The sequence below is a fragment of the Anabas testudineus genome, chromosome 22 (genome assembly GCF_900324465.2).
Source record: "Anabas testudineus chromosome 22, fAnaTes1.2, whole genome shotgun sequence".
NCBI lineage: Eukaryota > Metazoa > Chordata > Actinopteri > Anabantiformes > Anabantidae > Anabas > Anabas testudineus.
The window spans coordinates 8201459-8345637 of NC_046630.1; the positions used below are offsets into that span (position 1 = coordinate 8201459).

Below are 144179 nucleotides of genomic sequence, written 5' to 3' on the forward strand. Positions count from 1 at the left end.
TTGAACATTGTCTTATTCTTTTTCTTTATTTAAATATGGGTAGGATGCTTTTAAAGAATATGCTTTTATCCATGTGTCGCGTAAGTTTTACAGTCATTAGGTTTAACTTTTATAAATAAAAATGTCACATTATAGTAAGTCAACTAATAACATGGAGCTAATCTTGGCTTAATGAGCTGGCTAGGTGTAGCAGATAAAACTGACTCTACTCTACACCCATCTACTACTGATGGTTATTTCAGCCAGCATAATGAACACTTGTAGATCCAAACAATAACTCTGCATTCATCTACCTCGCAAGGATGCACTGTTTAAAAAGAATAAACAGGATTTTGAGTGGAAAATTTGCCATCGTCGCACTGAAACGCAACACTTGAGCGATGTAGCAAGACCAAGTAAAGGGGGTAGGGTTTAGCTAACGGCCTCTTAATTAACAATTGGACTCCACTAATCTAATCTGCCTAATGAAGGCTTCTAGCATGTTTGCTGATATCGTGCAATTTCATTGTATTTTCAGAAATATGTACATGATTAAATAGCCAATTACACACTTGGCAAGAATTAAATAATTTTAATAACATGGTGATTTTAATATAAGGCATGTTGTTTTGAATTTTTAATCTTGTGAGTGCTAGTTAAAACAACAACAGGCGCGCCCATACTAGGAGTCAATTTAATAGACGGAGCAACGTGACAAGCTGGTTGGTAAAAATCCCAAATAGTTACAAGAAACAGAAGAATAATTGATAGATTGATAGAGTAAGGTGAGGCACCGCTCACTCATTCTCAATGGGCAGATTGCTAGATTACCTCAGCTGACTGAGCCTGGGGACAGTTTAGAATAAGAGCAGCTCCCAGGAGCTTTTATGTAATTTTGTTGAGGGTAGACACTAGGTGTTACTGTCTATTCCCTTTATTCTCTTCTATTCCGAACAGCTGGCTAGATTGCATGTGCATTGTGTGTGTGCGCACGCATGTGTGTGCACGTGTGAGAGAATCACATGACCTCTCTCCCAATCTATTATTGAGCGCTCTGACAAAGTCGCTGCTGATTAATAAGTAAAGACAAGAGCCCAGAGGTTGAGACGAGCCCTGAGCAAATGACAAAGAAATAAATTGCGAACAGAAAAATCTTCCAAAGTAAAACTTTTCTTTTGCTTTTGTGAGTCCTGGCTTTCATTTGTCTCATTTGTTGTCACTTTTTTTCCATTTGTCAGCAACTCAGTACTGTTGCCAAATGGCGAGTGCTGCTCTGAAATGATCTGAACTAATCAATCTCACCTAACAATCCCTGGAGACTTTGTGTGACCTATGAGGAGGGATTGGGCGTGGCATGCGTACAGTATGATTTAAGTTCACCCTCTACAACTACCGTATCATTGCTTGCTTGTAAAAGATGAGGGCTTAAACATCAAGATGTGGCATGAAACTACTGCAGGAGAGCACTGAGCTGTCCCACTCTATCTGCTTATCCTCGCACACCTTCTGAAACACACGCGCACGGGGTCAAACAGGCACCCATGCAATATGCACGCAGTGACACACACACTGTCATCTTCAAAGGCACCCAGAGGCAGAATAGCAGACGTGACAACAGCTCTAATGAGCTCGCCTGAGTGGGTGACCCTGGCGCCTGGCGAGAGGAGTGGTGTCGCCATGGAGATATGGAGGCGAAGGGTCTGAGTCATGGTGTCATGCAGGTGTTTTTGGAGGGGGGTTAAAACACCTTTATTTTTAACGACTCATATGTTTATAGGTAGATTGCTTACATTGCAAGCTGAAAGAGTGGCGGATTACTGTTTCAGGAAACCTGCAGTTGCATTAAAATGACAATTTGAACCAAATTAGGTCAATACATTCCAACATGGACGTGTTTCTCCTTATTACTGTACCACAACATGATTTTAGCAGTCTGAGTAAGTGGCCATTATTCTGCCTGACAGGCCAAAGCATGACACATTTAGGGATTGGAGGTGCATAATGATGACTGTGTGCTCCCCATGCTTTCATCATTTTCAGCAACAGGGGAAGAATGAGTGAGAGACAGTCGGAGTGAGAGGGTGTAAAGAAGAGAGAGGGAAAGAAGGCGAGAGGAATGCAGAGAGCTCCAGGGTCCTCAGTGTGCTCAGTGATGATATGCGGGGTAATGAACTTCTAGACTTTATGCATCAGAAGTGTGACACTGCATCGCATTGACTGTCAGCGATTCCTACCCGTATCGGTGAAGATGAGGCCCCCTTATAATCTCCTTCCATCCACTCCATACCAGCTTTTAAGGCTCGCTCTGCCAACTTAAAGCCTGCATTTCATTTGTCAGCCTAATGGTGAAATTTGTAAGGAGTTTAAATTCAGACTTCTCCTGGAGGTGTCATGTGGAGTTGTCAGTGGTGTCAGTGGGGGAAGAAGTGAGTTTGCTGCTTGGTGTGAAAAGTAATCACTTTATACATGAACAAGTTAATGGTTTAATAGAGGTATCGCATTCAGTAAAGCTCTGTGCTGTATGTTTCAGTATATTGTATATTAGTGATAGAGGAAACATAAACCGCACTGTAAATCAATGTATTTATAGCAAATGTTTTGATTGCGCTCTACATTTTAGTCACACCTACACTTTTTTTTTTAGATAAAGCTGAAAGTGAAGCCACCTTGGAGCTCTCTGTAATCCTCTATTACATTAGAAAATATTTTACACTTACACCTAAGTACGGTCAAGGTTGGATGAAGAATTTGGTCTCTGAAGTTGTTTATTTACAGCATATATTTTGGGTGATGGTTTAATGTTTACCAGTGTTTTTTTTTTTTCTCTCAATTACACTTTGCTAGCCTGGGGGTTTGTTTAAAACCAGTAAGATTATCTCACTGCTCCTGTTTGACGTCTTTTAGCAATGTTTCCAGCTCACTACATTGTCAGATATCAGCAACTGCCTCAGTAATTACATTCTTAGAATTATGGATAGGATTAATTGCAAAACCTATGAGAATAAAACCCAGGGTAGTTAAAAAATGTGATTAATCTTAAAATTAAAAACAGGCACGATGACACAAAAATGTGTAGTAGGTACAGTCCATGCACACACACACACACACACATACACATACTGTGCATTTACTGTAGAAGCACTTTTTTCTTGGCCTGCAAAGAAGAGAAGCCGGAGCCTCTCATCACACATGAATAATTAAAACCGAAAGAATGCCTTTGCTTTTTTGCAGGGTCAGCGCACAATCAGTAGGAAAGGTCGAGACTGGGGACATTGTTTTGAAGGGGGCAGGGAATGAAAACAAGCTGGTGCCACGGTACAAAGATGAAAGAGAGGTGTGGTGTTGAGATTGGGTGACAGAAGGGGGAGGGCTGTGGAGCACTGGACAAGGGTTGAGAATGAGATGAAATGGATTTAGAGAGGGTACAGGGGTTTTTGGAGTTATTACAAAAATGGATTGATATCTCGGTTTGGGTGATTGGACTGACAAATCAATTATGACCTTGAAGAAGATTGAAAAGACTTTAACTTTCTGCTGTAGCATTACCACGTGTCTCTTTCTCAGTCTCGGAGAATATACGGTATGCTGCGTGTAAGGCTCACTATCAGATTACAAGCATTTCTCCATTTGAATACATTAGTGTTTACATGGGTCTTTACACAAAGAAAGCTAGAAAGATCGCTGGAAGGGGCGTTCGTGTGAGAGAGCACTTTTGCGCAAGCATGTCACTGTAAGCCTGTGCACATGTACAGCTGCTTATGTTTCCACTGTTGTCACTTTGGCTGCAAAGAAAGAACCAGCAGTCTGTAGATTCTTTATTAGCTTTGATGCTTCTTAATCTCCATAGACCTCTTATTAGTAGAGTCACGCATCACAGTGACTTATAGTACACACTCAACTTTCTCATGAATTAATTCAAAACATTATAATTAAGCCCAGTATTTTGCCCTTTTGGCTGAGACTGTACATATAGTATAACAAAATAATGTACGGGTCCTGATCATCTAGGCTTGTTACTCCTTAAAACATAGCAGTAACTACTTGTGACACATTGTCACCATTGGTAATAATATGATTTTTTATTATTTTTTAAAATTTTTTGCATGGAAGAAACTAGTTAGCTGGGAATGCTAAGGTTTGCAGATTACGTTAGAGCAGGCAAACGCCATTTTTGTGCCATTTCTTAATGATGCTCATGTGTTTGAGGATTGCATAATGCTAAAAACACACATGTGAGATAGCAGAAAGTTTCGTAGTGTTCGTATTATCGTATTTTTATTTCAAGACCCCTGAAGTTTAGTTTCCAACAAAGCCCCCAGGTAAGAAAACAGTTCTCAAGCCTGTACAGTAAAACTCTCATTATAACAAACCTCACTCATTTTCTCTTGGATGAATATGAGCTGCGTTTAAGTTGCGTTTACTAAAATACTATCGCCCAGCAAACAGACTTCTAGATGTCCTCAGATTGGTGCCTGTCCATGTGTCCATTCTGCCCACTCTAATCATCAATCTGCAGCCTAGTTTACCAGCCGCTGGCACCTGTCAGGATGAAAGACAAGGATTAGAGACAGAGGGAGAACGTGAAAAGGTTGGGCATACAACACTAGCATCACGTGTCCCGTTGCTAGGGAGGTTGTGTGTGCTTCTGTATGTGTGTGTGATGTAAGTCCAACACCGCTGTCAGGCCTAGCTGCAGGAACAATGGGATGATATCCAGACTGTGTGTGTGTGTGTGTGTGTGTGTATGTGTGTGTGTTTTTCTCCAGGAGTCATGTGTGGCTTATATGATTGTGTGAGATAGCTTGTGCCTCTTCTGCAATGGTGTTTTGGAAGAGACTATCACTACACATCATGCTCACCCATAGAATCAACAACAGCATTACACATACACACACACCCACGTGCACATCGTCCATGCTTGTCCCCTCCCCTTTTTTCATGTCTAAAAATAGATCTTTTTCTCAATGATCTTCTCAAAGCAGCAGGCTGTAAGACAGGCATGTTCATAGGGTTAACTATAGCCCATCCTCTCAAGAGTTCTCCCTGTCTCTACACCCCCACCCCCCACCTCCAAGCTCACATACACATACATGCACAGATCCTCAGAGCAGCCCATTCAGGGTGCAGATGGCAGCCGCTGTGTGTGAGACAAGGGACCCTGTGTGTTGAGTTAGTTAACAGGGAATCAAGCTCATTGACATGCAGGCAGCGCTTCTCTTCCAGTCCAGGGGAGCAAGCTTCACTCTGGAGCGAGCGGGGAGACAGCTCACAAGTTATGACCATATGTTCATTACACCCTGACTTCCTATCACCGCCCTGTGCCCTTGGAGAGGATACTATTAGGGCTACAATTAACATGCCACAGTCGAGTGTAACAGAACTTGTTACAGAGCCAGAGATGTTTGATAAAGAGAGTTTGTTCGGGTGCATATCATCATTTTTTTTACAGTCTAGCTGTCAAGTAATTATCCAGGTATCAGTTTCATGAAATTAAGGGTGAATTTACAAAAAAATCTATGTAACTCTTTTAAAGGATTTGTCAAATGCAAACTATGAAAAATACATCTTGTTTTATATTTTTGATTTCTGAAAACACAACATTAGTAGTTTTTTCTCCTGCCTGAACAGCACATGTAGAGCTTTAAAGTGCACGCTGATCTCTGGTCTCCTCTCATCTTACCTGCTTCTCAGGGGCTTTCAAAAACACATCACTGGTCCTCGTGAGGAGATAGAGCTAGCTTAGTTTTCATTATAACACATTTATGGAGTTTTTGTCCATATCCTCCCATAAATTGAGCTCGACAGTTCATGCTTAACCTGGGATACAGAGATTTTTTTTTTTCTGTTGGTTTAGATAAAAATCTAAACTACCAGCCTCGTGCTTTACATCGTCAAGTACAACAAAAAGCACTTTGTTCTGGTCAAAGCCATCTTGATTCATTGTTTGAAATACAGCTAAAAACCTCAAAAATCCAATAACAGCACAGTTGCAAACATACATGTAGGTGATGTCCTCATTAGTAATGACAGCATAGCAGTAATGCAGTTAGTGGTGGGTAAAGAGGAGGACATCGTGGTGCGATTCCAGTCTGTTTGAGTCTGTCTGGGAACAAGCAGACAGGACCATCTAGTGGGATTAGAAGCCACAGCCAAGCAATGTGTGCAGTGAGCTGTTCAGCAGAATGGGCTGATTTGAAGGTACCCTTCAGTATTTGGCCTTCCCTTACAAATATCTTCGATTTGGGACATGAGTTGGCTGCTTATTTATACATATACATGATATCAGTTTAATTCATTTAAACCTTGTCTCGTGTCCCCCATGTGTTGTGACTTATGAGCCTTGCCAAAACAAAGCACATACAATAAAACGCAAACCTCCCTCACACTCACACTGTCCAATTAGTCAGTCCAATTTTTTTTTATTGCCTTGCACCCCCACGTTAATTAGTAAAATTGTCATCCCTCATAAATAGGATCATTTCTAGACTCTGTGTGCCTAATCGGCAGCTCTATAACAAAAGCAGTAGGAGCAGTATGTGTGTCAGCAATAGCCAAGCTCTAACAAAGTACCATCTATCACTCTGCTCAGTCAGGCTTCAATAATAATTGGGTTAGAATAAATGGGCCATGATTTTGGAGCAAAAGACAAAAAGGAGAGATTGCCAGCCAAAATAAAGCCACAAACAATTGAATAACCAGCCCCCACCCAGAGAGGCAAGATAGCAGTGAACCACGGCAAAGGCAAAGGCTGCAGACACAAAACGGATTGATGTCCTGCCCCTGCTCAGGGCGAGTTGTGAATAAAGATATATCTGTTACTAAGACAGGGAGGAGGCTGGGCCCTGAAGCAGTGAGATGGAGTGACACAGCAGAACTCTGCAGCATTTTTAAGACAGTGCAGCACAGATGCTGAAAGTTTAGAATACAATATACTCAAGGTAAGAGTGCAAATTGAGAGATAATACTAGACTTCTTCAATTTCATTATTTAAAATGTACAAAATATTTGGTCTAAAACTTGAGACTGTGGAAACATGTATCACTACCAAAGATAGCAGCATATCAACAGGAGCTTTGATTACAGCAGTGCTTTTACTATTTAGCAGAGCTTACAGTATTTAGAGGACATAATGCTACTTTAGTTGGTATCATGCGTGGCTTACATATTTTTCACAGTGGCTGCAATGAAAACAAGATGCTGAGATAAAATATTGTGTGCATTCAATAGACATTAGGTTAGAAAAAACTGTCCATGTGACCACGTCATGTGTCACCCAACGCTCACACATCCCCACTCCTGAACACAAACATGCATTCACACTCTTGCGACAATACGTTTTTTACCCTATTTAAACAGCAGTTACAGCTTATAAGACACTGGAATACGTTTTCACCCACTCATTCTCTGAATGTGAATGATAAGGTAGCAGTCAGTCAATGTGTGAATCCTTTGGCAGCTTCCCTTGGACTTAGACATACTCATGCTTGCACACAAAAACACTTAGCTATAGAAGCCATTTGAAATATGTTACGATAAAGACAGAGTGAGTTTGCATTACTGCATCGTTCTGCTAAACAACAACAGGCGGATTCCACCTTCCTCCAGTGGGTTTGCACCGGGAAAGAGATTAACACTCCTCCTTTCAGAATCTTTTATGAAAGCGAGTAGTGGCTCAGATACAGCACAGCAATGTGTTGCATTGCCTAAAGTGGGGGTTTTGAAGTCACAGATAATCTGCTTTTTGAAACAATGCGATAGTGTTGCCTTTCATTCAGCTCAGTTAAGCCATGCTCTAAATGAGGAGAGGGAGATAGCGTGGATCAGACATTTTTGTGTTGAATCCCAAAATTTTACAGCTCTTCAAAGTCTCCACAGCTGCAGATTCTCTGTTTATTGTGCTGACTTATTTTGGACATGATGGAGTTTAGCATTTTGGGCAAAAATAATCCTTACGAGGTACTGATCTCAAACATCAATGAAAATCGAAGCAAAGCTCTTTTCTTAACCGCTGGATACTGTATTTTGACTTAATCTGCACATTGGTAGTCTCTGGTAAGAAAATGCACAGAACTGTCAAGTAAGAAGAACAAAAGCTGATTCCACAGCAGCTTCGGTGGCAAGATGTGAGCCTGTGTGTAGTCATAATCAAAAATACACATCACTCCCATCATGAATGTTATTTGTGATGAGTTTTAGTAATGAGGGATAGAAATTAATTAAAAGAAACACTCGCATTGATACAGTCTTAGTGTGCTTGAAAGAAATCTGTTCATACAACAGACTTCAGGACCACAAACGGTACCTATGTGGTCCTATAGGTACTGGCGTGACAGGTACAATTGGAGTAACAGAGAACAGCCCAGTTTGAGTAATAGATCAGCCACTAAAACAGTGACTAATAGTCTTAGGAGAGATTTTAGTACTGTGCAAATGTATCACAACAGCTTTTTTTCTTTTTTCACAGCATTTTGAGGTAAACTATAGAAATATGCTGCACACATTCAACAACTCTGTGCTTGCTTGATTTACCATCACAGTGGATTTTCAGAAGGGTTGGGCCCGGTTAAATTCAAACAGTGTTGCCACTTTATGTTTATTTTTATTTGTTTGTTTCGCCGCAGCCTTCAGTGGCTGCAACCCTGCTGCATCCACTGAGCTGTGAATATTCAAATGAATGAGAAAGCAGCTTCTTTGCACATCATGGTGTTCTTTGTTTGTATGTGAATATACTTTTACACCTCTACCCCCCTGGCCAATTGCCAAAGGTAGCTGCTGTTATGCTCAGATTGTCTTCAGATACAGACCCCTAATTCCATTATTGGAAACAAGCTCTTTTTGAAGCCACAGTGGCACATATGTGTCCATGACTATAGTCCTCTATGGTGTAGTGTTACCTCATGTTTACTGTAAACATTATAATTAAGTAATGTACATACCTGGCTACATTGGATGTGTTCACAAAATGTATGATGGTAAACTCCTGAACTAAACACTTAAATTGTTAATAAAAATAGAGCCTAAAACAACATGTGAAATGCAGCAATACAGTCTTCAATTCTCCCACCCAATGTACTTAACAACAAAAGAGAATTATTTATTGCGTCATTTTAGCTCATTCCATATCTTTCATGTTAGTAATGAATGGCTTTTCATTATTTTTATTATTATTATCATTACCAAGGTAGTAATGCTTGAAGTTCACTCAAGCTGTTATAGATTTATGCAGAACATAAATTCTCCTCCTTTTGTTCTCCTGCCTTTATTTGTATGGTAATGTGTGAAAAGAAGGCGTGAAGCTGAATGACATTTCTGTATTACACTGAATATAAGCCGTGCTGTGTGGAATACCAACTACTGTATTTGGGTGTGTGGGGAGAAAAGGACAAATCAGGGCCCTGCAGAATTGATCGGAACGGATACAAAAGCATTATAGTTATAATAATAACAATAGTTTCTAAATGAAATTTAAGACAAAGAAAATAGCTTTAAGAAACAAACAACATTCAAAGTGATTTATCCATGGACAGGTTGTAGTTATGTGTCATCAATTAACATCATAGTAGAGCAGTAGAGAAGTTGAAGGGTTGAAAGCTCAACTGAACAAGAGCAGAGTCCACAGAGTCCTGAGCACACACATCCATGTTTGCTAATGGAAACAGGCTGCTTCTGGGTTCTGCCGACTCTGGACCGTCAACCACGCTTTAATCTACAACAGGTGCACAGACGGAAAATAGACTATAGGAAGGGGAAACAGAGGTTAAGTGGAAAGAATGCATTACAAAATGGAAACCATAGCAACTTGATTCAAGTATAAAGTCTCTGCCTATTACATAATACAGCTAAATTGGCAACCACTCAGCCGCACACAGTTCCATTAAGGAGCAGTAGCTCGATTTTCTCAACGTAAGTCAACACATTTATAATAACGCCGTCATTTGTCATCCTACATTTTCATTTTTCTTACCCATAAGTCACCATGGGCCGCCTCTCGCTGTCATTTTGACAAGAATTACATTTACCATAGAGTACAGTAAATCACCCACATCTTGATGATCATCACCTCTGAGAAAAGTAGCTTCATAACATATTTAACTTCATTTTAATCTGCAGTTTACAGTTCAATTCTATTTTTTGTCATAACATCATTTTTGGCCACAGCCACATCAATTGTTTTCTACAATTTGTTGAAAAAAAAAAAAACTACTTGTTGAATATACAGTATAGTGGCACATTTAGTAGCTAAAGGGACAGATATTCCCCCAGAGACTGGGGTAGACAAAAATAGAGCCAAAAAGAAGGAATGCTAATGTTGCTTCATAAGTACAGCATGTGAAAATAGGCTACTGTTGCTAAAATGTATGTGTACATCTTAAAAGGCAATAGTATGTGAATGTGTTGTTTTGAAGAGACGATAAGAATTATTTAAATTGTTTGAGTTGATTGAGTGATTGCATGATGCATTGCATTATTGCAATAAATAAATTCAACTTGCAATGTTTTATTTTGGTATAGAACTATTTCAAAAACCACTTGACCTCAGTGGTCATTTCTCAGGAAGTAGATTGTGGTGTTGTTTTTATTTGTTTATTCAGCGCACAAGACAGGACTGAATATGGATTGTCTGCCCACTGTATGTCACCCGTAAGTGCCCACGACAACATTTGTATGTCTGTGTGTGTACACGGGATGCTTGCATGTTTGTGTAGTGTAGTATGTTTGGCGAAATCGCCTCTGGCAGCTCTCACAAACAGAGCTGGAGATTGGAGATGAGGACGGCAGAATGGCCACAGCTGAGCTCTGGGACTGACAAGCAAACGAGTAATCAAAGAGACATGAAGAAGAGGAGATGCTACAGATTTGTGATAGGAAGGAACTAACAAAGGATGGAAAGAGGGTAGTCTGTGATGATTGCCCAGCACTGCATTGGTTCTGTAGGCCTGTCCCATTTTTGATGCCAGTGGTGGTCGCTGACAGACATGATGCCTGTACTAGACAGTTGTCAGGTGTGAAGTGTGTATGTGCACCTAGCAGTCCTGTGTTAACATGGTGGCAAAGTGGAGTAAAGAAGGTTTTTAGATACTTGAAGTGTGAGAAAGATTCACTTCTGTAACTGGAAGCCTGGTCACTGTATAACATAGGCTCCTCATATAAACAACAGGCTGGTGCAGTTTGGAGTCCATCACGCAGGTGTGACATGTGGCACACTGACACTCACATGGGAACTGAATGATGAAATAGTTGTTAAAAGCGTTTGGAGTGAACTAGGATACACAACCGTTGACATCTATAGGTGCACACACTGTGGATTTAAAAAAAGAAAATCAGAGATAAAAAAAAAAAAGAAATCACGTTGACATTTAAGCCAACTGTATGTTTTATGCCAGCACCAATGTGATATTAACAGATATAAAAATAGACCAGAAAAGGTCCTGGTTGTTTACAGAGGCAGCACAATCTAAATAAAGATGTCAGGGAGAAATCTAACGAGATATTGCAGTACAGGTAAGACAGTATTCTTCTTTTTATACTGATGCCTCTGTACACGGCTTTCTGTAACCACAAAGCCACAGGTTCAGTTCGCCCAGCAAATTTCATGTCTGTCTCTTAGCCAGACACATGAAATTGTCCATATCCAGGACAGCTGTAGTCAAGCTTGACTTCTCAACTAGACAAAATAGCTTGCTGTCCCTGTGCCCTGGCAGTGAGGTGCAAAAGTGTCTGCTTTTTAACGACCTTCCCTCAGGCTCCAATATAAAAAGTAAACGAAAGTATGTCACAAACCGAGAGAAGATGGACACTCGCAGGTGCTTCACTGGAATGACTCAGGGGAGTTTCCCATGAGTGTCTGATTGAAGACATCCATGAATCACTTGTGGGGCCAGACTGAAGTATCCGCGTGCGTGTTTGATTTTGTGTTATATAATTGGCCTCCATTCAGTCCTACCTGATGCATCTCTAGAGAGGTGGACATCAGGACATCCTGCGTCACCAGTTGTCAGTCAACATCCCCAAACAACTTCAGTTTTTATCACAAACCCGCTGTCCTCCTGCGTTTCCTGTCACTGGAGACCGAAGTGGGACATGTACATTGGGACACCAGGCAGAAGAGAGGGGAAACTGGTTGGCTGATTGGAGACGTCAGTCCTGAGGGAGCACTCTCAGCCTTTTGACAGAAAAAATGACTGACAGTGAGTGTTTGCTCAGCTGGCAGACATGGGCACCCAGAGGTGGGTAAAAGAGCCAGGATGGCAAAAGATGTGCCAGAATGAGGACAACAAACAAGGTCATGCAAACTGTGTCACCATTAAATCCGTAAAAGGGCAAAAGGGCTTTTGAGGTGATGCTAGAGTGATGTGGCCAAAATACTGTAAAATGAGCTGTATCCCAAAACATTTGCATTTAGAAGCAGAGAAATGTACAACAAAATGCAAGTGCTAGAACAAAGTTGTCTGAATTGTGAGTCTGTGAACTTAGACAAATGTTAAATTATTACCCAAACTGTGTGTTGCAAACATCCAACACAGTTGGATTCCTTTTTTTTCTAAATAAATAGGAACGATTTGTTAAGTCAAAAGACAAAAAGGATGTAAAGAGACTAGTACAGCAAATGAATGGGGTACTGTATATCACATTTTAATAATAGTTTTTAGCAAAATACTTGCACCCTATGAAAATAATGGCCTACATACCACTGTTCTATAAAAAAAATACAAGGCTGAGCTCTCAAAGTGTAAAGATAGATATCTCCAACCAGACATCTTCATCCTAGAGCACAGCTGAATCTCAGCTCTGATAAATTATGCAGCTCAGGATCATCCCAAATGTTTTTTAGGATTTGGGTTTCTCCTCTGTATCCAGTGTAGTAGTAAACACTGCATGATTTATCAAAGGCTGGAAACAGCTTGTATGACTGCTGCAGGTTCCCGCGGAGGAGGAAGGAGAGCAACTTGCATAGAAGTATTTGGTCACTTCCAGATAAGACTGGATGACATAGGCTCCGTCTGCGTGAGTGAGGTCATATCTGCAAACAAAGGATGCTGTGGTGAAATCATGTCTGGCTAGTTGGAAGAAACAGCAGTCTAAGAGATACATGCACAGCTTTCTCTGCTTCCCTTTTTCTCTATTTCTCTGTATATAGTAGTATAGTTTATTTTAAGCACATTATATTAATTTTATTATAGTGACTTAGATGAAGATCAGATCACGTTTTATGACAAATTAATGCAGAAAACCATGAAATTCCACAAGGTTCACACACGTTTTCTTGCCACTGTATCTTTCTCTCACTTGCTTCTCTCCTCCTTTGATGTGTGATTTCTTTTTTTTTTTTCCTCACGTAACCTTCCTTACATTTCCTTTGTTCCGGCCTTGTCTGATTCACTGCACCTATGATGAGGTACAGAGGTGATAATACAGGTCTAAACTCATGAATGTTTGAGCAAAAATTTCACACTCTATTTCAGTCATGTGAGAGGTCAGTGCGAAGCAGGGACTGACAACATCTTCATAAAAAAACGTGTGTGTGTTTGTGGTCTTGCTTTGTATTTCTGCTCAAGTGAAGAACAAAATCCTTTAAAAAGTTACATATCTGAGAAAATATTGTATGGTGATGTAAAACTACATTGTACACAACTTTAGATAGCTACAATCTTGCATTAATTGTATTTGAAAGGTTATAAATCAAATAATCATCACTTGTTAATAACATTGAAAATGTTGCTGCACCCAATCTGAATATTTCTGCATAGATGTCCATATTTTTTTACACCTCTAGATAGAAACAGAAACAGAACGGAGCTCCAGTAACCCAGAGATATAGAGATGATAATTGCACAGCCTTTGCCAGATGTGTGACGTCTCCCGAGGGGGAACCCTGGTGCACTGTGCTTCAGGATTAATCGTTTGAATAAAAGAAAGCATAATTAAAACCTTCCCCCTTGCCCAGGCAATCAAACAGAGAAAGAGAGAGGGGTGTGTGTGTGTGTGTGTGTGTGAGATAAAGAAGGGACACCTTTGATGGACAACAGATTCCAGCCCATCTCCCCTTACGCACAACTCGAACACATGCGCAACACGCTTTAGCTGAGATGACATACTGTACACAAGCGCTGAGAGCACAATTGATGGCTCCTGTCTTCTCAGTTGCAGACAGCAGCGATTTTTCTTGTGTGGCATTGCAGAGGCCACAAGGCAGGATGGCAGCTGAAGTGTTGATTGTCACATGAATCAGCTCTTTACTGAGATTCAGGGGGAGAGGACGGCAGTGATTTTCATCTCCCAGACACCGCAATTGTTGGTCTGTTGGCGGTGTTGAGGGAGGATTGCCTCCTATACAGCAGGCTGTACTCGGTATGGTGGCATGCTCCACCACTATCCTGTATGTGCACAAGGTTATAAACACTTTCATCAGTGTGGGGAAAAGGGGAGAACAAAAGAGCAACAAGAGTAATGAATAAGTGAACACAGAGAATGGGAACTGAAGTTGCAGGACTGCAATTGGTCATCTGTGGCAACTTCATCAGGGTCTGTGTTGTTCCACTACTACCGCTTTGAAAATGTCCAACGTCAACAGCTTTTCAAAGCCTTCAATGTCCTATAAATTCTCCTAATCACCTTCTCACCCTGAGCGATGTCATTTAAAACATACAGCATTTTTGAGACTCTCTGGCTACTAAGTGTTCTGAAAGAGAGGCATTCACTGACACGTTGACTCAGTTGATCTTTTGTAATTACACAGTCACTCTAAACATACGGAGGCAGGTACTGAAGTTCTGTATAACTCCTAATAACTCGGAATGTTTTAGCTTTGATTGCTGTTTAATTAGATATGTTCAGTTGTATACTGCAGTAATATATTCCTTTCCAATCTTGACGCAATGCAGACTAGAAATCTGCCTCATACGGGTTTTCGGGATGTGTGTTTGCACTGAAAATTATCACCGAAGCAGAACAGATCAGCATTTAAAATATTATTTAATTTGAATGCTTTAAGTTTGTTTGCCTTCTGGCTTTTTAAAAGTTTGCTCTGCCATCTCAGTAATACAGCTCTGGAAAAAAATAACCTCTGCAAAAAAATCGGTTCCTCAGGTTTGGTGACATGAGCAGCTTTGTTTTATTTTATTGTGAACTTCTGATAATATTTCTCCTAAATTGTGAATAAAACAATTGTTAATTAGAAAATACATTTAAAGGAAATGACAACACATCTAAATAATGGAAATGACGCAGTCTAGACTAAGAAAACAAAGTGGTGATAATATTTTGACTAAAGAACATTCAGATGAAGCAGAATTAGATGTGCTGGTGTTGGACTTTAACAGACACGGGTATGGAATGAATGCAGTGGTCTCTTATTTTTTTCCAGAGCTGTAGTTTGACAACCTACAGAACAGCACTTGATATTCATGAAGAGATCTTTTAGTCTTCAACACGCACAGCGTCCATGACTGCGGCACATTTTTATTGTGAGTGAGAGTGACTATGGGCACAGCGTTGTAGAAATCATGGCTTGTACACTAGCAGAGCTTCCTCACAGAGGACATTCTCATTCTGCAGTGGTGCTGCAGGGGAGGACTGTGGGGGACAGCTGCTCGCTCAGGTCATGTGAACCCAAATCTCTGTTTGGAGAGAAACCAGCTTGTCTCCAGTTGTGTCTCCTAAGGCCATGAGAGAGCTCCCAGACCAGCCTGAATCTGAACAGCTCTCACTGGAAAGGCACAGCACCAAACTCCTTTTTCATATGCCAGCTGTTAGAAACAAAAGTAATTATTAAGAATAAAGCACCTTAAGACTAGAGGGGCTTTTATTCAGGTAGCATATTTAGATACCTAAATGCAAACGTTAAGTGTTAATTGTTCAAAATTTGGCTAAACTCTTGTCAAGCCGTCCTGGCAAATGGAGTCTTTCAACTGTAGTAAGCTACTCTAATATTTGCAATGCATTAGTGAGCATTTCAGGTATTTTTGGTGAACATACACCACTTTTGGCCCTCAGTGGGGATATGGGGGGAGGCTTCAAATGTCAAACATAGATGTGAGATGATAAGCATCCACAAATTTGTGAGTTTAAATCTTTGTTGCATTTGACTGATTTATATTTTATTCTGTAAAATAGACTGTAATGTAAAAGAAGCATAAATAAAGATGGGTTAGGTAAGTGTAGCTACAAGTCAAACATATTGTTTGATAAGGAAAAAATGAGGTGCTATACAGTATATAAATTATCAGTATATGATGTCTGAATCCAGCATATGTACAAATACATGATATGGAATAACCATCAATGCTCATAAATGATGAATGAATGTAGTTCATGTGATTACCTAATGCTTCATGGATCCCATCAGTCATTCATTATTCAAATGTAAATGTAAATCAGGTGCTAAATGCTTGTCAGGCTGGTGCAGTATGAATGTCTGAAGGGGCTTATAGCAATTGTTTAACTGTTTATTGCTATAGAGCCCCAACTCAAGGCTGAAGTCATTTAGGCTTTAACATATACATTTAGAAACTAGACACACCTCAATGTGCAAAGTAAGCATAACAACAACAGCAGCATGCATCAGTGGACATTTATTAGGGAAATCAAATCTCAAGACTGGGAATCCAATAATCCACCAACATTCAGTGTGGATAGAAAACACCTTATTCAAATTTTACCCATACAGTGCATACATATTATATATTCAGTGGCTTGGATTATGGTTAGAACTACAGTATTTCATTTTAAAACTCCTGGTTATTGCATTTCCTTTTGCAAGAGGACACAGTAAACAGTAAAAAGGCAACTCTAGATGAGCTAAATTTAGAAAATGTTTCCTGTAATAGATAATAAAAAGAAACACAAATGAGCTCTTGATTGTGCATCAATTTACACTTTACACAGAGTGGGAAATTATGGTTAAACGCAGTATTTGCATCTCAAAGGATATTTTTATTGTCAGACTTTCAGATCCATTTACCACCTAATATTCAAAAGAAATATGGAAACAGAAAAACAGCCTTCATGAGCAGAATAATGAAATATTGATGACTTATTTATTACACACTCAATGATATACTTTTAATTCTAAAACCCACCCTGCAAACATTTACAGTACACGTTGACAACAATGATTTGTACCTGCTATGCATGATCGATCAGGACTATACAAATACAAATTAATGGAATTTTCTGAAGCTATGACTGTATGAACCTGTAGCGGACTGAAATAAGATTTTCTCACCTCCCTGGCAGAGATGGAGGTTTTAAGTCTGAATGAACGGTAAGACGGGCTGTTTTTGCAGTGCGAGAACATAAATGAGCTGATGTCAGGGGAAACAAACCTTCATCAGGTAGAGCCCATCTGTTTGCTGCTGATGTATTGATCCCAGATTACCATTAAGTCATTTCTTTAGGGAATCTGCTGCATCAGCACCCTGAAGGTACAGTAGCTTCCCCTGCCCTTGTTGACCTCCTGCGGGATCAGTCCTGCTACCCCATAATGATTTTTGACTTGAAATCGCTTTCTGATCTCCGCTCAAAATTGTTATGCTTTCATCATATTTAAATTATGTCTCCTTTTCAAGTCTGATCTACTCTATTTCATTCCTGCTGCATCCAAATGCATCATGTTAATTATTATATTAAATCATGGCAGCGTTACCTTTGGCTGTAAGGACAAGTTGGCACGAGAGAGCAGAGAATTATTAGCACAATCAACACTTGCTGCACGCCAAAGCCCGACTACTGTGATCCAACTAACAGATTTACACCAGCTTTGTCAGAGAGATTAATGAAACTCGCAGTACGATTGATCTTTCCTGATCAACAGGAATTTCATGCACACATGTCATGTGGCTCGTAGCTAAGACATCTTCTGGCACCCAGAGTTGGATTTCTTGCGTGTGTTGGGTGGGAAGGGGGTGTCTAACCGGACGGCTTGGAAGGAGGGTCGAAGGCATGATTTCTCAGCCTAATTAACGCCTCAGCAACGACGGCATACGTTTCTACACAAATTTGCCAGTAGTCTGCCGTCAATTAAAAGCTGGGAACGGAGCAACTCAGCATGTGTGGTTAAAGGCTGATGGGAAATGTGGGTAGAGTGTATGTGTGCGTTAGTGTATCTTATCATAGGGTCATGTTAGGATAATGTTGTATTCTGACACACTATTGGGAGTATTTGTGGTTCATAGCTGTGCTACCATCTGCATCATATCACCAAGATGCACAAAGATCAGAGATTTCAATACAAAGTTTTAAGGCAAACAGACAGATGTAGGATGCTGGTTTCCCAGTGAGTTTTGATGATGAATACTTGACGGGGTTTAGACTTTTGAGTCATCTTTCAGCTGTCTCAGGAGCTCACATGCACAAGCAATATAAAAGAAGTTAAGATGAAAAGACACGTTTAAATAAAAAATGAAATAATATAATTTGGGATTCTTTGAAGTATTATTGGTAAAGTCTTGCTCTTAGTTTAGATTGTGAGATTGTTCTGTGAAATAAAATATGAGTGTGATGATGATGAGTCTAGTTTACTGCACTGTCCTGAGTGTTAGGAAGTGTGATGTATTTAGAAACTAAGGGAGAGATGTTACAGTAACTGACTGAGTCTTCTCAAACTCCTTTTCCACAAGATAGATTTTTGCAATGAAATCTTCTTGCAGAACACAGGTGAATTCCCAGAAGCAACATTTTCATATATAATCCTCCAACAACATCACACAGCAGGGACTTCTTCTAACATCTTAGCAAATTGACTGTAGAATATTCCCCAGGTCAACAGTACTTTAATTTTATATGACATCCTGACCTATAATCAGCTTTAGAATAACTTTTCTTATGTATTATTTCTGCTTTACAGGTGAGAGATCCATGTTGCAGACTTTCCTTTTATTAATATTTCTTCCTTTTTGAAAACTTTTGGTTTTGATTGTAACTCGTTTGCTGTAACAGCAAACAAATCTCATTTGGTTTCTCCTCAAAATCCAACAAAAAAACAAATGTTTCACCAACAAAACAAAAGAATGAAAGCAGCAGTGTACAGTGTGATCTTGTACCTTTTTTTTTTTTGAGCTCCGTAAAATGACAACCATGTGATTCACATCAAAGTGGCATCACATCAGAGCAGGAGTAGGTGGAAGGGTGAAGGAGCTGGGGCAGGAGGAAAGGGAAAAACAGAATCACACTAAGCTGGGAGAGGTTGTGAAATGGCAAAGATTAAAAAGGGAGTTAGAGAAAGAGAGAGGTTGATTTTTTTTTTCCCAGCCTGGGGGCAAGACAATCCAGAAAGAAATAATGAAAGGCAAGAAAAATAAAGATACAGAAAGTCAAGTCGAAATGTTTGGGGTTCATACAGAGGCCAGCTGCAACAAACCAAGCTGCAGCAATAGAGCTGGTGAGTTCAACCCGCTTTGTGTAATGTGTAATTCCCATGGGGATTTGAAACAACTGAGTTTTCACTCAAAGTAGTGAGATTTGTATCATTTCTTTCTTTGTTTTTTTATTTTGGTAGCAACTTTTTATTTTTTTTTTAATGTATTTTCCAGCAGCAGCTTCCTCACACATCAAGCTGCAATGCAGACACGCTAAAAGGTGCTTCTTTTATTCTGCAGCCACAAATCTTACGAGATGCTTATTATCCTCTGTCCCCGTGCGCCACTATAACACACAGTGGCAGCGGTAGTAGTGATTCACGTTCTTTCTAGCTGTATGATTGCATTTCAGTGTAGCGAGCTGTAAATTAATATCTCTACACCTCTGCCTCTGTCTCCTCAATCTTCCTAACCACGCTACTGTACCTCCTTTTATCAGTACAAGTCCAATTGGCCAGCGAGCGCCTCTGTATCCGATTAGGACTTTCCACCCACTGATTTTTATTGGCTGTGTAATGGTGCAGAACCTAAACATTTATCAGGGTCGATGGGATGTGTGTAGTACAAGCTATTAGGGAATGCAGAGGAGGGGAGTGGGTGTAGAAAGTTAGAACGCGCAGTAGGTGTCAGAATGAACTGTCACCTCTGGAGGGAAATTAAAGACGTCACAAGCAGGAAATTGTTTAGAGTTAGTTTTTGCTGCAGTGTGGCCAGACTCTGTCTGCTTTGCATTAAAGACAAACTACTTTACAAGAGAAGGTTGGTGCACTATGGCAAAACGCTGTAGTATTCCATAGGTTGTGGTTTTGAAATGCTGGATCCTCACAACAGAAAAACGCTGAATCTAGAGAAAATAATTAGTTTAAACGAGGAACAAGTTATTTTGTCTCTTTCTCACCCTAAATAGCTCAAATTTAAAATGACCTACCTGAGGAGGAGTACGTCCGTTTTGTGGTTTTGGGTGCATTGTGTCCTCATACAGGTGCTGGTTGTCCCTCTGTGAACTTCTGGTTGGCAAATCTGTGTATAATCCGCTAATGTTCTTAATCCTGGGGTCACATTAAAAAATGGATGAGAAATTAATCTGCTGTCAGGTCTGTCAGGTAGCCTATATTTTGTCAGTGCCAGTGCTTATTTTGAACCAAATCCTTCTGGGATGGGCCACTACACCCCCACCTCCAACCAAAACCAGCCGGGCAAATCCCTTTGTGCAGACTCTGTCGAATGTTCTCTGTCCTTTTGTCCTTGCTCTGTGAAGATTTAATTAAAGTGGAGAAGTTTAAAGACAAAACACCCAAAGCACAGATCACAGAGTGAAAGTTTGGTGTTCTTCTTCTTTGAACCGCTATAAAGCAGAGTGGTGAAGAGGGACACAAACTATTGTGGCTCGGGACAGAGAAAACTACTTTACAGAAAGAACTGAATGCTTTTTGCTCCCCTGGCAGCCGGAAAGTTTGAAACTTCATCACTCTCTGCAAATGCGTTACTGCATCCTCCTCCACATGAAGTGCATTTTGTTTCAATGTCTGCCATATCTGCCCGTGCCATGCTTTGCTGTGCATATGTGCTGCAGTAACCAGGCTAATTTAATTGCTTCTGGCTGAGTGGATCAAAGAGACCTGCATTCAGTGTTTTCCTTCAGTTTGCTGTCCCCTCTTTCATGCAGTAATCTGCACAAAAGGCAGAATTGAAGCAGCGCTCGCCTGAAGCCGGCCTTTTCTTTTCAGATTGTTAAAAGATGAGGAGTTGGGAGGACATGCTTGTTAGGGGGCAGAGGGATTGCAAGAGAGGTGAAAGTTCGGGTTTAATCTGTCACATTGTCTGAAAGGCGACACAGAACAAAGTGTGCACAGAGGTGTGGAGATATTTCATTACTTCCAATTAAATCGAAATGAATTAGTTCCTGCTAACTGTTGTGTCCAACAACAGCAGATCGTATGAAAAGTTTGTGTCTTGGAGTCCTCTTATGATTGATATGCTTGTGTTTTGGACTCATCTCAGCTGTTCTCATCTCATACCTTATTTGAGAGGAGATGTCAACGTGATGTAAGGTGGCCGCCGTGATTGTTAATAAAGATGTCAGCGCTCCAGCTCCATCACTCAGCCCTGTCAGTCTGGCCTTGTCCTTCAAATAAAAAAGGCACTCTGCTCATGAGATATCACATCTGCAATTCCAAACCACTAAGTATTCTGAACTTTGGTTGTCCTTGGACACCAAAAGAAACAGACCCAACAAAAAAACAAAGAAATCTACTTATAAAGTGATCACCTAGTCCACCCAGATCCTTTAAAAGAAACTCAGGTGGGGAGCTAATCCATTGCTGTATGTAAGTAAATATGTACTGACATATATGCTTATATAAATCTTACATCAGGATTGAAACTGCTGTCATTTGTGTTCTAAAAGTGAGAAATAGTTAATTTAGTAATATTTCATGCAATTACTTGAAGCATTACATTAAGAAAGATCTCTTTATATGTTTCATTATCCTCACCTACAGCTTGTAGGGAGGAATTTTACAGTTCTTTGCCAAATAATAACATTTCTATTAGATCAGGAGTCTTTGAACAAAACCTTTGCAAACTGTGGCTTGAGGTTAAGTTTAATGTTTGAGGCTGAACAAAATTAAAAATCCTTGTATTGCAATTTTAGTGCTGCGGATTTAGAAACTGCACCAGCTAGAGCGTCTTTCTCAAAATAAATATTCTTTAGGTAAAACCAGTGACCTCAACATTGGAAACAGCAGAGTAAACCAGAGAAAACAATTCATATGGGGTGAGGGCAAATGTCTGTGCACTAAGTTCGTGAACTCGAACAACCTGCCTGTCTGACTAAAGAACACTATAATATGTTAGACTCGCTTAAAATCGCTTGTCCTCAGTGTCTAAATACTGAATATTTATGCTGTCATTTTGTGTTGACATTGCATTTTGGGGATTCAGTACAGGTTTCATAAAGGTACTATGAAATCTGAATACATTTAAATGCTACTATCAGATTAGAGATGAGTGTATACACCACTTTTATCTTGTAAGAACGGCACCTACACACCACACAGCCCTACAGATGAATATGGGCGGCACACTGCTTCAGCTGAATGCCTTCCCTACTACACGCCCAGAGAAGACCTCTCCTTTAATGTAAGGGCGTCTCTTTGTCGGTGATTCACATGAAAGGGGGACATGTAGCTATAAAAATCCCTGTCCTCACCCTGAGCACCTGTAATGCAGTGTAATGTAAATATGTGAAGCAGAAGCAGGTGAGTTACCGTGTGCATTTTTCATACTGCCAGCCGAATCCCCTCTTCTGTGTGTGTGTGGCCTGTAACCCGACTGTCATGACTACACAAAATGCACACACACAGGTACAGTGTAATCTCTACTGAGCCCCTCAACGCTCACATGATGTAAATCCACGACAGCATGCATAATTACATTGGAACATACCCCAATAATTTTGCCATTTTGCAGGAGTTTGAAAGTAGGTTGAATCTTGCAGGAAGAGAAAACTACCAGAGCATCAGAAATTCTGACCATTCCATTGAAACACTGTCATGTAAAGGAGATTTAACTATTTTTTCTTTACTTATTTGCAAAGCTTATTATATTATTTTAATTTCTAATGATCTGAAGCGAGCATTGAACCTTAATATCTTAAATGTTCTGCATAAGGAGCTGCTGAATCCTAAAGAAAAGACACGAGTGGGAGAAAAAAGAAAGCAAGACAAAGGTGTACAAAGACATGCGCTGCATTGCAACAGAGCGACGCTGACAAATGGTTCTTCTTTCTTCTGTTTCCTTTTTTTTTTTTTTCCTCAAGTTCATGACTTAGGAAGAAATCTCAAGTCCCTGCTGAGTTGGAGATGCATATGCCTGTGCCGCTTCTCTTCAGCTTCTCCCAGCTTTGCAGAGTCATCCTGGCAGAGGAATCGTAAAGAGACCAGCCCTTCGCAGATCTCCTACAATGGTCAGTTGCACTATAACTATTTAATTTTTGTGTCTGTATTGATTCATCACTGCCCCACTCTCCTTCTTCTGTGGGCATATTTTCTGAACATCTTTTTTTCTTTCTCACCCCCCAACTTCTGTGTTCATTCTGACCTTCAAATTGAGCACACTACTGTACCGCCCCCTCAATTCATGGCTGCTCTCTTACATCCTTTCTCAAAAGAGAAAAGAAGAGATGAGTATAGCCCCTGAAAGGGCAGTTCTCTCAGTATTCAGAATCATAATGAGCTCTTTGTCATTCCTGCAGAGTACAGTGAAAGTCACAAGCAAACTTCACAGTGAAACTACAAATAAATTGCTCCCCATAAGGGCAGACGGCATTTTATTCGATACATTCCAAATACCTGTAGATTAAAAGTTCCCTTAGGCCACTCTATTATGGAGTATTGATGTGATTCACTGAAGCAGGATTAGTATTGCAACACATTGCAGAGTGATGAGATCCTGCACAAGGTGTGTCCTGCAGTAGTTTTTTTCTTTCCTCCCCCATATACACAGAGGGTGTGGCTTACATCTTCACTGCACCAAGGCAAAACTTCCAGCAGATATGTGCATCTGAGTGATGGGTCATTCAACACGAGCCACAGTAGTAGTAGACACAAAGTACTGCACCTCACACGTTTCTGGTGTACATGAATCCCACTTTTATTTTCCACAGAAAAAAAAAGATGGTTTATTTTTTTTGTTTGTTTGTTTTTTTTCTTGTTTTGTTTTTTCTGGTCTGTTTCGGTTACATTTAAAACCATCCTATGAAAAACTGTAGCACCAGAGCAGATTTTGTATTGCCCAGTCTTTGATGAAAATGTCAATTTGTGCTATGTTTCAGTTTTGATCAGCTTTTGATTGGAGAGAGACATCCATTCCTTCTTGTATATAAATAAAAAAAAAAGAGACTAGCACTTCATTTCTTTTCCCAGTCATTAGCAAAATCAACCAGAGAAAACTCTATATCATTTTTTGTTTTCATTTAAATTACAACAAATACATTTTGAAGCAAAAAAAAAAAAAAAGTAACTTGGGCGGCATTTAGCATAATCCAAGCAGGGAATCAGCTTTCATGATGATTATAATATATTTATATATTTATATGTATACATATATATTATGTTTATATACAAGTATGGCACTTGATTACACAAAAGCAAGAAAACACTTCACTATAAATAAAAGCAGTGGGCGCTTTGGTGTGTCAGAAATTAAGGAAGTCACAGACGTTAGCGTTTGCAGCAAATTCGCCAGATATTGTTTTGCAAGTCAGCTATAAAGCAGTGGAATGGTTACATATGTTAAGGTCAGTGGTGCAACATAGGCAACGAAAAGAAAAAACAGAATGAACTACGCTGATGTATTTCCAATAGTTTGAACCATAGTGGGTATGGATTTATAGATCTAGATAGAAATCTGAATGATTACCACTGTGCATGATGATATTTAATTAGGTTGGTGCCAGAAATGGGTGGAAAGAATCTGTCTTAAAAACACTGTCAGTCAGGTCAGTAGCACATTTTGGATAAGGTCAGGCTCTCAAGCGTTCACCTCTTAGTGCAATTTTTGCATTGACTCTCTTCAAGTACAGCAGAACAGCCCACAAAGAGTAAATATGTGAACACGGTCTCCATTACGCGTCTTATACAGAGTAGAAACGTTACTAAAAAGTTGCATCAGTGCAATAATAAGTAAGTAAACAAACGTGTAATCCACGCTTGCCATAAAGTCCTTAAAAGACCAACAAACAAACAAACAAACAAACAAACAAACAAATCTGCCCACTCTTGAAGTCATGACACGAATTAGGCGTGCGGAGCTGTCCATCATGTCCATCCTGATTATTATTATTTTTTTTTTACATGTTCTCTCTCCGTGTGTTACACATAAGCAGAGTCACTGGACTGAGTGCGGCCGAAATTGGGCACACTCATCCTCGGCAAGTCCTTATTTCTGATTTCATAAATGGACTTCCGTCGAGCCTGCACCCCTCGCACGGCCGTTTTGATTTTCCTCCAGCCCAGATGATTGAGTTCTGCCAGGTTGAGCACCACACAGAACCCACTGACCGCGAACATGAACACCAGGAACACGGTCTTCTCCGTGGGTCTGGAGACGTAGCACTCGACGTCTTTGATGCAGGGGTAGCGGTCACATTCGTACACAGACGGGACGTTGAATCCATATAAGAAATACTGACCCACCAAAAAGCCAATTTCCAGCGCGTTTCTGAAAACCACCTGGATGATGTAAAACCTGGAGATGCCCTCCTGTCGCCGCATTTTGGACTTTGTAGTTCTCATGGCCGAATTAGGGATCTCTTTGACTTCTAAACAATCTGGCTCGGCTTCTTTAGTGGAGTTCTCTGTGTTCTGTAGTACTCCGTTAACAATGGTGTTCTTTATCTTTTTGCTCTCGTCGCGTTTCAGCGAGTCTTGATCCTTATCTAGCGTCAGATAGACCGTCGAGTAGCGCCGCTCCTTCTGTTTGGCCGACTGGTGCACCGAGTACGTGATAAAGCAGAGACTCGGGGTGCACACCATGATGATTTGAAAAACCCAATATCTAATGTGTGAAATGGGGAATGCCTTGTCGTAGCACGCCTGGTTGCAGCCCGGCTGTAACGTGTTACAAACAAACATGGTCTGCTCGTCATCATAGACAGTCTCTCCAACTATTGCTACGATTAGAATCCGGAAGATGACCACCACTGTTAGTAGGATCCTGAAAGGCAAGCAGACACACAATGTGAAAAATAAGTGGAAATATGTGCTTTAGCTGAGACTAATGAGGTGGATCCGCGCGCGCCGCCGCCGCGGTGGCTGAAGCGCTCAGGGTCCAAATGTTGGGTGTTGATTTCGGGAGCTGTCCAGTGCTGAAGCAGGACGCCACAGTGTGAGCTCCTGTCCTGTCTACAGCATGTGCTCATCATTGTGTCTATTTCACTATTTGTGTATGGTTTAGAGGTTTAATGGCTGAAATGGTATGTGAGAGATCTGCTGCTGCTGCTGCTGCTGCTGCTGCTGCGACTTCACCTGTGTGAGCGTTGCTAATGGAAAGACTCTTTCTCTGCCACCCCTGAGTGCACAACCAACACACATGAAATGGATAGGTGGATGGATGGATGGATGGATGCGTGAAATGATACATGGGTGATACTTTAGATTCGGCTGTTTTGCGTTTTGCAGCACCATTCCCGGGTTCTGAAAAGACAGCTGTCAACTGATTGACTTGACTGTCTCCTTCAGGAGGACGACAAAAGGGAAAATCTGTGAGACAAGAACAGAAAAATCCACGACACAGACACGAAGGACTGGGCACCATGCTATAGAAGATCCTGGAGGCACAACACAGAAACGGGGGACTGGGGACCATGCTAAAGACGATCCTGGAGGCTGCTGCGGTTCTTCGTTGTTCTTGGTTTTTGTGGATTATCTTACCTTCCTATCATAGTAGAGTGCTGCTGGACAGCAGCCTCCAGGAGCCTCTCTAGTATAGTCCATTCCCCCATTTCTGAGCATCCGGAGAAGACAAGGGTTCAACGGCACTCTGTTCAAATCCCCCTTTTTTAATAAAAAAACCGCGTTATTTCCCGTTCTTCTTCTCTCTATCTCTCGTGTTGCTCAGTCCCCAAAGCGTCCGAGTTTGCCTTAAAAATGCATCTGTCACGGGAGGCTGCCGCCGTCCCCTGTTTCTCTCCGTCTCTCTGCGCGCTCTCTGGTTGGTTAGGCTGTGTGCGGAGCGCGCCGCGCCACTCAGCGCCCTGCTTTACTGTGCCGAGCGCTCCCACGACGTGGCCACACTTTTCCTTGTCATGGGGAGTCTGAGGAGCTGATTATTATAAGCCCTCCTATCTTCGATCTTCAGATCAGGTTGATGGGCTGCGTGCTGCTTCTGTGTGGAGGGAGGTTGGATTTAATGTCTTGCCAGCGTTAATCCGCCTTTAAGTAGTCTCCCCCCCTCCCATTCGTTACGTACGTGCAGACAGGTTGGTGGAGCGCAGCCAGGAGAACCGGGGCTTCTCATTTTCAGTATTGTAGTTTTGGACATAGTGTGCGTCATTCTGTGGACACTCTTGTGGATACGGTTACAATGCATTTAGTTTATGGCTGCATATTTTGCATGGGACTCAAACAGCCACGCTGTGCTGTTACATACTCCACTCGCTGAACTTCACAGCCACATATGCACCATGTGTTTTGCAGGAATACTTCTCATTTAGTGACAGGGGCTTGTGGGTGCACGTCCTGCGCAAAAGGGTCAAGGTGACTTCTTCTGTGTTTAACTTAGCAGTGAGAGTTAAAAAGACGTTGAAGCCTGTGTGTAGGATATTAAACAAACAAACACGGATCTGTGTCTAAGCCTGTGCAGCACACAGCTTCATTAAAGAGCATAATCTCGCTTTCTTGGAGCAGACAGCCTCGCCTGCCCAGAGGTATCCCTCCCCATGGCCCGGCTGGTAGAGCTGCTGTTTCCACCTCGGGCAAAGATGATGCTCTGGATACAGTGACAGAGTGAAAGGACCATCTGAGCTGCTAATCGTTACACAAGGCAGCCTGCTTGCTTGCCTGTCTCTCTTTTTCTCTCTCTGTGCGGAGGTTTAAAAATAGAAACAAAATATGTGACCCCGCCCTGTATGTTGCTCTGAGATCTGATCACCTTATTGTTCTGTACACTAATATTAGACCAGTGTGCGTATTTAAGATCATATCCATGCACAGCACATATAAAATGCTGGATATTCTAAATGGATATTCACATATGGGATCAGTATTATTATAGTAGTAGTATTTAGTATTAGTATTACTACTTCTATTTCTAGTATCTATATTTATCCAGCATGTTTACAGGTAGGGTAATGGAAGCTTTGTTTCCTGGGAAACGGGGATTACCGATCACGTGACGGCGGTGTTAGAGCTCAATGAAATTTTGTGAGGTTAATTTCTGGTGAGGTGGCTTATCCTCCACCGCTCTCTGTAATCTTCCCTAATTCAAATCTTTAATAACCCGTGGTCATCCGTCACATGACGAAGGGAGGGGGGCCCCCGCTGAGAAGAGAGACGGTTTGATCCTAGATGACATAGACTTGTTTTAAAATCATGTTGTAAGACCCGGTTCTTGTTTATTAATAAACGTCATATCCACAAAAAAATTGCACTTAAGTGTAAAAATAATTTGACGACAACACACGAATTATTGCGTTTGAGGCATAAATTGCGCTGTTGGCACATATGGGGAGGAGGTAGTACAGGGTGAAGAGAGTGAGAAGACTGATGTTTAGAAGCACTTTCTGTGGACGATGGAGGGTCCAGCTTCATCGTACTCCTGTTTGCTGATCCACATCTGCTGGAAAGTGGACAGAGAGGCAAGGATGGAGCCACCGATCCACACGGAGTACTTCCTCTCAGGGGGGGCGATGATCTAAAGGCAAACACAATTGTTAATCTGAGACTCTGCTCCTAGAAAGGCTACGGCGGGATTAACCAGCGAGTCAAACACACCTTAATCTTCATGGTGCTGGGGGCCAGAGCAGTGATCTCCTTCTGCATGCGGTCAGCGATACCAGGGTACATGGTGGTGCCTCCGGACGTGACGTTGTTGGCGTACAGATCCTTCCGGATGTCAATATCGCACTTCATGATGCTGTTGTACGTGGTTTCGTGGATGCCAGCAGATTCCATTCCTGCGCAAACACAGCAGCCAAGTTAGTGAGTTTTAATCCCGACAGCGAAAAACCGCACCTGACACCGCCTCAGCTGAGGGCAGGTGCTGAAACGGACAGCTCCACCAAGAGCTGCGCGTCAGGCGGCGCAAACGTGAACAATAAGGGCCTGATTTAAATCACACACATCTATTCATTAGTCATGAGCAGTGATAAATCTCAATTGGATGAACTGTGACCTCAGTTTGTGGTCAAAATTTGGTGACCATTTGTTCAATACTCACATCATGTGATTCAGTACTGATGGAATAATATGTTATTAACATCATTGTCGTAGCTGATGGAGGTGAAGCGACAGTATCATGTAAAATAGAACTGAACTAAAGCCATAATACGTTGATAATAATCTGATAAAATACTTATATATATTATACCTAAATGCGTTTCTGTAAATCCTTGCAGTAAAGTCGTTGTATATTCGTGTTGCACTAACACTGTATACAAATTCCTTCTTGGATGTCTGCGCTTGTCTTTACGCACCAATGAATGAAGGCTGGAAGAGGGTCTCTGGGCAGCGGAAACGCTCGTTGCCGATGGTGATGACCTGACCGTCGGGCAACTCGTAGCTCTTCTCCAAAGACGAGGAGGAGGCGGCGGTGGCCATCTCGTTTTCAAAGTCCAGGGCGACGTAGCACAACTTCTCCTTGATGTCGCGCACGATCTCGCGTTCAGCTGGAGAGATGAGATTTGTCAAGTGTGCTTCGGCTGCTTATTTTCCCTGTTGACTTTAAACATTTTCTCTAAACAAAGCAGTTTCCCATCAGTTGTTTGGTGAAGCGGGATAATTGCAACTGACTAGTTAAATAGTTTGTAATGAACAAGTTTGGCATTAGGTATGAATTAGTTGCCTTTACTCACCGGTTGTGACAAATGAGTATCCACGCTCAGTCAGGATCTTCATGAGGTAATCTGTGAGGTCACGACCCGCCAAATCCAGACGCATGATGGCGTGAGGAAGAGCGTAACCCTCATAGATCGGAACGTTGTGGGTGACACCGTCTCCGGAGTCCAGGACGATACCTGAGGACAATCAGCAGACGTGAATCTTTAATCCAGAACGTAGCTGAATCTCTTTCCCCCCCTGAGGACTCTGTCATACCTGTGGTACGTCCAGAAGCGTACAGGGACAGCACGGCCTGGATGGCCACGTACATTGCGGGTACATTGAACGTTTCGAACATGATCTGCGTCATCTTCTCTCTGTTGGCTTTTGGGTTGAGGGGGGCCTCTGTGAGTAAGGTGGGGTGCTCCTCTGGGGCCACGCGAAGCTCGTTGTAGAAGGTGTGATGCCAGATCTTCTCCATGTCGTCCCAGTTAGTGATGATGCCGTGCTCGATGGGGTACTTCAGGGTCAGGATACCTCTTTTGCTCTGGGCCTCGTCGCCTACGTAGGAGTCCTTCTGACCCATACCAACCATGACGCCCTGGTAAAAGCAATGATCAGGAATCAGTCATGTGGTGAAAGTCGACCACGTATCATCATAACTGCTGTTGAAAAACCCAAATTTGAATTGTCACTTTTCTTCAGCTGTCATTTGATGCGTAATAGGTGCTTAGTTGCGCACAGTGGATCTGGCCCTCATCCAAAGCCCTAGATTGTTTATTAATGTAAACAGCTTCAGGTGACACCAGCCCTTATGATTTCTGTAAATTTGCTGAATATCCTTTTTACCTGGTGACGTGGGCGACCAACGATGGAAGGAAACACGGCGCGAGGTGCGTCATCGCCGGCGAACCCAGCCTTCACCAGGCCGGAGCCGTTATCGCACACCAGGGCTGTGGTCTCTTCGTCGTCGCACATGGTGACAGCTCTGCAACGCACAGAGGCGAGTAACGCACAGAGGAGAGCACATGCACGCCATGGAACCGTCAGCTCGAGTTGTGAAATTATTGAAGATACACAACACAGAGAAGGTCCTTGCTTGGTGCATGTTGCTAAACTATCCAGCAAATAAAGGGTTAGTTGTGATTTATAGAGAATTGTGCTGCTATTAAAATTATTTGTTATGTTATTGGCTTAGTACAGTATTTAAAGATTTATTTGTTGGGCCACTAACACTGGCAGTTAATTTGTTATTAGTGTTTCACAACAACTCCAATCACGATCCCAGAAGATAAACAAAAGAAGCGGGTGCATTGCGACCTCTTTGGTTACTGACAACATTTGGTTACTCCGTGATGGAAATCCTTGTCATTCATATTAAAACCTAGTCTCCCTCCAACCATTGAGGCCTTACTTTGTTCTCCTTCGGTTCTGTGTACTCACCAGATCAACACCAGGCGCCGGATCTCGAGTAAACCAGGGGTGTCACGTCTTGCCAATTTATACCCCCACCAGTGTCAGTGTGCAGGGGGCAGTGCGGCCCCTTCTCCTTATTCGGTAGCCCAGTGCCCCATTGACAACAGCCACTCCATGAATGGCATGACAAGGAGAGGGAACTCCCATTTATGGAGGACAGTGATGAGGACAGAGAGACAATGGCAGGCTTCCTTTTGATTTTTCACCCATTTATCCATCACTGTAACATTACTGAAAAATCCTATTGTGTCTGTGGCAGGTGTACTCTATGATTCCTGGAGCATTCGTTTTTAACTGGGGTAAATTAGTGTCCCACACAGGTCCCAATCAGTTGGTAGTACAAATGTAGCCCTATAGTACCAAATGGAGAGACCACACAGCTGGTGCTAGCAGCTGTTCTGACTCCATCAGAAGCTCCAAACCTCAAAGTTCAGATTAATCTCAACAACCAGAGGGAAGCTGCTGCTTCAGAACAAACATTTTTATTTAAGTTTGACTTGTTTCCCCTAACAGTTTTGTTAAATTACGTGTTAAGGCTGCTCAAACTGTACATTCACAATCAACAGCACGTTCCTGGACGCTCCATATGGCAAATTGAAATGTATTTTTGCTAATGATTTTCATTCACATAAAATGAATGAGTTTCCAATATTTTAATAAGCATATTGACGTAGTGGCCATGAAACATGCTCAATTTAAAAAATTGAATCATTAAAATGCATGATTTATAAACACTCTGTTGGTCGTGCATTTGCAGTTTAATACAAATCATTTAAAAAGTATAGTAAAGTATTATTAGTGGGAAAAACTGCAGTCAGAAGATGAGAGAAATACTTTGGCCTTGGTAAAATAACAAAGGTTATGGCAGCGCTTTGATTTGATTCTCTTTGGCATATTTCTCATCCTCTCTCAGGAAACACACTACTACTTCAACCACCAGCTGCTGGTCTAACAATTACCTGTTTTATGTAATAAGTCAAAGTAATATATTCCTGCATGTCAGAAACCTATACAGATAAATCAAAGCCAATGTTGATCCTATTTATTGTTCCCAACATCAAAACAATGAGGAAAAAGGAACGTCTCTTGTTGTGACATGTGACATATTCTTTCTTTACTCTTTGCACTGAGGAAAGAACAAGACATAGGAAGTGACATTGCCGGTTTACGCGAGACAGACAGAGAGCAAGCTCTGAAGGCTGTAAAATAACATTGGCTAAGAGCAGTGGATGGTCCCACCACAAGGAGGACAAGACAAAAGGGCACAGCAAGCCATGAATCATATGCTGCTGTCACCCGACCCCGAGCCATAACCCTTCACTGTGTGACTCTTTGTTTTGGTCTTATGTAATGAATGGTAGGCTGTGGTCTGCTTTAAGCATCCCTATGCCCCACTATTCAAATAAAAATAATAACATTTTATGACCAGAGCTCAGCCGAGTCTGTCGTTGGAGAGCAGCGCTGTTAGGATGAGGAGGGAAAGGTGGACAACTACTTTCAACACGAGTTTGCCCTTGCGCCAAAATGAAAAAATGTTCTTGTCCCTTTTCCCGTTATGTTGACTGTTAGGTGAAAGCCTAGATATGTGATGGTATTGTATCAGTGTAATATTTCGTGTGCTCATACTTGGAGCACCCACAGGTGTGAAAAGCTCGTGCCAGTGCCTGGATTAGACACAGAGACACTTGGAGGCTGCTCAAACAGTCTTGTAGTGTGACTTTCACTTTAGCTGTAGCTGCTGAGATTAAATCATTGTGGCACGATCGTTCTCGTCCTACTCACGACCCCTCAGGAGATCAGCCTCATTACTCAGCACTAGAGATGAGATAATAAGGACAAAACTGTCTGGGGAATAAAAAAAATATATTGATTTACTATGAGAATTTCACATCATCAACTTTACAAACCCTTTTAAAGAAGCAAGCAGAAGTCATTTGCCTGTTCTGGTCACCCTGTTTGCAGGAATAAGGGAGCCAAAACATTACAAACACCTCTTAATATAATCACTCCAGTAATAAACATATAGTAGAATTTATGGCAGGGCTGCTGAATGGGATTACATTAGATTTTACATGTGTTTCTAATAAAGTGACCAGAGCATATATATACAGCTCAATACAAATGGTTTGAAAGCAGTTTGTTCTTTTCAACATGGTGCATTTGTCTGTGATAAGCGTCAAGGGGCATTCAAAGTTCACAGCAGAAAGAAGACATGTAGCATATTGCTCAGTGAAAATTGGGTGTCTTGTTGCTGGCTCCTTCACTGAATGCTGAGTGACAGGCTGTTGGCTCGTGTTAGTCTTCTGCAGGGTACCTCAAAGAACAGAGAGGGATAACACTTGTTCTGGCTGCAGTTTTCAACCATTTGCTCATTAATTATCACGGATACTTTGGATGTTAAGTCAAACTTTCCTGAAACACACACTTTTTACACTCTCTGAACTCCTGTTACATAATGAGCTCACAGGCAACACATTTAGGGTCTACACTGAAAGGAGAATAAGTTGATTCTGGAAAAGAGAGCGAAAAAAAAACAAAAGCTTGTTTATGTTTATTATGTAACTGCAACATGATGAAATTAATTAGAACAAAATGCAATAACCTTGATGCTCAAGTGCACTTAATCAAATAAGAAAGCGCACAAACCACAAAATCTCACATTTGAGAACATTTGACTTTTTTTTGCTTAATAAATCACTAAGTTGAAGAACTAATCATCCGAATAAAATCTGAAACACATCATCTTATATATATCTTTTCAAGTGAAAACTATAACTAAGAAAAACAGCTGAGTATAACATGTCTGCTGGGTTCATTCTTTGATCAGATAGTTCTGATTGAAATCAGCTGTGACTATATTTGGACATGGCCTCAGCATCCTCAGTGCTTTCTGGTCCAGACCGGCATTCATCTTATTAAACTGTAACTGAAACTATTAAATCATCCAATCTCCCAACACTCAATAAACAAAACCTCCCTATAGTCCCTCATTAGGAAACTAGAAACCAGTAAAAGCTCTCCTCTTGCGGACTGTAGAAGTGTCGTGTCCCACTTTGGGCGCTGGCAAACTGACATTACCTCGCACAGCCATTAAACAGTGTTCCCACTTCACCTTGTATGTATGAGGGTGAAATTACAGAGCAGTATGTGGTTAATTGAATGGGGGAGGACTATACTTATCCTCTCCCTCCCTCCCTCTGCCTCCCAGGTCTTGCAGCCAGTAGGAGCAGGTTTTTCCACAGTCCCAGACCACACTGAAAAATTTGCCAATGTGACTCTTCCACTCGTTTGTAGCCTCTCAGTACAGCACTGTCAGCTTGGCTTCGAGGCGCCTGCTGTATCCTCTGCCAAGACTTCTGGGAGGAAAAACAGAGGAAGTTGTATTAAAATCTGGTGGGTTTGTTGTACATAGTGTTTTTTTTTTTTTTTTGCGAGTGGCTGCTATCCTCAGGATGTTTGGGAGCAGAACTGGGCAGACAAAAAAAGCTAAATAACTGGGTCTCGTATGACACATAAATATTGCAGAACACATATGGGTATTGGCCATTTCATTATTTTAGGGGAATCTCAGATTATAACCTGCATTTAAAAGAACGGCTGAGGTTTTTGTCATCGTGTGCATTCGTCAGCCGTGATTGGTAGAAAATGAGGTTGAAAAGCGCTTTGGATTTAAAATGAAATATTCATGAATCAAAATTTGAATAAGCTACAAAACAGACAGCTACCCAGATTTGTAGGTACGGCTGCTTAACAAGAGCATTTTGGTAAGTCTTTATAGGGGTCCTAAGTATTGAATGCTGTGCTATTTTGGTTGTAGCTGAGAATGTACTGTGCCAATCAAAATGCGATAGGAAAGCGGGGGAGTTTTTAGGCAAATTACCCAGAAACCTCCTCTTGAAGAAGTTCAACTAAACAGGCTTTCGCTCTCTGATAGTCTGGCATATATTCAAATTCAGCCTTTGCAGCTCTAGTATTAATAATTCCACCGTGTTGCTTTCATTGCAATGTACATGTTTAAATCTAAAGAGTGCTGTTGTGAAGCTAAATTTGCTCTGAGCTCCAAAATGTCTCTACAGCATCGGTAAAGTTTGCTTAAAATATTTCATATTCCGCTCAGAGTAAATAGTTCACTTGTGTCATTCAGCTGCTCTATTGCATGACCCCGTCTCCTCTATTCTACTGAACAGTAATTCTGTTTCATGTTTTACTGGTCTTCTCACCGCGAGCTTCAAAAGTCAGTTCCAAGTTAAAAGTGGGAAAGGTACTTCAGCTGGTCCTTTCAGCGGCAGGACGCCTTTGTGTTGAACTCTACTGTGAAGTTTTCGGCGAACTTGTGGAATGAGAGAAATGTTTGGCAGGTCATGCACTAGAATTAGAAAAATGTTTCTTCACATGTTAAAATGTGAATTGCATAGATGATTTGTTAACAGAATTCACTTGTACAACCATCTGAAATCGCCTGTCGGGAAAATTGTTGGTGAGTTAAAATCTTTTAAATGTATGTTAAAGGATTTTTTTAAAAAGAAGTTAAGTAAAAGTATAAAGTAGCAGAAAATGGAAATAATACATTCTTCTTGTGCTGAGTCATAAAAGACTTTTAGCCTTTTCAGTGAGGATTGTTCCAGTTAACCTCTGGCTCCATATTGCTACTTGATTTATTATTATTTCCTTACTATCACACCAGATAGTGCATGAGATGTTTTATTAAAAAGCAGAAAAGCAACAGCAAGAGCAACAGCAAAAAAAAAAAACAGCTTTCATGGTACATTTTTTCATAAAAGATCAGCTCCTGTGAGCAACATTGCCCGTGGCCTCAAAACTCAACAAGGCTCTGCTGAAACAAACCAAACTGACCCCGATAGCAGCAATGCAATGGAAGGTGACTTAAGGTCACTAAATTAGTATGTGCCAGATGAAAACTGCAATTTACCATGATATCCCTGTAAAATGTGTGGTCAAGCATCCCCCCCCCTGTTTGTCATGATAGCTCTGAGCACACTGGGTTGAGTCACGGCAGTTGAAACTAAGAGCTTGCCTTGAAGAAATGGTATTAAGTTAACCTCACGTCCCTTTGAGACACTGTGTGGTAGAAGAGAATGAAGTGAACTTGACTTAAGGTCAAATTAAAAGTTTTCTATCAGCTGGTTTAACATATACAAAAAAAGAACATGTAGGACATAAGAATATGCAACAGTGTAATTAAGGAATAAAAGATTAAGGAAACAGAATAACAGCAAGACTGGACACAAGGAGGGAAACAACTATATCCTAAAAAATCCATTCTGTGACTTAGTTGATCTTGTCTTGTGATGTATTATAATTTCCAGCCACTGTGCAATTAATTAGTTTGTGGTCCAAAGTAAAAATCTCTGAAGATGAAAAGCATAATATGTACCCTTTAATACACAGACACAGTTTCCCTTCACACTGAGAGCAAAGAGAACTTTTCACACTTTCCACTGGGTGTTAGCTTTCAAAACTCAATAATTCACTGAGGTGCAAACCCACAATGTCAAAACTTCAGTGCAACCATCCAGCAGTTCAGCAGTAGTGTGATCCAGTGCCACTGGATCAGACTACTTCAGAGCTTTTTTTTGTCAAAACTTTTCAATCCCTGTGGAAGATGTTTGCTTTCAAAGGTTCCAGTCTAGAAGTCTAGAAGGAAAAAAAAGACCTAAATCTTAAAACTAGAAGCTCAAACAAAATGTTGATAACAAGGACACTTGTTTAGCCGATAGCCACATCGAATGACTTTATAAGAACCTCACTAATACAAACAGTAAGTGAAAGACAAGTAACTTTGAAAAAGCCAAAATCTTACAGTTTTAAGTCAGTTCTTATTTAGTCTAAAAGAAAAATCTTTAGGGTATATGAGTTTAGGTTTCCTTATGTCTGTGTGACATTTTTGTCATTGTCTAAAGACGTGAGATGGCGACTTGTTACCTGTGATATGAAATTGTTTTTATATCAGCAATGGATCAAATGCTAGTGAGGTTCAAAGAGCAGTGCAGGTATACACCTGCCAAAGAGCTGAATTTCTCCCAGTTTTCGTCCAAACACGCTTGTTTTAAGCAAAACCGAAGAACTGATGTTATCAAGTGGCCAAAACACTTATTCCACTGCCTCCAGGTGGTCAAAAAATCAATTAATGCTGCTTTAAATTGTCCATGTCAGTGATTGTGTATCCACCTGGGTTGACTTGACCTGGCAGCCCTATCTCAAAACTGCCTCCCTGAGTTGTATCTAATTCATGCTGGGATAAGCTCCAACCCCCTGTGGCCCCGAAATAGGCATGAGCACACAAACAAATTTTGTTTACCTTCACCTTAAAATTTCACAACACGGATTTTCTGCCGAATGCCGTATACAATAAATCAGTCAACAAACGCAGAGGGCAAGTTCAAAGCAGTTTTAATCGCATTATAAGTTTCCATACAGTCATTTACAAGTCTAAGCATTTCCATAGTTAAACTGCCATTTTCATTCTTATCTTCTCCATGCAGTGTCATCATGAATTAAACAGTAAACATAGACCATGAACACAAAGCCTATTTCCTTCCCAACAAACCCATACAAATTTAAAATCCATGGTTAATTACATGTTAACAGAACAAATAGAATCCATTTTCCAGACCATCTGGACATTTTTGTTATATTGCTGTAAAGTTTCCCACTGTACTGAGTGGCAATCATCTCTCAGACTCCCATAAAACAGACATTAACAGTTCTCCTTAAAGGTAAAGCGCGTATATTGCCATTGACCTCTGTGCTGTCTGGTTCTGGTCATTCAGAACGCATCTCAACACAAGGGCTTGCTGTGCCTCATGTTGTTGGCACAGGTTCGGCCCAGGTTGGCCCCCTGCAGGAGTAGATCAGAGAGCTGGTCCATGCCGAGGCAGGTGGTGAGGGGGCTGATGAGGCCGTATAGACCGCCTAAAGTGATGCCGAGGGGCCAGCCAATGAACAGCAGCACCACCAGCCAGATGATGCACCAGAAACATGACCCACAAGTGCCCATCCTAGTCTGGGAGAAAGAGACGAGTTCAGAATGGCTGCTATTTTACAAGTAGGCATACAATTATAACTGCACATTAGGGAGGAGGTCTGGCAAAAGAGCACTTTAGACTTTTAATTGTAAATGACAGTGTGTGTGTGTGTGTGTGTGTGTGTGTGTGTGTGTGTGTGTGTGTGTGTGTGTGTGTGTGTGTGTGTGTGTGTTCACGAGATGATCTGATTGAAACTTGTTGATGATCTCGATGTACTTATCAGGATTAGACAGTAGCCTTTACTAAGCATGATAAGCTTGCCCCCGAGCAATAATCACCTGACCAGGTCACCCACTGATATGTTGTGGTAAATTATTATTAACAGCATCTAAAGCTCAATGTTAGCCCAACTGAAACTATGTCTGTTTACATAGAAAACCAAAACTTTACTAAGGGCCGTCAAACTTTCAAATAGTTGTTTATGTTATGAGACTTTTAATACAGTGTACATTCATTTCTCCAATAAATGCAGTAATAGGCTAGGCAATATGTGGAGTGTCCAAATCCACTAGAAGAATCTGCCCTCAGACGAGGCCTAGAAATTGAGAATGTAGATCTGATGGTTGTCGGAGTGAGAAACTGCTGTGTGATGTCAAACTGAAGACTAACAACATGTGATGTGTCATTTCCTGTTTTGACACTAATGTCATGTAGGGTTCGGAAATAAATGATGCATTCAGAAGGAGGGTGTCCCATGGTGGATCCCGTGCTTTTAGGAAACGCCCTCACATTAAAAAGAAAAAAGGGACGAGCCCCTAAACAGCAATAATTTTACACCTCACATTTCTTAGGCTACTTCTGTAATGGTAAATTATCACAAGCAGGTTTAAATCAGGAATTAACCAATGTTATTTTTTATGAAAGATTTTGAAAACAAAACTTAAGTTGGAGAATAAATTATATTTCAATTTAGCAATAACTTAGTTCACACAAAACAGTCATTGCAAGTTTTACTACATGCTGTTAGTCCCTGTTATATATATGAGGACATAGCAAAGGTTAGAGGTGAGAAGGGTGCAAATTAACTATTAACCCAATGAATACCTGTCGTGTCAGTATAAAAGACATGTTCACCTTCAGCTGAGTAAAGTCCTGGATTAAGAGAGCTCCCGATTTCCTTCTCGTTGCAGCTATTCCGTCCAGTCACCCAGATCCCGTTTGAGACTTCCAGAGATGGTGTGTGTGTAAGCAGTAGCCACGTCCCACCAGTTAGCACAAATTTACTACAACAAGGTACCACAGGCAACTGAATTGTTAAAATGTCAGCTGAGACGAGACGCAGAGGAATGTTTAACAGGGGCAGGATGTTACACAATGCAGACATTCATGTGACTCTTTAGAAAAAAGCATGCTTGTTGTCATGGGTTTTTAGAGGATAATACATTTATGACAGCGCAATTTCTGTTCCGGTTATATTCAGGAAATGCTGACTCAAACAGTTAAATCTTCAACTTTATATGAAATGTTTGAACATGTGTTACATTATATTGGTCAGTGTTGTGGGCTCGTAGGTGCAGTCTCAGCTGACAGAGACATTCTTCCCTATCTAACCTCTCCTTCCATGTTTCCTCAGATAACCTTAAAGCATACAGTAGCCTGCTCCTACAAAACATGCCAACCCTCAACCCACAGTGCTCTGCTATGAGATGAAAGAGTAATAGAAGTACCGTGGGTCCACACTTGACCGAACGCAGAAAATGTCTCTCCACATCCATCAGCAGATGCTTCTCCATCAGCTTTTTAAACTGGCCCTGGCAAGAGCAGCTGTGCAGCTGACCTGTTTGCTCAGTCTGCCTGAGGTATGATGTAACAACCACCAACTTCTGGTGCATGATGAATGAAATTCCAGTCTGTGTTTTTGCCTACAGGGCTGTGGACTGTTAACTGCTTCTTTTTTAAGTAGATTTCTATTTAAATTGTCAACTTTTGAATTGGAACCTAATGTTATTTACCAGCATTTGGTTGCAAACTTTCAACCCGAACACTGATCCAGCTGATGTGAACTTTACCGCAGAGCACTGCGCTGTTAGTACTTCACAAAATGTTATGAATGGCAGAGGATGTGGGGCTTGCTGGTTGAGCGACTGTGTACATCCAGAGGGCAAGATGAAATCCCTCAGCATGCACACTGGCCCTTGGGTGAAGCAACTGACCTACAAATGCAGCTTAGCTGCAGTGTTGCAGACGAATGGAGGGATGTATAAAGACAGAAAGAATTAGAAAACTCTTAAACATGCTGATTATACACTCTATTTTGTGTGGGTGAGAGAGATATAGATTTGAGTATTAAATGCTCTAATGGGTACATCAGATCTGTACATCTAGGTTTATCTTTAAACATCTCACAAGCAGCACAGTGTGTTTTAATACAAAAGTATTTATTGTTACAAAATCGATTAGAAAAAGAATGAAACATCACAATGATTTCCTTTCAGAAAAAAAAGTGGAATTACTGACTCCACACTAATCCTTTCTTAAGGGACAGTCCTCCAAAACTGGTCATAGTCTCCTTATGACGATGCTCTATTGCTCTTGCTCCTCCCCGCTGTCTTCCTCACTGTCGCTGTCTCTGCCGGGATGCTCTGGCATCTTAGAATGGTCCACTGTATTTTCACTGTCTTCTTTCTCGCTGGTTTCCTCCGACTTTGGCACTGAGCTTGCCTCTCCTTCTGGGTTTTCCTGCTCCATGGGGGTTTGTTCCTGCTCTTCCCCAGAACCAGCTGGCTCTTTCTCCACCACACCTTCTTTCTTGGTTTGTTGTGGAGGTAGAGCCAGTTTCTGCTGTTGCTGCTGGGGGGCCAAAAGAAAAGGAAAATATTCAAAATCTGGAATTAAATAATGTTTCAGCCTGTACGTTTTAGAAATTATCAGATCTAGATGCTTTCATGCAGCTTTAATGCTTAATTTAACAAGACTTCTTCTCTTTCATAAATAAAATGCACATTCTTACCTGTCTATACATCTGGGAGGTCTGCATCATGTGCATGTACATATTATACACCAGGTTGGCCATCTCAGGCATATTCTTTACGATTTGGTCTGGCTGTCCAGAAGCATCTCTCTAACGGAAAGAAACAAAGAATATCAGTAAGAGAAATGTTTTGAAACCATGACTTTACGTGAAAGGAATGGTAATAAAGCATCGCCTGCCACGACCTGCTTGTTACTAGAAAGCAATTCTCTCACTTTCGGCCTCTAGTGATTGCAGCTCACGTACTATCAGAAAGAGTTGAGGATGATGAGTTGGAAGTATTAACATGCAGACAGAGTCTGACACCCTAAACTGATGAGTGCAGCAAGCAGAGTATTTAATCTATTAGGCTCTAAGGTACAGGGGTAATGCTCACAGTGGCCCTTTGGGCATCATGTCAAAGTCAATGGACTGACGGCTGTAAAACCTAACTGTGTATGGCTTTATTGCTGTTAAACTATTAGTAAATGTATTGAGGTGTGAGTCTGATCAGAGATCATGTTTTACCATATGCCCTGTACTTGCTGTAAATATGTGCTGTATTTAACCATATGGAGCATTAATCAGAGCTGTTATGTAGCTCATTGTTGAGTCTGGTTAAGTGATGTTAAACAATATCTGACTTTTAATCTGCATTTGCGTGTAAGCAGCAGGGGTTTACGGACTCCAGATAGACAAGCTAAGCAGGGGCCGCATGTGTGTGCCCAAAAGAGCTGTCCCTCATGGGGATGAACACTCTAGAGTCACAGAAAGTGTCACAGGCTATGGGGTATTTTAGACACCCCTGTTGCTGCACACGCCAGTCAGTGAGACAGAGTGACCAGACAACAGTTGTCTCATGCTGGCCTGGCAGGATTTGGGAGAGTGGTTTTGCTTTCTGACCTTCGGGGGTTAATTATATCCAAGCCTGTGTTTCCCATGCTGTCCCCCATAAAATGTTGGTAACAGAGTGCTGCCTATGGATAAAGCTGGGGACGACTAAGGGCAAAGAGCAATGAAGATGCCATTTAGAATATAGTGACAGAATAAACAGAGGGCTGGGGCAGTAATGATGTGATGAGATGCTGCAGATGGAAATAGTTTCATGGACCAAGGCACTGGTGGGGAGCATGTAGGCAAGCAACCTTGGTTCTTATCAGCAAATCTTCTATTCCACTGAATTTGAGTAATTATGAAGTCCTAACTACCCAAATTCAACGGAGTAGAAGATTATATGCTTCAAGAAACTGGCATGTGCATGCATGTGTGTCAACGTACAGGCTGTTCCTGGTTGTAGTACTCATGAGGTCTGATGTGCAGCTGCAGAGGTCTGGCAGTGAGTTGGTTGAAGGCAGGAGTCAGCTCGAAGCAGTTCTGGAACAGTGACACACGGGCAAAGATGTACAGACCCAGTCTGGCTCTTGACATGGCCACCACCAGACGCCTCACGTCCCTGTGGAATGATAAAAAAAAAAAAAATAGAAAATTGGTTAGAGAAAAAAAGTGTGAAATTGCACACAGAGAAGAAAATAGGGTCTAGACATCTCTAAAAAGAGATGAAGAAAAGTGAGTGTGGTGCAGAAGAAAAAAGGTTTAGTCAAGCATAAGCAACTACAGGTGAGGACAAATAATAGAAGCTGAGGAAGAAATACAGGAATGAGAGGCAAGAGGTAGAGATACAGACGCGGAGAGGTGAGAGTACAGGAGTGGGATGATCTTTGTCTTGCCATTAAATTAGAAATTAGAGAAACACATAGGTTAAGCTCCAATCAGTTGTGTGACAAAACTATTCAAAAACTTAAACAGCTTCTTAACGACCGTTTCAGGTGCGCGATACACCTAAGCCTATTTTGGCATGTAATAAATCCCTGTAAATTGTGTGTTCCAGTTGTTTGTGTGTGCTACCTAATGAAGCAGCGAAAATTGGACTATTTAGCTTGCCTATAAATCTACACTGAGACAAAAGCATCTTGGCTTATAGAGCATGGAAAAAGCTAGAGCGTTTGAGGGGGAAGAAGTGTTTGGCTTACTCAAGCAGCTCCGGTGATACTGAAAACAGTCTTTGGCTTGTAGAGGAAATTGGCCCACAAGCATGTCTTGTCTTTAAAGATTCACATATAAATACACAATACACAAAGTACATACACACAAATGCAGCCAGAAATGGAGGATATGGAGTGTACCTGAGGACTTCGTGAGATTAAGAGGATTAACCCTTGCAATATGCATGTGTTCCATGATTATGTAGACCAAAAACAGGCTTACTGAAAGCTTTAGTGTGCAACCTATAGAATGATGTGAACATTATTATTTCAAGCAGAAGAGTGTGCATGGTACAAAATGAAACTTGGAAGCAAAATATTTCCACAGAGACAAATTACAACAGCCTTCAACCAATGACCACAAAGCTCAAGAAGAGATGAGCCAATCATGAAGCATGATAGCCTGTGGACATGGCAGTGCAGAGAGACACCCACCTGGGCTGTGCAATGACATGGCAGGGCAAAGTGGACGAATACTGTGTGTGTGTGTGTGTGTGTGTGTGTGTGTGTGTGTGTGTGTGTGTGTGTGTTCATGTCAGAACGTGTCTGGATCTGTGCTTCCCTGTCAAAGAGTGTGCCCCTACATGTGAGTGTGCCTGTGTGCATCAGCAGAAATGCTTCTCCTGTCAAAGCAAGGGTCAGCTTGTCATATGGTCAGCTGCTTCCTCTGTGGTTGTCACAGCAGCAGATTGCCACGAGGAGGGATGTAGGAAGAGGAGAGTTCAGGAACAGGATGAGGATTGTGAGGTAAAGGTCAGTGGTACACCAGTGATACCAGTATGTGGACAATACAAACATTTCCCATAAATCCCTGCTGTTCCCTGCACTCAGCTGACCATTCAGAATCACCAGGGACACCAAGATATGAATGAATATTAGGTTCAAGCTAAATGATTAAAGCTATTTTAACTGCATTGTTATTCAAGTGGAAGTGTGCTTGTTCTATGCTATACAACAAATCTAATCAAAACTTTAAGCTTGAGAAAAAGTATATTTGTTATAATTCTGTATTTTTTCCATCATACCCTTTATTTGTTTCCATATTAGAGTAAAAAGAATATATTACGACATAAGGATAAGTTCATCTTAAATATTATGTTCTAAAAATTAATCAAAAAATGTCTTGGTATAGAAGTACATGTTATTGATTTTGGATACAAGTCTCTTGCATTATGATTGCGGCTGATTAATGTAGTGGTAAGATCACTACCTTCCATGTGGGAGACGGGTTCAAATTCCAGCTAGGCAGCTACAGACTGATGAGGTACAACACAAGTGCTAAGGCAAAGGGGAGCCAGGATGACAGGGGCATAAGAGGTCATTCAGGATGACCTCTTATCTTACTACTATCCAGATGCATATAGATATCATATGATTGAGAGAAGACAAGAAGATCAGCTTCTCTCTGAACATGGCAGAACTGGACAGAACTAGCCTAAAGAGGCTCTTGGGTTAGGTGGAGGTTTGATTGTAGATTCTGCCGTTTTATGATCTTTGAATCAAATAGAACATATTTGAGTTAAGATTATGAGGTTTAATGTCCCTGATAAAAGTTCTTATCCAGGAGAATAGAAACTACAGTACAATTCTATCCCCCTTCACTGAATAACCATAACTGTAGCACACATTGTTACGGGGATGCATTTGACAACCAGCCCACATGGTGTGGGCTGAGAATGTGAACAAGCCAGGGTGTAATATCCAGTGTAAGACAAGATCAAATGAATGATACTGGGAGGAGTGCAGACACTGCCAACAAGATAAACTACCACTTTCTATGGCCCGCTGCACGTCTCATTCCTATCTTATTGCTTTATCTGTGAAATGAGAAAAGAACAAAATAGAGTTTTTAAACGTTTTCTACGACAGCTAAAAATGGCCATGATCAAGCATAGTGTGTAGATGGGAGGCACGCATTTATCTACAGAAGGAATGACTTATTACTTGCACTGGAGTTCTAATTTGCAAGCTGTCCACTGTGAGGGTGGATGAATGCCCTGGCAGCACAGCTGTAAGCAGTGCAATTCTAACAGCTACTGTACATCACAGACAGAGACCAGTATGAGACACTTAAGTACTGTAGAAGAATTCAGCCTCAGTTGTCTGGTATTAAAACATGCTGCATATAAAATGAGCAAGTAAGAGCTCGTCAGGCTCTAATAGCAACCGAGAAGTGAAAGGCCATTTCACTACAAATCAATTCAGTGAAATAAAAAAAGGAAAGAAAAAGAAGCCAAATAGGATTTTTGAGTGGAAAGCAATGAGACACAAAATAAAATGGCATAGACCCACTGCTGCAGTTTGGTTAACCATCATGTCTGTTAATATCTGTTGCAGTATATGTTTGCCTTTGATCAGAGCAGTGCTCTTTGTTTGATATTCTCAGCCCAATCATCAGAACACAATAGCTTATCTTAACCAGGACAAAGTGCAGTCACTCCAAAGGCATGCTCCTGTCCTGAAGGACCCTCTATACTCCCTGCCTCAAATTAAGCTCTTTTCCTTTAGCAGTCTTCACAAAAAGAGAACTCAGTAGTCTTAAGAGAGATATTTCTTCTTTCTTGTTTCCCTGGTGGTTGTCTATTATAAGCATAGTTCCTAGTACACGTACATTTGTAGTAGATCTGGTGAAGGTGTCAGTTTTGAATCAGGCAAGTTTGTCTGCTTGGCATGCACTGAAGCAATTACCTCAGATGTCCCACAGCTTTGGTGCGGACCAGCGACAGGATGATGTAGTCGTTCTGCTGACCCTGAAACCTGTCCACTGTAGTCACCTGCAAGGACACAGAATCATTATTGAACAAAATCCCCCCACAAAAATGTCTGCAAATATACATATAAAGATCAAAGACATGCTAACTAAGCTATGGCAGTGGCTGCGTTTTGCAAAGTAAATTAGTTTTAGGTCGGTGCAGGGCTTTAGCTGAAATGTTTAGAAACATAATCAGGTCAGTTTTTCATCTTCAAGTCATTCTTTCTTTTTTTTTTAAATTTAGGCACAAAAGAAGAGCGACGGTGCCTGAATATTCTTGTTCTTGCTGTTATCACTGTGGGCCACATGGGCAGCCAGCGGGCCCAATACAGCTTAGAGGGCATTTGACGCCAATAGCCTCTTACCTGGGCCCATGAGATTCAAGGCCAAGGTAAAGGGGGCCATGCTGTGTCACTGGATCACAGATTAGTTCAGGGACAGAATGGAGGAGAAGTGGCTTTTTCCAAAGCAAAAGAAAACTTGTCAGTGTCAGTCAATCTGCTTTTATACCTTAGCAAGCTGTCTTGCTGAGTAGCACATTTATTTGCGCAGATGAAAAACAGAGCTATGTTTAACTTTGTCGCTGATGTTACACCTTAAAAAACATATTACACTTGCGCTTTTTGTACACATAAAATCGTAGGAGGAGACGTTAACTCCCGAGATGCATTTGTTTAAAAAGCATCCAATCAGTGAACTAAAACATCTGCATTTAACAAACATTCTGAATTGCTAATTCTCCTATTGCCCTCTGTTGTAATGCACACAGAGAAGAGGCTCATGGGTACCTTTGTTGTCATTTGTCACTATTAAATAAACTGTATTGGATTGAAAATGACAATGATTAAATATGAAATAGGCATGCAACCGTTATTCTTATCTTATCTACACACAAGTCACAGTGCTTTGAGGAAGGAGGGTCAGAAATATAGTTATATAGACTACATGCGGAGAAATCCAAAGCCTAGCAGAAGGAGGTTGACTTTTCCTTTATAGAGCTGTACTCTGGAGTGGATCAATAGGACATCAGCCACCATCGAGAAGCCACAGAGGCCCAGGACAACAGAAACCAACCAATGAACCATGTAAATTAAAATGATCCTGGAGCTCACTTTGCCAAACCCCTAACAAAACAGAAAGGGGATATGTTTAAAAAAATGTGCAATGGAGCTAACGAGTTAGTAAACCAATATTTATTTAGGTCTCCCTGCCACTACACAGACCAGGTGCAGCACCAGAGGCAAAAATATGTTGGTACCATGAGGCATCTAGGGCCGCATGTTCAAACTGAACATTATCCTGTATGTTCAAGTCAAAACAGCATGGTAGGCATGCATGCACATGTCCACACAATTGTGGCAAAACACTCCAGGAGACCCTTTGTTGAAATACATGATAACGGTGGACTTAATGGGCTTTAACTGCATGGTTTCAATCAACACAGTTCAACCTGGGAGGGATTTAAAAAAAGAAAAAAGAAGAAGAAGAAGAAGAAGAAAAAAAAAGAGTTATTCTTAGCCCACAGACAGTGTCATGAAGCCCAGAAGGAGAATCTCCCCAAGGCAGGGCATTTTGCATGGTGTTTAGTTATTTATGAGAAATCTTCCTGGGAGTGAATTACAGAGGTCATGTCTGAGGATAGAAGCAGGAGAAAGAAGCAAACACATAAATGTTGTTACTAAAAGAAGCTCTTCTAAAAGTATTTTCATGAATATGATGGCACACTTTCCATCAGCTGATGTTCAATTGTGTATTTGTCTTCTCTGTCTTTGTCTGTTTTTTTTTTTTTTTTTTTTTTTAAGACTCTCAAGGATATATCCACATGTGCCCTGAGAGATGGGAAAAAAAGATGTACATGCACATTGTACTGCTGGTTACACAGGAAAGGCTTTTTGTGTTTGAGAGATTTATGAGGGAGGAGAAAAGAGTGTATACATTTGCAACCATATGAATTAATGAAGGGAGGCCTACAAAAGGTGAACTTGATGGACAATTTAATTTCTAATTTGTCGCTCAGTGACAGTTAATGTTTATTTAAACACCAGGTTAACTTTAGTTTGGGTTGTGAACTGTATGGGTACTACGCTAGAGCTTAAAATCCTGCACCAAAAAAAGAATCTCAAATGGTTTTGGGCTCCAGATTTTGGCAACCAAAATCCAAACGTCATTAAAATCCATGCAAACTGTTGTGTTTGGGATTTTGCAGACAGCTTAGGCTAGTGTGTTTATTTGAGTACTGGCTGGTGCTAACTGGCCGTCTTTTCCTTTTCTGTCTAATTAAAGTCATCACAGTAAAGTGTGCTGGCTGCTGACATTTGCTTGGTTTTAGCCATTGTGACACATTGTCAGACACACAGTGGACCCAATGCTCAGCGCCATGACCTTTCAGCTGCTCAGCATTTTCCCACAAGACCTCCTTTCTCTTTTCCATCTCTCTCCCTCTCTAGCTGTCTTTCTTCTCAGCAAACCTAACAGCCTGTCACCCCTGTCACTTTATTACTGGGCATGCATACTGACTAAGGCCACGAGCATGCAGAATGACACTTTATTTCTTAACTTTGCAAGACATTTAACATGACCAAGCACATTTTTTGGCTAGTTTTCAGAACGGGAAATCTACTTGAAGACAAAGCAACAAGGTAGAGCTGCACAGAACAAACTAGAAACAACACTCCTCAAAGCCTTAGGCAGTAGAATACACCAAATGATTTTAAGTACAATTTAGTAACATTTAAAATATCTTAGAGGAATCTACTTCCTGCTTTTGAAACACTTTTGTGCTTTTTTGTTTGTATTTTCATACATTAAAGATCAACTTTAGTGATAACCTGTGCTTTACTACTGTCAACAAATCCCATGAAAAATCTAAATCAGCCATAAATTCATCCCACTACCAAAACCCAACACACTTCATTCCCCCGTGTCATGAACCGCTAAACCCCTAGTGAAAATGTCCCAAAATTATTGGAGACACATGACGCAATTAAAAATACATTTTGTTATGCAATTTAATTTTCTCTGGGGGATTCTGAAATAGTGTATGACATTGTTAAGTGTGTCAAAGGCTTAAAGAACAGAGACCAAACACAGGTGAGAGTATGTGCTTAGGGAAAAAAGAGAAAGAAGAGCATAACCTGAAGCTAGCGGGTAAAGGTATTTAGCAGTACAAATAGAACAGGGATGGGAAACTGTGCCAGTGGGCTGCTGACTTAACACAGTGTAAAAGAAGGAAATGAAGAGGAGAGACAAAGAGTTCAGGGGAATAACGTGGGCTGGATGAAGGTAACCCAACAGTATCCTTCAGGGATATACGTAGCAGAGTTTACACCCACTCAATCCACACATCAGTGGATTTGATTTACAGAAGTGCGCACCTGGCTGGTATGTAAACTGCAGGGATAATTTGTAGTTAAAATGTACGCATCCACTTAAAAAGCTCATGTGTCTGTGACAATAAAAAGCATAAATAGTTTTTTTTCAGAGCAACAGAGGATAAGTGATTGACGCATAAACTGCAGCTGACATCTAAAGGTGTGAGGAAACTTCATATGTATGTTCTCACTTAACTAGTCTAAAATAGTCTTGTGCATAAATACAAGGTGAAAACATGCCTGCTGGGGCTGTGGATTCTGTCCTGATAGGAGTGAAAAAATGTGTCGCCCTCATGTGATATTAAAGAGTCACACAAAGGTGTTGTTCATGCATGTGCAATAAGGTTTGTTTCTGTGTTAGAATGCTACTGATGATATATGAAATTGTAATATGTGTACATGTCCTTTAAGTGCCATTGCAGGTATCTTAAGTACCCTTTCGTAGAAAACAGAAAAAGATTTGAGATTACACAGAACAGAACTGAAAACTTGTAAGACTGCCAAATACTGTGCTTGCAATATGCGGAGAAAGCTGTGTCCTAATGTGACACAGCTGATATTACATTCACTCACCAGTTTACTGAACATTGCATAATCAAATGCCATGATTGACTTTTGCCACAAGATGATGCACATTTCAGCTTGCAAAGATGCTAATGTTACCTTTGCCTTAATTAATGTGTGTTCTTTTCCTTGTGAGTTAGGTCCTTACCTTGTTAGGCTGTCCAAAGAAAGGATTCCCAGCACAGCGCTGATTGATGACGTCTCTGATCAGGTGCTTTTGTCCATTGTAGGTTGTAAGGATGCTAATGCGGTCAGCAGGGTAACCCAGCAAACGCATGTACATGAACAATGCTACAGCATACTCTGCTTCCGCCAAGTTCTTCACAGGAAAGGAGATAAAAAAAATTTGTAAGATTATTATAATTTTAACTATACAATACTGAACATAAGTAATGAGATAAGGACAAATGTTATGCTTGGGAAAGTGACCTAAAAATCTGTTGCCTATCGGTGTGTTTTTCAATGAATCAAAGCACTAAACTGAATTATAGAGATACATGGGTCTCTCTTCCTGTCAACACACCCTGGGCTGTCTGCTGTCTATGACACCTTGCTTTACTCCAACATCTTGCTCAAGCTTTTTCTCGCCTGTCAAGTCTTTAACTTTCCAGCGAGATAAAAGCCCACTCATTCATGCATGAGTAGTCATCTGATTTGGGCTGGAATTAATTGCCACAGACAGATCTCAGCACCACAAGTAGCCAGGCTGGGACAAAATGTCCCTTTGTAGAATTTCCTACACTGAAGCAATGGAGATAAGTGTGGTATGTTTCTACCATGTGTTTGATATTCATTAAGTGGGGAACGGCTTAGTGTGCTTTTGAAGTGTCCTGAAAGGCTGCATCATCAAAAAGTTTTATTTCTCAGTTTTGTGGCACCATGTTGTTATACTCTACAACCAATAGCATTATAACAACTACAGATTAAAAAGAGCTGTAAGTGAATAAACATACTCATTTTACTGTAAGGATTTTCTCTGTCTGTCTTTATTTCCAAATCTGAGACTACAGAGTATTTGTTCCCCACTTAGTTTCTTCTTCCAAGTGGGAGTAAATATAAAGGCCAACACTGCATACATCATTCATCTACTTTACAATTAACAAATTCTTAATACCATGTGCATTCTGGCTCCAAGGCTATACTCTGCCCTTCAGAAGTGACCCAAATAAGAAAAAAAAAGAAAGCCAACAGCATGAATTATTCATCCAGTTTCAATTAAGCCTGGACTACAGGCTCACATCTTTGATGATCATGATGTATGTGCAGCTTTATCAACAGTCGCACATCCAGCTGCACTGGAGTCCTGACATCAAAAACTGTGGTGGTTTGGTCTTCCTTCCCTGTTATCTAATAGCACAATTTAATATCTTTAATAGCCACACAATTTATCTATCAATACACTGCCTGTTCAAAAACAAAATCACTATCTGGATTGAACTAAGAAAATATGTAAGAGCCTCACATTGGATAATTATTTTTCAGCAAGTTATTTAACCCTAACTGATGCAGTGAGTAGCTTCTCATTTCTTAAATAACCATTTCTAAAGACACATCCTGTGGTCATGGAAAAGATGTTAAACTGTTTCAGAAGAATTAAATAATTGGCATGAATTAAGCAAAGAAACTGTTAAAAACTGTCCAATGCATCACTTAATGTTTGGTGAAATCAAATCGTAGGAAAACAGCAGAACTCATGGCTATGTTTAATAGTGACAGTAAGAACATTTCCACACACACAATGCGAAGGGACCTCAAGGGATTGGGACTAAACAGCTGTAGCCTTAAAAAAAAAAAAAAAAAACACTTGTCGGTGAGGCTAATTAGAAAAGAACACTTTGATTTGCTAGGAAGAGTAAAGATTGGACTCTGCAGCAGTAAAAGAAGCTCATGTGGTCTGATGAGTCAAGATTTAAAAATTAAATGCAACTTTGGAAGGGAATAAATGTTCTGACATTGCAGAAGCTTATCGAAGCGATGCTACAGCGAATGCAAGCTGTAATCAAAGCTATATATATAATATTTAAGATTGACACTGTTTAGGTGAAGCCTAGTTTTAGGTATGTATCTGAATAAATTAAAAAGATTAATGAGGTCATTTTATGGTTTGGCTGCAGAGAAAATCAGATCGCAAGAGTCACACCAGGCATAGTATCTAAGTCGACATCTGGTTGGCATTTCCAGCTCTGACTACCTAGTATGAATAAATACATATTTGTGATCTAATGCCCTAACACTGCAGAGAACTTGGCAACCATAACAGCAAGGTCAGACCCAGCCCACTGGAGCTTTAGCCAATGGCCTGGGGTTATGTGAAGACCGGAGAGGGTGGAAGAGACAGTGATAATAAAGAAGGTGAGAGGCTAGCCAATTTACAATAAGATACATCTAGAATTTGAGTAAAGCGCTTTCTAACAGAAGATGTGGATTTAGATAAGCATTTTATTCTTAATGACCCATTTGACAGCTTTGGAAGTAACTAGGAACAGGCTGAAACTCAATATGGAAAATGCAATAGCAATAGAGCTGAAGAAGCAGAAATAGACTGTGGACTGAAGTGTTTTTGAACATGACAGGTGAAGAGTTCCTGTGAGTAAAACAGCATTTGTGCAGTGTTTGTTCAGCTGTGACAGGCATTTAGCACACACTGGATACAACTGCTTCTCCGGTGTCTCATTTATCCCCTCTGGTTCCTAGGAAAGTGTGAGTGTGTGGGTGGAGGTGGGAGGATAGTGATGGATATTGGCAATTTTCTTAAAGAGCAAATGGAGTTGAGGTTCACGTGACCTGGTGCCTCGGGAAGAGCGCATGGTCTGGATTTACAACAACGAGACGTTTCAGTGACATCTGCATGTTGCACTAAACATTTAAGAAGCACTATTCACAGTTCATTAGCCGTGTAGCTTATAAACAAAGCCGTGCCTCATTTATTTTCTATTTGGCACCTAATTTAATAATGAGACAAATTACATTTTTGACAACTACAAGCTCTGTCGAGTCCTGGCAATGTGTTAAATAACCTTGTTAATGAAAATGGCTGTAACATTTAGATTATATTGTTGTTGAATATTAGACAATAACATTTTAGCTTCCTGTGCTGATTTGGTGCCAAAGTAAACATTATTTCCACACCCCTAACATTCCCACCCACACACAGTCTTTAGTGTCTCAGCAATGTCATGATGAAACACAATCTCGCTCCTGGTGTGAAGGGCAAACTCACTGGTCGGTGCTGGAAAGCCAGTGTTAGCTGCAGACTAAGCAGGGTTATGGATATGTTACATGAACTTGTAGCTGAAACACTGCATTTTAAAAATTAATGAGCTGATGTAACAGAGTTTGTACGAGTGTCTGTGTAAATTGTGCTTGAAAAGGGCCACATTTTTCTGCAGTTTTCACAATACGTATGTGCCACAGATCCACTAAAAACTGGTGTTGTATACTGTGTGAGTGTTCACAGTTCTGCACAATGAAGTATGTCTGTGAGGGTTTAAACTGTAGGCAATTCTAGTTTTGTTTTCCTTTCACCACAAAAGTCTTATGGAAATGATTCATTCATTAAGGATTTCTAAAGTACAATTTAGTTTTGCACTAACAACTTCCTCAGTAAAAGTGGTCATTGTGCTAAATGTGTATTGGTGTACTCTGGTGTGTACCACTAACCTGGTAAAAATAGGGATTGGGTTCAGATTCTCCCACTCCATTGAAGTCCTCCACATTGATTAGCTGGAAGTCAAAGGTTAGGCCAGGGTTGGGGACCTGGAACTCAGGCAGTTGCTGAACATGAGGCAGGTTCCCCAGGTGTTTGTAGCGCCAGTTGTACAGGTTACACAGGCTGCAGGACAGTTAGAAACACAGCGAGTCACACTATTGTTATATATGTCTTTTACCTGTACATTACTGTATGTTCTGCTACAGGGACCTACCTTGCACGTGCACGGCCCTGAGCATCCAGATCTATGGTGGGCACTCCTAGACGCACAAATCGGGTGAAGAGACTCTGCTCCATGTTGGAGTATTTCTGAAAGGCCATGTTCTTGATAACAGGGGGCAACTGATGGTGGTCTCCAATCATAATCCAACGCTTTAGCCTGCTGTAGCCATCCTCTGGGTTCTGTAGTGAGGGAAAGGCAGAAAAGATAAGTAAGAAGACTTGTTAAGAATAACACAGAAAACAGATGGAACTAAAATGTGAGTGGCTGTGCACTGTTTTTATGAGTATCAAACATCAACATTATCTTTTCCAATCTGCACAGTATAGTTGAACAGATCAGTATGTTTCCTTTGGAAAAAACTACCATAATAAATTCCATGACTTTCTGTATTAATTTAAATCAAATCTCTAAAATCTAACGTAACCTTTGTCTACATGTGCAATCTCAGCACACTACAGCTACCTCATGTTGTCCACCTTTATCCAATATTGTTTTTGTCTAATGACTTGACAACATTGGATGATAGGACAGTGTATGTAAAATCAGATACTGAGCAGGGAATAAAGTCCGGGATAGAAGTGAAACACAAAGGGCCAGTATAGCCTGTTTTTACGATGTCTACATCATACTGCCAGGTTTGGCTAATTAGATGTGGTTTATTTGGGTCTTGACCTCAGACAAATCTAATGTACCAAGCCTTGTAAGTCAAGAGCTAATTTAATCACTGGTAAGATTGAATGGCTGGACAATGCAAGGGAAGGAAAGGAGGAGGAATAAATGTTTTACTGTGACGTACACCTGACAAAAGGGTCTGACTGTGTCTCAATAAAACGAGTGATAAAGAGGAGCTCTGGCTTGGGTTGTTAGATGGACTGATGTGCTTGTTAGTATGTAAACAGACATTAGCACTATCTCAGCAATTAGGTGCAACCACCAAAGACAAGCACCACTTACTATGTTAGGAGCTCATCAGTCAAGCCTTAGGTAGTAAAGAAGACTGTGTCCTGAGCTAATGATTAAACTATTCTAGATGTGGGAACTTGCAGCCGTTCTTCAGACAAGCAGTAAATTTATAAATATGACATTTTTTTTTTTAGTAGGGTGAGATTAACACCTGATATTTCAGATCATAATGCTTATCCATAATAAGCTAAAGTTTTAAGGCTTATTTAGCAGAGGGTTACCTGTAACAATAGAGGGATGAAGGTCTCAATCTCCAGGATCTGGGCAGCTTCCTCCATCAGGATGTTGTCATACTAATGAAGACAATCAGCAAATTAGCACAAATACTTACAAATACTAACTGCAGTAAATACACACTTAACCAGGTTGTGAAGTATGTGTCAACTGAACAATCTGCCACCTTAAATCCCAGCTCCACCAGGTCATGACGTTTGAGTGCAGCATGCGTGCAGGTCATAGCAATGATTTTAGCTTCCTTCACCAGAAGATACTTTGAGCGGTCCAATCCACTTCTCAGCAGCTCAAAGGCCCTAAATTCCTTCAAGGGAAGACAAGAGAGAAAGTTAGTACCACCACTGTGTACAGAGAGGTTTTATAAAACAGGTGTGATTCAGTTTACAAAGAAACAAACAAATCAACATAAAGTGCAACATCTTAATCAGTGATTGAAGTTGTGTTTTCTCCACACTTCATGCAGGTGGGCTGCATGTGTGAATGCAAGCACCTGAGTCAGTCAGCTTGGAAAATACCCAGGCTTTATCCTGCAAGCTCCCTGTACAGTACAGAAAGTCTGCATAATGTTTATGTGAGCTCGTGTGAAACAGCAGGTGAACGTCCAGAGGATGAGAATGGGCGTTCCCTTTTAGTCAGTCTGCTCAGCACAACACCAGAAAGTATAGGAGATATATACCTGGAGTTATAAACATAATGCATCCTTTCTAATGATGTAACAGGCTCTACTACGATGGGCTGTAAACTCCTCCTGCACACTCTACACAGCGAATACTCCCCCACCACACCCCAACAGACTATTTCCCAGTGTGAGAATGCACGTCACCTGGACTTTCTCCTGCTTTGTGCTGCATGTGTGAATGCACAACTTTGCACAATCTCTGGACCTGATTCTGCACACACAATCCAAATTGTATTTGTAAAAACAGCTCTAGTCTCCTCATTTGCTATGATACACATACCAACCAGGAAATTTGGGATCAGTTTTACTATAAATATAAATCAATTCATTGTTGAAATAATGGCAGTAAGAAAAACATGCTGTGTGCACACAGAGGTGAGAATATGGGTAAACAGGCATGCTATTTTCAGGTTGGCACACTGTAGGGTTAGGGGAGGGAGACAGGGAGGGAGAAGTACACTCGGACAGCACTGGGGTATAAATATTTGATGTGTTACTATTTCAGAAATAATATAAAACCAATCAAAACATGCAATATTGATGAGATCTATTTTTAACCTCCATGGCTCCAGGGTGATTCATGGGTGAAATCAGGACGGTAAGGAATCAGACAGTGAGAATAAACAAGACAAAACAAAGAAGTAAACAGCTGCAAAGTTGTGGTAGGGCTGCAGAGAAAGAAACAGGAAAGGTCTATGGATGAGAAACCCAAGAGGCACAATGCGTCCCTGTCTGTGTATGTGTCTGTCTAGCAATATATTCTACCAATGACAGCTTATTCTACACAGCTTTTACATTTTAAAAAACAAATAAGCAAATTCAGCAAGATATTGCTCACCCTTCCCTGCACCACAGACAGCTATACCTATTAATGGGTGTACAGTTTTCACTGCAGCATGGGTGAGGCTGAGGGAGGAGGGAGAGGTGCTGTGATGCAGTGATACACAGGCCAGCAAGATAAATCAAGGTCACCACACATATTGGGATAATACTTCCAGCCAATAACTTCTTTATTGCTTTTCTGAGACCTTCTTGGCGTTCCATAAATCGGAAATGTTATTGTTATCCCTACAGAAATGCTTGATGGGCTGAGAAGGAATGATAACACATCTTCAACTGCGTGTTTGTGAGTGGTAAAGAGTGGGAAAGAGTGTGAAAAAGAGTGACAGTAAAAAAGATTAGTAGAAATGTCCTTTATTATTTTGCCATGCTGCTGATATAGTCCAAACTAAAAAATAAAAGAATAAATAAAATAACCACAGTTGCACAATATATGCACAAAGTATCTTATACTGTATTGAGTAAAGCAAAGAGACAGATGATGACTAAAACTTAGAAATGCAAAAATCAGAAGAGCTACTTATAAGCAGACATGTATAAAGAGACAGTGTAACAGTCACCATTCACTTACAACAACTTGTTAGTGTGGTGACCAGAAAAGTCGCTAGTTGTGCATGAGAGAATGTACATCACCTGGATACACAGCTGGTGAATAGTCTGCTGTGTGCAAATTTTAGTTTGGTGTTTGATTATGTGGATATTTTGGCTGGTGTCCACAATTTTAGATCTTCAAAGGGCTATTTGAGGGTTAAAGTTTGGTTTGAGAAATAAGGTTAGGTTTGGGTAATGCCATTAATATACTCGCTGTGTGCCAACAAGTTTGCCAAGTTTGCATAGTTTGTGTATGTTTGGAGGATTTAAAAGGTTAGCCTAGGGGAAGACTAAAGCCTAATGATCCCTCACTGACAACAGGATTTCTTCCTTGTGAACTTCAGCCTTCACAGAAGCCATGTTTGTAGCCTTTAACAGCAGAGAACACTGCACCAATAATATAAATGGCAGATATGTAGATGTAGGTAACACTTAATGCTATTGTGGTGAGTCAAAGATGTTGCTGAGTTTGTTTGATACTGTCCCACTGCTCATACACAAGATTGCATGATTGCAAGATTGAAGTATACAAGGAATGCATTATGTCAATGAGTGTCCTCACTAGTATAGGAGGACACACATCTTGTTGCGTTTGTGTGTTAGCGTGACCTTCTTACCTCCAGCTGGGTGAAAATTTTCTTGATGTGGCGGTAACAGCCCTCTGCAATGTCCATGTCCTCTTCATAAGACTGTCCCTTAAACACAGGTTGGGGAGCATTGGAGAAGTACTTGTGGAAGGGGAAGTGTGTTGCTACAGCCTCCACCGCTACTGTCTTGCCTTGTTTAGGCTTGATCTTGCTCATGTACTCTTCCCATCGAGATATCACCTGTAACGGGAAGGGAGAAATCAGTCATACAGCATCTTCTGGATAGATTTTCTAGCACTTTTTAAATACATAAAAGGTTGAGCCATATACATGCCTGGTATTTCCTCTACAATTATTTAATAGCTTAAAAACACATTATACACAAATTAACAAATGGTAGGAGAAAGCCTCTCTCTTACAGAGGTACCCCTGCTGAGCACCTAATAAACCATCTTCAACCAAACAGCAGGTTAGCCTAGTTCTATAAATACCCCTGTGGAAGAAAACAACTTGAAGGATAACATTAATGGGTCTGCTGCAGGACTCAGCTTAATTGTGTGTTAAGTGTCTGCCTGTACGGACTATTAAGGCCACCCCTAAAACCCGAAGGGCACCTACATATGGTTTGTTATCATTAATGATTAAAAGAAATGTCTGGGCATGGTAACATCAACTACATTTACAAGGCACAAAACTACTGTTGGTTAGTAAATATCACAACAACAATAAAATTAAATGTAGATGAGAATGTCTGTGGCTTCATACTCAAAAGAAACTACAATCACTGACATCTCGGCTGTCTTTGAATATTAACTTGAGCTCCCTGTGACACTGAAGATGAGAGCAAATCCCTCTCTCCTCTCTATGTAAGAGAAGATCTATGATATTTTTTAACCCCTTTCCTAAAGCATGATAATTCAACTAACTACAGTGGCATTTTCCTGCAGCCAGAGATGATAGTAACAGGAATAAACAGCAATAAACAGTGAGTATTGTGACTGTATCTAGTCAAAAAAACAGCAGTGACTCTGGAGAGAGGACATTTCAAAAATGTTTGCATATGATTGACGTGAATATGTCTGAGGAACAGGATAGACAATACAGAAATCCATTCTAATTAAATCTGTTAAATATCTTATGCATCCCCTTAGCCCTATCTCTCTATTTTCTATCTCTCTCTGTAAATCAATATTAATATCCAAAAACTAAATACAAGGATGTTTAGGGGCTTAACGATAGGATGCAAGTAGGACAAAAAAGATTTGCAATTTATACAGATCTTTACACATACACAATAGCTTATAGTCCTACCTGATAGAGGTAGAAGTGTCCAGCAGTCTCACAGGTGTAAGAAACATCTCCCGGCACATCCAAGCTCTCTTGTAACCTTGCCACCTCTCTGAGGAGCTCCAGCCTTCTGGCTAAGACATAGTTTACCCTGCCATATCTGTAAAGAGACAACATAGTTAGTTCAATGTAAAGGTCATGTTTTTTGAATAAAAGAATAATAGAACGCACAAGGTCAAATGGATAATAAACAGTAATTTTTTTATTTATGTTTCGTAATATTCACTGAATAACCATGTAAGATCTTGCATTAATTATTTTTTACCTCAACTGACTTTATCCTGCCAAACACGTGAAATAATATTTTGCTGTAACTGTGGATTCAACCTCTGATCTAATATAATCATTTCTCACAATGGTGTCAGATTATTTATTTTCCAAGAACTGATTGAGCAGAGTTAACCTTAATTTGTTGACTGCCATTTGCTTGTTTGTGTGGAACTTTTTTGTAATTTGCTTTGTGTTTCCCTCCTTGGCTCAGTGTGTGCAGGTGCTAAAAAGTCTTGAGTACATGAGGACCAGCAGTATTTTTTATTTTTTTTTTATTACAGTGTATTTAATAATATAGCAACACTTCCAGTTAGTATATATAGTGTATTGTAAGTACGGCCATTGAGTGGAGATATGTACAGTGACAGAAAGGCAATGCTTTATTTGACTACATTTAAGGTTTGTTTTGTTTCATGCATCCTACTGTGCAGTTAAGCAATACTGCTCTAAAGCAATTAGCAGGTGGCAACAAGACAAGCAGCACACACGGACAGGAAGTCGGAGGGGTCACAGGGTAATACTAGAGGTGAACTCTATTTTTAGACTCTGTGAAAACATTCTCAGCCAGCACATGACTCAAAGGCAGTCACACTGCACTGCCTGTTTGGCCCGAATAAAATTAAATAAAAATGGGAAGTGACCTTGCTTCCCGGGATGACATACCTGTAATGCATTCTGCTTTCTCTGAGACAGTAACTCATAATAGATGCACAGGTGTGAACAACAGAATGCATCTACTGCCAAGGTTATATTTTCCTTGTCATAATCCAATAAATATAAAACTTGCACACGACATTGGTAACATAAAGAGGCTTTGCTTGAACCTGAGAGAGGATAGTGCCATTACAATTACAAAGATTACTTTAACCTAAAACCTACGGCAGAAATATACACCATCCACAACGACATTTTCTTTACCCTGCCACCAACATCCAGTCACAAAATCTCATTAACACAGAACAAAATTTACCATGAAATGGAGAGAGGCATTGTTAATTGATGGTGCTGTAGCTTTCCTTTTGTTAGTCATTCAGAGGAGCACTGCCTTACATTTTTCATCTCGTATACAGTGTTAATTAAAACTCTGCTCTCTCTCCTCTAGCTGGTGTTGATGGGGTGGAAGGAGTGTGGAGTCTGCATGTTGTTATGAGGCAGTCAAGCAGGGGGGAACATTAAATGCTGCTAGCTAAAGCTCTTTCTTTTATGTCTGTGTTGCTGTATAATTTAGGAATGTAACAGACTGCTTCCATGTGCAGAAGCTGATTCCTATACACGGCTGTTCATACTACAGTCATACACTCACACTGAACAGTACTCTTATACAGGATACAGCAAATGAATGAAATGCATAATCACTCTTTGACTCCTCTGGAAGTGCTGCTAAGAGCATAGGGTGCAATTAGCTCAGTGCCACAGATGGATAAGATGGTAATTAATAATGTTGGCTATAAGGAAATTTTAAATAGTAACGGCATAAAAACGTGATATTCACCAACACTGAGCTATTTATAGTCGAAAGCAAGCTAAAAAGCTGATGAAAAAGAGAATGGTTTTAAATATAGCAGCTGTCATGTAGAACAGTAAATGTGTTGGCTATCTGGAGATCCTTATTTGCAAAGTCTAAAATGGGAACTACAGCCTTAATGATTTTGTTAGTACACTACCTATAACTAAACTAATACTTTACCCATGAACTTCATATCATTCATAACATTATTTGGTTTAAATTTAGATCAACTTGAGGAACTGGGATCCACCCAGTGACTAATTTCTCTACAAGTATTAAGCCGCTGCATTGCATTTTTAGAAGCTTTGGTTGGAACTCATAAGGAAGAAACCTAGTGAGCAGATACCCGTTAAATGCACTGACCCCAACTTTCTCATTTCCCATCTTACTGGATCTGAGAAGAAAAGATTGAGTCATTATCCTTTAGGTTGTTACACACTTACAAAAAGACGTGGGTGACAGTGCTCAGAATTATAACGACTTCCCTTAGCAGGTCTCTAGTGATTTTTATCTAAGGGTATTTGTACTGTGCTCTGCCACTAGTGCTGTTTTAATAGCGGGATTGTGTTTATTATGTGCCTATTATGATTATTATTAAACCGAGAACGTTCTTAAACAACTAGTTCGTTGATAAGATTAATCCACCACAGAAGGTCTCCTTCCTGGCCCGATTTGAATAAACAAGGTCTTAACAATCTGAAATTAAATGTATTTATTCATGTAATTATTTTGTATTCATTCATGTATTTATTAATTTAATGGTTTCTTTATATTGATGTAATTAATGAAATGTTTATAAAATAGGCTTAAATATTTGCATGGTCGGAAAATAACAACTTTATATTAACTCCTAAACATTTTGTTTAACATTTAAAATGTCTGTATGTCATGCAAGATCTTGTGGACTAAGTGATTGGTAGAATATGTTGGTGTAATGTTATTTATTTTTGTCTGCCTCAACTATGATTATAAACTCTATATGGTTAAAACATATTTTCCATTTGGGATACTTAAAATTAATCTAAAACTTAAACTTACTTATTAAAATACGTTTCCAAGACATGCATATTTAGTTATTTCCAATATCTTTCCTAAATAGTTTGTTTTCTAAATGTTTTCTAGATAACTTATGATGCTTTGAGTTTATCTTTATGGTAAATCTCCATAAATTGACATAGCATTTTGCTATCCACCCATTGTGGAAAGTTATTGTCAAAGTTAATGTCAAATACAGACATCTTACAGGGTTAAGATAAGAGGGTTAAGAGGGTTAATCAGACAGACACTGCTTGTGTGTGTAGGGATGTGGGGAGAGATCCCTTATTCCAGTTGAAAGACCTTGGAGGCCAACGATGCCCAATAAAGATAAACTAGGTTCCTGGCATGTGAGAGTATCAAGTAGCCATTTCACAATGTTGGATCAGAGTAACTATGTGTTGTGTCAGCTGAGTTGGGTTCCTATTTGTGTATGTTGGCGGCTGTGATCAAACTGTGTGGGTTGCAGTACATATGCACTATAAGTATGTTACCAGTTGCTGAACGTACTTTTGCACTTGGACACGCAAATTCAACTTGTCTCAATTGTAAGGTTTGCTTTCCTGTTTGTTTAGGTGCATCTCTGTGTGCCTTCGTTCTTCACCTGTCCTTTGCTATTCTCACCTGCTGAAGTCTTTCTCAGTCTCCAGCTCCTCCTCTCCATGGCCCAGACGCAGGAGGTGACGCTCATCGATATCTAGAGCCATGATCTTTTCAAATAGCTGGTTAAGAGCCTGGTGAGAATGAAACATAGCAACAAGCAACATAATCAGACAAGGCAATGCCATTGACATGTCCGTATATTTTGTCATTTATCAACAATATATTTTATTTCTGTGAATTCATTCCAATTCTTGATTTACTCCTTTTTATTTGTATTAAATTTGATGAGTATATTTGTTAGTTTACTATGAAAAAAGTGTTTTTCTGTAAAGGAAATATACATTTCAGGGTAAACTATTGAATGAAAATAAGTTTTTTCATCTTTATATGCAGCTATGCTTCTTGTGGATAAGCTTCCCCCTGGCCACCTTTCAGTAGAGTAAAACAGCAGATTACTTTATGATTAAATACTACGGGGGGGAGATTGGGGCACAAGGGAGCTTAGATTTTAATTTTTCCTCTAAGGTTTGAATATGACTCTTGCCTGATTAATGGGCAGCTCTGAGCACAAGCTGTAATTCTCTAGATAGCTTAGCTGTTTTGGAGTGTTACTCAAACTTTTCTGAGATCAGAGCTGGTTTGTGTGTGTAGGCGTTGTGTGTGTGATTGACCTGGTTTGAGTGAGTAACTATGAGGGTCCTCTGCTCAGGAAAGTTGTGATACAGGTTTGAGATGATCTGCACGGCAACATCTGTCTTTCCGGTTCCTGGTGGTCCTACAACCTGGAGAAAGACAGTAAGAAATTAACTTTTCAACAAGAAGAAACAGAAGAGAATAGAAGCACAATCAGAAGGTAGGTCACAGTGCAAAGGCGCTCCCCCTGTAGACAGTCTAGCGATTGTGACAGCTAGGCCACAGGCATGTCAGAAGTGACTAGGCTACTGACCCATTAGCCATGCTCAAATGGACCCAATGCAGTGTGGCACTGTCTGGCATGCCAAGGCAGTTCCACTGAGTGCACAGATGGGTGAAAACACAAAGAAAAATAAGGAGAAATGCTATAGGAGGCATACTGGAAGTATCTGTCAAGTCTCCCTTTGTACTTATTATCTGATTTCTAGTAGCCCTTCATCACTGTGCACAACTTAAGTGGGGCGAGATGGGATAGTACATATAATTTACTAAATAAATATTCACGAAATAGGTTGGTGTTAGTGTTGGTCTCTCAGGTGACTAATTTCTACTAAAAAATAGTACATGTAATTAGATATTTCTACAGTGCATGACCAACTTTTATTTGCCTCACATTAAAGAAGCAGTTAGACAGCTCGGGAGGTTGTGTGCTTGAGGAGATAAACAGAGGAAGGAATGAATGCATTAGACACTTATGCCGGCTACTTATCACCACATTGAAAGATCAGTTTGTCAAAAGTGTGTTACACTACTACACTATGCATAACAGCAGGGAACATCTAGAGCTGTAATCCTTTGACATTTTATATGTGGTTGAAGAAGAGAGGATTTTAGGGGATTTTCTTTATTACTGTACATAAGTGACAAAGAAAGGGACATCAAACAACAGGATATTACTGTTGGTGTACATTCTAGAGATTATGGCTATGTTATAACAATGGTCTGGAATAATATGCACCTCCAATGTTAGTGCTCACTGGGCCAGGTTATTTGCCTAGAAAGCATCACACTCACTCAAAGGATATGTTTGGTAACTTTATAGGGCTGGATTTCATATTATGTTTTGTGACTCAAATGTTTTGCTACAATATTGTTAAATATATCATTTAAATCTTGCAAATTTTCTTTCAACAGCTCTTGAATCTTATACATTGAAATGCTAAATAACAAGCCCTTACCATGGTGAGTCCTGGCTGCATCCCAGCTCGAATGGCTTCAATCTGAGTAGGAGTGAACTGAATTGTATTCCTGTAAGAGATTGACATTCCCGATATTAATAAATAAAGTTGTTGGTCCGAGATACTGAATGGCCCTGACAGCATAAACATTGGAGTTCTAACGTTTTCATCATTTTTTTTGTTTGTTTGTTTTGTTTTTTAAGAGATGCTTCATGCTGCAGGTTTTGTTGTGATGTTTTTTTGACAACATCTTGAAAGATTAAGTTGGGGCTTCCCCATAGACATGTTGCTGCTACCAAGATTTAAATATCAAAGTACAGACTGAAAATGCTAAAACACCACAAGATGAATCTTACATGTTCATTAACGGCAGTCATTTTGTGGCATGAATGTTATTAAAGCCACTTCTGTTAATGTTTAATTGCATTAAAAATCTATTATCATAGGCACAACAACAACCACCAAATTAGCAATAAAACATTACATAGTGAACAAGCCAGGAGACATACCATGGAGACAAACAGACAAATAAAACACAAGAGTCAGGCCAAGAGCAGTAATAAGCATTTTACTTGTACCTCTGAACTGTTTTATACTGTGGACATGTTTTCTATAGAGGTTAAGGTCTTAGGATAAGCTGAAATAGTATATTACACACTTTGATCCAGGCCAGACCAAAGTGTTATTCATGAGGCCTCAATTGGGAAGGATTCAGGCTTGGCCTTGATCTCTTACCTCTTTGGTTGGTTGTAGGGATATGGCCCACGGTTGGGGGTGACATAGGGCTCAACGACCAAGGTCATGTCCTTCTCTTTGTCTTCCACTTCTTCATCAGCCTTCCTCTTCTTACCTTTGTCTGTGTTTTTTGAAATTGGAAACTTGACTCTGGGAAAACAAAAGAACAAAGGAAAAGAGGAAATCATCATACATCTTATCATAGAGAAAAAAAAAATACTATTGTCTCAACCAACTCTAAAGTAAATAACCAACAAGCGTGCTTTTACTTTACCTGAAAGGGGGCACTTGTAGTTCTGCGTTCTCCTCTGTGACCTTTATAGTGTAACCCGGAAAACATGAATGTAAGTGATCCAGAGACAGAAAAGTGTCATTGAAGTCCAAAGTGGAAATCTGATTGGGCATTTTGGAATAGTGGGCACTGCCTGGGTCACCGTAGCCTAGGATAATGTCGTGGAGCCAGTCTGGGACAACACACTCAGTGTTCATCAGGTTTCGGATGGTCTCTAGCACTGCCTGAAAGACAGACAGACATTTTGAAAACTTGAAGATAAAACATGTAACTAAATGAGGCAAGTCAGACAACAGAGACCCACCCCATTCGTATCTTTAGCAGGATAAGAATAGCATTTTTGAGGGCTGATGGGAGAACAGGTAATTTATATGTATGTCAATTATATTTTAATGAGCTGCAAACTGTCTAATACCCTCTGCATCAAACACTGTTTGGGGAAACATGTTTACTTTTATCTGTGTCACACATCAAAGATGGAGAAGAATGTTTCTTGAATACCCATTAGTTCCTATGCTTTTCAAATTCAAGAAAAAAAGAAACGCTTCAAAAACATCTGTCATTGCTCCGGGTGTGAAAGACAGAAATGGGTGTGCAGAATTAGAAATAGCAGATTTGACAAAGCCCGTAATCAGAAGCTCTCAAATAAAAGGATATGATAAAAAAGGAAAAAGAGATTTGTGTGCGGTTAACCTATAAAAAAAGAAAAAATGAACAGAACAAAACAACAGATGGGAGGTTGCACTTGCACAGATAACTCCTAAGACCTGCTGAAAAACTTTTAACATCTGTGATGCTTTATGTAGGAAAGTATAAAAACAGTATACTATACAATGTTGACTTGCTACCAAAAGGGCTACATGTTACATAAATAGCCTGTGAGAATTTGCTTTCACTGGGAGGGCCTTGATTGAGTAGTAATCTCAGAGCTGCCCTGGCCCCAACCTTATACTACCCACAATACCCAAGAGAATATAATATGTGCGATACATCACTCAGAGGTGGTGTTGGCAGGACCAGAGCTCAAGGTCTTAAGATAAAGCACTCAAAAGCAATGTAAAATGAGGGTTATGCTTCAGTAGGCAGTCCAAACCTTGAAATTATTCTCCTTGGGTTTGCGTCTCATGATGATGTTGAAAGTCTCATATGGGTCTTCAGTGCCGCTTTGAATGCTGCTGGTCATATCCTGTTGATACTGGTTTGGGTCCAGCCAAACACGGAACGTTCTGGCATCTCCCCGTAGCTTTGGCTTTGGTTCAGGTCCTAGATCAGAGTGTTGGAGAGAATACTTGTTAGAACATTAAAATGAAATAATTAAATCAGCTATTTCTAAACTAATTAAACAGACGTAAATTTTAATATAAATGTCCATCACATCCCTAAATTTACCTTACACCTAAACTTGGCTTGCATTTCTACAGTAACATTCCTCCTCAGGAACAGGACTTCTATCTAGATGCTTGACAGAAAGGCCACTGGCATAAGCCTTTCTCCCATGGGCAGTCTGCATGCCACAACAAGTGCAGCTTTCACAGAGAGTGGAGGAGGACATGGAGTTGAAGAGTGAAACTCAATCCTGTTGGCCTCTGCCCATGCACGTATGTGTAGGTGTGTCTGTGTTCATGTGTGTATAGTTATGTAGGGATCATCAAATCCCCCTTGCTAAAATGAGCGTGGTGACAGTTTAAGAGTGGAAGCTACGCCCTCAACACCATGTGATAACAATGTGGACAGCTCAGCTCAGCCAAGGTGTGCCACTGTATTTAACTGTCAGTTATTAAAAGATGAGATTATAGCAACACAACAAAACAACATAATGATGTGTGTCTGTCATTTAAATCTTTTTTCTTCTCTAACTGTAATTCAGATGAATATATGCCAATAGTTTCTGACAAATGTAGACATGAATGCAGACAATTCTAATTTCTTGCCATTGTATTTTATACTATTTTTATTTGAATATTAAAGTTTAAGAGTCAATTATTGTCTCAAAATGCACCTCTCAGCTTGAGTCTTCACACACCTTCACCACATGAATTAATGTGATTCACGTGACATCACTAGCTTCCTGTTAGCCAGAGTTCTGCTTACCCCACTGGGGATCTGAAAGTTTAACTAAGCAGACACAGACAAGAAATGTTCTCTGGCAGGATTTCTATTTAGGAAACCCTGCCTTCTGCATATTTTATTCAAACAGATGAGAGAGGATAGGGGAAAGGATGCTTCAGCACATGGACACATGTTCTGACAGGGGAAAACACTTAGAATAGCAGGGGTTCTGGCTAACTCAGGTGAACCAAGCACACAGAGGGCCTGCTTTGGGCTGTGGGGAGGAGAACAACACGGTAAACAGAGGCGACCCTGTTACTTTAGAAATATATTTTACTTTCCAGGAAAGAGAGGAGTTTTCAATTTGGTTTGAGAAGATTCTCTTTGTGTTTAATGACAACTATGACTTATTAGTGAAATGTGGTAAAATACTAATTTCTGTGCTGTTCTCAGATCACTTTTGTAATGGTAGAGGGCCTTGCTGCTGGAAATATCTTGTTTTAGCAATTGTTTAATGTTGTGTATTACTATTTATTTAGTATAACTAGAAATAGTTATAATAGAACAGCTTTTCAGTTAAATCAAATATAGCAGAGGATGCTGCCTAAAGCCCTCAGGTGTGGTCGACGACCTCAGGTTAATGGAATGTTAATGTATAAAGGTCAGGTCTCACTGTGACTATCTCCATGACAACACCTGTCTGACCCTCTCCCAAGGATCCATAGATGGAGATAACTGGAGGTCTGATGGGTGTATGGATGTCAAATGTCACTGGTGTGTGTGTAGGCAGGAGTATGTATGAGCATACCTTCCTCAATGACACGTCCCTTGTCATCCAGCATACCCTGCACCTCGCAGCCTCTCACGTACACCAGGCCAGTCTGCTCCACAAAGGGCTGGCGCCGGTCAAAGCGTGTGCCGTAGGGCAGGTTCGGGCGCACCGTGATCAGAAAGCAAACGTCATGTTTCCGCAGTCCTACAGGGAAAGAGAGGATGGAGAGAGCAGTTAGAGAGGGAAAGAAGGGAAGGGAGAGGGGAAAAAAAGGAGAGACAGAAAAACAGAAAGAAAGTGAAAAGGACACAAAGAGAAATGGGTGATGTGGAGTGTTTGTGAGACAGAGTAGTAGTGTGGGGGAGTTTGGAGACGCAAGCAAAACCGCTCTGTCAGCATTCACCTGATCTTTAAAACATGAAGCTCTAATTATACAATGGGGAAAAGGCTAGTGGAGTGAAGGAAGTAATAGTTCATACTCTGAGTTACAAGAAGGAGGCAGAAACTGTAAAACTGTGTATAAAGATAAAGTGTAGGGATCAATTTGTGATACATTAGGTTCACCTTTTTTGTGATCAGTAATCACTTCATTACTTTTACAGCATTTGGCCACTGGAACGACCCATTCATTTTCCATGTTAATTACTCCAGTACACCATTGACATTGCTGTGAATATATGCTATGGCTTTCTCAGGAGAGCTATAGCAGACAGCCTGCCAAAGGCTCCATTGCACTCTCTATGTTGCCATTTAATCAACATTCTTCAAAGCTGACAAGCTTGTGGTAACATTGTCTACAGTTCCTCTACCAAGCATACAGAGCGATAGACAGAAAATGACCAAGACATAAAGCCTGAGGCTCAGTGAGGCAGTAGAGGGGTAGCAAGTCTTCTCAGAGACATTAAGTGGTCAGGGTTCATGAGTCAAGGTATGAAATATTTTATAAAGAAATATAACGTATATGAGAAGAAATAGAGAAAAGATAATGTAACTAGGCAATATGGAACAAAACAGCTGATCTATAATAGTAGATGCAAGAGGGTGTGTTATCAGTTTATTTTCCACAACATCTTTTGACTTTAGGTCATTTTGTCTGCAGAGAACAAACTAGACAGAGCAACAAATGTGGTTAGACTGACATAACAAACATAATATACAGATATGAGATAATAGACAAATACATATATATAAAGTGATGAAAAACAGAACAGTGTTTGAGTTTTTACCTTCCCACTCTTGCTTGATGTGACCTTGTACGTTAAGGTTGATCGTGACATCAGCTCGGACGCGAGCTGGCCAGCTCTCTCCAATGTTGGGCTTGGCAACCTCTACTATAGAAAAAGAGGTGATTGTCTGAGCCATCCTAGCCCAGCCACCAAACACCACTCCACCATACTCTGACTGCCTGTGTAGAGGGACAGACAAAAAGTTAGACAAGCGCTGTAGGCTGTTGTCAAGATTGAAAATCAGTTGGATTTAGGGCAGCACATGGCACTACTGCTTACTTATTTACTTCCGCAGGAACAACAAGCAAGTTGCTACATCATTTGACATAATGGGAACACTTATTATGTTAAGCAATGGGTTTCCAAATGTGGTGTACCAAATGTCACAGTCTTTTAATAAAATATTGTCAATGCGCTATGCCACCATGTTTGAGGTAGACAGAGGATATTAATCTTCATTCACTGAAGTAAAGAGACAAAGTGCGCTGTAGATTAGTTAATGGTAGAAACTGACTGCACCACAGATGCTTATGTGTGCGTATGCAATAACCCTATTTCAAATCCCGAACCATACATCACTGAGGTTTATACATACATATATTTTAAAAACATTCCCAAGTTAAAATCTACCAACGAATCATATTTCTTGAAGCTATAGAATTGAGGGCATCTCACCATGGTTTCATACGCCACACGACATCTTCTATGTCCTGTCTGATCTCATAGGTGGACTCCAGACGGAAGAGGTTAAAGTTCCTCAACAGGTAGTCATGGAGAGTCAGGAACTGGAGATTCAACTTGGGCAGAGCCAGGCAGCCTGAGAAGGAAGACAAATAAAAAGAGCCAAACAGAGTGAATTATATGCTAATATCCAAATAATTGCAATTAATTATTAATTTGTCATTAATGAGCTACATTTATTTCTTTTCTGTTATACAGATTACTGCACGTCTAAATGTTGCAAAGAAGAAGAAAGGACGTTGCTTAAAGAGCCTTAGTACCGGAGTTGCTGAAAGTGTCCTTGCCAACTAAATAGGATTCCCTAAGAGAGAGGTGCCAGTGTCCTGAAGATAAGGTATAACACAAGGTGTGGGTCTGTGTACATGTAAGTATGAGGCACTGACTAGATACTGAAATAAGTATGTGAACTATAGCACACGTCAACTCAGACACACTATTACAATTCACACATACAACACACACCTTCGCCTGAGTAGTACTCTGTCGGGACGATGTTCTCATCCCAGATTATCTTCTCTGTTGGATAAAGAGGCATCTGGTTAAGTTGCTCAATCTGAGAGATTCTGCGCTCATGACGGGACACCTGTGTGTGTGTGTGTGTGTGGGGCAAACAGCAAGAGAGACAAAGACAGAGAGAAATTGGGTTAATGAACAAATGCCCCTCTGCCCTTTCAGCTCAGTGTCTAGGATCTTAATCTCTTCCCGTGCAAGAAGACAACATGGAAAAAAATAAATAAAACAAAAACATTTTTACTACTCGTCATTCTAAATCTAGCTGGCCTATAGTTAATGTGTGTGACATTTCTGTTATTGATCTTTTACACTAACCCCTGCCCAGCTGATATTTTGCGAATGAGCACTACACACAACCATCCTTTCTAATCTATTCTAGAAAAAAAGATATAAATTACATTAATTATTTGCTATGTCAAAATGAATGCTGAATACAAACCAGTTCATCCTTTCCAACAGATGAATTAAGAAGCCTAAACTAAACCGACTCCTTACTAAGAATGGTCCTTCCCTCAGCATATTTATGACTGTGTTCTTTGCAGTGCAGATGATTGTTTGGCTACCATATGGCAGAGTTCTAGTCCTGTGGCTCCTTCATGTTAAACCAGTCAATGATGTTGGTTGTTTGGGGCAACCTAAAGCACACACAAACGATTCCACTGACGTTGTCTCCTGCATCAATCTAATCAGATAATTATGAAACAGCTTTTCGTCATCGCTTCTCAGAGAGGACCTTGGGATGGTCTGAGTGGGTAATTATGAATAATCGCAGGACAGCCTTGATACACCCACCATGATGAAGAGGTCTACAGCACATGTGAATGTGTATTAGGGAGACTAGTGGGGCAACTCTCCACCAGCTTCCTGGTTGGGCTTTAAAATGAAAATTGGGAGTATGAGGAAAGGGGAACCAGAAAGTACAATCAAACTAGCTCCAACCTTTTAAGAGAAACAAAAAGGAAAAGAAAAACAAGTTCTAGATCTGTTTATCAGTATCAATGTCACACAAATGCCTCCATAAAGCACTAATTGGATTAGGAGGCAAATTCAAGAGGGACGGGCAGAGAAGAGGGGATGCTATATGTATTCATGTTCAAGGTCATGTGCTGAGATTAATGACTTTAAAATGAGAAACACAAAACCCATTAGGCCACAAGGCTGAATGGCCGGTAATTATTCTGGAAAATAACTGTTCACCAATACGGTCTGAAAGTAGTACTTCATTATCTCATAATTAAACATCTCTTTCTGGTCAATTCAAAAATCTTAGACAACAAAGACTAAATATTCTTATATTTAGCAATTTATTTGACCCATGAAAAATCATGGACCATACTTAAATGCAACAAAAAAACAAACTCCTGTAAGATAGTTCACAGGTTAAATTAGCCAGTTGGTGTCATTGGTACTGGACTGGTTTACATTAAGGATATACTGTACATCTTTTTTTTTTTTTTTTTACTTATATATTTTTTTAATTATTTCACTGTTATCAGACTGCACTTACCAACACCTCAAGGAGAAACACCTTCTCATAGGTTGTGTCTTGCCCTTCAGGCAGTTCTGGAAGGAGACACAAGTACGAGGCCACCCGGTGGAGCATATTTGGACTGTGAAGAAAGATGAGATAAACAGGCATTTGGTCGGCTACAAAAAAAACATTTGCAAATTACGCATTTAGCCGACGCTCTTACTCAAAGAAAGGAGGAGAGTAAAGAAGGTAACAACTAACTGCTGCCCAAACATATTAGTTGGGGATTAATAAAAACATTAAGATTATGATGAGCACAACTCATATTACATGACAATCATTAAATTCTGAAAGTCTACCATTGTGACTGTGATGTATAATATATTTATAAGAGAAGTTACATGTTGGTGCTTTTTGGGACACTTCATCTCCTGAGAAAGGCTTTTTAAACGGTGATGTGTGTGTGAAGATACACAAGCTTAACCAATTCTTTGCACAAAGCAGTTTTGCTGTTTGCTTTGACACAGCACTCCTGCTATGTCAGCATGTGTGTGTTAAGGGGCCGGGGTGCACTGATGTGACAGGATTATAAAAATCAAAGCCCATATCCGTCTCAGAAAGCTGAGGCGTGGCTCTTTGCATACAGACCTGTGTTAATCAGGCTGACGCACTGTGACACAGGCAGAGTCTGGTACACAATGAAGGACAGGGCCCGATCACACAGTGACAGGCCTCGACAGTCACACGTGGCACTGACCGATTGTATCCGTGTATGTGCATGTATTCTGCTACTTGTGATGCCAAGCTTAGGTAGTGGGGTGGCAATTCTGCCAGTGTTGCAGTTTGGTGGCCCAGGTCGCGGGGACATTCCTACCCTTAGCAACAAAATAACAATACAACAACAACTCACACTGAGTAATGCTGATGACTGGACCAGGTCATGATTGATAGCTGAGCCACTGGCAGGGTAAGGTGAAGATGGGCACAGAGCAGAAACTGCTCTACGGTAAGTTTACTTTTTGGCCTGAATGCTGTATAGACATTTCTTCAGACTTTAGTAAAAACACAGTTTACAAAGATGTTAACACGAGTTAAAGGTATTTTCATTTAGCTAGCTAAACATAAAACTCTAACGAATTAAAAGCACTAAAAACAAACAAAAAGACATTATCACCTCTAATCAGCTATAACGCTAATGTGGTTTATGCTTTTCTTTTCTTAATTAAGTAATAGACTATTTGAATAGATATCTACATTCCTCTACAAATGACAAGACCACACTGAAGAACTAATCACAGAACTAATTATGCCAATTATTTTCCAGTAGTAATGACTCTGTTTGATTTCTTCTCCTTAATCAGGTATTTAATTCATTTTTTGGCCTGAAATGACACTCAAAATGATTTATGTGACTGGAAGAAGTATTCATGTGTATGTGAGAGAATGGGTGTGTAGAAGTGTAAGCGGGCTATGCAATAATGCTGCATGTGTGTATTTGGGGGACTTAACGGATAAATTCAGAATGGCGGGTGACTGGGAGCTTAGCCTGTGGGTAGCGCAGCTGGAATAAACTGGCATTAGTGCGAGTTGTTTGGATGAAAAGTGCCTCGTTAAATCTGATCGGCATATTTGAGTTACCCAGGAGCTGCATTGGTGACAGTTGTGGAGCAGCGAACAATGCAGTTCCTGCTATATTCAAAACTCTAATTCTGGGAAAAGGAGCAGAGCTTCTAAAAATACATGAAATGGTTCAGCTAAGTCTTCACCTGATTCAGCTCAGCTCGGCTCAGAACCTTCTGCCTGACGCAAAGAAACTTAGTGTGGGGTTTAAGCATTTATAATCCATGACAGAAGTGAAAAGAAGTGATGGATATTAAAAAATATCAACTGCAAAGGGAAAATTTGTATTGTTCCAATATGCTACCCCTGTGGTGTAATGGCAAAAATATCACATGGTGTATAAGTAAATAAATAATAATGATAATAAGAGTTGTTGTTAGATTAAACCAAAACATAATGACTCTCTCTAAGCTTTTAATTTTAAAATTTCATTATGATATCAAATGTCAAGAAAGGTTAGAAACTGTGAAGTAATTACAAACTACCAATAAATCAACGTCTTGTCACTTCCCTTTACACACAAGTAAGAAAACAAAACAAAATACACACACACACACACACACACACACACATACACAAACACACAGACCAGCCAGTTCATCAACGCAATGGTGCTTTTTGGCTCTTTGGCAAGCTAATATGATCTGACAAACACAGCTGTTCAAAGAGTTTATTCTCAAGCCACTGCAAATCGATTAAATTAATGAGGCGTGCCTCTCTCTCTGGCTGGTACCAGCTGCCTGTTCAAGGGCTCACTAGCCTCCATTTAGCAGGGCAATCAGGCAGGAACGGTGATGCTGATGCTATAGTGCAATATAGGACAAACATAGGTATAACAGCTACAGCTTGTAGCTTGTAGCAAAGATTTTGGTGGTCAGAAGAACTTAATATCCACATAAATCAGACCTGTACACTTCTGCAGGGGGTTTGTTTCTGTGCTGCTTTTTTTGGCCAAGGACAGTGCTTTTAGAAATAATGGTATTATGCCTAAAAAGCAAGGGTCCTACATACAGTTAGTCCAGTAAGTACCTATACTGTACATGAGACTGGTATAAAACTGTTGTGTTACAGGAGTTTAGTATTAACAGGTCACTATCATGTACTTGGTGCAATCATGCATAACCTTCCAAAACATCTGTGCACTGATAATGCGCAAATACGCTTCACTTCCTGATTAGTTTGAGATGTTTTTACCTGAGATGCCCAAAATGTTTGGTCAGGGATTCTCGAGTGTCTACTGCTGCTACGTTGGACAGAGCAAAGTCGTGCAACTCTGGGAAATGAGCAAAGGCTGCCCTCTGTATGAAATGAAAAACAAAGAGGTGAAATCTCATACACTGAAATGTGCAACATCAAAATAAAACATTAATTATATTACTATGACGATTTAATGAAGAACAAAAGCAGGAGCAACACAAAGAGAAGGATCTGTAATATCTACCTACAGTGGCAAGAAAAATGTGTGACCCTTTTAGAATTTTGTGGTCTGCATTAATTTGTCAGAAAATGGGATCTGGTCTTCATCTAAGTCGAGAATATTAAACAAATGTAATATGCCTAAAATAATAACACAAAAGAAATTATCTGATATTTCACATCTTTATTGAGAACAACCATCAAAACCTCATAGTGTGAGTGGAAAAAGTATATGAACCCTTGGAATAATAACCTCCAGAAAGATTAGTCAGGTGTTAGCATACCTGGAAGAAAATTATTTTGAGGGTGTGGACTAGAGCTACTTCAACGTACAAACAACACTCAAACTTTTTGAGTTTGCTCTGCACAAGAAGAATACGCTTATGTGAGCCATGCCTTGCTTTCAGAGGATCTATGATCAAGAATAGTTGATTTACATAAAGCTGGAAAATGATGTCAAAGACTATAGAAATTCACCAGTTAGGCAAACAATCTACAATTGGAGACACTCTGGGTCTGTGTCTACTCTACCAAGAAGTGGGCGAAAGAGCAAAACAAACACTCATCAGTGAGGTAAAGGAACAGGCCAGAGAGACAGCCAAAGATTTGAAGGCGTCATTGGAACTTGCTAACATCTGTGTTCATGAGTTTACAGTAGGTAAAACATTGAACAAACAGGGTGTCTATAGCAGGACACTATGAAGGAGGCTGCTGTTTATTAAAAAAGAACATTGCTGCAATAATGGCTTCAGAAAAACAACAAACAATGGCCAAGTCAGAGCACAATTCTGCAAGAATTCAGGTTAGCAATGTGCAGGTCTGATCCACAGCTACAGGAAGCACCTGGTTAAGGTTATTGCTGCAAAGCGGGAGCCCTATGAGTTTTTATGGTTGTTCTCAATGAAGACATGACAGATCAGACTTTCTGTTCTATTATTTTAGGCACATTATATTTGTTAATACTTAGATGAAGATCAAATCACATTTTCTGACAAATTAATCCAGAAAAACATTATATTCCCGCTGTGTATCTTTACCTGCAGGGAGGTGATTCGGTCATAGTGCAATGTAGTCATTTCTTTCTGCGTAAGAGCGTTTCCTGTCTGGTCACCGATTTCAAAACCAGTGTAGAACTTCAGCATGTCCAACAACTAAAGAGACAAAACAATTAATAGTAATTCACTGTGTTCCACACACAAAGGAAATCTCAATATGCATGTATATGATCAATTCAGGTGTACTATACATGCAAATATTTTCTTGTGTGCTATACCTGGCAGAAGAGGTGTCCTTCCTTCTCTCTCTGGGTGAGGCTGGACAGGTGGCAGCTGACCACCAAGTGAGAATTATCCAACACTGTATTAAACCATCGCCTGGTGGGAAGCAGGGCCTATACGCACAGGACACAAGGTTTATAGCACTGGATTAAATTCTTACACGTGTGGCCAAAATGGCTAATGAATGATGAATGATCATTCATGCATTTGGTTAACAAAGGAAACATGGGACAGTAAATTATATTTTAACAATCAGAAGGTAACTAAAAGAATTATAAGAGATGTTTGTGATTGCTTTCCATTAAAGAACTATATATTGTAGGTAGACCTTAGTGTTGTATACATCACAATTTCTCAATGTTTAAAAACATCAATTGGCTCAACAACAACCACATTTCCCAGCATGTGGACCCAAATGGTTAATACATCATATTGATTCATTGTCTTTTCTTGTCTTAAGTTGTTTTGAAACATACGAGAGAGGTAAGGCAGAGGCAAAGTGACAGTGATAAGTGAAGAAGACGGGGGGAAAACTTCTGGCAACTTCTATAGCGATTATTTATCTGCTTGTACAGGAATATAACATGAAGGTGAAAGCAGAGAACACCTGTCAAAATAAGATAACAGAGCAGCTTTGGTAGGACTATAACAAAGTAATACTCAACGTGTTGATTAACTGACAGTAAGAGCGAAAAGTGACTGAACACAGAAAAAAAAAAAGATCAATCTATCACAGTATCAAGGCTTAAGAAAAGAACTGCCTAGACAAAAACAGCTCTGTGAAACTGAATATGAAAGGGAATACCAAAGCACAACACACTAACAAAACGAAATATCATTTTATTCACTGAAATCTGCTCTTCAACATGCAGAAGGTACCAAATACCTCTATGTAAAGCTATCTTTAATCTCAGCACAGTCCTGACAGCAAGCAAATTTTTCCCTGCATTAAATTCAAGTTGAAAGGGGAAGTATGGATTTCAGGCAACTGAGGTTTTGTAAAAGGATAGTGCTGAAGGACATAAGATGTCTCAAGAGAAGGTAAGCTGGCCGGCCAGTAGCCGGTTGCCCGGAACAGAAAGGCCAGCCTGTCAGCAAACAGCCAGATGAGATCTATTGAGCTCCCCCACTAGTAACAGGAGATGTGCACAGGCAGCAGCAGGGATGGTCTAATGTAGAATTGCATGTTCGCTCCAGACAGTCGACCTTATTGGCAAGGTTGTCTCTGTCAAACATTATGTCGAGTTTTATTTTTGCTTAATTATTTCTTTCATTATATTCTCCAATTTGAGAATTGGTACTCAACAGAATCTCAGTTTCTTCATTTGGGTTTGTTGGAAGGTTTTTTGAAATGAGATTAATATGATAAACAGATAGGAGGATATAAAGCTGCTGCTGAAAAAAAAAATCCAGCAAAAATACTGAAAACAAAAACCCAAGAGCTGCAATAAAGAAGCAGCTCTACTTACACTGCACTGGATGTTCCTAAACCTAACTTGCATAATGCAAGATCATATTTCACTGCAAAGACAACCCTGCTTGTTGTTCATTTAAATTGAGATAATACAATACACACAGTACACTACAAAACTAACACGGTCAGTTGTTTCTCCAAACACAATAATTATTCCAGAAAGAAATAATCACAGTTAATATGAGTACTGTTTCAAATATTGCATAGCTTTGCAGACAGCAATGGGAGGGATACATTGGGCAAAGCTGAGCCTGAACATTTATCCACTGTCTACCTGAGTTTGCTATAAAGGTGAAGGACAAAAAGAAAAATGAGCTCTGTAGACCGATGCTTACACTCCCTTGTTCATAAGGACACCAAAGATACCCAAACAAACTTACACTCTTGTAGTGAACATACACAGTGGAAATGAGTGAATAGTTAAACCTGAGCACATCATCTTTCATTGTAGCTTTCAAATGAGGCAATCATAAGACTCTGGATTAGAGAGATTTGTCTTACCTCCAAATCAATCATGAGTTCAATGAATCTTTCACAGTAATGTACTTTATCCATGGATACAGGACCTGCGGAAAAGGAAGAAGGAAATCATAGAGGTTAGCTCTTTACTTCATGCTGTCAATGACAACTGCAATATGATAGGCAAGCAAAGCTTACTATGTAAACACAGAAAGCTTAAAAGATAAGTACGATGTAGCAGCACAAAGGAGGTGTAGTCATCATCTGGGATCTGAGGACAGCAAATGCATGTGGACAACACCAAGGTGCCATGCTGTGTGGGAGTCTAACTATGAAATACTGCATGGCCAGCACAGCAGCATGCTGGGACCTCAGTCCTCATTAAGCATGTTTGTGTGTGCATGTAAGTGCGTGTGCATTTGAGTTGAGCCATGCAGCAACCGTTAGAAGTAGAGTGATGTGGATCCTGCTGGGATTTGGATTGTAATCTAATCTGTCAGGTTTAAATTCTACCTAAACACACAAATACACATGGTCTGTTTTTAGCATTCAGGTAGGGGGCCTTTGTGTCTGTCTGCATTACAACATAGTAATCAGTGCCGGTGGCTGTATGGCAACTGGACCACATGCTCCTTCGGCAGCTGCACAACTCAGAAAGAAAAGGTGGAAGGAATGGAACTCTAATAGTGATGTAATATTGTGAATACATTAATCAAGCTAGGAAAGGTAAAGAGAGCACACGATCGAAATCATTATCCTTGTTAGTTAAATAAAGCCAATATTTAATAGCCATTATTGTTGCTGAGCACTGTAAGATACCAAGGGAAATAAAGTATTCTTGTTTACCTGATGGTGAAACTGACATAAGGACTCCGAGAAACTTTTTAATAAGAGCCGAAAGGAAGGTCCTCTCTTTTTTTGCCCTGGGGAAGACACAAAAAACACTAAATCAGGAAGAGCTCTGAAACTAGCTCTTAATTATTTGCTTATTATTCTGTCTATAAAAATCTGAACATTCAAGCAAGAAAAATAGCATTACTGCTCCATTGTGTTAGCATCCATGTTGTCAAATTTCTTCTTGATTAGATTCCAGAACTTCTGCAGCTTTGGAACTTTCCTCAGCTCCAGTTGGAGTCTCGACTGCAAATATGAGAAGAAAAATCAGTAACTACTCCATTTTGTCTAAGGATTATGTCATAGCAATTGGCAATTATTTCCTATTAAATTATCAAGCACCATTATTACTTGGTGTGACAATAACCACCAGAAATACTTAATTAGAGTAACAGGTTGACGTCTTACTGGAAGGAGGCACATCCACATTGGCAACGAGATGAGCTGCTGCGCCTGTTCTCTGATCAAATCTACCTCCTGGGACATAGGTGCACAGAGAGACAGAGAGAGGGAGTTGTCAAAATATACTGTGCATGACAGATTTTTATTACACTTCAGCCCATAATAAAAGTCTGCAACTAAAATATTTAGAGGCCTTTATAGGATGCAATCAAAGTGCAGCAGGCTATCACAGCAGATTTTAAAGTGAGACATCTGCAGAACCTCTCAGTGGTTTAATGCAGATATAGGTGATCCAAGCTGTGCTGCCTAGTCTACTACTGCCATCTAGTGGACCATATGGCTAACTACTCTCATTTCCACATTTATCATCAACAGAAAGATATTTTTCAGTTGCCATTAAAAACCTAAGGAAAACTCTTCAGTCATATTTAGAGTTAACAACTACAACAACTCATAATCTTCAGGGTGATAATCAATACAAGTTTTAAATTATGTATTCACTGATCCCCTTGGGGAAATCTATGGAGCCCTGCTGTTATTACAAAAACCATGTTTCCAAATCCACATCTATACACAGGGTTAGTCTTATTATGGATATACACACCAGACTGTTAAAGCAGTGGTCTAAGAAGACCAGCAGAACAGTTTGTTCCTTCAGAGTAAAGCCAGCCTCCTCGCCTGCCAGCACAGCTTCCATCACACATTTGAAGAAGAATGGAAAATGACTGGGCTGCTTCTTGAACACCTGATAGACACCATACAACAAAAAAGTATTGTAGAAAGCACTTAGTTGGAATGCCAATTGTCAAGGTGGTCAATGAATGTTTAAACTTGTGTAGTAAGTCTCCTCATCAACACAGTTGTTGATGACAATTAGTCTTAACTCAGATAAGTGCTACAAGATAAGATAATTTTTTACCTCCCAAGCTGGCACGTTTTCTCTGAACTTCTCATTGACAATACAGCAAATGGACATGATGTAGGCATTGCTGGACACCTCAGGAGTGTAGTTCACCCACAGGTAGTTCTCAAGGTACTGGCTGAAAGATTATTAATTTATCATTATATTAATTAATGAGCATTTATTCATCATAGGATATTTATTTTTGTGGATAAACAGAGGAGATAACAAAAAGTGAAATATTCCACCTGAACTCAAGCAGCATAATTTTTCTGATGGCAAATCTGAAAACATAAGGAAAGAAGACAAATTAACAAAATAAAGTTGTAAAACGTGTTTGTTGAATAAGAAAAAAACATTCACATGAAAGTACTTGACTGACTTACTTGGACTTGAGAATCTCTTGGTCGTAAACGTCTTCCATCACCTAAATTAATACAGTAAATAGGTTACAATTTTTAGGGATGAAGGCAAGGATCATCATCTCAATTCTAAAGTATAATGTGTGTTAGTGCTAAGTGTTACATGTAGGTTAAAAGTAGCACTAATTTTACTGTATGAAACTAAATAGTTAATGCATTATGTTGAGAACCAACCCACATGTAATTGTGTAAATGTAAAAATGGCTTTCCTGAAAAAGAGTGATGGTTCACAGCAAAAAAACAAACAAACAAAAAAGAATAAATACATATCAAAATAATACTAAATCAGGATGCCACTTACACATTAAAGTAGTAAAAATACATAACAGTACATCTCTGTATGCAGATGCAGTAACATGTATAACTCACCTTAGGGTCAAAGGGTAATTTATTTTTTGCATGAGGAGCCCAATATTTATTAGCCAACTGAAACAAGAAAGTAGAAAAACAACAGTAAGAAACAACAACATGAACATTGAGTGTTGAATGACATATAGTCAGAAAACCTTGAAGTTCAACAAGTGACATATTGTTCTCTGGGTTGGATGCTTGGCTGCTTTAATACCAAACATAAAACTATCTAGTGACCGCACAAATTCACAATCCCTCTGTCACAGGTATATTCTCTGACTCCTTAAACTACTTTTATATGTAGCAGGACAAGACAGGATAATAAAGAGTCAATGTTTTCTGCAACTACAAAAATTATAGTCACTTAACAGACTCATCAAGGTTCCTCCAGGAACACATCCAAAACTTCCTGCTGTTTCTGTCAGGAAACGTTGCGTACGATTACCTGTGTGACAAACTCTGCATTTATCTGAGACACAGACGGTGCTGCTGCCTTTTTAGCGGGGGTTTCTTTCTCCATGGTGCTCGTCTCAAGCTTTTATAACAGCGACTGTGAGAAAAGGAGTACAAAATATAGCATAGGTTTTAAAATGTGCTGTAGCTTGAACATGCTCTGAACAGGGCTCCTTACACTGAATCTGTGACTTTAAAAAGCTAGCTAAGCTAGGTTAAATGTGTCAAGTTAGACTATGTGCTAAATAAGTATTCACGTGTTTGTGATAATGACCAGAATATCGGCCCAATCCACAAAGTGACTTTATATTGTTAAAAACATATATTGTAAACTACGATCATCGTTTACATTAGCCGTTTAACTATTCAAGGTAATAAGCTAAGCTAATAGGCAACACTAAAAAGAGAACAGCTGGCTCAATTCACTTCTAATGATACCTACACTGCTAGTATGATGTCGTTTGACAACAAAAATAAAGAAAATCCACTAACCTTTATATTTATTTCAGCATAAGTTAAGTGCTTTTAGGCGGTTGACGAGCTGTTCAGCATGTACACAACCAAAACGCGCTGTATGCGACTAACTTCCTGAATGAGTACGTCCCTAAAATCGCTCCCCGGTGAAACACCATACATACCTTTCCGTCTCGTATTACCCAAAATAAATAACTACACCTTTCTATTGAGTGTGAATAGTTGGGAAAATTCACATTTAAAATAATCAAAGAAAAAATGTTTCAGGTGAAGTACTACCACAGTGCTATTTTAGATATACTAGATATACTACATATTTTTGAAAACTGGATTTAATGTGCAGCTTGAATCAATTTAACAAGACTGACAAATGAAAAACAAGGACAATTTATTAAATAGGATAATATCATAAAATATCTTTAAGTCTACATAATTCTTTATATTACATATTTTAGTCACATGCAGTATATACAGTATACTGTAATTAATTATTGTAAACAGAATTTTACACATTCAAAAACCTAAATACGACAGAGAAACATTTTGATTTTAAAAGAGTTAGTCTGTGTGTTCTGACATGTGAAGTCTGTGTGAAAGTTTTTCCACCAATGTCACCTCTAAATGGCCTTTGATTGAACAAATATGTTGCTTTTGATCATTTTTGCTCTTAAATCTGTGCACTTGTGATAATCAAACACAATGAGTGGTTCACACCAGTAATCATCTGGCAAATCTGTCTGGATTTGATTCCCAACCACAGAATCAACATGTTCACATCACTGAGCAGCTTGTGGCTGTCTGAAATAGCCATAATTACTCTATGCTTACATGGTAATTTAACATTATGCACATTATTGTCATACTAATGTGACAAAGGTGAAGTTATCAGGTTTTATGCAAGTTCACAGGGAAATTTATAGCTTTCCAAGTGCCTTTGTATGAAGTAGGAAAGTTCTTATGCAGCACAACATGTTTTCTTTTTTTTTTACAAGTATCAGTTGTAGTGTTTGACTTAAGATTCCTCTCTTCAGTTACAGATATCTTAGTCCCTGTACAGAACAGCACACCTTCTCTATTACTAACAGCTCCATCATAAACCGAATGTGTATTGTCTGTGTTCACAGACTTTTCCTGTGTTGGGATACAAACAGTGATCTTTGGGTAAAGTAGTTTTCTGACATCCTCCTGTTGATTCTCTGGATTAGATAGTTTCTCCTTGCAATGGCCTTTCATATCTGAGGTTTTCCTAAAAGCTTTCCCACATGTAGGACACGTAAATGGTTTCAAGCCTGTGTGTAACATCTCATGCCTGTGTAATTGAGAGGCACCCTGAAAACACTTGAAACACTGGGAGCACCTGTGTTGGATGTTGCTTGGATTTTGCATTGATTTAACAGTATGTGACCTTTTTACATACGGACGTTTCACTTTAGAAACGTCTTTCATGAGCAAAACCTAATTATCTTTTGAGGTCTCTCTCATCATTATTTTGAACAATTGCTATAGAAGAGGTTTGATCCAAGTTTCACAAGTCCAAGTTTAATTTAATGACTGCATCCAATGTAATTGAATTTTTGTGCAGGTGTTGCACAGGATTTACACTAATTTTAAATTGTAACTTAAGTTCCACTGATTAATTCACAGGAGAGTGATGACTGGCAGGTTGCTGAATTTATGAGTGAGGCTGTAGAACTGAGGTTTGACTCTCGTTAGAGAGTGCACTGGATGAAGAAAGGGAACATTTATACACTATATTTAAATTTAATTTCAAGTGTACCTTTTGTCTAAAGGTTTTCCAGCAGGTCTATCCCGCTCGGGAGCGGGATAGACCTGGCAGACCCAAACGTATTGTGAGGGTCTGTTGGGAACGTCTGGTGGAACCCTCTGTCAGAGAGGTCTTCAACTCCCACCTCCGGGAGAGCTACAATCAGGTCCCGAGGGAGTCTGGAGACATTGAGTCCGAGTGGACCATGTTTTCCACCTCCATTGTCAATGCGGCTGTTCGGAGCTGTGGCCGTAGGGTCTCTGGTGCCTGTCGTGGCGGCAATCCCCGAACCCGGTGGTGGACACCGGAAGTAAGGGAAGCCGTCAAGCTGAAGAAGGAGTCTTATCAGGCCTGGTTGGCCTGTGGGACTCCTGATGCAGCTGATGGGTATCGGCAGGCCAAACGTGCCGCAGCCCGCGCGGTCGCAGAGGCAAAAACTCGGACCTGGGAAAAGTTCGGCGAGGCCATGGAGGAGGACTATCGGTCTGCCTCAAGGAAATTCTGGCAAACCGTCCGGCGCCTCAGAAGGGGAAAGCAGTTTCCCGCCAACACTGTTTACAGTGGAGGTGGGGAGTTGCTGACTTCGACTGGGGACGTTGTAGGACGGTGGAAGGAATACTTTGAGGATCTCCTCAACCCCGTTGACACGGCTTCTGTTGAGGAAGCAGAGGCTGGGGACTCGGAGGTTGATTCGTCCATTTCCCTGGTCGAAGTCACCGAGGTAGTCAGTAAGCTCCTCGGTGGCAAGGCACCAGGGGTGGATGAAATTCGCCCCGAGTACCTTAAGTCTCTGGATGTTGTAGGGCTGTCTTGGCTGACACGCCTTTGCAGCATCGCGTGGAGATCGGGGACAGTACCTCTGGACTGGCAGACCGGGGTGGTGGTTCCTCTTTTTAAAAAGGGGGACCGGAGGGTGTGTTCCAACTATAGGGGGATCACACTCCTCAGCCTCCCTGGGAAAGTCTATTCCAGAGTGCTGGAGAGGAGAGTTAGGCCGCTAGTCGAACCTCGGATCCAGGAGGAACAATGCGGTTTTCGTCCTGGCCGTGGAACACTGGACCAGCTCCATACTCTCGCTAGGGTGCTCGAGGGTTCATGGGAGTTCGCCCATCCAGTCTACATGTGTTTTGTAGACTTGGAGAAGGCGTTTGACCGTGTCCCTCGTGGCATCCTGTGGGGGGTACTCCGGGAATACGGGATTCGGGACCCTTTGTTAAGGGCCATTCGGTCCTTGTATGACCGGAGTAGGAGCTTGGTTCGCATTGCCGGTAGTAAGTCAGACTTGTTCCCGGTGCATGTTGGACTCCGACAGGGCTGCCCTTTGTCACCGATCCTGTTCATTACCTTTATGGACAGGATTTCTAGGCGCAGCCAGGGGTCGGAGGGAATCCGGTTTGGGAATCACAGGATTTCATCTCTGCTTTTTGCAGATGATGTTGTCCTGTTGGCTTCATCAGACCGGGACCTCCAGCAGGCACTGGGGCGGTTTGCAGCCGAGTGTGAAGGGGCTGGGATGAGAATCAGCACCTCCAAGTCCGAGGCCATGGTTCTCAACCGGAAAAAGGTGGCTTGCACCCTCCAGGTTGGGGGGGAGATCCTCCCTCAAGTGGAGGAGTTTAAGTATCTTGGGGTCTTGTTCACGAGTGAGGGAAATAGGGAGCGTGAGATTGACAGACGGATTGGTGCATCGGCAGCAGTAATGCGGTCGGTGTACCGGTCCGTCGTGGTGAAAAAGGAGCTGAGCCGAAAGGCAAAGCTCTCGATTTACCGGTCAGTCTACGTTCCTACCCTCACCTATGGTCATGAGCTTTGGGTCATGACCGAAAGGACAAGGTCGCGGATACAAGCGGCCGAAATGAGTTTCCTCCGCAGAGTGGCTGGGCGCACCCTTAGAGATAGGGTGAGGAGCTCAGTCACCCGGGAGGAGCTCGGAGTAGAGCCGCTGCTCCTCTGCATCGAGAGGGGCCAGTTGAGGTGGCTTGGGCATCTGTTTCGGATGCCCCCGGGACGCCTCGTAGGGGAGGTTTTCCGGTCCTGTCCCACCGGGAGGAGGCCCCGGGGAAGACCCAGGACACGCTGGAGGGACTATGTCTCTCGGCTGGCCTGGGAACGCCTCGGTGTCCCCCCGGAAGAGCTGGAGGAGGTGTCTAGGGAGAGGGAAGTCTGGGCATCTCTGCTAAAGCTGCTCCCCCCGCGACCCGGCCCCGGATAAGCGGAAGAAAATGGATGGATGGATGGGTTTTCCAGCAGATTGCACATGAATATGGTTTCTGCCCTGTATGAATAAGAAAATGCAGTTGCAATTTGGATTGTGAACATGTTTTGGAAAATTTAGCACATTGGTGTTTCAGCATAATTTTGCTTTCACTGGACCTCAGTTCTCGTGAGTCTAATTGCACCTTTGAATTTAGTTTTTGACAAGATCTGGCCCGACTCTCTGCCCCTCTCAAACTGTATTGGTTTGCTGTGAGTAAATCTAAAATGAAGTAAATGACTTTGAGCAGACTTTGCAGATGTAGCCATTGAGGGTTTTTGAATACAGAAATCCTGATGCACTGAATTTCTGAGTCACTGAGCCGTCATTTACACGTGTGTTCTGATGAATTTCCAGTCTCACAGAAAGAAAGAACTGTTTTTTTGAATCATAATTTCTTATTTCCATGCTGGTCGAGAAGCCACAGAGGAACGCACAACTGATGGAGTTGTTGAATAATGTGTGTTCAGAATGTTTCTTGGTTGGGGGATTATTTTTAAAAAATGCCATCCTGTAGTTTATCTGATGGACTGTGTTAAGGTTTCCTCACAGATTTATGGTGAAGAGGTAAAGAGCTTCTGGCCATTATGTCTGACCTGACAAATACCAACAGTAATTATATTACATCAATATTAAAGCCCAACAATTTATATTAAAATGATCTTTCTCGAGCCTTTCTTTTTGAAAAACTGAATACATAACCAGTATTACTGGTTAATAACACAGGAATGTGATAAAGTCGGTAACAACATACTAACATTTGTAGCAATAACATTAGTCGGAACTAGCTAACAACTCCAGCTTTGTCTGGCGTACACCTCAAAAGTACGCACTTCATTTGAAATCGCATTTTTAGCTAATGTTTTTATTATCTGTTGACGATGTGTTGCACTCATGGTCTGTACGGTTTCACCTGATCCTTGTTGCAAACGATTCAATGTGAGCAACATGCACGGTCGGCGGCAACTTCGAGCAACAAGCACGTACGTTCCTTAAAAATGTACGTGAAGAAACAAAGACTTCCGGTTCCTGTCCGTGACAGCTGTGTTATTGTAGTGATATATATTTTTTTATTTATGACATATACCAGTTACATTTTTGGTAAAGCTATATGTATAACACTGTTATGTATAATATCTTACAAATATCAGAATGTATTACTAACAAGTAATACTTGTAATTATCATTACACAGAGAGTGTATTACACAGACGCTTTTCAACAGTATTAGAGGTAAATATGCCCTAAATATTAGGGCATATTGTATTGTCTATGATGTATTGTGATAATTCCTCCCAATTATTATTTTTGTTTAATATTTCCTAATGTTTAGGCTTTTTTTTTTTAAATCACTGAAGCTGTTTGCACTGTATGCCGATGTGAAATGTTTAGAGATGTATTTAATATTTTCTTCTGCCTTAAGTAACTGCACTAACTTGATGATCCCCTTGATGAGTACTGCACTTTTAAATTGCACTGTTTATGTTGACCACAAGAGAGCAGCAGACACCACTCAATAACCTGCAGATGGTTTGCCAGTTCAGCAGACAGAGCAAGTTTCATTAAGTCCGTGCTGTGACCATAAAGACAGACTTTCACAATACAGCGTGCAGGGGAGGAAAACGACACATAATGAAATAAAAGGATTCCAACATGAAAACAAACAAAACCACAGTCACTGAGGCAAACAAACCGCAATGTTCAGTAGGCGTCTTGTGCAGCGAGGCCGCTCCTGAGCCGAGCTCTCCTACTGTAGCTCACTCCAACGGGGAAAGAGAGTCCCACACATCAGCCTGGTTAGCCCGGAGGAAGAAAAACACAGTTAAAGTCCATGTGCAAGGCCACAGTGACAAGGGCCGCGGGCTGGTACCCTGCACACAAAGGACAATGTTCGCCACAACAGCTAGTTTGTTTGCAGAGTGGTTGCAGGTCAGGCTTGGTAGAAAATGTACATTTGACCAAACACATGAGGAATTAAATGTCACCCTGTCTTTATTCATTTTGTGGAAACACAGTGGTAAGCACACAAAGAAATGCGTTTGCCACAGGGCATCACATTGACTATGACAAGGGTGTGATGTTATACATGTGGCTTTGCTTGTGTCCATGAAACCAAACAATCTGAAAAGCAGAATGTAGAATTTACAGTGCGATCAACAAGTGGTTGCTGTTGTTACTGGTTGTTAATAAGAAAGATGAAACTTATATTTAAACAGATTTTAAAAAAAACTGACAGAGAAAGCATTTTGGATAAATATCTTTATTGGCTATGCGTGTCACAAATGAGTGGCTGTTAAACAGTAACAGTTATTGAAAATACTGAAATAGAATCAAAGTGCTTTATTAAAAAAAATGAAAGTCTTAGTCCGGAATTAATATCTGGATCATTCAGAAGTTCCCAATTTTCCATGGTGGGACCAAAGCAGGCGAATATTGACACACAGTATATTTATGGTACACCGACTTGCTCGATCTCATAAATAATTACTTGTTTGTGTTTTTCAACCCTCAATAAAAATCTTCAGGCTGCCTCTATTGTTCAAGTTTTGATAACAACAATCAAAACAACACGGCGGCGAGCGAAGATCAATAGCCCACTCCACTCTGCTGCCATCACAAGCACGATGAAGGGAATAGCCGGAGCGAAGATGCATTCTAACTCAGATTATCAATACGGTTCATGATCTTCGAGAAAAGAAATGTTCCAGGAGCAATGGTTAATGGTGTTATTTTCTTTCCACATGGTCACACGGATACCCCCCAACACACCTACCCTGTAGCTGTGTGTGGTAGCATCCCCCTCCTATTAACCAGGCTGCTTTAGAATCAATAGAAAACATAAAGAGGCTTAATCTTTTCAGGTGCTTGAAGCTGATTGCCTATTACAAAATAATAACACACCTTGAGTCTCACAGAGCCCGAGAGTGAGAAACACAGGCACATCATCTGCGCACATTACATACAGTCACAAACCAGACAGTAAATCTATAGGTTTACAACTGAACAGATGGTGTCAGTGGTGGCGTTAGGTCTTTATGAGGGGTGTTAGCTAGTGTGCTAAGAGAAATTCCACCACAAACAGTGGGATATCGGGGGATACAGTTTATCACCCCATGGAATGATATGCCACTGGTGTCTTTTTCTGTAGACTATGGTCTCAAGTCTCTGGTATGCAGCTTTAAGTGAAACAACTTCCATAAGACTCCTCTCCGAGGCAGAGCAACAGCTGCTGCAGTCTACAACTCCAGCGGAGGACAAAGTGGATTATGGTCCTAAATTCTGGGATATAAAGTGAAATAAACACATCTTCAAAACCACACATGACAGTGAAAACCACTTTGAGACAGACACAAGTTTGCATGTCAACAGTCAGCAGTGATAAACAGTCCACAGCTACGCAGTTTCTCCTTTTCCATTTTTACCCTTGTCCTGTTGTTAATCATTAGGTGTTGGGCTGTCAGATTCGCTCCTCCAGAAAAGCCCCACTGAATTCCAGTGCTGTGGATGACTGGACTCCGGTTGTTGACTCTGGCTGTGTGTCTATAAACTGAGCCAGCAGGACAGGTGGAGGATCTGTGAGTCAGGCAAGTCCAGGACTGGAACCAGGGCAATGGACGGACTAGATCCTTCTAGAGAACTTCTTAAACTTTCTTCAAGTCCTGTCAGGTAGAGAGGGGGGAATAAAGGTAGGGTCAAAAGAAGAGAAGGCATTGGTTTCATGAGAACTTTAGAGTTGGACATTAAGTTCTCATATAGCTAAGGGCGGCGCAGAACAGAGGCGGCACTTAACCTTTTGACCAGGGAACACAGGCCTATTTAGAAATTATTGGCATTCTTAAATCCTTGTCAGATTGCAGACCCCGCCTTACTCCCCCGGCCTCCCCCCTTCTCCCTGCCGTGCAGACATATGGTCAGCAAACACTGAACTCTAAGCTACCCCTGCCAAACCTGCACACAGAGCCACCTATAAAGAAACACACACACGGAGAAAATGGAGTGTGGGGACAACCCTGTCATGCCCTTTGACAGTTGAGTAGCTTGTTGGGGGGGGGGGGGGCTAGTTGAATGGATCCCTGGATCCTGTTGTGTTGGGATGTTAGGAAGCTGTGTTGGGACTGGCACTCAGCTCTGCTGGAGCTGTGAGATGTTGGTGTGTGATGTGTGTGTGTTTGGCTGGACTGTAGACATACAGTGGACATGTGAGAATTCACTGAGCATCTTAGAGCCTGGTCTTGATGACAGCCTGTCTATTTAGCAGCAGCCTGCTGGGATGTTGCCCCTTCCTGCTTCTGCTCTGTGCACTAATTGGTGCAAGTCTCCTGTCTCATGGTTGACCGGTCTTATTTCTTTTGATTGAACAGTATGTTGGATAGGACTTGGGCGTGGTCACTAAGATGTGACATGGTCATAATAGAATTACACGTCTGGGATTGCTTGCTATGTCACAATCATACCATCACTGTTACAGTCTCAGACAGTCTCTTTACATTCACAATGACGTCTGTCCAATATGATTTATGTCAAAATGGATTTTCTGACCAATTATCTCAAGTCTTGGTGGACAAACAGCATCTAATGCTCTTTTAATAACTTCTACTAGTACTGCAGAACTTCTTTTTCTTCTCTTCTTGTGTCTCTTTCTCTGACAAGTACAACACAGGTTAGAAGTCTGGATGCCATCACTGATTCAGACCTATCATTTCGGAGCTATGATGCCACATTACAAAAAACTGGTAGAGTAGGTTTATTTTCTCGGACAGATGCAGAAAAACTTATTTGCAAAAAGAGAAAAGATCTCACAAGTCATTATTGCCCAGTCAAATGTGACGCAAGTTTTTTACAAATGATTTAATAGTTTCTGATAAACATCAGTGCTGTTGATTGGAACCTGATAAATCTGTTCAAAAAATTAGCGCAAAGAATTTAGGTCATGTGACACGAGGTGGCAGCTCACTTGGTGTTGTGCTGTCTGGAAACAACTGTCAGTATTACTTTAGCTTGAAGTTGTTTTCTAGCTGGATAAATTTGACAGTACCAAGTAGCCTGTGACGTTTTGAACTTTGTAATGTAAAAAGATAAGAAATGTGAAAGGTATTCATGCAGTGTGGTAACAAACAATGTCAAACTGTTGAGGAAGAAGTGCTCTCCAAGTCCATAAACTGTTTTATTCCACAACTGAGGGTTGAACTGCACTCAATACACAGTAATATAAATACACTTCCCACCTAACAGGGGCTCGTGGGGTTTGTACTGGTGCCGATGTGCAGCATGACCTTATAAATGTGTAATAGACTAATTATTGGTCATTTTTTGCAAATTCCACTTTCCAGTCTACCTACTTCAATGTTACAATGCTAAATACTGCAATTTGAAGAAACTCATAGATATTTTCTGGCATTGTTTGACTGCAACAAGCCCTGTTACACCTGCTTGCTTTGTTTTGATTCTAATGTGAAACACATTGAATCTCCCCTGAAATGAAAATGTCCTTTATAAATAAATCTTTGCTTCTGCGTTTGCTTTACTGTGTGACATCTGTGTGAACTTGTAGAAAGAGACATCAGGAACGAGAGGTTGCAAGAGCGGTTCAGCACTATTTTATCAGCCTCATTCTCTTTCATTTGAAGCACACGCAGCATGCCAAACATCCTTACAAAGAGCCCACACACCCTAATTAGCTAATATACACTACAGCTTAAAATGCCCCCACTGAACACAGGGCTTTTTTTGGAGGGCATTAAAAGCCTAAATATGGGCTATCAGAGCATGTGGTGCACCCTGGGAAGTAGGATCCTCTGGAGATGGCTAGCTGACAAAAGAATGACCTAGGCAGATCACAGGCAGGGAATGGTTTTATTATGAGAAGAAACACACCCTTCATCACACCTTGCGCACTAAGCCTGTTTTATGTCAGGTTGTTTTAATCTTTGGATCTTTGGAAATAATTGCACTCTCTCTTTGAGAGTCTCTTTGAGTGACTGTGAGCACAGACGTACCTGGTTATGCATGGATGAGAGACATGTGGGGGGTGAAGGTGACTTGAATGACCATGCACTTTTTTTGGCTTTTGGCTTAAATTGAGTAAAAACTGCTTTTATCCCTTCCCTCTAACTTCCCCTACAATAATTACACAAACTCCTATGAGCACTTCCCATCACACACCCAATTCCCTATCCGTTGGTCTCTCAGTCCCCCTTTGGGCTACACGGGGAGCCTCATTGAGGGGGCCCAGTGGAAGCAAGAACAGTATGATTCAAAAGCCATCACATCAGCAATGGGATGGAACTAAACCACCTCCCCAAGAGGACCAGCCATTATTCTTCTTCAAAGCAAACACACAGAGAGCTAAAAAGGCTGGTGTTAAATCTCTGGTTTCTCAAGACCAAACCGTTCCTAATGCAACAACACCCTCTTACGCTGAACAGCCATTTTTACTTTATTGATTAATTCATAAATATTGTAAGCCAAAGTGAATAGAAGGAGGGGTGAAAGCTGTGGTGAAAATGAGAGAAAAGTGGCATGCTTGATGCCTGCTGGGCTTATGGGGCTTTTAAGCAGTGGCCAAGGCCCAGAGCCAATGGTTTTTAGTTGTGCTACACTGACTTCCAAACTGGTCAAATTAACCGGTAAACGAGGTGGTAATTAGCGAGTGTTGGCTCATGAAAATTGTTCATTTAGTTCTAGGAGCATGAGCAAAAAAAGCTGAGGGGCTGGGTGTTTGCAGTGGAGTCATAGAGAAACGGACGACCCCTGCACCTTTACTTTAAAGCAGCTACGATCGAAAATTTCAACAACAAATCACTACCACGTGGCTGCTGTTTACAGTGATGAACCCAGAGTGAATTATCACCTGACTGTGCAGAGTCAACAGTCTCTACAGTGTCTTTTGGCTCCTTGTTTTGGTTTTCTAGTGAACAGCATTAGTGTTTTGGTTCACTCTCTCTGTTCTCACAGTATCATTTTCAGAAGCAGAAGGCAGCTGTTCTCACCAAAGACTTTAAGATGTTGTGTTAAAAACCCACACTGATGGCTGAGCACCAATTGACAGATAGTGACTTATAAGTGAACATACTGGAACATTTAGCCACCGCACATTTGGCTCTCTAATGCTAATGCTGCCATCCATGTATAATTTTAAATGGGAAAACATTTCATTATTGTGTTCATAGCTTGTTTCCATTTCCCCACGGTGGCTTATGCCAGTCATTGCAACTTTAGGAGATATCCCCTGTTGTATTTCAAAGCAGATATTTCACAACTTAACCAATTTTCATAGTTACTGTATAAAATAACAAATGTATTACTATTATTTTCTTTGAAAAAATATCACAAATCAATACCACACGTCCTCTAAAAGTTGAAGTTTCGGTGGAGCTGTGGCAACATATCCTTAAGAGAACCTTTCTATCGTAAGTAACAAGTTGAGACAAGATGTTTAAAGGTTTCATTTGGAGCATATGTCACGTCTATCAGCTGTGAATCCTAACGCAAAGAACCTAAAGGAGGGGTGTGCAGTCACATTTTAGTCCAGTGTTGTCTGTCTGCTCGCTAACAGCAGCATTTCCAAGGCTGTGACTCCTAGTGCCAGAGGTGTTACTTTTCCTCCTTTGACTTTTTGGATTCATCACTCAATGAGCATAGGCTGTGACCCATAAAAACACCCCTGGCTAAGCTTCCAGGACTTCGCTGTGTGTGCAGGGTAAGGTAACAGATTCCAGCTCAATGATGAGCCAGTAAATGGTTTTAGAGAAGCAGTTTGTGTCTATAATCAAAGAAATATACATGTCAAGGGTGAAGATCTGAGTTGGTTTTGCTAAACAATGAACCAGTACTATACTTATATATTCTAGTGTTCCTTTTAGATCTATTATATTATTAACATTACAATTTTACAGAGTTCTTGACATTTCGAATCAAAGAAAAATTACATTTGAGGGATTTATTCCTTCGCTCTGCTAAATCCTCTTAGTTTTATATTGAGGGAGAGGAGAAAAAATAAATGACATGCATCATACATCATGAAACAATACTAAATAGCAATTATATAATTAGGTAAGAAAACAAATAGCACTGTTGAACTGTCATGTGTATCAACATACATTCTAAACAGATCAACCTTTTTTTCCAATTCATCACTGGTAACCATAATTTCATGTCGTCCGGAAGATGAATTATGTCAAAGCTAAAAATGACAATAAGATGGCTGGTTTGGCACAGTTTCAAAAATGTTAATTGACTGCTTCAGCGATGACTTGACAAGTGAGGCTGTGTGATCGATGTGCTTGTTGCCCTTTTCCCTCAGAGAGAACGTCTCTCAGGATAAAACAAATACCGCTCCACATTTGCCTTGATGAGAACCTAGAATCCTGGGAGTAGACGGTAGCGTATAAAAGTGTAATGATGACAAAAGACTGTGCCAGCTGCTTAGGTTACTGTACACAGTGCAGACACAACAAATGACTTACAATAATTAAACACAGGAAGGAATGGTGATCCTCTGGAGAGACTGCTTCCAAGAATACTTTATGGGGTTTACTTAACCATTGTCAGCTCAAACTTTCTTTGCAGAGCAGAGAGACAGGCTGTCACTTTGTATCTCACATGTTACCTTTAACCTGCTGCCTTTATCTGGGATAAACCACCTTATAATATGTATAGATATTCAATCAGTTTAAATCTTGTGTGTAGTGTTTTGAGGGACATACCTTCAACAATCTGCTGTGCTGGTGAGTGGGCACACTTGTAGAACACCCTGGCACACAGTGGCACCAGGTCAGCCTCCATCTTTTTGATGGCTTTCTTGAAAGTAGAGCCAACTGCTTCTGTCACATTCTTTACATCAGTGGCCGCCAGGTTATCGTTGGGCGCAGCCAGGGAAAGGGAAAGCGAAGCGCTGCTTCTGTCAGCTGACATTATAGTATGACACTCTATGGATCCACAGGCCACCTTTTCAGTAATGTGACAAGAAGTCCTTTCGGTAAAATCTTCATGAACGGCAGTAACATGAAGCTCAACGGCTGCATCCCTGGGTAAGGCAGGTACCACTACGACCAATAATGGAGCAGGTTTGGGCTCAGGCTCCCACAGCAAGTCCTGCAATGAACACAGATGGCATTGAGATGAATTGACTGGCAAATTATATAATGTCTTATACCACACACTACAATCAAATATATGATCCTCCCACTGCAACATCCACATTAAACATTATTGTAAAGTAAATCATAAAAATTCTGCTATGCCGCACTAAGACAGGCTTTTTACTTGGCAGGCTGACAGGCTATCAATTAATGTGTGATTGTGAAGTGACCCTCGGTAATGATAGTGTACAAACAACTCTCAAAGAATCCACAATGCTTGCACTCACCACCAACACAAATGCATTCACTTTTAGCAGCATTTGCTAACATGACCGGTCCTATCCAAGAGGACTTCTCACCTTTCTAAAAAGATCAACATGTTATGGCAGTTTCATCACATGCATGTAGTGGAAACTGCCTCAATTTTATCTACAGAGCTGAGATCTCTTTATTTTTCCTCCTCTGGACTGAGCGCCATTAGCAGTAACAAAATGTCTTGGAGCAGTGGTACAATGTGGCCCTCTAATAATACTTTGCTGTGGCTTCATCTGCTAATGGGAGAGAAATGAGTGTTTTATATAACCGTCATTTCGGTTGGAGTCGATAGGGCAAAAACACTTAACCCCCGTTTCAATTTGCTGGATCAATTTTCATCCACTTACACCCCAATTCGTAAGTGCAGAATAATAACAGGTTTCTTACATTTTATTTTGATTTTCCCTCACAAAAAAGAGAAATCATTGACAGAAGCAGACGACACCCTCTTTGTCCCTTCAACAGACGGACCTGTCATGACCCAATCCGCCGGCTTCACTGAAGCAGCACTTACCTTCAGATTAAACTTTAGCAAACGTTTAATTGTGTATCAACTCTTGCTTTGCAGAGTGAAAAAGCAGCGTTCGGAATCACTATGTGTGGAGAGGGTAGGTTGAGATTTGTTTACTCTGCTGATTTTGAAGCGAGCTCAGCTTGCTGTGATCAACAATACCAATCACAGAGCAAAGAGCAATAGTCATGTCAGCACAGACCTCTTAGTATGTCAGACAAAGTGACAGCACATATACGGGTCCTATGCTTTGATAAATGTTATATTAGCACTTCTGGCATAAGCTAGGTATTCTCCTAGAGGGGAACCGTTTCTGCACTTGTCAATTGTGATTGAACATAGAACAGAGAGTGGGAACTGGGGAGACAAGTGACAGGACAGTGGGTCTTGCTCAGCCAGGCTTAAAGGCCACCCTGCAGGCCTTGGGTGCGGAGGTACTATGGCCCATCCACAGGGAGATCAGGGGACCTCAGCACTGTGCTCCAGCCTCTGGCAGGACTTTATTGTCACGGCACAGTTGCTGACTTTTTGTCAGAGCTGTCGAACAAGGTTACATCAGTTCATATTCGTTTTCTTTATTAATGTATCCATCAAAATGTAACGTTAGGCGTAAAGTTAGTTCCGCAGTTCTCAGCATTCTCGTGTGTGTGCAATTGCATGTGTATGTTTCAAACTTGATTGTGGTCATTACTGTGCGTTTCCCTGCCAGAGGAGTGAGATGGGGTATGCATGCTGATACCCTTACCTGCACAGAGATCATTTATTACATTAACCCAATAAAACGGAAACTTTGATATATGGTGGAGCTGAGTGGTAAGTTAAGAGGGGGGGGCGGGTGGTAGAGAGCAAGTGTGTAGAGGGCTCTGTTCTGCTCTACACTAACCACTTAACACAATCCATCTCATTACTTCATCCTACTTCAGTTCCAAAGCATGCAGCCATTTCCCCAGTGCTCTTTCACTCCATAGGCAGCAGGTAAACACATGAAGTCTGAATCTGCTGCGCTCAGCTCTCCACACTGATGGGGTGTGACCTGCCTCTCCTTATGTTTGTTTTCTTTCTCCCCACTTTCTTCCCTCTAACTCATGTCCGTGCGCCTGGAGTGTGTGGTGGGCTGGAGGGCCGAGAGGCGTGAAAGCCGAACGGTAAACACGGTAATAAGGAAGTGGTGTAAAAGCGGGGAACAGCGGGGAGCTGATGGGACTGCGCTGCTTAGCCAGTTCCCCTACATTTCCTGCCCAGCAGGAGGCCTTCTGCATGTGGCTCTATGTCTCAGCACTTACTGTAGCGCTGTCAGTCTGCTATAATATCCCTTTCCATTCACTCCCTCATTCACTCTCTGTTCTGAAGATTCCACTCTAAAGCTTGTCAGATTGTGTTTGTGGAAATGAAACACAAAGAGCCATGTCAGTGGGTTGAAGAAAAGGCCACAAGGCCATTATAAAACCATGACACAGGCCAGAGTTATTTGAAAAGTTCCAAGTAAATAGGGCACAAATAATGAAAAAAGGGTTTACTGTGGTAGTAAATGTAGTGTCGATAGCCTATAAACTAGTATTAAATTAATTAAATATAAAGATTTTTTTTTTTAATGTGTATTTATGAACAGAAAAGAAATTAAATCCGTTACTTTTTGACATATTTTCAGAAGCTGTTATTGTTGCACAAATGGAACCTGTTTAACATTTATTGACGCACATCAACATCTTCCTGTTCATCAAACCCTTTGCACACACACAGGCAAACAGGCTCTTTGTGGTTTAATGCACCGTAAATACAATTTCACACTTATAGCGACTCCAGTATGCTCCCAATTAACCCTGCAAGCTTCTTCCTCCACCTGATTAGAGAAATTATCAACGCAGAACAACAACATGGCCCCGTGGCTTCACATATCCACTGAGCATTGGTGTTTCCATCATAAACGTGCACTTCACAGGTCTGAAAAGTATCCCTTTTATATTTATATGTTCAAAAGTATGAGGCTAAGTGCAAGGCTACAATTAGCATTTGAAATCAGCATTCATAACTGAACCATAACATACATTGTTTTTTTTTTTCAAGTCCAATTTATGAATGGTTCATTGTGGGAAGATTAGAATAAGAAAGTGTAAATTCCCAAGTAAATAATTTTAATCTCCAGTAATCCTTATGCGATATGCTATACTAAGTGAATAAAATGTATTACCTCACTCAATGCCAGAAGGTGTAACCTTCTTGTATAGTTTTTACATTTAGATAAACATTTTACAGGTTTTAATTAGTTTAATAAATTAAAATGGAACTCTGTTTAACATAAAATATGGCCTCCTGGGTCACCTATATGAATATTTTTGATCCATTTGACACATCACATGGAAACACAACAGATGGGCAATGTTGTCCAACTTCAGTGACCTCTGAAATGAGCCTGGTCTTATCACATCCCTAAGCCCTGCCCTTAATTAATTATCCCGGTTATCTGAACAGCCTAATCTGCATGCTAAATTAATACTTTATGGACATCACTTCTATGAATTCTACTCCTCTGTGAGCTATAGTAAGGTAAAATGTGCCAAATTAATTCAAAGGCAGATTCCAGCTCCTGACTGTAGTAAATGCATTCGACTGAAATAATGAATAGACTATGAACAGAATTTAAATCATATATTTTTCATAGTTTCATATACGTGTATATTATAGAGGAAATAACACAAAGTTGACATTGACTCTGCAGTTTTTAACACCAATCAGCACTGCAAAGAGCCACATGTTGGAGGTGGGCTCATGCCTCTGTCCCTAAGGCTCTAGTCCCCTGGCTAGACAGATTATTACGGGAGAACTGGGCTGCCATGGGAGACTGGTGTCCCTGCTAGATGCATGGAGCAAGGGTTGCAAGCTGGGGTGGTGGAATGGAGGGAGGTGGCATTAAAGTGGGGTGGAGAGGGGGATAAGCTGCTCTGAGAGTTGAACGGCGCTCCAAAATGGTGTTTGGGGGCAAAGGATTAGGGAGGCTCTGAGGAAGACATCTGCTTCTGTGCCAAGCTCCACATTATCAAAGACACCAGCGTATCCCACATCATCAACTTTTCATGAGCACACTCACTGGTAAATATCAGTCGCAACGGCTTGGGTCTCAGGGGCACAGAGTGGGGCGAGGAACTTTCCCTTATTTCACAACTATAAAACACAATTCTGAAAGGCCTCTGAAAAACTTGGATACTATGAGAAGTTTCTCTTCATTTACTTATTCTACTGTCTTTTAATTCATTAATCATGTGTTCGTCCTGTGTGGGTGTAATATCATAATGTCAGCATGATCAATATTTCCTCTGCATCTATAATAAAACAGCCAGACATGGCCTTTCTCTTTACACACTGGTATGTAATACGTAAACAAAATTCCAGTCCACACTGGCTGACCTTCTCTTCAACTGCAGCCATCAGCATGCTCTCCCAGATGGCCCTGATGATGGGAATGTCTTGGTGTCTTGTGGTGTAGCAGTGAGCTTGGATAACATGAGCCAGAGTCAAGCTGCTGATCACAGCTTCTAGAACCTTCTTTACATGGCTGAAGGACAAGAGGGTCTGTGTCCTAGTGCCGGCCTTCACCATTTGCATGGTACAGGGGACCAAAGCAATTTGGCCAGCACAGAAAACGGACTCATCTACCTGAAGATAAGAAGACAGAAGCAAAACAGTTAGAACAAGAACAAAAGTGAGAGTCTACAGCCATCTACGTATAAATTATTTACAGCTTTTAAATCAAATACACCAGCAATAATCATCAAAATCTTTGCATTTGTAGGGCAGACGTTGCCATTGCTGCACCTTTGTAGTATATTAAAAAGACTGGATAACTTATTCAGTTCATTTCAACAAAGTGCAGAAGCCATTCAACCAGAAAAGTTATTAAACTTAGTTTAATAAAGGAGTAAATTAGATTTATTAAAGTAAATATTAATTAGTGAGGTGCTATAATCAAATTAACATTAATTATAAGTGTATTAGCAGCGCATTCATTAACAAGCTCCACCTCTCCCTTTTTGCGGCATCTTATCACCAACAATACTCATTTCACAGTTCTAAAACAAGCAAATATACTGTCAGAAGTCTGCCAGAATGTATCTCTGTGGCACCGATGTTATTTACAAGCATAGTTAACCATGTGATAATAAGCTCAATTCGCAGTTAAAAACCTTTGTTAGAATTAGGCTTCATGTATAATGACACTAGAAAAAAAATCTATCTGCTTAATGCAGAGAGATGAGTAGGGATGAAAAGTGGCATTAAGGAGGTCAAGCCTTTAGAGACCCTGTGTTGGAAGGTGTATTGCATTAGTGCTGAATACTAGCTGCTGGTCAATGCAAATAGACATGTTGATAATTGTTGGCCTATGCATGGACCCAAGAGAAAAAGGCGATCTCCAGGGAGGATCAAGACGGGCTAAATCAATTGATACATGGCACGAGACAGGGTCTTTTACTGATTAGCAAAGACACAGCCAGTGGTATCGCGTTTCACAGCGAGATTATTAGGGTTAAAGTGGAACTGAAGGATTACTTTCAACTTAGCACCTTCTAATCAAACTTTTTTCCACACTCATGTTCAACAAACCCTTTGCTTCTCATAAGTTCAGTTTGATTGTTTCACCGACGCTTACACAGACGGCCCTGACACGACTTCAAAAGAGGAACTCAATGCTGAATGCTTGTCCTTTCTGTCTGCTGCTCCAAATTACTTGGAAAGTGCACAAGACAAGAGATGGACTGACAAAAAGAAAGAGGGGTGCAAGTGAAAGGGAGAAGATAACCAGCTGGATCAATCACCAAATCATTTACCTGCAAGCACAATCTGCCCCAGCGCGTGCATTACTATGTCTGCCCGAGATAAAAGCCGGATTCCCACACATCAACAACAAATTGCCATTGGCATTCCATTTATGAGCCATCAAATGCCATCATATTCACTTTAACAAAGAAGGGCTCCATCAGGTTGGATGGGTGGCCAGAATCTTTTAACAAGCACTTCCCCATGAAAAGGGTTTGTCCATTTGGAATTCATAAAGGCCGGCTACCATTCGTTGATTTGAATATCAAAAGGGGCTAGCAAGGGGCCCCTTGACTGTTAAAGGCAGACTCCCATAGCTTCTACCAAGCAGGTGTGTGATGATCAATTATTAAGGATCCTGCTCTGGTTACTCTTAGTGGGAGGCGGAATTGGGGATTTGGGGATTTGTGGTGGTAGGGGCACATCTTTCTGTAGTGAACCTAGATGGGGGAGAGACAGTGGAGACAGTGGAGAATGGGAAGCAAATACTATTTACATAAAATTAACAGTTCAAAAGAATGAGTTCACACACCAATCAAACGTGTTAATTGACTGTCAATGGTGTGTCCCTGAATATACAACACAACTACATTATTCATCTTAGGCCTTGACAAGGAAGACAGTCCAATTTGCATGCACGTTCTAAACATGATCAACAACCACAATGCCACATGCATTTTTAATAGTTCATAGATGGAACCCTTTAATATTCATAAGGGTCAAACAATTGCACGTGACATTAAACTTTCTATAACAAGGTAAGTATTTTTCAAATGCTAGTCTTAGCAGCCTAAATGGCCCATGGAGAAAAGGGAATGATGCGCTTTCTTGCAGTGTTCAAGCTAGTTTGTTCTGTGCTTCTGTTTCTTAATATTTGATATGTGATGACATAATTCAGGACTGTAGAGATATTTAACAGCCACACATTAATTGTTTTTATTATATCCTAAATCTGTATTTTTCTTTTTTCAGAGGAAACATTGAATACCAAAACTATACTTTTATGTCAGCATTTGTTGGTACTTACAAAAGAAGATTTAAGATTATTTAATAGGCCTTGAGTTTTACCTTATTTTGAAATATAACTTTTTTACTATTTTTATTTTATACATTTAAACATGAAAGTGTGGACCAATTATCTTCTAAGAAACTGTGGAAGTTTTAGTCATTACATAAAGTATCTCACAATGGTGATACAATAATAAAATTACCAAGCCCTAATGATACATATCGGCTGTGACAAAACAACAGTCTGTAAGCCAACCACAGTACCAATTAGTTTAACAACACCAGTACATGCACTTTGTCTTAAATTTAGGCAAGTAGTGCTCTTGCTTAATTGACCTTTATTTCATGACTAAAACACCATCATTTTTCTAAGAAACCCAAAGACATGTCCAAAGGTCACAGACCTCAAAGACATCCTCCCTCTCCATGTCTGTAAGCTGCAGACACCATATATGTAAATGTACTCAAGTAGCACCTGTCTGTGTCCGCTGCCAACCCTTAATGGTGTCTCATTTCAGGCTGGTGTTTCTGAGGTGTTCATAATGGCAGTTTTTGTCAAAAAGCTCCCAGAGATGACCAGACAGTGCTAGACTGCAGTCACCTTGGTGTTGGAGCCCTTCGAGCCCCCCCGTGTTAAAGACGTCTACAAGAGTCATTAGCAGAGCTTTGGAATGGTATAGATGAACTAGGCTGGCCTGGATAAAATGATCTGGTATTGACGAACAGTCAGGTTTTTCTCCCTGGTTCCAAGGACAGAGAGAGGTGGAACCTGCTCCACCGCTCCTATCAGATATGCTAATGGTCACATTTCTCCCCATTGAGACCTCATGCATAATTTAACCAGGAAAATGATAATACAAAATGTGTAAAATAGGTTAGATTAGTATTGTGTAACTTTTCTCTAATGCAAGGACACGTGTAACCAAGCTACACGGGTAATGGCAGTACAATATCAACTACAGAGTGGGTAATTAAATGCAAAATGAAATTAATATGAGAGATATATCCTTTCATGGACATGTTTCTACATCTTTTGTTTACAGGCTTGCCATGAAGTGAGGGTAAATTACATCTTTAATGCATCTTCAGGGCACCAGGGCAAGACTTTCCAACACATTGATACAACTTTTTTAACAATTATTTTTTTAAAGTTGTATGTTTCTATTACATTGTTAACAAGTGAATATTGAAAAAAATAATTACACTCACATTGAGGATATTGCATTTACACAGTTGTGGCATCTCAAACTTAATTTGATATATAAGCTTAGTACTTGTACTTGTATTAAGTACTTAGTACTTAAATGGGGACTTTCATTGTTAAACCTTTAACATTGTTATTGTATGTAACAAATTTTTTTCTCAAAGCAGGCTGGTACTAACTTGCACAATAGATTATTTTTTTCTCTCTAGTAATTTTCTTATTATACTTAAATATTTCTGGGATGGCAAATAAGTCAAAATAGCTAAAATGTGGGGATAGGAAAAAAGACTGAAGTTGAAGTTTTGTTGAATGTATTTAAGTGCATATATTATTTCTGCGTTTTTGGTGGGGATTTGATATGCAACGACTGTTTAATCCTTGTGTGGTGGATGGCAGTTTGTCAGGGATGTGTGCTGTGATTTCATCTTGGACTGGTTTCAAGTCTGTGGGGCTCTTTCAGCATTAGTGCATTCAAAGCAGATCACGTCTGGGACTGAGAAACGATAAGAGATGGGCTCATGTTGTGCTGCGCCTCGAGGAAATCCTGCCTCTTCTGACACCTCATTTCTACAAATACAAACCTTTCAGGAGAACCACAACCTTTCTTCCCTCTACAGAATATCTCCCCCATGTTTGGCTTCTGAGATATTTGCCTTTTTATTCCCTCCTCATTTTTTCCTCTGTCTCAATTTTTTTTTCTTCCTGTTTGTGTTCCAGTTTGAGCATAACCCCTGTATGCTCAACTGTCACACAAAATCAATGTTACTTAAATGCGACGTACAGTAAATAGCTGTATGAAGTGGACAAAGAAAGGCAAGTACAGGACGTTTCTGAATACATTCTCTCAGGTCCAAAACTGCACATTCATTGAGAAAACACGCTAATAGCATACATTCAAAACACAATTATTATGTTGACAAAATCGAAAATATATTAAAAATTACACAACTAGAATGACCCATTGTTGAGGCAACGTGTGGTCAGTCTGGCTCTGGAAGCAACCCCCACCTTTTCTAAACCTATGTGTATATTTTTTCTGATGCCCCTGTATGTCTGCCCTCGAAACGCCCACTCCATAGACGCTGAACCGTGTAGAAGAGAAACACTGTCATGTCAGCTCTGATCAACTTTATGCTGGTCAACAGTGGCGCCCAGTACTATAACCAAGGTCAGGGGAGCCTGACTGCAGGATTCTCAGGAAGACACATCTGAATGACAACACAAATAAACAAATAAATAAATATATCTTCGCACCATCATAAAATAAAAATATACCAACTAATTTACTGTTATTTATTTATGTAAAAATGCAAAAATGCAACTAAATAAACCAGGACAGATCTTTAAAGTTGATGTAATAAAATTGTCTGTTGCTATGTAGTACTGTGTGGTTGAAGAGTGATGGAGAAGCATGGTTTTTCATTGCATTAGGCAAAATGCCCTGCTGCCTTCAACTGTCCCGACCTCACATTTTTTGACAAATTGGTTGTGAGGCTTTTATGACTGATGCACATATCGCAAAAATCATTTCTGCCAAGCTTCCTCTATGACCTGCCCGTGGGACATGACAAGCCCCTCCATGCATCGCTCTATCAAACCAAATCTTTCCAGGACAATGCAAATTATGACAAATTCCATCATCCTGCATTATGCGCTTTCCTGCTAATCTCCCTAATTCGAGAGAATCTAGGAGAGTCTCGCTGTTTCAGCTGAGGGGCATGTTGTCTGATTGAATGATGCTGAAACTGCAACCCTCAACCCCCATATTTCTCCCTTCCCAGCTGTGACCATCTCATCTCTTCTGTCTTTTCATATTTTCCTTTGATTTGAAGCTACATCTCTTATTCTGGCTAGTAATAAAAATACTAACTTAACCTGGGTAAAAAAATAATTATGTCAGCACAAAGTGTTGAGTGTTGAGTGTAACTGTCAGTTGTGACGAAATTAAGTGACTATGAGTGTACACAGGCACAATGAGAAGAATAGGACAACAGTGTAACATGTTTATTCTGGATAAACCAATGTGTATATCAAAAACAAGTCAGCCTGTGACCCCACAACATGATGCTGCTGGTCCAGAGAGAAAGAAACTCTGCGTCTGCATCCAAACCTTCCACACACACTTCCCTACACTGTCTATTGCTTGTAATGGACATAACCTTTGGTTGAGTATTCACTAATAAAAGATGAATAAGGAACGAAAAGAATGAAAGACATGATGAACAGCACTACACAAAATGCAGAGGAGAGCAAAAATGGCATGCAGTTTCTTTCCAGCTCAACAGATGGCAGTATGGCTGCATTAAAAGGGCAGCAGGAGTATTAGTAATGCTGTACATACAAAGTACACTGAGCTCAGAGACAAGCTGGCTAGACAGCATAGAAGTCTCTTTGGATTTTTTTTTTTTCTTTTTTGGGAAAGTCAAAATGCTTGCATAAATAAGCCACAAATTCCACCAATAAAATACTGGATTATGGATAAAATATTATACAAAAATGAAATAAAAACAGTTTCTTGTTTTTATTGCAATAACTACAGGACGTCTTTATGTACGCATTTTTATCCATAATGCTAAAAAATTCTGAGCAGCTGAAATGTGTCAATTAAAAGACTAATAGTAAAAACCTGAAAAAAAAGATTATCCATATATTCAAAAATACATACTTTTTACATAGTCCTGAATTATTCAAAGTGTTATTTTACTCCCAAGGCAATACTATTCCCACTAGCTGATAAAACACAATATGCTGAAGATGAACTGAATTCCTAGTAAAAAAAAATATAGCTAATATTAACATTTTTGTCAGTGCATCAAATTCAACCCAATAAATGTTGACATGTGGAAAAGACTGTGTACTCTATATTACATTGAATGAACTCTTACTCTGAACATCTCAACTTCATTATATTACCTAGACTCACAGAGCCTCACATTGCCTTACATAATACATCTATAATATCAATAATAAATATATATTAAAAGTGAACATGCGTGTTATGTCCAGAAAAAAATAGAAGGCTGTATATTATTAATCTCCACTAGTTTTTAGCTCAGTAAAGCATGCTTTGATGACAATGGCATCTGAAAAATGAATGGCCTGGGTTAAAAGTTACTACTCAGAAGAATTGCTCCATTTGAAATTTATGATGAAGCAAGTAGCCAAAAAGTAAATGGAATGTAAACTCTTCTCCGAGTCATCTGTGGTCCTACTAGGAGAAATATCTCCTTAATAAATGAAAACAAAATGGCAATACAGCGCACTGTTGCATGTGGATGTAATAATCATTTCTAACCGGAGGCGCTGTCTGCCACTTTTAATGTGTGCAACTTTCAGAATCGCAGAAACATAGGAGCGCATAATAATTATAGAAATGACCTACTGCATATTAGTGGTTTCCTAAAATAAACAAACTACTATAGCACAAAACAGTCAGTAGGCGATTGTGCTGCAGTAACAAGCCATTACACCCTCACTCTGGGTTGGCAGTGTTATAAACCTTGTGTTTGTTGGTAGCATATCAATCTTTATGATTATATGAATTTTATTTTAACAAAACTTTCAATTCATAAAATGCTAGAAGATTTGAATAAATTCAATTTGGCTAACTAAAAAATATGACATGTTTTCCTATTGTGTATCTTTTTTAGTAGATTCCTTTAAGGTTTTGTTTTGGCTATATGATTTTGGGTAACAGTGACAGTTGCCAAAGTAGGGGGTTACATTTCCAAATGCTGTTTCTTATTAGTTTTTGTATGTCACCACTCTGGCATGTGTAGGTGCTGGACCTCGTATTGTTCCGTTTGTGTGTGCCATGCATGTGTATGTTCCATCTTTCCATCTATGTGTTTTTGTGTACATCTGCATGTGTATTGTGTGTGCCTGAATGTGTCTACGCACTGTCAGCTATGCCCTCTCGTCACTGTAGGGGGAAGAAACAGACCCGGGCAGCACTGAATATAGTGGCTAGTTACCATAGTAATGGGATGGTCATACGTCTCTCCTTCCGAAGACAGTGATGGGAGTGGACAGGACGCGCCACTATGCTTTTTATCTATGCATTTGGTATTCAGTTATTTCATTCTGCAAATAAAAAGCCAAGCCACTCCACCTCTCCTTTTTCCGTATTCAAATAGAAGGGTGAAATGGGAAGTAAATAGTTGGATATGGGGTAATAATTCACACATGGGACTACAAATAATTGATGTGTTTTGACTGAGTGTTTGTGATTGCAATTGTAATAGCGCAAGTGTCTTGGCAGATATCCGCTGTGGTGGGATCTTTACATGACGCTTTTCAGATGCCTTCTTGATGTCTCTGAACCATTCACCCCTCCACCGCTCATCAACAGTGACAAAGTGAGAAGCAAACAAGTATGCACACACACACACACACACACACACACACACACACACACACACACACACTGATATAGTACGTGGTTCTCTGAAATTAAAAAGCAGTGATATATAATTCTATCCACTTAGCCACCAAACAACTATACAATGTTTTTTAAACAAAAATACCTATCAATTTATATAGTAGATATAGATGCATATATACATATGGTATATACATACTAGTATCTTCACATAATTTTTCATGTCTGTATGTACATGTATGTGAATAAGGAAGGGGGGTGATGGCTTCGACTATCCTGTCCCTGCTTCCCATGGCTTGTTGACATGAACCAAGGCAGTCAGGCACCAATAATACATGAAGAGCTGTTCAAAGGCAATTAGGATCAGTTGTCAGGGCCAGGCCCATTAATGAGTGGGAGTGTGGCAGGGGCTGGGGCAGAGGCACAGTGCTAGCGTACGCAACAGCCTAAGAGCCAATGCACTCTGACAGATCCAGTCCTTCCCCTGTCCTCGCCTGGTACAAGCTGATACCAGCCTGTGCCCACGTGGTGTTGCAGCAGCAGCAGCGCAGGATAATGTAGCTAAAAATGCACTGACTCCTAAAAATGATTACTGCCATAGCAGGTCAGCCTCTGTGCGGTCACAGTGGGAGAGAAAAGGGAGGTGTGTGGTGCGTGGGACTGGGTTGGAGGGAACATAATTACCCCCACTGCCAACTACCACTCCCCATAAAATTGCTCCTTCATCAGATTAAAAAAGGATGGTGAGATTTGACCTCTCACATAGACACGCATACTGAAAAACCACAAAGCTACCCAACCCCATTCCAATCGCTCCAGCACTGTCTCAGGATGGAGCTATGACCATGTGTCAATGCCGATATATGTCTTCAGATGTGCAGCTGCATCGGAGGTGACGTTCATGTCCTGTATATTTGCATACAAGACTATCTCGGGAGGTATGTGTAGCGCACAGGCCTAGACAGAATGTCTTGATGGTAGGAGACAATGGGTGCACACTCAGTGCACATCCTTTTATGTATTTGCATACATATTTATCTATTGACATGCTGCTGAATATGGTTGGAATGCTGTTTACCTGTCCTGTCAGTCATGAACATGTTACAGTGACTCATCTATGACTCGTTTTAATGACCAAACCAGTTTACTTTGTCATACAGCCAGGTCCCATCACAAAGAGCACACAGGTGTGTGTTTGTGTGTGCGTCTTTGTAAGACCTGGCCTCGGGGCATACATCTGACACGCCATTGTGGTAAGGTCTTACTGGATTTGATCAGTGTGTTTTGTGTGTGTCCAGTTCAAGTGAAGACAGTTGACCTGGTGTTTGGGTAGGATGAGTAAAGCCTACAGAGACAGGAAATGAATCAATGCTTGCTGGGGAAAGGCTCTGTGGTGAAGCTTGACTGTCAGTCAAAACCTTTCTGTTTCTCTCTAGACAAAAGGTTCAACTCATTGCACACAATTCAGGCATTCAGGAAAAAAAGCCGCCAGCCTATTCTACTCGTACCTCCAGTGAAATGAAAAGAAAAAACAAATCTGTGTTAACAGCTTCCACAGCAACAAGGAGCAAGTAACTACACGTGATGAAGAACGCCGTAGTTCTGAGTAGCCTTCAATCTCACCACAGCTCAAACCCCTTAGCCGTCAAGACCTCATTTTTCATCGACTCAATTACTCGACAACTGTTCCTCTCCTGGCCCCATCCTTTCCTCCCTGCCCCATCTCTCCTCCTCCTTGGTTGGAAGTGATCATTTGTTCTTTTATTAAAGTTGATAACATCCCTTGCATTGTCAGAGTGTGCATGCTAGAGAGCCGCCCCTACTGTTCTAGCCTCCAGCATTTCGTATTATTGGTGCATTATTTCACGCATGCCCTCCTCTTTTATCAAGCGCTTTTGAAGTAATGTTAATAGACTAGAAAATTGAGACATTTATGAAGTATGGGCTGTGTTTATGAAAAAATCCATAAAGTATGGCAGGGGAGAGGTGAGATAAAAGCAAGGTTTTAATAGATTATGGCAAACAGGGGAGAGGCGTCAGATGCTGACAGACACCTCCTCCGAGATCTCTCATATTTTATGGGATTAATTTTGTTGTATTAGAAATGAAGCTAAATGTCCTAATTAATCTGTTCGTGCTGCATGAATACCTCCCTGAACGCAGATACACGCATAGACACTGTTTTTTGGCTAATTACTCTTCAGTGGTAATTGAGGTAGATGTATTCTCTAGATGTAAGAAGGTAGGGGAGGTGTGTGTGTATGTGTGTGTTAGCGGGGATGAGGGGGTGGGGGGTATGTTGTGTATGTTGGCTCTTTTACAGTAGGGAAACATTCTGGATGAGAACAACAAACCATAAAATGAAAGCACTTAGCTTAATTTCTGCTATTTATCACGAAAATTTTTGCTTTCTCACTCACCACACTAACTCATATTTAGTTGCCAAGCCATTGATTATTCACCATAAAAAGGCATACTTATGGGTCTGCTTTCTGCACAAAATCCTCACCTACTATTTGTTCTCCCACCATATTTTTTATGAAAAATACCAAACAGGAGCTATACGTTACTTTAAAATGACAGATCAGAAATGGTACATTAACATATGTATATACTGTGGGATGTTGCCAATTAGAGGTATAAGATGCATACTACAGGGTGGCAACAACATCTACAATTTAATTCATTCATTCATTTTTTAAATCATAAGTCACCTGAACCTCTGAAATTACATGTGTTATTGGTGGAAATAAACTAAATCAAAAAGGGGGTTCAATGAGCAATTGAAACTTCCCCCTTTGGCTGTATATTGGTGGCTTTGACTGACTGTGACCTCTGAATTGTACATCAAGTGAGTCAACAGTCAATTCATTGTTTTACCACATTTAAACTCCTGTAAGAAAATTATTCAAATTCTCCCTCCCTCCCCGGTACATCCTTTTCTTTGACGCTAATTGTCATCGTCAGATCCACTTCTCTCCTGATGCCTCACAGTCCACTTTGACAAATTTCAAAATCCAATGCAAATCCAGTCTGGGGCTTGTGCAAGACGGCCTTCCACAATATTGACTGTCACTCACAATTAGGGGAATCAGGCAAGGGGTTAGTGTTCACCAGCAACCTGAGGCTAGCGCAGTCAACTCCCCAAACGCTTCATGCTGAATCTGATCAGTGAAGTATAATTCCCAAGTAAATATCCCAGGGGTGAGCTACTTACCTTAACAGGAAAGAGGAGATGTTTAACAACCATTCACCTGATAGTCTTTCTATTCAGATCTGGTTTGGCTATTGTGTTTGCCTCTGTAAATGCATCTCCAAAGGCAACATGACAGAGCAGGCAGCATTAATTTAAAACGTGGAAAAGAATATCCTGCAGTTTGAGACTTCAGTTGTTAACTCTAACTTAAGTAAATGATAGGTCAGTGTTTTCCATCTGGCAACTCATAAGCATAATTGTCTGTTATTAGTACAAATGAATTTCTGTGTAAAAAAAGAATTGATGGCTAAAAAAGCAGGACCATGCTCTTTTCCTGGCTATTATGCTAATGCAACAAAATTGTTTAAGAGCTACTTTTAGGACTGGCAGAAAATGCAGTAATAACTTTTATTTCTTTTAAAAGCCCACCATTACTCTGCCTTTGTTATAATGACAGAATTTGTTTTGAGATTTGAAAAGAAAAAAACGGATGTCTGACTGCATCTTTTGTTTTTAATGAATTGACTGATGTAATAGAAAAGTGACATTCCTTATATCTTAATTAGATTATGCAAATTGCTTCTAAAACAAATGACAGTTAAATTTGCATTAGATCTCTGATAAATAAGACAGCAAAACAAAACAATTAGTGGCATAAACCCTGATGCTATCGCACTGACAAATAACATATTATGAAACAAGTAAAACATATTATGGTGAATGAAATTTGTAAACACGTGTCAATCAGGTACCGAAATGAATAAATGATGCAAAAACATTGATTAAATTAAATTACCCTTTTTGCCTTTATGGCTTGCGGCTTTTACCTAAACTAATGCCATATCATATATTAACATACACTACAGTATGAGGCCTGCAGGTTTGACATTATAAAGGTTAACTAATTCTTTAAATCAAGTTAGATCTGAATCTATCAACCAAGTTGACAGTCAGTCAGCTTGCCATTCCCGAGAGCTGGAGGTGAGAAACATGACAAGCCAAGCAGACAGATGAATGGATGGAGTTTGAAGGTCCAGTGTCCATCACATGCAAATCCCTAATGTTCCTCTCTACCTCCAAAAGCACCCCCCCTACGTTGTGCAGACCTACTGTGGTCAAATCTTGTAGGGCCAGAGAGCCATGTTCTGTCAGTAGCCATGTGTTGTGTTTCAAACCACTGGACACTTGTCAAAAGAATGCAACAGTCCACATAGATCAGGACATTTATCAATTTATAGCCCTATTTGATTACATCTAATGGCTGGCATCACTTACAAACCAGCAAACCACAGAAAAAATAAGCACATGAATTAATCAAATCAAATGAGTTTGAAGTTCTATTATTTTTTCTCCATTAAGGCCTACGTTACTTTACTTCAAAAAGCTCATCATACAAAACACCTCTGCTGCAAATCTATCACATTATGCCTTCATCCATCCATTATCCTAACCACTTGTCATCTTACGGGTCGGGAGAGTGCTGCCTATCCCAGCTGTCAACGGGTGAGTGGCGGGGTACACCCTGGACAGGTCAGTTGTATCACCGAAAAATTACATGACATTATCTGGACATAATTAAGATCTTTTAATTATTTCAAGTTTCATATTCTATTGCACAGCGAGTGAATGAGGAAAGCTCCGGGTTATTTGGTCTCAGACAGTAGCCTCTGTTGTTGCCAGAGCCCTGTCACCATGGTGTCACACAGCAACAGTCACCAAGGCAAATTGCCATTAAGATAGAGTCAATGTGGTAATGTTGAGAGGAGGGGTGGCACTGCATGCTTGCTCACAGCAAGGGGGTAATTGTATCAATATGTAAAAATCTCTAGCTGCACTCAAGAGTTGTTACATACATACATTTTTGATCAAATTAAGTCACTGTAGTGTGGAGGAGGAACAGACACACTGAGAGACTGCGCAGGGGTCGTGTGAAACGCTGAGCACAGTTCTGAGCAACGAACTGCTGATTGTTTTCTCAAATTGCTTTGGATATGAATGATTATTATAAGAATGAGAGATTAGACTGTTTTTCAGAGACAATAACACATGCCCACAGCTGACTTCAATTTCATGTCTCAATGAGACGCCACTGAGGAAATCAAACACTGCTGGCATGTTAAAAGCAAACCTGACTTTGTAGGTTACAGCTCAGGAATCCAAGCTTTGCAAGATCCTCTGAGCTACATAGACACATTGGTGAGATATGCTGTCAAGCTCTAAATGAATGGCTAATCCACACATGTTCTCACTCATAGACGGATTTGGTTGCAGGATCAAGGACAGTGTGGAGGAGATGGACACTATCCTTGTTGACAGTGCCTTGACAAGTGTAATCCCATATAATACACACTGGGTAAACAAAACACCAAGCCAACCATGCAACCACGGCCCACACTTCCTCTGTTCTTCCTTTGAATTGAAAATTTTTTTCTGGTTTTGAAACAATATGAAAGAAGTTCGACTTGTAGCTTTACAAACAAGTGCAAAAATGGGTACATGCTGCCCAGTATAATGAGGATACATATTTGCATATATACACAAAAGTAGTAATGAGAACAAAATATCACACAAAACAACAATCCCATGCATCTGTGCGCATCCATCTATACATAAACAGAGACAACAGAGATGCACACAAAGTACCGTGCGCAATCTGAAACGCATCAGTTGCAGTCGAGCACGAACGAAGCATCGTTTGAGTTCTCAAAAAGATTCATCATTGGTCAAACTAACCGATGGAATTTATCAGCTGAAACAGACGAAAATGTTCACAATGAATTATGGGTCTGTTAGTCCATAACCTGGTAATAACTATTGGTAGCTCCAGTTCTATATGAAATAATGGAAAATATGTTGGCTGGAAAATAAGCATATTTAGGCACATACTAAGATTTTTGGCTGCCATCAAATTCAACCTGTCAACACTCTATCATCCAACTCTCCCTGTGGTACACCTTAAGAGTCTTACCCTAAGGGCCTGGCTGTATGGTCCGATGTTGGCTGGGGCCCAGTGGGACAAGCTCTGCACATGCAGGGCTTCTCTCTGGTGGAAAGTGTCTTTCTCTGGGGGCTCAGTCCAGTCATGGAGCAGACAGTCCATCTGCAGCAGCTGACCAGCAGGCAGAGGAGCCTGGACACACACCCTGTAAGGAAAATAGTGTAACTGTTGAATGAAGGCCATAACTTAAGCTGAGAACAAAAAATTGACAAAGATGCTACTGTAATGCCGTAAAGACAGAGAGAAAAGGTGTATGTGTGTATGCATCTTTACCTGGCTGGAGGGTTTATGCCAAAATGGGTCTTATAAACTGTGTTAAGTGGACCAAAGTCTTCCATGCTCCTCACATACAGATGAACCAGGATAATGTCCTTCATTGTCCAGCCTCTGCTATCCAACTCACCTGGACACAGGAAACACATTCAAACTGAATCCAATATAAAACATAGTAAATTCACGACCATAACCTCACCCCTGCCTTTGCCAAGATAGCTTGTGCATATATGGTAACAGGTTTTGTGTTCAACATAATAAAGTGGTAGTGGTTTGTGAACTTGTTTTGGTGTAGCAGATAATTTGTTCAGTTCTGTGCTAAACCTATCAACAGCCTCTTTTAAATATTAGCACAGTTGTTATGAAGAGGTAAGTACTGTAGTTTAATAGATTTTTTTTTTTTTAGGTAATGGCGTTCGTCCCCTTCTGTAAAGTACAGCCTACACTATGCGTGCACATGATAGGGTTTGGATGCAAACAAAAGCACAATGGCTCAAAGCGAAGCCGTTCTTGCTACAATCATTTGAAAGAGGTTCAAGTTTGATTTTCCTTTGCCAACACTAGCGTCTCAGACTACTTCACCCTCATACAAAGAGGTTGTTCATTAAATATTAACTTGTTTAATATTGTCTCTGCACTGTGAAAGCTGTTCAGCCGAGCACCACGATAAACATTAAATATGCTTTTCATCTTTTGCTCCTCTTTCTCCATCAAAAAAGAGAACGAGAAAAAAGACCGAGATGCACTGTAAAAGCGTACACTTTCAAACTTCTGCAGGGCAAAAACAATAACCCACCCAACATGACTACACTGTGTGTGTGTGTGTGTGTGTGTTTAAAAAGAGGCCTGGTTTGGGTTAATTTAACATGCTTGTCCTTGTTCAGGCCAACTTGCTATCCCAGTTTCTGTGACGGACACCGTCTCTGACGAACAGGGATTTCACAGAGTTGACAAGCACTTCTGAATAAGGAATGACTTTCAAGTTCTGCCACACCTCCCCATGTGTGTTTGGCAAAGCAGCAAAGAGAAAGAAAGACACCTAAGGGACAAAGAACCTTTTCCCACAAGATTTGCTCTTCTGCTTTTTAGGATTAAAGTAAAGAATCTGCTTTACTGAGCTGTTTAAATCACCCCCGAACAAAAGCAGTTGAGATGTAATTTCTATTTGATAGAAGAAAAACAAGATTTATAAAAGTTTAGTTTACCAGTGTGTCGCTCTGTTTGCCTTTTGGTTCTGCAATTTCAAAGAGGCAAAAAAAGAATTTTCTAGTAGACCCTTGTGGTTTTCTTGTGTAGAAATATTTAAAAACATGTCCACAGTTCTGGTAAACCATGTTCTGTGTTCACTCTCTTGTACTTTCTCTCTCTCACACTTTCCCTTACTTTGTAGTTGTATGAAAGCTGCTGATGTCTGGTCCTGGATCCTGGAATCTTGGCTCTGAAGGCCGTTGATGCCAGAGATCCACTGATAGCCCCTAGAGCTTCTGGTTGAGCAGGATGGTGGAAAATCTGAAGGAAGAGATGCAACAATACAAGATGGGAGAGTATGTTTAGAACTGTACAGTGAGCACTATAAACTGTTCACTGTTATATTGTTTGATCAGAATTTATAACAAGGATATATGCTGTATGAAAGGGAATTAATGCGTACGTTGGTTATGTCAAAGAGGAAACATTCAGAGACTGTCACAAATACAGTTCGGAAATGACAGCTCTTGTCAAACAATCACTCAAAAATACCAGCATCATAATGCTGGCCGCATGACACTGATTCAGGGAGTACTCACCACACACAGATATCATCTGATGCACACTCATACACGCATGTCAGTGAGTGAACATCTCACAATAAATGAATCTCACCGTGGCCCCGCTGACAACTAAGGTCACGATTTGATGTAAATTCTTGCTGGTTGTCTTCAGCTTGATCAGCATATTCCACCTCCTCAGTCATCTTGTCAATGGCATTCTGGCAAGGACAACTAGCATGGGGCAAAGCTCCCACCACCACATCCTGCAATAAAGCACCACAGGGAATACATCAGGCCAAACACCCACCAAAGTGAGCTAAGCCTTTTGCAAAGACAGACAAAACGCTGTATAATTAGCCAATCTTTTCAAACACCCCACCAAGCAGGCTGTGTGTGTGTGTGTCAGTCTTTCATGACAATGGCCCAGACACACATAACTTCAAGGTGAATGAATATGAAACAACATGCTAACATATTCGTGGTTCAGGCGAACAGGGAGTGGTGTTTTCTGATACGGTAGATTCAATCATACTGGCTGTCAGTCACAACTCCTGACTGGATGGCTGAGACATGTTTTGGATGTCACCAGTTTTTTCCTCTCTTCACTTATACTTCTACACTCTACTACTTCTTTAAATAGCAAATCATTACCATTCTCTAAAGCATACATATTACCTGCCAAATCCTTCTTAGGCATCATACATTTAAATAAATATTCCTTCAATGCTCACCCTCACCCTGCCCAGCACTCATTCACCCCCCTCATCGGCTGTCAACTGCATTAGGCCATATGATAATCAAATTAATTATACTTCAGCCCCTCTCTCCTGGCCAGTATGAAAAATAGCTTGACTAGCATTAACGGAGGGCAAATGATGGTGGTCCATCCCCACCCCCTGAGCCCGGTGCGGTTTCCTCTAGTGTTGGTGTCAACGCAGATATGTCACCCTGACGAGAAGAGCTTCAGAAGGCTGAACCAGGGCAGGTTCTCCCCTGGTTGCACCCTCCCTCCTCTCCACTCACAGACCCTGGATCTCCCTGCTCTTCCCACAGCAACCTAGGGGGGGCTACAGGGGCTGTGGGAGCGTGTGTGTATGTTTGTGTGATGGGGGTGGGAGTGGTGGCGTGGGGAGTGAAAAAATATATAGCTGCAGGGAGTGAGGCTGCAGGGTCACGGACGCTGTGGGATGGGGGTATGTTTTCTGTCCAACAATCCCAGCCCCCACTAAACATGCAAATACACACACGGGGCTACAAGCAGGAACAAATACGCAAATGTACACTGTTGTGATGTACAAAGAGCAACAACCACAATGGCACACCAGCAGCACTTCCTGTCGCCTGTAACACTCATCAGCTAGTAGGCATCTCATTAAACCAGACAATTTGAACAAGAGTAATTGACAGTACACATTAATGAGGTCAATATCTCCATCACGGCATTTTTGCTAATAATTTAAGCATGCTAAAGGAGGAAAATAAAATGTTTTGAAATGTCACCATTTCAATCCGTGAAACTCCATTCACCTCCTCCTAATATACCGAAAGCCGATTCCTGCTGCCTCCCCACAACCCCTGCCTGTGTCCGCTTAGCAAGCTACCTGAATGCAAAGCGCCTTAATGTGAGCAGACATGTTTATTAAGCTGGGCCTAGTTTCAGGCTGCAGTGAATATTGCAGACGTCAAAGTAGGCCATGTGGGGCTAGAGGAGAGAGTGCGAGGGATGAAGGGAGAGACCCAGAGCAAGAGAGTGCAGGAGAAAGAGAGAAAGACCCTCTAGAGGCTGATCTGAACTGTGCCCTACAGTACTGCGTTTCTCTTCTCCTCGACAAAGTTATCAGACACCAAAGGGTTTTGTTCTTGTATTTGTTTTCCCCTCAGAGTGGTTTTAAAGTAATCAACCCCAAAGCAGCACAAACTTTTGTTGCAAAATTATTGATTTAGCATTGAACAGCACTGATCATATATGTGAAACGAGTTATACTTGTGGATTCTTTCAGAGGTTTGACTTACGCGGTCTTTGTTCTCGGTGTGCATTTCAGAGAAGCGCAGGTAGCCAACTGGAGCAAAGGCATCTGCTGAGTGGATCACTGTCTCTGCTGCATCACTGCACAAACACACAAAAAAAACTTGTTGGCAAAAAAAAAAAAAGTAAGCTTTTCAAGCTTACTGCAGCCACACTGAAAAAAAGTAAGGTTGCATTCAAAGACAAGCACAAAGTTTGGAGAATTTCTAATGCTTAACTCACATAACAATCTTCTTTTTGAAGAGAGGGCAGTCAAGAGTGAAGGTTTCATATTCACCTCCTTCTCCACATATGTGGACTCCATACTTCTGGGAGAGCTGATCAGTGAAAACAAAACACTGTTAAAATTTATTTAAATATACTATTTTGCTAAATATTAAGCTTAAATAAAATTTTAAATAAAAAAATAGATATATTTTTTAGAGAAAACTAACTGTAACGCTATGTTAAAAGCAAACAATATGATCACTAAGTGCAGAGTGCAAACAATCTGAAAGTAAAATTGTAAAATGTGAATAAATGAATGTAGATTTAAAGCTTGAAGAGATTTGAAGAGATTTTGAACATGAACATCAGGTGATCTAACTGTGAGTAAATGATGCACATAGAAACACATGGAAATGCTACAGTCAAGAGTTTAACAAGGCGGCAGAGTATCTACCAGTCTGTGACCTGTTTCAGATAGGGCTCCATGTCAGCCAGAGGTTTTCCTAAATGCTTCTCTGGATCCAGGCCTGGCACCCACGTGGGAAACACACACAAAGGCATATGAACATACACACAAAGACACAAGTACCATTGCACACGTATGGAAAGAGAGGAAGAGAGGTCTGATCAGGAACAGAGAACGGTGATTAAAGATGACAGGCAGGGAGGTTTACGGGCAGTCGCACAAACACACACGTAAACCTGCACCCTGGATCTGTTTGTTTGACTTTGCAAGTAGTGTACACAGATCTCTCCGGGTAAGGGCAACAGTTTTTGGTTTCTGGCCGCAGACCCCCCAAAACCCTTTTTGCCTGCTGCCCTCCCTACATCTAGTTCCCTTTGAGAACATAAACTCTGGAAAGAGATCTTGTTTATTTGCCTTTTCCCTCCCCTTCCCCTGAAATGGTGCATGGAAGTGACTCACAGGCATGGGAGAGAAAAGAAGGAGGGTAAGAGAAGGGCGGAGGAGAGCTTTGTATGCATACCCAATGGTGCCACACTCCTAAAATACTAGCTCACTGGCTCTAAGTCCCCAATCAGAAAAAAAAAGCATAACCAACCCAGTGGACTCGTAGAAAAAAACGAACAAAAACAGCCTTTTGCCGTACCCTGCTGCCCTTTTATAAGTAGGAATAAAAGAGTGCACTTAAACAGAGAACACTTTACGCAGCATGTTGGGCACTGGCGGATTTTACTCCTTTGTGACACTAAATCCAGATTTTAACTTCCGGACGCCTGTTGCTGATGGCACCGTGCTGAACTCTGTCTCACCCTGTAAACAACTCTTGTCACAAAGAAAGTGTAGCCAACATGCTCCTACTGTACATTCTTCACTCTTTATAAAAAAAAGAGAGAAAGAAAGAAAGAAAACTTCAAACCATGTGTTTTCTGTAAAGGATAATAATAACAAAAATAATAATAACAACACACAAATCCTAAATTTTAGTTAATTTCAAAACATGCTCCTGGTGCTATGTTTTTAGAATTTATTTTAAAATAAACTAATTAATTTTAACCTCTATAATTACTAAAACTACATCACATCTTGATGGGCACTGGCACTTGGACCGTCTTATTCTTCAACATTTTTTCCATTTTCTCCTTCTGTAAAAGTCTAATTAATTGATTGACATAATCATTACGAAGTTAGTGATAACTAAGTGATGTGCAGTTGTGACAGCAATGTCATCGCAATAAAAAAAATAAATAAAAAATACTGAACTGTCTCTAATAATTTCTCTGAATATCTAATACAGTTCCTCTATTTCGAGGCATGGCATGGTCCTGTATGTTCACGTGTTTAATTAAGGGAACAAAGTTAATCATAATGTGAGAATCTCTCTTCTCTCATGGCCTGACAACCTCAAAGGTTAATGTGTCATCCATGGGCCCCATGGGGAGCAATGGATGGGAGACAAGAGGGAAGAGAGAGGAGGTTTGAATGAAAGAAGCTGCATCCCACAGTTTCATTTTAATCCCAGCTGTGTCTCTCCTCTAGCTGTGTCTCTCCACATTGGTCCAGCCCTACCAGGGAGAGATGGAGGACCAGAGAGGGAGGGTGGACTGTAGAGGAGGAGGGTAGAGTGAGTGTGGAGGGGGGGGGAGGTGGGTGAGCAGGCCCTTATTCTCTTCCCAGGGGATCTTTGGTCTTAATTAGTGTGAGAATATCTAATCTCAACATCCTCTCATCTTAACCCTGCCACAAAGGTAATAAGGAGGAAGGGAAAAAAAGCATTAAAATTCAATCCCATTTAAATATCCTCTTTAATTAGTCATGCCTTTTAACAAATTTTAATAATTGGCTCCAAATTGCTGAGGGGATGCCGCGTTTTTTAATATGTTCATTAACTTCCCTGCTTTTAAATAATATATGATACACGATTTGATATTTACAAGGAGGAAAGAGGACGATGAAAATCGAGGAGGACAGGAGTGAGTGATAAAATGATGGCAAACAGTAGATGGCATTAATGTGGAGGCATTTCTCTCTAGACCACTTAGCACTTGTATGAGTGTTTTATCAATTGGTATTCCTGACTGACTTAAGGGTACTGAAACCATTTGAAAATGAGGATACGTGGAATGAGCTTGCCACTGTACAATGTATGCTTGGAGGACTCTCTGAGTAGCCACTGGTGTGAGCCTTCAGTGATCTAACGCCACACATTTACATGATCTTCACATCTCTGTCTTCTCTGAACCTGTTTTACAACTTGACCTAAACCCAATTACCTAACCTCATTATGCCACATTAAACCCAAATAAGCCCACAAGAAGCTGCCATTAGTCTGCCGCCAGAGACAGTAAGACCGCACTTTGGAGAGAGAGAGGAGCTTCCCTGAGAGAGACTGAGAGGAATGGTTCTTCTTTAAAAGGGCTTTTTACCTCATATTATCCTATAAAACTCCAATTAAATTCAGTGAACTTTAAAACCATGGAGTTCAGTAATGAGGGAGAGCATTTTTTAAAAACCTTGTCGACGTTTAGTGGGTTGAAATTAGCAAGGATAAAAAGTTTACCAGGAAACCAAGAGCCACTTAGACAATCAAGTTAGTTATTATAGTGAGGGATGAAAACTGGTAAAAACTTATCTCCAAAACATATATAATGCATAACATTATAACACACACAAGTAAACTACAGTATACAGAAAAAAGCTTGCAATAACGTGTGAATTTATTTATTTTTTGACTGTGCTTTTAAATTCAGTTCTTGACCAGAAAATATATATATTTTTCAGAACTCCACAGAAAATTTGGATCTACCTTTTACCATTTTAAAAGTCAATAGCAATTATGATCATGATTGGCTTTTTCTCACCTTTATGAGGTTGATTCATGCGAAACCCCACCGCAGTAAATTACCTATTTAATTAAAACTGTGTGTGATTTTTCTAACTGAGCCTAATGCTAAATTAAAAGCCAGGAGATTCTAGATACTGTCTGAGCTGAGTTGAGCGCAGTATCACAGACGTCCATTGGCTGTCTTAAGATCTGGCATGCCAGCTGACAGCTCGGCTTTAATCCCTGCCTTCAGAGAGAAAAGGCAGAGAAAATTGGATTCATGATGTGTAACATTTTAGCCTTTAAATGGATGAAATAAGCATCTTCTTCTTAGTAGGTGAGCCTTTAAACAAGGCTATCTAAGACCCCCACCAAAACAATAGCTGTCCACTATCACCTAATCTTCACAAGACGGAAAAAGAAATACAGAAGAGAAAGGAAGAAAGAAGGGGAAGGAAGCAGCAATGTACAAAGGATGATAAGATTTAGGCTATATGTGAAATTTGTCAGGTTCTTATCTGAAATTCACTGTCTGTGAACAAAATAATAAGCAGCACGAATTGTGCAATCGCATCAAGATGAAATCTTTCCAGCTTAACAAATCAAAATGGGAAACGGAGGGTACTTACAGTCATGCTGAACTGGAAAAACTAACTCGCGGAAATTAATAAATGCGTTTGACTTCTGGAAAATTCACATAAAGGTCTAATGTGTGGCAAGTGGTTTAAAAAACAATTTAAACAAGAAGCATATATAGTGTACAGCACTGATCATCATGATCTATCTTGTGCCTGGTATTGTTTGTCATATCTACAACATATTCCTTGGCATAGCTGAAACATTCCTTAATACCGGGCAGAACCGAAGGAAAAATATATTGTATTTAGCTTTTTTTGTTTTTTTAAATGAGCGGGGACATGAGCTCCTTAAATTGCCCATTCACTGCTTTCCACACTGAAACAATGTTCAGTACATTTTCTATAATGTCTTTAAACATTAATAGTCCTTAAAGTACATATTAAATCACTTTCAATGTTCTTAATTGAGGTGAGGTGATCAGTGAAAGCAAATCTGTGATATAAATTCCCTTCTTCCCAGCACAAAGGCTATGTTCGTGTGAAGAGCATGGGATCATGCAGTGATAAAAGGTTTTCTGGCTGGTAGACCTTGATTTCACATGTGCCAATTATCTCTGGAGCTGAGGAGCAATTAACTACTGAACCTGCGCCCTCATACACACCTACACTAATCAATCAATTAACTAATTACATGAATATTTAACACTAGCTTTTGGAAATGCCAATTACCATGGTTAGCTCAAGAGATATTACATTATAAAGAGAACACTATGCCTTTCCCTTAGAGGGAAATGCATTTTTGCTAATTGGACGTATTTTCTGACATTCACAGGCTTAGACTCAGATAGTTGAACTTACTTCACTATGCAATTTAGTATCTTCAAAGGCTAAAATCTGCTTTCTCTCTTTTGTGGTTTTAGGCTGCCATCAGCACACAAATGAGCACTTTCAGAGAATTCACTTAGAGGATCATCCTGCATTTGGACAGCTGTCTTTTCACTAGAGGGATTTGTCATCAAGGAATATATCCTCCCTTAAGAAAACCTTTTTTTTTTCCTTTATCCATTCACCACTAATTTCCACCTGTCTTTCTGAGTACCTAATGAAGGAATATTAATCTTGAATAACTTCCCACACTATTCAGGCCACACCAAAACCACTTAATACTACCACAGAATATCAGAAGCTATTTTGGCTGTCAGTTCAGATGCTGACTTATAACCTCTGCCTTGCAAAAGTTGTTTTTCGTCTCATGAGGTCTAAATCCCTCCAGATCTCTTTCTCTTGCTCACACACATACACACTAAAACACCAAAGGCCACCAGGTACACCTTTCTGTCACCCAATCTCCACTAAACAGCACACCTCACTGCTCAGACCTGCTCCCACCAAAGCTGCAATTATGTGCTGCGTAAAATGCCCTGGGCGCTTACACCAGTATTCAATTCTCTCCTTTCTAATTACTAGTGCCTCAGGACAGGTGAGGAGTCAGGGCTGATAACATCTTTTCTTTTTACCTGTAGCCAAAATACACATGCACACATACTCACACCAACACCTACAGTGGGAGGCCAAGATACACACTCAAAGGCACCCGAGGTGATTTTCCTTTCTAATTATAATCTTCGAAAAAATGTTGAGAATTTGCTTTTAGACAAAGTTGTGTTAAGAGTAGAGAGCTTGTCAGATGTAGCTAGGTTATAGAGGTGACTGAGGTCTTTAAGGTGTGTTTTCTCTAGTCTTCTATCTCTATTACTTGACATTATGATTGATTGATCAATTAATATTAAATGCAAACTTAGATCATGTCCGATTACAAGCAGAAATTATTTTCAGTAAACAATGAATATAATCCCACAGGAAACAAAATCTGGATAACATGGATTCTGACATCATCTCTCTTCTGATGGGCATCTGACAGGTTATATAATTTACTACTAAAAAAATCCTTTACCATGATGCCATTAAAAATGAGAAATGGGTCCAGCAAATAAAGTACCTAAGATGAATGGCTTGACAAGTGCATTCCATGAGAGGTTATTTGAGCAGTGTTGAAAGATATGCAGAATACCCTAAACGCGCTTCTCAGCTCTGCGGGTCATCAGTCAGCCGTGGACCGCTTTCCGACAGATTGCTAGCAAAGGTGACAACAAGCACTTAACAGCACATAAACAGTGTCTACATGATGATCTATCACTATAAGTAGTTGGAGAGTAAAAAGAACCATTTGTAGCCATAATTATCATCTATCACTGGCACCGTCAAAGCAGATCGGGCTGCACTGTCAAGGAGATACAGGTAGGGATCTTAACATCATGTACCCGAGAAAAGTAAAAGAAAACTTTTTCTTTTACTCTCTCCTGTTATTCAGTAATCTGATCTTCCTGTCCTCAGGCTCCAAAACAGGCAGGTAGAGAGCTTGTGACACCACATTAACCTCTTCTCTCAGTGCTGAAGCGGTTGGAAAACGTAAATGAGAGATACCAGATTTTAATCTTCGCTTCACGGACCATGTATTCGGAGCTATGCATAAGCACGGAATGCAGTGTTTCTCACACACAATGGGGACATGCGTCGCTTATTGACAGGTTGCATTAATGTGCGGGGCAATCACCTAGGATTATTTCTGAACTGTCAAGCCTCCCTCCTCCCTCCACCCACCCAATACCACTGTGCACTTCTCTCACACCTCCTCCCTCGGTGCGTCTTATCTTTTCATATTGTTCTCTGCTTCAATACCTTCGCCGCTGGCACAAGTCTCAACACTGCTGCTAAGCCAAAGATTAATGATTAGGGCATTACTCTGCTTGTCTCTCTTTTTCTCTCTGGTTACACCTCCCATTCACCTGCTCCTATCCCTCACTTATCCAAATTCTGTTCCTTCGATCCCCGTGCCAAACACTACTTTACTAACACGGCTCCTTCAGACAAAGAACAAAAAGAGCAAAAGGTTAGGGGGACATTACATTAACCTGCTCACCAGCTGTCTGACACTAAAAAGTGAGACATAAACTCACCAAAAGCGGCAACTTTGATGATGATAGCATGGAGGTCAGATGATATCATCTCGGAGAGTAGGGACGCTTGGTCTCTGTGCCACAGATAGGCGAGGGGCTGCAAACCTAGCCGCAAACATCTGCGTAGCAGCATGTTGTAGAAACAGAAGGAGAAGCAAAGGGTTAATATTAAAGGTTTTCCAGCTCCAAAACAACTTCACAGCAAACATGATTGGGCACCTTCTTTATTTGAATGAACACCGTCATCCTAGTAGGGCCACAACACATGCTCTTACCTGCTACCACTGCTACAAGATTTATTCAAGAGGAAGACGATTACAAAAAAAAAAAAAAAAAAAACATCTTAAGCTGTGGCTTGTCTGTTGTATAAACTTACATGACACACATCCGCCACAGGTACTGTACTGCATACAAATGTCTTAGATTTATGGATGTAGCATGTATGAGGGAAAAAAAAGCTGACTGACGTTGAAGCATGATCTGTTAATAAGTGGAGTGTTTGTGTGTCCAGTCTATGAAGGTTTAGAACAATAGGAAACTAAGAAAAAGGACCAAAGGAACAATAAGAAGAATTAAACAAGGACAAGAAAGGCATATAAGTATCTGTGTCACAATAAAACCATCCCATCTTATTGTGATTAAGACTATTGTGTTCCAACAAAAGTAATTTTTAACAAAATCTTGACTACGATAGTTATTAGTTTCAATCCATTTCTCGAAACCAATAAAAACAGAGTCACACCATAAAATCAAAGCCAGTCTAAAAAAAGAAATGGCACAAACAAGTTGTTGTTGTGCTGTGTGTGTGTGTGTGTGAGTGTGTATATTTATTTAAACACAAAACTGCAAAACACAGCGAGGAAAAGACTATGAAGGATGTACTGCTTTCCCTCAATGGACTGCAGAGTGTGCATCATTCAAGTTCAAAGTCCTAAATGCAGGCATTGTGTGTGCACTTTGGTTAGAAAGTGTGTTCTGGATGGTGAGCGTTTGTTTGACTTACACATTTTCCACCCGGACCCTCTGGTAATCGGAGAGAATGGCCCCTACGGACACTGCTTCGACGCCCTCCTTTTCCTGTGGGGGAGAAAAAAAAGAGGAGGAAACTTAACCACAGATTTTTCTTGACTTTTGTACAGTATGCGCAATGTGCTTTGTAACAGCAATATGATGTCACTGAGCCATGGGGCCAAACACTACTTGCTCAACGTACAATGGCAACACAACATGTTATCTGAACAAAACCACACAAACACATGTAAACATATACACACACAGACTAAAACAGACCAAGAAAGCAAATTTCGGATGGCTCTTTTCTTTCATTGGACCACAGTCCTCTGGAGATGTTTACATTCTGGTTGTATCAAGGTCCAGCCCATATCCTTTGGAGATTTGCATACCTGGCTCTCTGACTGAACGTGTGTGTTTGTGCATACATGTGAGTCTATGAGTGAAGTTGCTGGCACCACTAATTCCTGGAAGGTTCATGGACCTTATCAGCAGTCTAGTGTGGGCAGGAGATGAGTGTGGCTGGCCACAGCTTCCATCCACTCCACACCCAGCAGGAAGACGGGAACCGCAGTGACAAGTTGAAGTATCAGCAGAGCATTGTGCTTTTGAGTGGCATGTATCTTTAATATTGCTGAGGGCTAATGTAATTGCTTTTCGTATCATATTCATATTTGAGAAACGGTGAGACAACCACGCACTCAAGAGATACTGACGCAGCCTTGAGATGCGTTCTATCTTTCCTCACAAAAACAGTCGAGAGTGACACACACAAATAAATTCACGCATGTGCGAGCAAGAGTTGCATGTTCACACACACACGTACGTACACTGACATACACACAAAGTCCTTTTCTTCACCTCCACGCCACTCTCCCTACAGACACACACCTGCAGATTCATTAGAACATTACATGGACTGTAATTAGAATGAGAGGCAAGGATAGAAGCAGTGGAGGGATGCACAAGTCTCCAGTAAATTACCTTGTAGCCATTATCAATTTCCCTGGCTACTGGTCCTTAAGATAACCCCCCCACCCCTCCTTCTCCCTGTGGTCTCTTCCTGCAATTTTTCTCTGCCTGATAAACATGCTGATTAAAGCGAACAGCGTGTAAACCTTTGATACTTTCCTAAATGAAATCCATGCCCTGCCTGGGGCCTGACGCTGAGCTGCGACGTAATGTGCCTCACACACACTCACACACTGATCTCCACGTAGGCGTGCCAGCTAATCAGATAAAGGATGTGCTCTGTGCGTGCGTGGCTGTGAGCATGTATGTGTGTATTGTGTTCATGGTGCAGTCAAGGGTGCGAGGTATAAATGCGAAGCTAAACACATACGGGCAAATATATGTGATAGAATTTAATTCTGACTGACCTGAAGTTAAACACCAAGAGATCTTAGGAACTTGGGATTCAGCACTTAAGTTTTAATATCTCTTCAATGCGTTCAACACTGGAATATACATTACAGCCAATTCCACTGCCCTGTGACAGTAATTAAGTCAGACTGATAACATTTCAGCCCAGTACAGAGCGCATGGGGCTGCAGACAGTGTCATGTAATTCTAGGTAAGCCTCAGGGCCACTCTATTCTAATACAATGATAACCTTTTCCCTAAATACAACTGTCACCTCCTAAAGAGGCAAATTAGAAGGTAAAGAGTGGGATAAGGAGAGACAGAGAGAAACAGGAAGAGAGATAGACATGAGAGTGTTGAAGGAGTGTGCTACATCAACACCAATTTGGACCTTTGACTTTCCCTTGACCAGACTTAGTCTGACAGAATAAGAGAGCATCAGAATAACAGTGAACAACATGGCCTTGTCTTGTTTTTTGCTCTCTGTCTCCTTTTTCACCGGACTATTGTACTGAGGTCTGAGATTCAATTCAGCCTCAACCAATGAAATGGCTGCAATTAAACCTTGGCATTTTCTCCACTTATCATAACATATCACAGATCCCCATATTTTCAATGTGGATCCAAGCTACTAGAACTTCTGGCAAACAGCTTTGCAAAATGACTATGTAGTTGTGTTTTTGTCACTAGGGGGCAGCTAATACTACTCTGGGTGTGATTTTATAAATTCTAGACATGCCTTTTCATCCTCTGAGGGAAAGGTAGGATAAATTATTTTGAAGAATCGGTATATGTATGTATAAATCTGAATTGTTGCATGTGTATTCATGATGTCATAAAAATACAAACTCTGATTTTATGGTAGTTGAAAAATTTTATCAAAATGGTTTATAGCAGGAATACCTGACAAGGCGACAAGGTAGCTCATGGGGCACAGTATAATAATAAATAATAATAAAATCTTTATGAGAGCTATCTGGCTAAACGATATTTTGACTGCATTAGAGGTGCGATCTGGGTAAGAAGCTAACATAAGAATAAATCAAGGCAGAGGTCATAAGGACTTCTGTGACCCAGAAACCACTTTTCTTCCTTCATGACTGTTGGCACAAGATCCAAAGAATGGAGATTCCCCCGCCATGATTCTCTTTTGTGTTTCTTTATTGAACATTTAATGACCACAGTTCATTAAAGGAAGCTTCACCTGATCCAGGACCTGAAGCCTGCATTAACTCACGCCTAGAGCGGGACTAATTATCACGTGGAGTTGTGCAACAGTGCAACTCTCTAGCAGCCCAGGCAGAGGCAGACTAAACAAAGGCCTGGTCTGGCTTCCCTCGTCCTTTCTGCCAGGCAGAAAAGCTATTAATGAGGATCTATGGCCCAGAGCAATGGAAGCCCTCAGTACCCCCAAGCCATGTCCATCAGGGTACTTAGCCCCGTGCAGTCATTAACTTCTGTTACTAATTGTCATATTCATTAAACTAATCCTTCCCCCACATCCGGATGTCTCCAGTGGAAATGGATGGAGAGGGTTGAGTTATTAAGATGTCAGCTGTGCAGAAGATTAAGGCCAGCAGACATGCTCCACAAAGAAACGATACGGCCATTAAACTCTATATCAAGGTAGTGTGTGTGATATACTTTGTAATTATATATACATTCATCTTAGTAAGGGAGTGAAACAGTGGTTCAAATGTATTCACAGTCACAGACATGCCTTCAGTCAAGATATGTATCTGCCCCAAAGATACATACAGCGCACGACAATCATAAAGAAAGAATGCAGATACAGATTGTGGCTATTTTATCAACTCGCAGTTTAAAGGTACTTAGGCATGCCACACATTCAGTCTGGGTAATATTCAGCAGTCAAAGATATTAACAGCAACCAAAGCAATTAGGAAGCCATAAATTATTAAAAATCCAATATTCATATTTATATGGAATACATCAGATTCCTCATTAGCTCTCTCTCAATGGCTGTCACAATGAAATCTTAATTATACACCCTAACAATACAAAGCTCCATTTTGCAAAATGGTGGGTTTCCAAAATGCCTGCTTCAGTCTGTTCTGACAACTAGGCAGTATGACTTGGCAGATCTTGACTATTCCAGACACAAGGTCACATTTTTCCATTAGAAAAATCCTCTATTTATCGAGTCCAAAGTTGTTAAAGTTGTATTTTCTGTTATATAAGAGGCTTCTGTATGTAGGACCATTGTGTGTGGTGGCAGGAGGTAGAGAAATTAATTAAAGTGGTTTGAATTACAGTTTCCTCAAGGGCAATGTGGTGCCATCATTTACTTTCCATTGTCATATAGACACTACTTCTAACCCCATGGCCTTCTATTCCACCCCCTTCTCTCCAACACTCCTTCTCCTCATCATCCCTCTCTTCCAGGATCCATCAGGTAAGTGACTGGATGCGACGTGCTTTTAATGTTCTCTCCATTAGATCAGCTCTGTGTTGTAATGTAATGGAATTGTTCTCCCCTGTTCCCCTACATGGTGGGAACATGAAGAAGGGGCTGGACCTTGTTGTATGAGCTCAAGTAAATGTGGTACAGAGAATAGGGCCAGCTAGGGTCAAGCGTTTGTGTTTAATATAATGCAGACACAGCCCCGGGACGTGCTGCGCTGTCTTGACAACTCAGACATGCATGTCAAACTGTCAGGAAGCTTGATGTGAGCTTACGACGAGGAGACATTGCTGATTTGTTTTAAACTAGTTTCCTCATTATCATTCTGTACAGACAGTTATACTCCAAGGTGACTCCTAGAGTTGGTTAAGGTGATAGGATGTTAAAGAGGTGAAGAGCTGTTCGCAAAGTACAAAATATACAGTGGTTTGAATGAATAATGAGTTATACCCAATTCTTCCAAGATTATATACTGCTTACATATGCTGAAGCAAAAACACTATGTACAATGTCTAATCCATCAAAATAAAGCAACAAATGGACATGCAGGCTTAGCAAATGTCTTTGTAAAACAAACATTGGCCAAAACCTTGTTCTAAAAGGCTTTCAGAGACATTCCCTTTGGTAAACTGGTGGGGCTGTCTGTTTGAAGCAGCTGTTGAAAGACGGGCTCTTCCTTTGTGCTTGTAGATGGGCTGGCAAGATGACTCACCACATGTCAGTCCTCAACCATACAGAGTGGTGGAATAAGAAAAACAAACTGCTCACAAAGCCAGCTGCTCATAAACCTAAATGCCCCAACCGGTTCCTGAGATAATGCAGGTCAAGAAGGGGAGAAAGGAAGCAGAATAGGGCAAAGTATTAGTCTCTGCCGAGGCTATGATACAGGTGTGACCCGCCAAGAGAGGATATGACATGGGACATTGCCTCATCAATGTGATGAGTGAGCAACACTTGTCAACTGACAGAAATGTGATGAGTGGCAGGGTAGGCAGGCTACACACTGATTCAGGTCTGGAGAAGAATGACAAACAAGCTGCTCCCCTTACCTACAAAGGTGCTATTGTAACTTTTCACGGTGTATGCTTGTATTTTTTTTTACAGTTTTCTAGCCTGATATTCACACACGCACGCACACACGCACTTTAGTCTTGGATAGTGATTCATTTACAATGATGGAGCTGTTTTCAGCAATAGACTCTGAGCATAAATATGCCATGCTGCACAGCTGGAAAATGTAGAAATTCACCAGGTTTAAAAAGTAGAGAGATTAACGTTTCACGAGTTGCCTCTCAGAGATATATGTACATGGTTACGTAAACACAGGCCCAGTCAGTCGTCAGGCAGGGAGGGAGAAGGCCTCGGCCAAAGCAAGCACAAAGCCCTAGTTTCAGCAGGCCAAGGACAAGTGGGCTTTCCATATCAACATAAATGGAAAACTAAATGTTGGGAAGCAGCAGGGAGACATAAGGTCATTTATCGATGTGCTCTATGTCTATGAATGCTTGTAATTCAAGCAAATAAGATGCATTTTAATGGTGGTTTCTGCATTTAAAAAAACTGTCACTCCGTGCCTCGACTCTCAGCTATGGAAACTCATGTAACTTCTTCTAAAAACTTTAAGGTCTCACTTCACAACATTAAACGGATACAGTGCTCCAATAAATGAGCCTCACTTAGCAACAGTTTTCTATAGGGTATAAAACAACGTCAATGGGAGTATTTGAGCATCTGAGACAAGAAGGTGGTTTTAGAAACTAAGAAGGACAGAATCAAAGGCTCATGTCTCATGCCACAGAGTAGTAAACTATGCCAGTTGCTTTCATGGTCTGTAACAACCACCTACTCCATAGAGTGTATGCACGCCAGCAAATATTGTCCGCATATATACAAATGTAAATGTTTTTCTGGTGAAGTCAGGTTCTAGGCTCTTGGCATCTTGGCTCTTCTGTCCTCTCTCCTCCATAGCTCCAACAGACATCATGGACCCATCCCCCTACAATCCATCCACCCCTTCCCTCCCCAGAGAGGCGCTAGAGGAAAATATGGCAGTTATACTGGTTTTACCAAGTCTCCAGACTCCAGACAGTGTTTTTCTATGGCCGATTATGACTTTAACTACGGGAGGTGATGGGGCCTGCCACAAATATTTCTTGAGGGGATTGGTTCACAAAACAAAACATAAAAGCCCTCTTAATTTCGGAGTAGATGAATAGCAGTGAGTTCAAAGGCTTAGCGCTTTTCCTCAGCTGTCCTGAGACAGACAGTATTTGGTCTGACTAACTGTTGAAACTGTTGAGTTTAAAAGGTTGTATTACAAATCCAACCCCTCCATTACTTCTGTTTTTCTTAAATGGCTGGATTGTCCTTCACACTTTTAGACGGCTGAAGAGTAAAAAGGAGTGGATAGAATTCAAATAGAGCACGAATGAAGTGAGCACATTTTGAGATTAACTTGAAATATTACTTTTACAAAAGCAGGCAGTGAAAAAAGATTTTCATTAAGGGTGACAGTGAAAATATAACCAGTGATCTCTGATGATCAAAAGTAGCAGTTGTTTACAAAATGACATCTAAATGTAAGAAAAACATGACAAAACACACACTGCCTAAAAGGGGAAGAGAAATTTAATTTGGTCAGCCAGGATTAAATGATCACAGAGTTCCCTTAATTTTTAATACAAACAATCAAACAAAGAGAGAAATTATAGCAATATCCTTTCCATAATGGTTTATTTACATCAGCGTGTAATACAAAAGACCATATTAGCTGATCACTCAAATGCAAATTCTAGATACATCTACATTCAATTCATCCAGTATCACACTAAAATAAGAAGGAAACACCATAAACACGTACGTTCTTGGAACAATGTTCAACCAAGCAGTGGTGGAGGCTCATGCCCTTGGCAAGGCAAGATAAGGCTATCAACTTCCATCATCGCTAAACAAGATTGAGCAAAGTACATTAAGCAGAAAAATACAAACAAATTACAAAGGCTTGGGGCTAGGCTCTTTATCTAATGTTTGTAGGGAATGTTAGCGTCAGTTAGAGGGAAATGGGCCTGCATCTAATAGATCCTGTCCCACCACTTCCACACGGACAGCGAACAATACACAGCACCATTATCTCAGCACTAATGCTATCCTTCCTCATGTGCAAAACAAGCCTCCAATCTCAACCTTGCTGCGACTGTGTCGACCACCACAAATACAAGCGGTCTCAAACCAAAGGAAAAGATAACAATGGCTATCACATAGAGGGGGAACACCGAGAGACAGCTGTTTGAAGAAATCTATACAAGCTCAAGCTGATATATGGTATATACAAGTAACGTACTGTAAATGCGCCCATAAAATACAATAAATAACTTTCTACAAAGTAATTACCAATCGGTTTTAGACTGCTTGTATGGTACTTCCAGTAACAGCATTTTGAGGTCTCTCTACACCACAAACATGCTACAACAAGCCTGCATTAGTTTTGTTATTGATCTGATCTCCTAAACCCTCGCTGTGACCCCAGAGGTCATGATTTATGTATTAAGCAGCTTTTTAAAGAAATCCATTTTCCTGTTGAGCCCCCAATGTACGTCTAATGCGGCACCATGCCGGTAATCAGAGAAGGACTGCGTGTTTGATTTTGACCGCCCCACCTCCCCCTTCATAGTTCACACCCATCCTCAGTGACTTGTCTCACAACACCTCAGCTCCCTAATCAATATCACTGAGCTTCTGATTCAACTGGAGATTCCTCTGCCTGCCTGCCTGCCTGCCTGCCTGCCTGCCAACCAGCGAGCCTATCCTCCACCTCCTCCTCTGCTCCTGTCCTTCTCCTCTTCTTCAATCCCTCTTCCTCCTTTTCTCGCAGCAGGATACACCTCCATAAGGGTGCTCGCTACAATGTAGTGCCAGGCTTCTGATGGATCTGGATGAAAGTGTGACACCAATACAATGGAGACAAAGATGCTAGTAGAAGAAAGAAAAAGGGAGTGAGGGAAGAATGAAAAAGAATGTTTGGACTTGTGGACAGGCGGCCTCCGAGATCTCAGAGGGCCTCACTCTTGTCTGCAGATGTCGATAATGGAGCAGCTGTAGAGACTGAGGATGAGGGGGAAGTGTGTATGTAATAAAGGTCAGGGGAGACAGGGAATGGGGTAAGAGTGTGTGTACATTTAAGAAGGATTATCTCACTAAAAACAAGGTGTTTTAACAAACATCAGCAGAAGGGAATGTTTCATCTACAAAGGCCAAAGGTCCCAGCGTGCATCTCCAAGATGTTTCCCAACCAACAATCCAGGAAGAAAAGTGTTGGCTTGATATAAAAAAAAGGAAAAAAAAAAAAAGAAAATATGAGGGAAAAAGTTGTGTGTTAATTGAACCACAATATCATTTATCCAAAAAAAATAAAAGAACCTTAAAAAAGTGTTTCTGAAAAGTCGAATGCATTACTGGCTAGGTAATTAGATTTGAAAGTAACATTTCCATCGTTCTCAAAGCTGGGTCTCAGTGCGACAGAGATGTCACACTGCTGCTAATTAGAGCTGGCAGAAAGGAACATGTGCATAGATATCATCTATTGTTCCTCATCACTCTAATGAGTTTAAATGTCTTTGTCTTCATTCATCAGCTCAAAGGTTGCAGAAATGCTGCAACAGAGTCACTTTCTTTTTATGTAGCATCTATTACTACATCAAGTGAGTGAAGCTGTAGTTGAATCTTTCCAAAAGTCACTGCCATTCATGAAATATAGGCTGTTCTATTGCTTACAACCCATTTTGAAAATAGAACTGTCTTTTAAAAACTGAATTAACAACCAATAATTTATACCATCTACCTGTGTGCAACATCAATTAGTTTGCAGTGGGATTACACAGAGAAGCAAAAAAAAAAGAGATATGAAAAGTGCAAAAGCGCTTTACTAACGTAGAGTGCTGAAAGAAGAAAAACTAGGGCAAAAAAGAGAGAGAGGTGCGTAAGGAGAACACAGATAGACCTGTTATCATGTAACAGAGGCCCGATTTGACCTGACCTTGAACACACGAGCTTGCACGCACATGCACACGCAAGCAGGGTCACGGGGCATAAAGAGCCACTGTGTCGGGTCACAGAGCACAGAAAGAAGGATAAAGGACTTGAGGGATGTGATATGACTAATATGAGGGGTTTTGCGGGCCTTCAGGGGGACTGGCATTACAGCCAGGGGTGACTGACACTGCTGATCTGTATCACACATCAGAGCAGATCACAGCAGAGAAGAGCAGACCGAGCACACACATGAAGTATGGACCCAAACCCTACAGTATGCACAGTACTAGAGCAAAGATTTTTCAAAACAGAGTATATTTATCCACTACACCAAGCAAATTGCTACAAATCAACATTTATACAGATGGACACTTGTGTTTATTGTCTAGCTGTCCTTTAATGCCTGGTAGAGGACATCATTTATATGAAAATATACCCTTATAGTCAGAAATGTCCAAAAGTGAAAAAAGCCACCCCCCCATTCCCACTGCTGACAAAACTGTTATTTCTCCCCCTCAAAGCACAGGTTCAAAGATCAGCAGCTAGCAGGATGGGACGCAGTGGCTTGCATGTCTATCAGGTTACACACTTCAAAGACATACTGCCTTACACAGCCAGTGATGAGAGCAAAGGGGCCAAGGATAGGGCCACATTGTCATTCTGCTATTATCACCACTGCCAGGGGATGGACGGATCATTTTTTTCGATTATAATAAGCCTTTTTTTTTCCTCTATTAACAATGGTTCTGAAGAATATGATCCCTTCCTTTGAATCTTTTGAATGGCTCCAAACGTTCTCCAAGATGCCAAAGTCTCGCTGGTTTGTCAGCTTCTAAGAATGATCCATAGATGGCACTGTTGGCTCATGCTATGAGTCTGTTACCAGCATTGCAAACACGGAGGAGGAGGAGGGAAGAGTATCCACTTAAAACTCATCAACTCCAGATCTGAGAAAAAAAGAAAAAATCATCTACGCTCAAGTGTCATTTGCCAAATATAATCTTGTAACTTCTAATTAATTCAAACTGCTAGAAAGAATCTTTCAAAATATCACACCTTCCAAACAGAACACATTTTTTTTCATGCTAAAACTGTTCTTTTCCAGTAAAGGTGACTTAACAGCTCATTATCAAAAGAACTGTTTTTTCTCTCTTTCTCTCCCCCTAATCAACAACACCACAAACTTTATAGTGGAAAAAAATACATATTTTTGAAATGGTAAACAAGGTAAATGTGTCAAACATAACTGAATGATGGTAATTGATGATAATCCAGCTTTTTTTGACAAAATCTTATGCCTATCTAAATACAGGGAATTCAGAGATTTTGATCAAAATTGCTTTGACAATGTTGAACAAACAGTGCAAGTTTTCACCCTAGTGAAAATGCCAAAGAAGCAAAAACAGGGAGCAGCAACTTGAAATTTGAGATAAGGAAATTATATTCTTATGGTAGACACCACTCAGTAAGCAAGAGAAGAAGCCTGTTGTTTATGGTGCAGTTCTGCTGATGACGGTGAGAGGGGTAAACAGCGAGACGACTGGAGTTCTGCTGGCCCATGAAGGCCCCACGGGAGTCCAACTGCCCTGATCTGTGGCCCGTCTGACAGGTGAGGTCAGACCAGAAAATCCTTGAAAAGGGAAACAAGCAGCCCTTTGGAATTAGAGTCCTGACCCCAAGCAGAGATGGTATATTGCATCACATTCCAGTCTATGTGAATGCGAACACTTAGTGAGAGTCCTAAAACTATAAACTGGGCTACACGTGGGCACCCACAAGAAAACCCACAAAGAAGAGCTGTCCAATGTAGCTGCACGTGTAAAACCGGCGACGTGCACAGAAGACGACAAGAAAGTCAGACAGAGGGCGCAAAATGCCCTGAGGCAGGATGACTGGCCCTTGCCACTCATGCAGTGTGCGGACATGCAGGCGCCCTGGAGCAGCCTGCAGCTCCAGATGAACATGTCTCTACATAGACCTACAGGAAGGACTGCACAATCCCACCCCCACTCGTTTCATTTGCCCCACATCAAGCCACCTCGGATTGCTACAACAAATTCCTATCTGCCGTCCCTTAAGAACCCCTTAAATTTTGGTGCTGCAAGCTAAGATGGGAGGATTTGTGGGGGCGCAAAGGGGGGAAAAGTGTTGCACTAGATCAATCCCACACCCTGTTTGTGCTGACAGCAGGGAGAACTGTTACTGCTGTTGAAGTGTGAGTCCACGTAGCTTCCTAATGGCTGCAGGCGGTCAGGTAGGCAGGCAGTGCCTGCGGTGTGATAAACACTCATGCAGGTGTCTCAAACCTGTCAGTCAGCCACCCCATACCACACTGGACCACCAAGGTCTCATACATAATTTGGCATCAATGAATATTTTCTCAGTGTCATGGCAAAAGTGGTATTTGATGAAATATTAATTTGGTGATTAATTTTTGCATCTGATCTTCTGTCAAGTGAGATAAAAAAAAGAAGAGACTTTTTCCTCTGAAGCTAGTTGTTGAAGGTCACCTCACTCCAACTTCACACATCAAACTTTAATAAACTGCTACAACAGACACACTATTTTCCCAGAGTAAGATAAAAAGAAAACTTACTTCGTTTTGACAGTGAAATCGAGACACACTAAATAAGATTGTGCTAAAGTGCTAAATGGCTTTTTAATCTCTTGTGCAGCTTGGTTGCATTTTACAATAGGTGCTAAGGACTATTAGTGTACAGCCGGCCAGATGAAGCCCGACAAGCAAAGCCTCTCTGAGACAGCGCTGATGGGCTACTAAGTGACTCTGAATCCATAGAGAAAGACTTGTAAAACATTTCAACAGTGTGACAATGTCATGAACCTAGCTGAGATGAGAGGTTTAGTAGTGCTCTCTGAGCTTGTTCACTAAAAAGTAGGCAAGCATATGTCAGTGGTGGCATGCCATCAAAATGATGACTACTTCTGCATACACTCAATGAAACAATGTAATTGTGAGAAGTAATGTGTAATTTTTAATATCAGCAGTCTCTCACATTATGTGTAAAAATATATGGTCATAACATTTATTAGTCAGTTTTATTTTGCGCCTGTAGAATGGCTCGTCTTCATGTGGCTTGTGAAGTTTATATATATATATATATATATATATATATATATATATATATATATATATATATATATATATATATATATATATATATATATTTACAGTACACAATATGTACAGTTTATAAAGACTGACACCATTTCAAAGATATGTGTTAGAGAGTAGAAAGAGTTTCAAGATTAAATACAATGTTCTAGGTGGGAAATCAAACTTAGGCAAATTTGTGGAACTGACAACACAACATCTTCTCTGCTGACACAGTAAGGCCTACCTTGACGAGGCGCAGAAGCTCATACAGGTCCTCCACCTCATCCCCTTCTGTCTCACTATAGCTTCTGCTGGTGTCTAAGCTGGAGCCTTGGATGGTTCGTCTGTATAGGGGCAGATCCATGGCTTCAGCATACAGATCTATTGCCTGGTGGCCCACTGTCTGGTACATGTAGCTGTCCAACTCATCTGTGGAGAGCATGAAATGATGCTTAAAGATCTGATAAGAAGCCATTAGTCATATCAACAGTAAGAAAATGTTTATGAGTTTACACCACAGTATGCGATGTTGATTCAATTTTCATTAGCAATTCATCTGATAATTAATTACTACATCAAGTGAGTGAAGCTGTAGTTGAATCTTTCCAAAACTCACTGCCATTCATGAAATATAGGACCTTCCTGGTCCGGTTCTCAGTTAGGAAGAATAAATCTCGATGAGTAAGGTGGAGGAGCAGCACAACTTCCTCATTACTACTACTCATTACTACCACTGAGACACCCTTGAGTAAGACCCTTAAATCCCAATTGCTACAGTGGTGCTGCTCAGTGGTCAGTGCAACACAGCGCACTGCTTAAAATGAAATTTACTATTGACTTAACTATACTTTTATAGAGTTACAGTGTTTACAATAACATAATATAATGATGTAAAGCATGACTGTAATTATGTCAATTTGTAACCTGTTTTTACATCAGGTATCCTACACTGCACACTTAAGGTAACATACATATCTGCAATACTTGATGTAAAGACTTTAGCTTGTTCTGCATTAGTGTAGCTGGATGACCCAGTTCCTCCAGTTAGTCCCTGCAGAGAACAACTAAATCCCAGCAGCTTTTCTTCCTCACCTGTGTGAGCAGGGCGCAGGTTAGCCAGAGCTACTAACTGGTGGCCAGCAGCAACACACTGCATCATGTTGTAGCAGCTGTCTTTACCCCCACTGGAAAACAGCATGAGAAATAGGAAAAGTTCTCTTTTGAGTCATTAATATGCAGACCTACATAACCAGGGATGTACAGTTAGCTACTCAGGAATGTAGTGCAGCAAAAACACAGAGATGGAGAACATGTTTGCAGCTTCAACAGTGACAACTGGGCTTCAGGCTCTTGAAGACGTTTCACTTTTAATCTGAAAGGCTTCATCAGTCGGATAAGAGGTGAAGCATCTTCAAGAGCTTGAAGCCCAGAACATTTGGGCTCTCTTATGATTACAATAAGTTAGTGTTAAGAGAAAACTGTGAAGCTAATCATACTGTCACACTCTGCGACTCTTTTACTGGTCGTTATTTAGGTCGATTGCCTGGTAGGTGAGATGGCATACTCTGAAGTCTCAATAGAAAACCGTACTTCTTATAGGAGCACTTTATCTAGCCTAAGTTCACAGTACCAGGAGATTTGCTAGATGCTAGCAAAAAAATCTCACTCACAAAACATTACAGCAAAAAGCGCGATTACCTTATCAGCGCAACGACTTTCATCTTCCTATTTTTCCCCTAAAGAGCCTGACAGAACAAAAAGTAATGCCTGTAATAATACAGAAGGTGAAAACTTAGAAACCGGTATGTACACAACAACATGTGAGAACTCGTCTTCCGGGTTGGTAAAGGACCCCTTTCTATAATAAGGTGCCCTCTAATGTGCCTGATAGAAAAAGAGTCCCAGTAATTTTCTTTCTTTATGCAAAAATCCAAAATCAGCTCCTATAAAATCTTTCAAAATCGTCACTACAATTAAAATATATATGTCTTTCCTGTGCATTAACACAACCACAGCCCCAGTTTCACATTTCACAGGAATAATAATAAAAAAAAGTATAATGTTTAAATGTAAAATGTCATAATTTACATGTGAAAACCTGAATACATACAGCAGTCAAAGAAGTGGGCTACTCAGATTATTGAATTAAGAAAAAGTAGCAGTACCACAGAAAGGGGTAAATATTTATACTTAAATAAAAGTTTCAAACTCGTTAAAAATCATTTAAGTACAAAAGTGAAAGTACTCTTATATAGAATGACCTATTTCACATCAGTGAATATGAGATTGTTGAATTATAATTATTGATTTATTATTTTCTTTACCACGTGTGAAGCTGTTAATGATGGAGCTTTTGTTAACTCTGAGTTGATAATCAGAGGTGTTAAATGTGACTTTCTAAAACCTGAATTACATTACATAGTGCTGGATATTTTGTAAATTTCACAAGAAGTCTTGTTGATGATAACACTGTAATATTACCCACATTCTGAAACTAGTTGTAGTTATCAAATGAATGTAATAAAGAACAAGAACGATATTTGCCTCTCACAAGTGAATCAACATGTGAAATGGCAAAGAATGGAAATACAAGTAAAGTAGAAATCCATGTACAAACTCAATAAATGCAGTTAGTTAAAGTTAGGTAAATTTCCACCGCTGACTGTTTCCCATAAACCTTATTTGAAGCGAATTGTGAAGAGTTCTGTTTATATATAATGCACCATAACTCTAATACTGACATTGACACATATCCTTTGTGTCTTACATTTGAAGAGAGGACCAAAAGTCCATGCACTGATATTCACACACAGGTTGTGCTTTTCCTCAGAGGGAGCCCTATTTTGCTCAGAGGAAAGCCTTTGATGCTCTTTTTTGCTCTCTGTTGTTGTGCCAGAGCAGAATAATTGCACTGCTTTTGTGTGCTTCCCTCACCTTCTACCCCTAAGCAGGCCAAAGGCAACTGATTTTGTTTGAGTATACAAAATAGAGAGAGACGTTTTTTCGTCCCCTTGCTATTAACTACTTTCACGTTTTTGTTTTTGTTATTTATTCATCCTGAATAAATTGCTAAATCTACAACTTTCAGAGGAGATTACTTTTCTAATGGGTGAATATGCTCTTGATCCAGCAATTTGATACATTATTGAGATGGGAATATGTATTTTCTATTCCTATTGTGGGTAAATAAAATATATATATTTTTCTTTTGTTTGGTACAAACCTAGTTCCAAAAAAGTTGTGACACTGTGCAAAATATGCATAAAAACAGAATGCAATTATCTGCAAATCCATATTTTAATCACAAAAGAATATAGAAAACATATAAAATGTTAAAATGTAGAAAATAATAAAACTGATGGCATTAAGGTTGGTACAGGTTCATGTTCACAGGGTCACGCTGTAATATACCGTTTTCTGTTAAAAGTATGACAGCTGAGGAGACCAGTTGATGGAGTTTTGGGACATGACTGCTCATCAGTCCTGCATCTTCTTTTTTGTATTTTGCATTTATTTCATGAAAGACAAATATCTTCATTTTGAGAAAGGTCTGGACTGCAGGAAGGCCAGTTCAGCATCCAGACTCTTCCACTATGAATCCAAGCTGTTCTCACAGATGCAGTATGCGGTCTAGCATTGTCCTGCTGATATATGCAAGGCCTTCCCTGAAAAAGAAGTTGTCTGGAAGGAGCATATGCTGCTCTAAAACCTGGATATATCTTTCAGCATTGATGGTGCCTTTCCACATTTGCAAGCTGCCCATTCCATAGACACTACTGCACCTCCATACCATTAGAGATGCAGGCTTTTCAACTGAGCACTGACAACAAGGAGGAAGGTCCCTCTCCTCTTTGGTCCATGCTTTGGCGCCCATGGTTTCCAAATAGAATGTTAAATTTAGATTTGTATGACCACAGAACAGTTTTTCACTTTGCCACAAACCGTTTTAAATTAGCTTTGGCCCAGAGAGAACAGCAGCCTTTCTGGATCATCTTTATGTCTTTTTCTTTGTTTGATAGTGCTTTAACTTGCATATTAACATAGCACAGCAAACTGTCTTTACAGACAGTGGTTTTTGGAAGCATTCCTAAAGCCATACAATGATGTCCATCACAATTTCATATCATACTTCTTTTTAATGTGCTGTGATCTCAGGGTCCGAAGATCCAAAGCATCCAATACTGTGTTTCTGCCTTGACCCTTACACAAAGAGATTTTCCGTATCTTTTGAGGATATTATGTACTGTAGATGATCTTTTACACTCAATCATGTTATGACCTGTTGCCAGTTAAGCTAAAAATGTTCTTCCAGCTCTTCCTTGTTAGTACCACATTTCCAGCCTTTTTTTTTTTTTTTACCTCTGTCCCAATGTTTTTGGGGCATATTGCCATTCATTTTTTTAAGATTCAGTTGAAACATTTGAAAAGTTTTCTATGTTATATTATGAATAAAATATATGTTTATGAGATTTGCAAATCACAATCTGTTTTTATCTAACTTTTCCGCAGCGTCCCAAGTTTTTACAAATTAGGGTTGTAGTTATCTCTATGTCTTTGTTTTGCAGGTTTAATGCTACAATTATATATTTATAATGTGGCTACAATACAAATTTAACTGAACAAGTAACAAAACAAAACTCATTTGTCCTCAGTTCCTGGACAGGTGAAAGAAAATCTCAATAATATCTAATACATGTATCATTACAACAAACAAAATTGTAGAATGAATAATTCACAGTGTGTTGGAAAAATTATTGGGCAGGATGAGTGATATAGTTTTGAAAATGTTTCTTTGACATGCTTGTTTGAAAAATGGCACTGTCTTGGTGAGAGCAGGACACAGCCTCCTGGGTCTGGTTGTCCTTCAGTTCTGTAAACTCATTAATATATCACCTATGTTTTTTAGTTTTGTGGGCAATACTTTATAATACAGCTTCGCCGCCTCTAGTAATTTCCATTAAAGCCCAGGGCCATAGGATGTGACTAATGCAAATTTGTCACTTATCAGTTTTAATTTATGTAGTTTATTACCCAGACAAATAAAGAGGTGTGTTGTTCTGGTTTTATTTGTGGCAGCATTTTGCTGACATAAAAGAGCGTTTTATGTCCGTATTGTTGGTGCGATGGGGATAAAAAGTGTTGATGGATGGCCCAACAGAGACACAGCCAATGGACGTGAATATGAGACGCATAAATATGAAAGCAAGGCAGCAGGAATCAAATGACACCCTTGGCCTTTTCTTAAAGGAGCATGTGCATATGACAGATGATTTACACAGACACACAAACTAATTTTTGTTGCACAAGGACACAAAAACTTTGGATGTAATGAGAAACTAAGGCTTCAAATCACAAGACGATAAATTGAGTGTCAGAACAGGCCAGCCAAGGTTGCACACTGTATGGCCAGAATACAAACACACATGCACACTTCTGGTCCCATCAACAACACAACAAAGCATATACAAGTATATACATACAGTATATACACGCATACACAGTGAATCATGCACATGCCTTTATGAGCAGTAGTAGTGCATATTTGTAAAACATTTTTGTTGGAGTTTGCACCACTGACACATTGATGTTATAGTAATATTATAAGATTTCACCTTGTGAGACATTGTATCCAGAAGCTTGTGCTTCTGGATACAATGCTAGTACAGTACCTCTTATTTAATTAAACATCAGCCATCAAAGAGAACTTTCTGCACCAACTCAAACCATTACACCATCCTTCTTTTGACTTAATGTAGGACACAAATTGGATTTGAAATTTACAGCAGTGTGAATTTAAGCTTCAAGTAAGCCACAGACATTAACCAGAGGACACAGACGATGCAATGCCAAATTGAGACGTTTGCCTGGAACATCTGGCCGTTGAGCCTCCACATTTTTTTTTCCTGGACTCTCCAGTGTGAATCAAAGTCTATCCAAATGTCAGAAGTTTAAGTAAAAATGTTAACTTCCTTCACTATCCTTCACTATTGTGAGAAATCAGAAATCTAATGCTAATTGCAGATCAATTTCAGTGAGGGCTGATGAAAGCCAAATGTCTTAAAATAGTGAAAGATTTGCACCCAAGTGAGCGACGGTTGAAAGCAGCAC

At 40.4% G+C, this 144179-nt stretch overlaps 4 protein-coding genes and 1 long non-coding RNA gene across 7 annotated transcripts; all 5 read right to left on the reverse strand.

Moving 5' to 3' along the window:
* Window positions 1-23971: 23971 nt before the first annotated feature.
* Window positions 23972-27225, reverse strand: LOC113147837 (gap junction delta-2 protein). Its single transcript, XM_026339098.1, has 2 exons — window positions 26768-27225; window positions 23972-26051 (listed from the first exon to the last, which is right to left on the reverse strand). Exons 1-2 carry the CDS (start codon window positions 26836-26838, stop codon window positions 25208-25210), a joined length of 915 nt encoding a protein of 304 aa, XP_026194883.1. The 5' UTR covers window positions 26839-27225; the 3' UTR covers window positions 23972-25207.
* Window positions 27226-28443: 1218 nt separating this feature from the next.
* LOC113148370 (actin alpha cardiac muscle 1) lies at window positions 28444-31336 on the reverse strand. 2 transcript variants are annotated; one of them, XM_026340057.1, is made up of 7 exons: window positions 31316-31336; window positions 30722-30860; window positions 30149-30473; window positions 29908-30069; window positions 29530-29721; window positions 28829-29010; window positions 28605-28748 (listed from the first exon to the last, which is right to left on the reverse strand). In XM_026340057.1, exons 2-7 carry the CDS (start codon window positions 30848-30850, stop codon window positions 28605-28607), a joined length of 1134 nt encoding a protein of 377 aa, XP_026195842.1. In that variant the 5' UTR covers window positions 30851-30860; window positions 31316-31336. The 2 variants fall into 2 exon arrangements, with proteins under 2 accessions (XP_026195843.1, XP_026195842.1); XM_026340058.1 differs by lacking the exon at window positions 31316-31336 and having other exon boundaries at window positions 28444-28748; window positions 30722-30850.
* A 6407-nt stretch (window positions 31337-37743) lies between these two features.
* LOC113147835 lies at window positions 37744-39723 on the reverse strand. Its single transcript, XR_003297402.1, has 2 exons — window positions 39469-39723; window positions 37744-38372 (listed from the first exon to the last, which is right to left on the reverse strand). It is a non-coding gene; the product is annotated as an uncharacterized LOC113147835 (long non-coding RNA).
* A 1028-nt stretch (window positions 39724-40751) lies between these two features.
* aqr (aquarius intron-binding spliceosomal factor) lies at window positions 40752-82613 on the reverse strand. The gene is made up of 36 exons (XM_026339307.1): window positions 82493-82613; window positions 81993-82097; window positions 81566-81622; window positions 81161-81201; window positions 81023-81058; window positions 80793-80913; window positions 80478-80618; window positions 79880-79948; window positions 79617-79717; window positions 79424-79500; window positions 78620-78684; window positions 76641-76757; window positions 76405-76518; window positions 75146-75249; window positions 72368-72470; window positions 70810-70930; window positions 70282-70423; window positions 69607-69785; window positions 68417-68584; window positions 66653-66822; window positions 65542-65783; window positions 65268-65417; window positions 64533-64602; window positions 63333-63443; window positions 62683-62792; window positions 59211-59346; window positions 57930-58139; window positions 55369-55506; window positions 55190-55261; window positions 53997-54184; window positions 53734-53905; window positions 50222-50392; window positions 46075-46160; window positions 42623-42797; window positions 41345-41455; window positions 40752-41184 (listed from the first exon to the last, which is right to left on the reverse strand). The coding sequence occupies exons 2-36, from the start codon at window positions 82065-82067 to the stop codon at window positions 40918-40920; spliced, it is 4410 nt and encodes a 1469-aa protein (XP_026195092.1). The 5' UTR covers window positions 82068-82097; window positions 82493-82613; the 3' UTR covers window positions 40752-40917.
* Window positions 82614-88756: 6143 nt separating this feature from the next.
* dph6 (diphthamine biosynthesis 6) lies at window positions 88757-139903 on the reverse strand. 2 transcript variants are annotated; one of them, XM_026340061.1, is made up of 15 exons: window positions 139770-139903; window positions 139164-139255; window positions 138316-138500; window positions 126134-126207; window positions 125131-125249; window positions 118717-118778; window positions 118267-118361; window positions 118032-118125; window positions 116131-116281; window positions 115651-115776; window positions 114268-114397; window positions 113965-114139; window positions 99801-100049; window positions 95198-95585; window positions 88757-90151 (listed from the first exon to the last, which is right to left on the reverse strand). In XM_026340061.1, the coding sequence occupies exons 1-15, from the start codon at window positions 139790-139792 to the stop codon at window positions 90033-90035; spliced, it is 2082 nt and encodes a 693-aa protein (XP_026195846.1). In that variant the 5' UTR covers window positions 139793-139903; the 3' UTR covers window positions 88757-90032. The 2 variants fall into 2 exon arrangements, 1 of the variants encoding a protein (XP_026195846.1); XR_003297434.1 differs by lacking the exons at window positions 88757-90151; window positions 95198-95585; window positions 99801-100049 and adding an exon at window positions 115473-115501 and having other exon boundaries at window positions 113999-114139.
* Window positions 139904-144179: the final 4276 nt, after the last annotated feature.

Excerpts from the sequence above, each read along its gene's own strand:
- LOC113147837 (XM_026339098.1), bottom strand. The coding sequence starts at position 26,838 with ATGGGGGAATGGACTATACTAGAGAGGCTCCTGGAGGCTGCTGTCCAG. Across the intron at positions 26,052-26,767 it reads CACTCTACTATGATAGGAAG|GATCCTACTAACAGTGGTGG; the intron begins GTAAGATAATCC and ends CTTGCCTTTCAG.
- LOC113148370 (XM_026340058.1), bottom strand. The coding sequence starts at position 30,850 with ATGTGCGACGACGAAGAGACCACAGCCCTGGTGTGCGATAACGGCTCC. Across the intron at positions 30,474-30,721 it reads TTGGTCGCCCACGTCACCAG|GGCGTCATGGTTGGTATGGG; the intron begins GTAAAAAGGATA and ends TGCTTTTACCAG. Across the intron at positions 29,722-29,907 it reads ATACTCATTTGTCACAACCG|CTGAACGCGAGATCGTGCGC; the intron begins GTGAGTAAAGGC and ends TCATCTCTCCAG.
- aqr (XM_026339307.1), bottom strand. The coding sequence starts at position 82,067 with ATGGAGAAAGAAACCCCCGCTAAAAAGGCAGCAGCACCGTCTGTGTCT. Across the intron at positions 79,949-80,477 it reads ACCACTGCTTTAACAGTCTG|GAGGTAGATTTGATCAGAGA; the intron begins GTGTGTATATCC and ends CCTATGTCCCAG. Across the intron at positions 70,424-70,809 it reads AGAGTACTACTCAGGCGAAG|GCTGCCTGGCTCTGCCCAAG; the intron begins GTGTGTGTTGTA and ends CTTCCTTCTCAG.
- dph6 (XM_026340061.1), bottom strand. The coding sequence starts at position 139,792 with ATGAAAGTCGTTGCGCTGATAAG. Across the intron at positions 138,501-139,163 it reads CCTGCGCCCTGCTCACACAG|ATGAGTTGGACAGCTACATG; the intron begins GTGAGGAAGAAA and ends TGCTCTCCACAG. Across the intron at positions 116,282-118,031 it reads ACACCGAGAACAAAGACCGC|GATGTGGTGGTGGGAGCTTT; the intron begins GTAAGTCAAACC and ends GCTTTATTGCAG.